Here is a 144179-nt window from a genome sequence, read left to right on the forward strand (position 1 = left end):
CTGGCTAAAAATAAGCCTGAGAACACCGCTGTGAGCAACGGAGCATCAGGGATGAATTTTAAGCAAGGGAGTAACATGATCAGGTTTGCATTTTTAAACGTCACTCTGGCAACAAGAGGGAGGATGGGCACTTTTAAAAGGTAAATAGTGGGATACGCGGCTTTAGCACATGCATAGAGGACTTCACTGCACTAAGGTTTAATGTCATGCCCTTGGCTTTTACAAGAAAGATATATGCGTATGTTTCTAAAGCTTCTAATGTGAGATCTACACATTAAATTATGATTAGAATTCCATGAAAAGAAAAGTTCTGTTTCTTTAGGTGACCTAATTGGATGTCGATTACAAATCAACAAGAACCATATTACATAATGTGTTTCCTTTTTTTTTTTTTGATCTAGCTGCCTGGGTGCTCAGAAGTAAATGAAGTGTTTGTAGCAACTAATTTTTTCTAGCTACTTGCAGTAAAAATTTTCCTCTACTCTGTTTCTTTGTTTTTCCCTTTTTTTCCCCCTAAATTGTCATTTCAACATCTTTTGGAAGTACGGAATCTAAATGACAAGTCAGAACTGTAATGATTGCTAATGTTATATGGGGCCTACATGTGCCAGACAATGTTCTAGACTCTTCATGTATATATTAACTCGTTTATTCTCACCAGAGCTAAATATAAAATTCTCTCTGGCTTTGGGATTAGTGAACTTATTTATAAAACATTGGTGATATCAAGTGCCATCTGTTTCTTTTTATCACCAGTATAAGCTTAACTACTTATTTCTGTGTTTAAAACCCATCAAAGCGTTGAAATGGCCAATTTAAAAAAATAACTGCTATGAGATAAAGAGGATCACCAGAAGTCACCTCTCTGATCCCCAACTCCCTATTAGGTAAAAGAAGTACAAAAATGATACATAACAAGGATGTGATTTTCCAATGAGAAAATTAATGCCAAGTCATGTTGAACATTTTAATGTGGCAAACAGATGTCAGGTACTGTTATTCTGAGAAAGATACAATGAAGAGTTCTTTGTTACTGTCTTACACCTCTCAGGGGCTCCACTGGCAAGTTGTTCTTCACAATGATTCCCGAATGTGACAGCCTCATCTCTTACCCGCACCACTGCCACAGCCTGCTAATGGATCTCCTGCTTCGCACTCTTTCCCCCTTGCACACAGCTCGTAGGGTGATGCTTTTCAAATACAAGGCAGAGCTGGGGCGCCTGAGTGGCTCAGTTGGTTAAGCCTTCGGCTCAGGTCATGATCCCAGGGTCCTGGGATCGAGCCCTGGATCGGGCTCTCTGCTCGGCAGGGAGCTTGTTTCTCCCTCTACCTCTGCTCTCCCTGCTTGTGCTCTCTCTCTCTCTCTCTGACAAATAAATAAAATTTAAAAAAAAATACAATGCAGAGCAGACCACTGCTCTGCTCAAACCCTCTGAGGTAGGCAGGATATTGACCCCTCAGCAATGTCTGAGTCCTCATCCCCAGCACCTGTGACTATGTCGCCTTTCATGGCAGGGTCTTAGCAGATGTGATTAAGTTAAGGGTCTTGAGGTGGGGGTAGATTATTCTTGATTGTCCAGATATAATCACAAGTGTGCTTATAAAGAGGGAGGCAGGAGTGTCAGAGAAGGAGAAGTGAGAATGGATGGAGAGGCTGGAACAGTGCCTTTGGTGGAAGGGGCAGAGCCAAGGAAGGTGGGTGACCTCTAGAAGGTGAAAAAGTCAAGGAGCAGTTCCCACAACAAAAGCAGGGCTTCCATGGCTGTGCCTTTAGCCCCGTGTTACAGATCGAACTGGGCCTCCGCTCAGAAATATGTTGGAGTCCCAACCCCTAGCACCTCTGAAAGTGACTTTATTTGGGGACAGAGCCTTTACAGGGGTAATCAAGTTAGAATGAGGTCATCGGGGTAGGTTCTATTCCAGTATGACTGGCGTGTTTACAAAAAGGGGCAATGTGGAAGCAGACAAGCACACGGGGCGGGGACGCCCTGTGAAGACAAAGGCGACGTCAGGGGCATGCTTCTAGAAGCCAAAGAGAGAGTGCCAAAGATTGCTAGCCACATGCCAGAAGTTAGGGGAGATGCATGGAGCAGATTCTTCTTCACAGCCCCCAGGAGGAACCGACCCTGCCCAGACCTTAACCTCAGACTTGGAGCTTCCAGAAGTGTGACATCATACAGCTCCTCTGTTTCAGACACCCAGCGGAGGCACTTTGTTGCGGTAGCCTTAGCAAACGAGCATACTCCAAAGACCCATTTGGGATGTCTGGCCTCCGGAGCTGTAAGATAATTAATTTGCATTTTGCTCTAAGCCCCTAAGTTTGCAGTAATTTGCTATAGCGGCAATAGAAAATGAATCATTCGCCAAATGTTCCCCATCAGAAGTCCCAACATCTGAAGTCATCGCCATAGCTTAGCATCTTCCAACCTAACCCTTCCTTTCTGATTTAATCTCCCACTTCTCTTCCCCTCACTCCCTCTGGCCCAGACCCACTGGCCTCCTTGCAGTTCTTTGAACACCTTTGCTCACTCACCCCAGGGCCTTTGCAATTGCTCTTTCCTCTGACCAAAACGCTGCTCCTCCCCTCATGTTCCCTTACTTCCATCTAGTCCCTGATCATATGTCACCCTATCAGAGAGGCCTTCCTTCAACATTCTATAGAAAAGAACACTCTCTGTCTCCTTCCTCTGCTTTATTTTTCTTAGCATGTATCACCATTTGACATGTTACACACTTGTTAATTTGTAACCATCATCTCCCTTTGCTTCCATTAGAACATAAGTGCCTTGAGAGCAGGGAGTTGCTGGGCTTGCTCCTGTGTCCCCTGCTGCCTAGAACAGCGCCAGGCACCTAGGAAGCATTCAATACATCATTCTTGTTTGAGTGAATTCAAATCGCTGCTATCTTCTGCCTCTGAAGTTCTTTCCGCTTCAGCTGTTTTCAGTATTTTTGTCTTGGAGCATATAAACAATGAAACCATCGCTTCTAGGGTCATAAGTCCAATATACTCACTCCATGGGATCCTCATCAAAATAAATTGGAAGATGAGCTCACGGGGGAGGAGCAGCCAGCTTTCCTGCAGAACTTCAAAACCTTTCAAACCAGATAGTCAAGAGCACGACGAGGCAGACTGCTCCTGACCAGCGAGACCAGTCAGATGTAATGACAGCCCTGGACTTATAATTAATCTTAAAAGGCTGGCTAGGCAATTAAGCCTGGGTTTGGAACTAGATGTTAAAATATTAATGCACTAAAACATTTTTAATGCACTAATAAAAGGAGGTAGGTTTTTGTTGTTTATAAGGAATTCAAAATTAATCATAGTTTTCAAAAGCTCTCCCATTTCCAACTTTAAATTTTTCCTAATAGGATGTGACTAGTGACAACACAGGCAGCCTCGCGTTGAGAGTTATAATGTGGGAAGACAGACGGGAGCACGGCTGAGAAGGAAATTGCTGTTCAGTCCCACGCTCTTGTGATTTTTTCCCATTTAACTTAGAAGTCAGATCAGACTCCACATCTGAATACAGGGGAAGATATAAGCACTTTTGTTTTAACCATAAAATCATTGTTCTTTGTTTATTTGTATCCTCATGCCCATAGGCTTAGATATACAGACCCAAACATAAGCAAAGGAAAGGATGGATGTGTCCATTTCCAAACAAGCTCAAACAGAATGTCTTCTGTTGCTTATCACTGCTGGACACACATCAGTACGGTACCTGGCATAGAATAAATTCATCTCACATCTTGCAAGATCCTTCTAGACTCCTCAAATCCCCAAATCTGTAATTGCCATCTTAGGAAGAGGCATGCTTCCGTCCTTCCTAGATATTCTCAAGGGAAGAGGAGGAGCTAATCTGGTGAGAATATAACGCACTTATTAATGTGTTTCAAATAGCTGTTTGCCCTGCATGAGTCTTTCGCTCCTGCTCATTCTCTAGTGCAGGAATCGGAGTCAGGGCTGTCCGGGGCCGGCAGTCTTGCTCTTTCCCGTCACATGCCCACACCTGTTGGTCACTGATGAGAGTTCCTCTGCTGGGAGGCCAAGCAGAGGTGGTAAGACTCCAAACTTTGGATGTAGGCTTGAGGGGAACTCAGAGGTCCCATTTAGGCCTCCAACTTAAGCCAAAAGCTCCCTCCATGTATACCATTGGGGTACTATATTGGCCTAGTCTCTCCTCTCCCCGACTGTGAAGTGACCCCTTTGTTTCCCATCTGTTATTGGTCCTTACATCAGTCTCCCTCTTGCCAAATACTATTAGAACTCTGCCTTCATTCCACTCTACATAGTTTCCCCCTACGGTGTAAAGGGAAACATATCAACTCTGACGTAATCCCTTGAGGTCCTTAATGAGCATTAGAGCCCAGTAGCCATTGGCTGAGAACCCCCCGGACATTGGCAGGGCTCCCTCACCAGTCACTCCACTCTCCCTAATTTAAATGACAAAAATTACATCACAGCAAAACCACATGAACCTGCAGGACTGCTCGTGGGCAGTCGAAACCATCTACATGAAAACTCAAGAATGCTGTGTCCCCTTTTTATTTTCAGTCATGTCGGCCTTCTGTCGACTCCTACAGGCAGGATTACGTGGGCGTTAAATGCACGGGCTGAGGGGGTAGGCAGCCTGAGACAGAATTCTCAATCTGCCATCGCAAGGTGTGTGACCTTGAGGATATTCCCCAGGACTCTGTTTCCTGTGTCTTTGCCTGGCTTGAGAGTTCATTTCCTTTTGGCACTGAATAATATTCCATTGTCTGAAGGTCCCACGGTCCATTGTTCCATTCACCCGCTGAAGTACGTCTTGGTCGCGTCCACGTTTTGGTAACTATGAAAAAAGCGTCCATATCTAAACAACCACGTGCAGCTTTTTGTATGTAAATAAGTTTTTCAACTCCTTAAAGTAAATGCCAAAGAGCATGACTGCTAGATCGTATCAGGTATGCTTAGTTTTGTGAGAAAGCGCCAACGGTCTTCCCAACTGGCCGTACCATGTTGCGTTCCACCAGCGGAAACGGGGAGTTCCTGTTGCTCCGCACGCTCACCAGCTTTTGGTGTCAGTGCGCTGCATCTGGGCCGTTCGAACAGGTGGATGGTGGTACCTCACTCCTGTTTCAATTTGCATTTCCCTAATGACATTGGATGTGCGGCATCTTCTCAGATGCCTTCCGTATATCTCCTTTGGTGATGCCTGTGAAGGTCTTTGGCCAACTTTTGGAATCAAGTCGTTTAATTTTTCAGAGTACAGAATTCTAGGTTGTTGTTTTTTTCTCTCGAAGCATAAACTATTTCACTCCACTCTCTTTTGTTGGCATGGTTTCCGAGCCAGATACAATGTTTGTCTTTGTTCCTCTACAGTTAAGGTGGTTTTCTTGCCCCTTCTGGTTTTCTTCAGGATTTTTTCTTTAACCTTGATTTACTTTAGTTTGAAAATGATATCCCCAAGTGTAGTTTGGTTTGTTTTTGTCTTAGCGTTTATCCTGCTTGGTGTTCTCTGACCTTCCCAGAGCTATGGTTTAGTGTCCGGCATTAACTTGGGGGAAATTCACAGTCTTCATTTTCTCAAATATTTCTTCTGTTCCTTTCTCTCTTTCTTTTCCAGTGGCACTCCCATTATGCTTATGTTACATTGTTTGTAGTCCAGTCCTTGGATATCCTACTCTGTTCTTTTCAATCTTTGTAGACTTTGCTTTTCAGTTGTAAAGGTTTTTATTGAAATATCCTCAAGCAGAGTTTCTTCCCTCAGCTGTGTCCATCTACTAATCAGCCCCTCAAAGGCATTCTTCATTCCTGTTGTGTTTTCGATCTCTAGTATTTCTTTTTTGGTTCTTTCTTAGGGTTCCCATCTCTCTGCTTACGTTGCCCGTCCTTACATGCTGTCTACTTTATCCATGAGAGATCCTGGCATATTCATCATGGTTGTTTTAAATTCCCTGTCAGAGAAAGACAAATACCATATGATTTTACTTATATGTGGAATCTAAACAACAACAAAAAGAAACAAAAAACAAATGAATAAACAAAAAATAGAAACAGACTCACAAATACCAAGAACTTGTGGTTGCCAGAGGAGAGGGGGTGGGAAATGGATGAAACAGGTGAAGGGCATTAAGAGGTACAAATTTCCAGTTATGAAATAAATAAATCAAGGGAATGAAAAGTTTAACATAGGGAATATAGTCAATAATATTGTAATACTTTTATATGGTGATGATACTTATCATGGTGAGCATTGTGCAATGTATGGAATTGTCGAACCACTATGTTGTAATTAATATAACATTGTTCTAACCATAGTTCAATTAAAAAAAAATTCCCTGCCTGATAATTCCAACATCCTGGACATGTCTGGTTCTAATGCCTTCTCTGCCTCTTCAAATTGTGCTTTCTGCCTTTCTGTATGCCTTATAATTTTTCCTGATGGCTGGACATGATGACCTGCTGTAAATAGGCTTTTAGTAATGTGGCTTTGAGGTGAGGTGGGGTGGGAGAGAGGCATTTTGTAGCCTTACGATTAGGTCTCACTCTTTTAGTGAGCCTAGGGACTGTGAACTTCACAAGTGTTTCTCAGTTCCACCCCCCAGGTGGGACAGGATGGCTCGATTGGGCTGAAGCTGGGTATGTTCCTTCTCCCACGCAGAAGGCTAGAGCCAGCTGGAACTGGGTGTTTACATCCTCTCTAGTCAGTTGGGTGCTGATATCGACCCCAGCAGGTTAGGGTCTGGTTAATTAGTTTCCCCTGAAGGCAGGCCTTATTAAGGAGAACAGAGTGCTCTTGTGTGTTTCAAAATGGCTCCTTTTCCCCTCACCCTGCTGGAAGCACGAGATTTTTCTCCGATATTTACTGTGACAATCGGGCCAAACTCCTGGACGTAGGGAGCATGGGGACCTCCTTGTGACTGGAACCACCTGGAATTCTTAACTCTCGGAGTTGTCTGCACCAAGCTTCCAGCAATTCACAGTTACAGTTCGAATTTTCCTACTCCAGCATGGCCTTCCAAGATGGTTTCCACTTGTCTCTCTTCAGGTAAGCTGTGACTCCCTGCATTTGCCTGTCTTTCCAACCTTAGGGGCAGCTGTGTGTCCTGTGTCCTCGTCTTTCTTACAGATATCAGAAGAGTTAATTCTTCAGTCTGTTTAGCCCTTCACTTCAGGCTCTTGTCAGTTTTCATCTGGTCTATTAAAATTGATCCTGTGTTCCCCTTCTCCCGTGTTCTCTTTGTCCTATCCATCTCTCCACATCCTGCACTTTAGCTTTCTCTTCTATTCCGCTATGCCCCTGCATATGCTATCTTCATTTTCCATTACTTTCATTATCCGCCTCTCAAAATCTTATTGCATGAGTTAAGATGCTAGTGGTTACACGTGGAAGAAAAGAGAACTCAAGCTGGCGTACGTACAGAAAGAGAACTGGCTGGCTTACAGAGCTGAATTTGCAGGGTTAGCTGGCTTCAGGAATGCCTGGATCGAGGGCTCAAAATTTATCACTGGGACTGTTTTTCTCCGTTATTCTGCCTATCCCTGCTTTTTCACATGGGTTGATTTAATTCTCAGTGACACTGCACTGGCAAGTGGCTGTGATAATTCCAGGCTCCTGTTCTTGAGGATTAAGTCCAGCTAGAATGAGAGAATCTCTCTTTCCAGGCATCTAAGCAGAACCTAACTGACTCCGGTCATGTGGCCACCCCTGACCCAACTGCTAAGCCCAGAAAAACAGAAAGCCTTTATTAGCTTAGACCTGGGTTGCCCTATTGGTTCCCCATGAGCCTATGCCATTATTCCACCAGACCCCAAGGACTACGAATGGCAGAGGGATGGCTGTCCTGCTAAATGCCATTGGCTCTTACCCGAGGTAGGGTAGATGGCTGCTTGATGACTAAAACAGTTATCCACTACTTTAAGATTTATTTATATGGGGGGGGGGGGCACAGAGAGGGAAGGAGAGAGGATCCCAGCTAACTCCGTGCTAAGCATGGAGTCCAACAGGGGGCTCAATCTCACCACCCCGAGATCACGACCTGAGTTGAAACCAAGAGGCATTTGCCAAGTCACCCAGGAGCCCCCACTATTTTATTTTCTTAAGACTCCACTTAAGCATCCCCACTAGACTGAGGACCCTCTTTGAGGTCAGAGGTTATATCTTTTTCATCCTTGAACCTTAATGCTTTTAACATATTAAGCAGTCAATACGTATGCATTAATGAAGAACACACCTGCAGGAAAACAGTGCAGGCAGCAACTAACTGCCAGGGGAAGTTGGGGAAAGTTTCAAAGAGAACATATCACTCAGACAAGTCTGGCAGATGAGTTAGGGTGCCCCAGGAGTGGAGGAAATAGCAAGAAGGGCATCCAAAAAAGAGTAATAGCTTATGAAAATGCATGGACTCGCAGGGGGTGTTTAACCCTAAATCATCTAGGACATGGGACAGGACAGGGAGATTGGGGGAAGCTTGTAAAAGACAAAACAACAAAAACCTCAAGACTTATATTTATCTCTAAGCAACGGGGAATACTGCAAGATTTCAACTGAAGGATGAATACAATCAAATATTTTACTTTAGAAAAACAACATTGATTTCTTCTTCCAATCTATCCTCCCCACTGCTGTGAGAGTCAAAACACCAATTAGAAGTCTGTTACCAAATCAGGCCAGTGAATATGAGGGAAATCAAAAGAAGTATTTTTAGGAGGTAGAATTAACTGATAGGATCACATGCGCTCAGAGATGAATGCGTGAGAGGATGTAGGAGACTATCAGCTTGTCTGACCAGGGGGTGGTAATGCTACGAACAAAGATGATAAATATAGAAAACAAAAAGGCATTCTGAAATCTGCCTCTTCTTCCTTCCCTTTGCTTTGCTGTCCCATGCTGTTTTGCTTTGCTTTTCAATCCAAGAAAACCTTTAACCCATACCACGTGCATCCATTAGGCAAGATCTGCCCCAGGTTGGTAACTATCTTGCCAAGGCTCTAAGGACAAACATGGGGTGATGTTTCTTGAAACCTGTAAAGAGGGGTCCTGGTGTAAACTTATCTGCATAGATTATAATTTTTCCCAGGACAGCATGGTGGGAAATAGAGAGTTTGAGAAATCTAACCGCAGGACCAAGTCCTTGCCAAGGAGAAGGTAATGCAGGAAAGCAGCAAGGATGAGGTCTAATCCTACATTTGTGGCCAGTAACTGCCTTCTGCTATTGTTCGAGGACTGTGTTCCAGGCTTCCAGGACGCTCTGACAGGTCAGTCTGGGTGCTAAATCAATAGGAAGAATTTTAAAGCACTTTTAGTGGAAAGATTAACTTCCTTTTCGGAGTCCATGAAAACCAATTCCCTGTACATACGAGGGCATCACACTCCTCGTAAAGTACTACTAAATGTTCTCCTGACAGCGGCATCTGCCTTCTTAACCAATTGTAGCGAATAGCACCCTGTGTCGGAGTTGGCCATGATCATCCGACCCAGGGTTAGTGGGAGTGGGGGAAATGGACCCGGTCAGCTTGCTGGTTCCGGTGTAAGCGTGTGGGGTCTTTCTGGCCGTCTGGACACTATGTAGTAAGAAGCCTTCATACATGCACAAGCTTCTCTCCAGCAATTCCATTGTCAGGGAGTATTTACGTGCATGTGCAGGAATGTACTGCAGGTATGTCCGGGGCGTTCTTTAATCATAAAGATTAGAAATACCCAAATATCTAACAATAAGGACATTTAGGTTTTTTTAAAAAATAATGCACTTCACTCCTAATGAATTTCAGTAAAGATATTGAAGTGCAAATACAGAGGTGTATGTATTGATGCGACAAATTCTTGACATTTTAGAAACTAAAACATTACACAATGGGGGCTATAATCTAGTGCTATTTTTTGAAAGAAAAAAGTGAACTAGAATACTACTTGGAAGTATTAATTATTCTTCACCCCCATCCCGATGATTATCTCCCACTCACACTTTGAAATGCAGGGCCCCCAATACACTAGGAGGAATTTTAGAAATAGATTAAGAAAGAAACTAAAAAACATAAGAAATTCTTGTCTCCCAAGTTCAAGAGTGACAAGTTTATGAGAAAGTGAAGATTTGAAAGTGAATCCGAGGTGGCCAAGCCAGTTTTGTCCTGTTCCTTCAAGGAAAGCCCTCAAACTGAGGGGAGGGGGAGAGGATTCAAGTAAAACCGAAAAACACACTACACTGCGCACTGCCCCTCCTCCAGGGGCTGACTCCGCAGGTGGGCTCCCCCCTCCATTTGGAAACACCACAGGAGGGTGACCTGTGCTCCTCCCATCAGAATTTTGGAAGTCCTTGGTGTCCAGGTTGGGATGAGTTCTGCCCCACACAGGCAAGAGGAGGACAGTAGGAGATTAGTCACTGGTGGGACAGCATTCCCCTCCCAAGCTCCCCTCCTTACAGGAGTATCCCAGGAGGCTCCCAAGGACTGAAGGGAGAGCATCCTTGTTGGCCCCAGAGAGTTGAAGACAATGTCGGTGGGTCTGCGTGTGATCTTGGCACCAGGAGGAAGGGTTACTAAATACAGAGGGATGGGGCGAGGGGTCCCCACTAGGATTCAGTGAGCAGCAGATGGAGCTACTCAGATTCCTCGTGGAGGGTAGGGAAAGCAACAGAAAGAAGGCATACCTGCTTCTTACAAACCTGGAAGGTGCAAGGCGACGCAGCTCACTTCAGCTCACATCCCCCTCCCACCCCCCAGCAGGAACTAATCCACAGTCACACGTACATTAAGAGGTTTGCAAACGTAGCACACAGCTGGGCGGCAGCTTGCCACTATCCGGTCCACACTGTGCAAAGAGCACAGATGGCTGGTTTCTCCTACGGCTTTAACCCTGGTACTTTTGAAAAGCTTTCAGTATTTACAAAGAAAGTATAAAATGTTCCAGAAGCAATGGAAAGGATTCAAGGGTAAAATATGGAAAACTTACATATACATAAAAAGGCAATAATAGCAAACGAGTGCCTGTTTTTGTGTAGGACAGCAATATAATCTTTATTCTTTGCACTGAAGACAAATATTAGAAATTGAAATATGGATTGTGAAATTGAAGATTGAGTTTTTGCTTGTGAGCTGTAGTCTCAATGTACCAAATTTAGCAGCATTTGATCTACGGTTGGAATTATCGGACTGTTTTTGGTAGTATCAACTTCTAAAACTTACATAAAGATGGTTTAGTACAGAGAAAGACAATTATATGATTTCTCTCATCTATGGAACATAAGAACTAGGAAGATCGGTAGGGGAAGAAAGGGATAAAGAAAGGGGGGATAATCAGAAGGGGGAGTGAAGCATGAGAGACTATGGACTCTGAGAAACAAACTGAGGGCCTCAGAGGGGAGGGGGGTGGGGGAATGGGATAGGCTGGTGATGGGTAGTAAGGAGGGCACGTATTGCATGGTGCACTGGGTGTTATACACAACTAATGAATCATCGAACTGTGCATCAGAAACCAGGGGTGTACTGTATGGTGACTAACATAATGTAATAAAAAAACATTTAAAAAAAAAAAGATGGTTTAGTAACCATTTGATCTAGTAATTTTACTCCTGGAAGTTTATTCTAACAGCAGTCTCAAAACATGAATATTTTAACTGTAACTAGATAGCCAGATGATAGATTTTTTAAATTTATTCAAGAAGAAATTGAAACAATACAATTAACCAAAAATAAAAGGATCAATAAGTAAATTAGGGGCATACATGCCATGAACTACTAAAACTAAATTAGAAATAAGCTTTAATGAGTAGGAAAATGATGACTATATAATGGTAAGTATAGACAGCATAATTTAAAATTATATGCCCTGCTTGTTGACAATTGTATAAGAAAAATCTATGCATAAAAATTCTAGAAAGAAATTTACCACAGTACTGTATTTTAAGGGATCAAATTATAATTTTTTTCTTATTTGTAGTTTTAAAATTTTGATGACATTACTATATTTAGAATAAAACATTATTTTGGCCATTATATGTAAGCTTGCCTCTAACCATTAAAAGATGCTTCTGAGGGGCTCCTGAGTGGCTCAGTTGGTTAAGAATCTGATTCTTGATCTCAGCTCAGGTCTTAATCTCAGGGTCATGAGTTTGAGCTCCATGTTGGCTTCCATGCTGGGTGTGGAGCCTAATACTTAAAAAATAATAATAATAAAGTGCCTTGGTGGCTCAGTCGGTTAAGCATCTGCTTTCGGCTCAGATCATGATCCCAGGGTTCCGGGATTGAGTCCCACACCAGGCTTCTTGCTCAGTGGGGAGCCTGCTTCTCCCTCTGCCTCCGCTCCCTCTGCATGTGCTCTCATTCTCTCTCTCTCTCTCTCTCTCACACACACACAAATAAAATTTTAAAAAAAATAAAATGAAAAAATGAAAATGAAATAAAAGATGCTTCTGAGTATTGTGATAATGAAGCTGTTTTGTTAGAATATTTGACTTCATAGTGTTATCAGTTGAAAATGAATTTTTATGGAAACTTCAATTGTTGATGATAGTTTCCAAATTCCATTTATTATTTTTTAATGAAACAATCTAGGATATCACCTTCTACAAAGTTTCATTTCAGTCAGATGTTTTTAGCCCTATTTATCTTATGGAATTACAGAATTTTGAATCATTTCTTTTTCTGAAAGTATTTAAAGCCTTATAGTAAATATACATGGTTGTTTCCTTGAAGGAAAAAATTAACTTCAATAAGCAAAAACTATAGAGATCTATAAAAAGTCTATAAGCATTCTGGAAAAGCCTTCAATTTTCAATTTCAATTTTCTAGATTTTGAAACATTATACTAATATAATTCTCATGTTCTAAAATTTCTTAATCTAGAAAATACTTTATTTGACTTTTAAGTGTCACATTAAATATTTTCACCATTTTTCATTACAGTGTAAAAGTCCAATGGCTTGGACTATTTTTGATACTTATTTCTAGAAAAATCTCCTTTCTAACTCCATAAATCACTTCAGTTCCTTCATAGTTAATTAGAAGTGTTTAGCTATTTGGACTTCTATTCCCACACCTAAGACTATTACAGCAGTCACCAAATAAAATGTTGACAAATTCATTTTTATAATGTCTACTGACAGGTTCAGCAATTTTATAGCCAGTACTCCGTGAACATCAAATACTCGTAATTCTTTTCTATAAAGGCATCCAATCTACAGAAGCCAAAGTATCAAGAGAAAACCCAGACGAAAAAATAATTTCTACCACCACCCCCTCACCACCAAAGATATGTAATAACACTCAACTAAGTCTAAAAAATTTAATTTAATCAAAAAATAAATCACTAGTCTTTTATCCATATTTTGGCTGTTAAGGGTAGAAAAATTACATAAAGAGCAAATCAGAGAAAGAAGATACTGGGGAGTTGTGGTGGAGGACAGAGGGCCGGCTGGGCCAACGGGGTGGCCTGGCGTATGTTTTGGCTAGAAAGGAAAGAGCAGAATAAGAGAAGGAAGACACAGAGGTAGTCTCCAAAAAGCCCAAATGACAAGCCAGGCCATTTGGGCACAACATCAAAAACCCATAAACCTCTGGGGTTTTATGCTTTATTACGAAAATATGCAAAACAGACCGAACTGACTTTTACTGCATTTAGTAACTTAATCCTGACTACAAGAGACTTTTTATTAAGTTCTATATTGTTTGGATTTTTTTTCCATCGTATGTGTTATTACCACTATGAAATATATATTTTTAAAATTATAATTTTTCGAAGCCTGTTAGAACTGAGTTAGCCTGTAAGACTATCCCAATCTTCTCTCCCAAAACACCACCTTAAAGGAGTTTTTCAACCTTAGGTATAAAACATGTTTCTAACTTAGACAAAGAAGTTATCTGTTGGAAATCTGAGGACTGCCTGTGCCATCCGGACTTAATAAGGGGTCCTCTTTTGCTCCAGATCCAGCCCCCAACTTCTCACCCACAGGGAAGGTCAACAGTAGCATAATCATGACTTGTAGGCTCTAGAGTCCATTCTCATGATTTTCAGATTGAAAATAATGTTTCATTAAGCAATGACTTATTAGTAAAATGTACATTAATAATATTAAAAGAAAAGTAATTTACAAAAATATTCTAGGTAAAAGGAAATGGCAGACAATATGCCTTGAAACGTGGACAACAGTGTGGTAACCTCCTGGTTGTACAGCTTGCCTGCAGGATGTTTCCCTGCTGAGGCGGGGCACATGGAGCAAGACTAAGGGTGAAGTTCATTAACAGGGAAACTGCAGAAACCATCTGACCCATATTGATCCCCATTCACACCATAGGAATGGTAGCTGATGATACAGTAGGGCTAAATATATTGAACTTAGGAACAGTTTAATGTGGTCAAAACAAACCAAAAAGGGAAGAAAAGAACAATTGGTTTGCAAATTACTTAAAAATATTTTTAATCATTTTAAACTAAAAAAATAAACAAAAACACACACAAAAAAAAACCGTACCCATTTTCCTGCCTACCTATGGCAAACAGCAAGGTGTTCTCTGTATCTATGTGCTTGTCTTTTTTTCTTTTTCTTTCTTTTTAGATTCCACCTATAATAGATATCTCACACTATATGTCTTTCTCTGATTTATTTCACTTAGCATAATGCCCTTGATGTCCATCCATGATGTTGCAAATGGGAAGATTTTCTTTTTTTTTTTTTATAGTTGAATAATATTTCAGAGAGAGAGAGTGTGTGTGTGTGTGTGTGTGTGTGTCCGTCTGTCTCTCTCATGATTTCTTCATCCATTTATCCGCCCATCCAACCTAGGTTTCCATATTTTGACTATTGTAATTAATGCTGCAGGGATCATAAGACAGTTCTAGTTTTAATTCTTCTATAGTTCTAGTTTTAATTCTTCTGTTTTCTATAGTGACTTTACCAATTTACATTCCCAGCAAGAGTGCACAGAAGTTCCCTTTTCTCCACAGCCTCACTGACACTTGTTATTTCTAGTCTTTTGATAATAGCCATTCTAACGGGTGTGAGGTGGTATCTTACTGTGGTTTGATTTGCATTTCCCTGATGATGAAAGATGTAGAGCATCTTTTCATGTACCTGTTGGCCATCTGTATGTCTTCTTTGGAAAAATGTCTAGTCAGGTCCTCTGCCCATTTCTGTTTTCAGCTGAACTATGTGGGTGTTCGGTGTTGAGTTGTATGCATTCTTTATGTGTTTGGGATAGTAACCCCTTTTTGAATATACTATTTGCAAATATCTTCTCTGATTCAGCTGGTTGCCTTTTCCTTTTAGGAATGGTTGCCTTCACCATGCAAAAGCTTTTCTGTTTGATGTTGTTCCAATTGTTTATTTGGGTTTTTGTTTCCTTTGGGCAGATGTACCCACGAAAATATTGCTAGGGCTGATAGCTAAGAGATTACTGCCTCTGTTTTCATTTAGAGGTTTTAAGGTTTCAGACATTACATGTAGGTCCTTAATCCATTTTGAATTTAACTTTATATATGGTGTAAGAAAGCTGCCCAGTTCCATTCTTTTGCATGTAGCTGTCCAGTTAGCTATCACCATGTGGTGAAGGTATTGTCTTTTCCCCATTCTGTATTCTTGCCTCCTGTGTCAGAGATTAATTGACCATATGAGCATGGGTTTATCGGGGCTCTCTGTTCTGTTCCACTGAACTATGATCTATTTTTGTGCCAGTGCCATACTGTTTTGATCACTGTAGATTTGTCGGATAGCTTGAGGTCCAGGATTATGATTCATCAAGCTTTGTCCTTCTTTGTCAAGATGGCTTTGGTTATTTAGAGCCTTATATGGCTCCATACACATTTCAGGATTCTTTTGAAAATAATGAAAATGAATTTCTTTGAAAATGAAAAACGCCACTGGAATTTGGATAGGGGTTGCATCGAATCTGGTTATTACTTTGGGTAGTATGGACTTTTGAACAACATTAATTCCTCTAATCCATGAGCATGGAATATCTTTTATTTGTGTCATCTTCAATTTCTTTCATCAATATCCTATTTTTCATTGTACAAATTTTTCACTTCCTTAGTTAAATGTATTTCTAGGTGTTTTATTATATTTGCTGCAATTTTCACTGGGATTGTTGTCTTAATTTCTCTTTATGATAATATGTCACTAGCGTATGAATACACAACAGATTTCTGTATATTGATTTTTATGTCTTGTGACTTCACTGGATTTATTTATTCTAATAGGTTTTTTGATGGGGTCTTTAGGATTTTCTGTATGTATTATAATGTCAAGTGCAAATAAGACAGTTTTACTTCTTCCTTACCCATTTGGATGCCTTTTATTTCTTTTTGTTGTCTGATTGCTGTGACTAAGAATTCTAGTACTATGTTGAATAAAAGTGGCAAGAGTAGGCATCCCTGTCTTGTTCCTGATCTTAAAGGAAAAGCTTTCAGCTTTTCACCATTGACTATGATGTTTGTTGTGGGCTTTTTTATGTGGCTTTTATTATGTTGAAGTACATTCCCTCTATACCCACTTTTCTGAGAATTTTTATCATGAATGGATATTGAATTTTGTCAAATGCTTTTTCTGTATCTATTGAGGTGATCACAATTTTTATCCTTCATTTCATTACTGTGTACTACTTTGATTTGGGGGCAATAAAACAGCCTCACATCCCTGGGATAAATCCCACTTGATTGAGGTGAATTATTTTTTAATGTATTTTTTAATTCAGTTTGCTAATATTTTGTCAACAATTTTTGCATCTATTCCCACCTGTTCATCAGGGATAGTGGCCTATAATATTCTGCTTTTTACTTTTTCCTTTTATTTATTTATTTTTTTGTAGGGTCTTTATCTGGTGTTAGAGTCAGGCTAGTGCTGGCCTCATAGAATAAATTTGGAAGCATAACTGTGTCCTCTATTTTTTGGAATAGTTTGAGAAGGATAGATATTAACTCTTCTTTAAATGTTTGGTAAAATTTATCTGTGAAGCCATCTGGTTCTGGATTTTATTTGCTGGGAGTTTTTTGATTACTGATTCAATTTCTTTACTAGTGATTGGTCATCAGATTTTCTCTTCTTCAATCCTAGAAGGTTGTCTGTATTTATAGAGTTTATCTATTTCTGCAAGGTGTTTTAATTTGTTGGTGTATAATTTTCCATGGTCGTCTCTTGTAATCCTTTGTATTTCTGGAGTGTCTGTTGTAATTTCTCTTTCATTTCTGCTTTTGAGTTCTCTCTTTTTTTTCTTTTTTTTTTTTTAAGATTTTATTTATTTGACAGAGAAAGAGACAGCCAGCGAGAGAGGGAACACAGCAAGGGGCGTGGGAGAGGAAGAAGCAGGCTCCCAGCAGAGCAGGGAGCCCGATGTGGGGCTCGATTCCAGGACCCCAGGATCACGCCCTGGGCTGAAGGCAGACGCTTAACGACTGAGCCACCCAGGCGCCCCTTGAGTTCTCTCTTTTTTTCTTGATGAGTCTAATGGTTTATTAATTCTATCTTTTCAAAAAACAGCACTTTGTTTTATTGATCTTTTCTACAGGTTGTTTTGTTTTGTTTTTTGTTTCTATTTCATTTACTTTCTTTCTGATCTTTATTATCACCTTCATTCTACTAACTTTGGCCTCTGTTTTTTACCAGTTTCTTTAAGTGTAAAGTGATATTATTCATTTCAGATTTTTCTTGTTTCTCAAGGTAGGCCTGTATCACTCTATACTTCCCTCTTAGCATGGCTTTTGTTGCATCCCAAAGACTTGGAACCAGTGTGTTTCCATTTTCATCTGTTTCTGGACATTATGTTATTTCTTCTCTGATTTCTCCATTGATCCGTTGGTTGTTTAGTAGTATGTTGTTTAGCCTCCACGTTGTGATTTTTTCCAATGTTTTCCTTTGTAATTGATTTTAGAATCATAGCATTATGGTCAAAAAAGATGCTGGATATGATTTCAATCTTCTTAAATTTATTGAGACTTAATTCGTGGCCTAACATGTGACCTATCCTGAAAAATGTTCCATATGCACTTGAAAAGAATGTGTATACAGCTCTTCTTGGATAGAATGTTCTGTATGTATCTGTGAAGTCCATCTGGTCTAATGTCTTGCAAAGCCACTGTTTCCTTATTAATTTTCTGTCTGCATGATCTATCCATTGATATAAGGGGGTATTAAGTCCCTGATAGTATTTTATGACTGTCAATCTCTTCCTATAGGTCTGTTAATATTTGCTTTATATATTTCAGTGCCCCAAGCGCATAGATATTTACAATTGTTATGTACCATTGGATTGACCCTGTTATCATTAAAGAATGGCCTAATTTGTCTCTCATTACAGTCTTTGTCTTAAAGTCTCTTTATCTGATATAAGTTGTACCCCAGCTTTTTTTTTTTTCTTTCTTTTGCATGGTTTATTTTTTCCATCCCTTCACTTTTAGTGTGTATGTGTCTTTAAGTGTGAAGTGAGTCTCTTGGAGGAAACATATAGATGAATCTTATTTTTCTATCCATTCGGTTACCTTATGTCTTTTGATTGGTGCCTTTAGTCCATTTATATTTGAGGTAATTATTGATAGGTATGTGATGTGCTTATGGTCATTTTGTTAATTTCTGGCTGCTTTTACAGTTTTTCTGTTTTCTTCTCCTCTTGCTCTCCTCCCTTGGGATCTGATGGCTTTTTTTTTTTTTTTCAGTGTTATGCTTGGATTCCTTTCTCTTCATTTTTTGTATATCTATTGCAAGTTTTTGGTTTGTGGTTATCATGAAGGGCACATGTTGGGGGAGTAGGCAGGAGCTGTGCCTGCATAGCCCATGAGGAAATCAGCTGGGTAACCAATTCCTTTGGCATTTTCATGGGGACCCCAGAAGAACTTGGGCTGTAAACAGGATTCATGATTTCAAGAACAGGCCATGTTGGAGGCGGCCTGGGCCTCAGTGACCAGCATACACCAGCCCAGAGTGGGGTCGGGGAGGGGCAAATGCCTTGGAGGCTTATTCCAATGGGCAGCTGAGCTGCGAGGCCCCCAGCTCTGCCACCACCTCCCCAGGCTGTGCTTCCAGTCACTCCATTCTGTCCAGCCCACCCCTCCTCCTGGCCGCCAGCGTTTCTGCTGAAAAATCATTTGATGGCCTTAGAGTATTTCCCTTGTATGTAGTGATTTGCTTTTCTTTTGCTTGCTGCTCTTAAGATTCACTTTATCTTTAATTTTTGCCATTGTAATTATTATGAGTGTTGGTGTGGACATCCTTGGGTTCATCTTGTTTGGGGCTGCATTTTGGCAGGGATCTTAGGGTACTCTGTGTGTATGGTGTATTGTCTCCTGTGAATAGTGAGTTTTCTTCTCCCTACTACTGTTCCTTCTTTTCCTCACCTAAACACTATGGCTAAGACTTCTACCATTATGTTGAATAAAAGTGGCAAGAATGTGGGCATCCTGGCCCTCTTCCTTCTCTTACAGGAAAAACCTTCCACTTTGTACTTTTGAGTATGTTGTAATCACTGGCATTGCCATGCGTGGCCTTTAGTACATTGAAGTACATTCCCTCTCCACCCAATTGGTTGAGAGACTTGGCTGTAACCAGATGTGGAATTTTGCTTTCAAATGCTTTTTTCTGAATCCGTTGAAAGGAACATATGATTTTTGTGCTTCGTGTTTTTAATGTGGTATATCACATTTGCTGATTTATGGATATTCAACCATCCCTGCATCCCAGAAGGAAATCCCCATGGATCATGGTGTACAACTGTTGTATTGTTGAATTCACTTTGCCAATATTTTGTTGATAATTCTTACATCTCTGTTCGCTGGGGATATTGGCCTCTATTTTTTCTCACTAGGGGTGCCCTGGTTTTGCTCTCAGGGTGATGCTGGCCTTGTAAAGTAAGTTTGAAGTGTCCTCACCTCTTCTCTGCTTGGGGACAAGTGTGAGAAGTTGTTTTCTTTGAGCACTTGGTAGAATTGACCAGTGAAGCTGTCCGGTCCTGGATTTTTGTTAGGAGGCTTCTGATAACTGACTCCAGCTGGTATGGGTACTCTGTCTATTCCGATTTTGTATTTCTTGAGGATTTGGTCTTGGGATGTAATAGGTTTCCAGGAATTCATCCATTTCCATGGTGTCCCCTGTTTTTTTTAAATAATGTCTTGTAGGAGTCTCTTGTGACCACTTACACTTCTGTGGTATCAGTTGGAATATCTCCCCTTTCATTTCTGATTTTATTTGAGACCCCTCTTTCCCCCCCCCCCCTTGGGTGGGTCTAGCTATAGGATGTGTCCATTTTGTTTCTGTTTTCAAAGAACCAGCTTTCAGTTTCATTAATCTTTCCTATTGCCTTGGTAGACTCCATTTCATTTATTTCCATGGGGATCTTTGTTATTTCCTTCCTTTGCCTGACTTTGGGATTCATTTTCGTGCTTCTCTTTCTAGTTCCTTGAGGTGTTGTAAACTTTGTGTGCTTGAGATCTTCCTGGTGTCTTGTGGTAGGCACATATTGCTATGAACTTCCCTCCTCGGACTGGCTCATCTCCACCCCATCACTTTCAGTATGATGCCAATCCGTTCTCACTTGTCTCAGGGTTTGTATTGCTTTGTTTAGTTTTTCCTCTTGATTTCTTCCTTGATCCATTGGTTGCTCAGGAGCGTGCAGTTTACTCGCCACATAGTTGTGAATTTCCCGGTTTCCTTCTTGGGCTTCATTTTGAGTGTCTTGGGATCGTAGTTGGAAAACATACTTGACATGATTTCATTCTTCTTAAGTATATTGAAGATTGTGGTGTGAGCCAACATAAGGTCTATCTTGGAGGATAATCATTGTGCTTATGAGTAAATGTGTCCTCTGCTGCTTTGGGAGGGGCTAGTCTACACATATCCACAAAGTCCTTCTGGCCTAATGTATCATTTAAGGCCGATGTGTTTCCCTACTGATTTTCTGATGGATGACCTAGCCCTTGATGTAAGTGGGGTACTAGTGTCCCCTACTGCTGTTCTGTCACTCTGTTTCTCCCTTCGGCCCTTTTAATATTGGCTTAACATACATAAGTTCCCCTTTATTGGGTGCACAAATATTTACAAACATCATCATGTCTTCTTGTGGGATTGACCCCTTTATTATTATATAATGCGCTTTGCTGCCCCTTGTTACAGCCTTCCTATTCAGGTCTGTTTTGTCTGATGGAAGTATAGCTCCTTCAGGTTTCTCTTGGTTTCCATTTGCACGGAATATATTTCTGCATCCATTCACATTCAGTCTGTGTGTGTCCTTACATCTGATGTGAGTCTGTTTTCGGCCACAGACAAATGGTTCTGGTTTTGCCAATCATTAAGCCACTCTGTCTTTTCATTGGAGCATTTAGTCCATTTACATTTCAAGTAATTATCAAGAGGTATATGTTTATTTTGTTATTGACTATTTTCTGGCTATTTTTGTAATGCCTCTCTGTTCCTTTCTTTCTCCCTTGCTCTGTTCCTTTGTGGTTTGATGACTTTCTTTAGTGTTGTGCTGATACAGTGGATCCTTAACACAGGTTTGAACTGTGTGGGTTTGCTTATACTTGGATTTTTGTTTTTGGTGAATACAGTACCCTGACTGTATGACTCCTCCTGATGACTTTCTTTTCTTTTTTTAATTGAAGTACAATTAATGACAGTGTTATATTAGTTGCAGATGTGCAATGTGATAATCGAACAGTCCTACACATGTTGCTGTGCTTCTCAAGATAAGTTAACTCCTAATCCTTTTCATCTCTTTCACCCGTCTGCTCCCCCCTCCCCGCCACCTCCATCTGGCAACCATCTGTCCATTCTCTGTGTTTAAGAGTCTGTGTTTTGTGTGTTTGTCTGTTTTTTCTTTGTATGTTCCCCTGTTTTGTCTTAAATGCCACATTTGAGTGGAAATATGGTATTTGTCTTTCTCTGGCTGACTTATTTACACTTAGCCTTATACCCTCTAGGTCCATCCACGTCGTTGCAAATGGCAAGATTCCGTTCCTTTTTGTGGCTGCGCACTACTCTATTGTCCATAGATACCATGTCTTCTCTATCCATTCATCTAAGATTGGACACTTGGGCTGCTGCCATATCGGGGCTATTGTAAATAATGCTGCAAGAAACATACGGGTGCATATAACTCTTGGTGTTAATATTTTCATCTCCTTTGGGTCAATACCCAGTCATTGAATTACTGGAGCCTACAGTAATTCCATTTGTAAGTTTCTGAGAAACCTCTGTAGCATTTTCTGCAGTGGCTCCACCAATTGGCATTGCCACTAACAGTGTATGAAGTTTCCTTATTCTCCACATCCTTGCCCAACACTTGTTATTTCCTGTGCTTTTTAAGTTTAGCCCTTGTGACAGGTGTAAAGTTGACAAGTCTCGTGGTTTTACTTGGCAGTTCCCTGATGACTAGCGATGTTGAGCATCTTTTCATGTGTTTATTGGCCATCTGGATGTCTTCTTTGGAAAAATGCCTATGCAGGTCCCCTGCCCATTTTTGTTTTCACTTGAGCTATTGTGGCGTTTGGTGTTGGGTTGTATGCTTTCTTTATCTGTTTTGAATTTTAACCTCCCTGGCCTTATTTGTCAGGTGACAAATAGCGTATTCTAGTCTTAGCCATAAAAACCGGGGCATTAGTTTTATGCAAATCTCTCTCTCGGGATATACTGACTGTGTTGATAGTGGCAGAAGCGGATCATAAAGATGATACCTCCTAAGATAAAAAAGAAACTAGCTCTCACTAGTTCCTTTGTTCATAGAGTATCTCAACAGGTCCCTGCCCCTACCCATTATGCTTTAAGATTAGCCAAGAAATCTCTTTCACATAATAATGTCTGGGCTCCCTTCAAATGGCTGCTTTTGTGCTGAGCTTTGGGATGAGTAATTCATGCATTAGCCCTTTAAAAGGCATTTCTTTGCTATCTCCTTTGGGTCTCATCGACATGTGCGCTGTTGGTTTTTAAAGCCAGATATTTTGAGGGGTCATCTCTCCTGTGCAGGTGATAAAAGTTTGGGTGCCCGATGTAGGGTACAAATTCTTCACTCCTCAAGGAGATATTCCTCATTTGTGCTTTCCCTACCAACTGTGGGTTGCTGCACCAGGGATGGAGTTTATGGTGAAACCATGTCTCAGCCTCTAATACTCACCTTGATGGGGTCCCCCTTCTTGTTTGCCAATGTGAATGAGCTGCTTAGCTAGCTTTCAGGTCTTTTTCAGAGCAAATTTTTTCATATGTAGCTGTTGAGTCAATGTGTGTATGGGAGGAGGTGCGTGTAGGACCTTCCTTCACTGCCATCTTGGACCACCCTCTTCTCTCTCTTTTCTAACTAATAGCATCTATTACCTTTTCTTGCTTTGTTTCATTAAAAAAACAAACAAGACAATGCTATATTATAATGCTGATAGTCTAGTACCTTGCTCTAGATCAAATGGTTTTAATGTTTCACCATTTAGGATACTATTTGTTATCATTTCTGATAACTACTCCACAGTGCCATAGTTTTACTATTCTAGTTTTCTAGTATTATAATTTATGCTTAACAGGGGCGCCTGGGTAGCACAGTCGTTAGGCGTCTGCCTTCGGCTCAGGGCGTGATCCCAGCGTTCCAGGATCGAGTCCCACATCGGGCTCCTCCACTGTGAGCCTGCTTCTTCCTCTCCCACTCCCCCTGCTTGTGTTCCCTCTCTCGCTGGTTGTCTATCTCTGTCAAATAAATAAAAAAAATTTTTTAAATCTTATAATTTATGCTTAATAGTCTAAATATTGAGTCATCCTAGCAGTCTTAAAATTTGCTGTAAAATGTTCTCCTCAAAGTGCATCCCTCCCACCCTCTTTGGAAAAGTTCAACTAGTTAGCAGTGGGAGTAATATAAGGAAAACCTGTAAGTGGTCTCTTTAGCTCCTATAGCCATTCATTTATGAATAAACGTATTTTTCAAAATATATCTGAACGCTAAATGCGTACCATATGCTGTGGTGTGGGTGGGTATATACGTGTTAACCTTCGTAATCTCTTGAGGCTGGTCTACATAACTCTATTTTACTGACGAAGAAATAGAACTAACGACATTAATAATTTGGCCAAAGTCCCACAACTAAGTAGTGGTAGAATCAGATTTGAACTCAGCTTTACAGCCTGAACTTTTAACAACTGTTGTAATGTTTCTCATTAATGCATTAGAAGAGAATAAGAAATAACAGAAGCTACAAGATGGCAGACAAATGTCATATACTATTTAATCAGTTTCAAAATTCTACTGAAATGACAGCAAACATTTGTAAAATATAAATCCAAACAATATAGAGAGCAAAAGGGAACATCCGAGTATTTCAGCAATTCTGGCAAATTTCTAGAAGACAGAAAGCAGGGGACAACAGAATAGAGGAAGTCACAAACCAGACAAAACAGCAATCCTTTAAGACCAGCTAAGCCCCAGAGAGGACTCCAAGCTGTGAGACATTAGGTACAGAGTGGGCCTGGGATGCTGGCAGTATTCGGTTTTACATAAAGGCCTATCTGCAAACAGTTGTTTCAGTCGGCTCTTCCCTTTACCCTCCCCTACTCAGCAATCATAGGCATTGGCACGAGGAATAGCAGTACTTGCAGTGTTAACAGGTGCTTTTTAAAGAAATTGGACTATATTACATGTGTAAAAATGGGACAGGCTCCAAACATGGGAGTTGGCCCCTAGATTACATGCCCTCTTTCTCACTTGGCAGTAAGGAAAACAACCTGGCGTCCTTAATTCAGCCTACAAGATAGCAACCAGTCATATAAAGGGAGGAAGAAACCCAAAATATTCCAGGCAAAGGCATAATTTAAACTTGAGCACAGGTATAAAGGTAAGGAACAACATGGTGGCTCAGGAAGATATTTCTTGCCGGAGATAAAGGTCAGTCCTGACGTGACAGATGCTAAAGCTAGCGGGGCAGACAGTAGCCAGTCTGGAGGTTGTACTGGCCCTGTAGGCAAAAGGGAACAACTGAAGGATGTACCTCAAGGATGAGAAATGGTCGAGCCCATTGTTTTGGCAATTGTGTAGAAAAAGGGAGCTGGGAATGAAGGCTCTCTGGGTATCTTAATACTCAGAGTCGTTCCCAAAGTGTGGCCTGGGAACTTGGGAGAAATGCAAATTATTGGGCCCCACGGCCACCTACTGGACCTGAACCCCTGGAGGTAAGTCTGTTCTAATAAGCCCTCCAGTGACTGTGAGGCATCCTCATTTGCAACCGCTCTTCCAAGGAACACCTCTCATCTCCAGACACTTCACCCTGTCTGTGAACCTTTCCTGCCCCACCCATGTGGAACGGATCATGTCCTCCGTTGTCATCCCCCTGTCTCCTACACCTACTTATACGGTAGAATTTTTGGTGCTTCCTTATGTCAGCTTTGTCATGGCAACCAGCACACTTCTTTGTCTCACGGGCTGTCTCTCGCCCGCCTTTGCAGGTCAGCAGCACCTGGCAAAGCGCTTCATAAACTAGTCCGCTGGATGAAAGACACAAAAATACTTACTAGGAGGCATTTGCAGTAATCTGGTCAATAGATGAGGAAATGAGGTCTTGAGTCAAGAGTAGTTGGGATGGACCTGAGAAATATTCAGGAAATAAAATGGGCGGGATACTAGGAAGAGCTAACAATTATATAGCACCTACTGTGTACCAGGCAGTTTTAAGTGCTTCACAAGCATTTCCATTTAATCCTCACAATTATCCTATGAGGTAGCTACTATTTTTATCCCCGTGTTATAAATGAGGAAACTGAGGCTAAGTAATTTATCCAAGCAAACTAATATTCAGCTGACATTCAAACCCAGCGATGTTTGGCAGCAGAATCCTCATTCTTTGCATTATTCTGCCTCCAAACTTGCGATGAGGTTTTGAGTGGTTGGGTAAATGGAGTGCCTTCAGCAAAGACATAAAGAGGAAAAACTGGGGAAGATGCTGAGTTCAGCGTTAGATATGCTGTTTGAGATACCTTTACCAGGCGTCTAGCAATGGCTTGATGTAATAGCCTGAAATATAGGGGCATGGACTGGGCTCAGTATATGGATTTTTTTTTTAAGATTTTATTTATTTGAGAGAGTGAGCGAGAGAGAGAGAGCACGCACAAGTGAGGGGCGAGGGGCAGAGGGAACAGGAGAAGCAGACTCCCTGCTGAACAGGGAGCCTTATGTGGGGCCCCATCCCAGGAGCCTGGGACCAAGACCTGAGCTGAAGGCAGGGGCTTAGCCGACGGAGCCTCGCAGGCGCCCCTAGGCAGGCGGATCTTAAAATCAACATGCAAACAATGAGATGACCTAGGAGGTATTTATTGCAGATATTCCCACTTTTCAAAAGTTCATGTTACACCACTGTGCTTGTATGAAAGACCTGCGTTAGTCCCTGTTTTTGCTAACCGAAAGAAACCCAAAGAGGATTTTTGCATTAGTGGACAAGCGAAAACAGCCTCCCGCGGTGGTCCCGCAGCGAGCAGTTACAGAGACGGTGCGCGCTCCAGCCGGGGAGTCGCGCCACCCCCTCCTTCCCGGGGAACAACACTCTGCATCTCCGCGGTGGGCTGCCGTGGCTTTGAACTCTGGGCATCTGTGCTTTGTCTCCATTTATTTTGTGTAACTGTTAGTCTTTTCAGATACCTTAGGATACATCTTGCTAAGAGGTTATTTTTGGGTCTGGGGACGCTCACAGATATTTCCATACAAGTTCACAAGTTCATTTTACCCTGTTTGGACTTATGAAAGGTTTCACAGGAACCTGTACCTTCAGACAGCAGGGGAAAGCTGTATGTATGAGACCTGTGCACCGTGAAAGCCCTGGTGAACGATACTGGAGGGAATCTACCATGCAGTGGCCTCACGGGTGTAAGGAAATTCCAGGAGACAGCAGAGTCCTAGAAGCCAAGGCAACAGGGAGTCTTATGACGGGAGTGACGAACAGTACTAGTACCAATGAATTCAAGTAAGAAAAAGACTGAAGGCCATTCTGGCATCTAAGACATCACTAAAATGGGCTTGCTAGGTTCGCCAACAGCGGGATGAAAGCCAGATTAGATTATGTTAAGTGAAAAGATGGCAAGAAACTGGGAAAGCAAATCTCTGTCTCTATAGATACAGGACATCTTGTGGAAGATGCAATAAAACTAAATTTTTTAGATGAGACCTCAGCGTACTTGTGAGTCAAGCAGGTGGACCCGCTGGAAGTGGTGTTGAGAATAAAGGGAAGAAATGAAGGACCAATTTAACGATCCAAAAACCTGGGAGAGGTTGGTCTTGAGCTGTAGGCGGCAACTCAATCTCTGAGAAGAGAACATGAGTGAAGACAGGAATGCATATGAGAATTTTACTTAATTTTACTGATAAAATGAGATTAATGGTAGTCCACTGGATATGGAGAAGAAGCTAAGTGTAAAACTTAAACGACGATCTAGGGACTGGAGGAGTAAGCACCCATAAATGCAATAAGAGGACAAGTAATTTTATAAACAAGCCCTTTCTAAAACCAACCAGGTCAATGCTAGGTGGAAATACAAAAGGCTAGAATGGACTGAGAAGGAATGGTGGGAAACACAGGCTGCAGGGCTCTGTGAGGTCCAAGATCAGGTTAGGGCCAGTGAGCACAGAATTTGGACAGGAAGTTGTAGTTAAGAGTAGGTTATCAGAGGTTAAGTTCGAGTAGCTCTGAATCGAAATATCTAAGCCGTAGCCCTCAGAGAGGTTGGTTGAAATAAAGATGAAGTTGATAAAAGCAAGAATCATAGGGTTGGAATATTGAATAAGAGTATCTACGTACATATGTTAGAAGACACCAACATGGCTGGCACTTTGAGAGTGTAGTTTTGCTTGGAAAAATACACTTAAAATGGCGGAGCGGGGGGAGGGACGTGAGGTAAGTGATCTATTTCTCCTGGGCCTGGGTGCCAGTGTTTAAAGCGAGTAACAAAACCTATCACTCTGGAAAGGGTGAGGGTAGCTACGGCGGATAAAGAAGAGATGAGAGGAGTCAGACACTGGCAGTAAGTGAAGGAAAAGCCTGAGAGAATCTCAGGGGCAGGGTGATTGAAAACGACTTGTAACAGAGGTAGGAACATCTGATTTTGAGTTGCTTGTGGTGTGGCATGCAAGGGGACACAACTACTCTACCTTCCTTGCCTCTTAAAAAAAAAAAAAATCACAGCTGAGCTATTTCCACAAATGCCTTGTGAATAAATGTTCAGCTGTTATGCACGGCCATGACTTCTCGCCCACCAAAATGTGATCAGAGTGATGTGTCATTGTCAGGCACAGGCAAAAGGAGAGATTGATTCGTTCCCTTTCCCTCTGCCACAGCAACGGACCACATTCCAAATGGTATCTTTGTCATACTGGGTCCCAGTGAGATGGGAAGCCAACCCCCCATGCTGCCTACAATAGACAAGTAGAGTAATAAACAAGCTGTCCTAAACCCATTTTGGACAATGTTCATATTGTGGGATTAATTGTATGTATTTCTAATATTCAATCAATGGCTGCCCTGTCAATTTTATTTCAAACATCCTGACTTCATCTCCAAATTACACTTGTTTGGCCTAACCTTCCTTCTCACCTGCATTACCCTAATAATGTCCCAATTCATCAGCAAATATCTTACCTTCCTTTTAATCCATTCTCTAAACTGTAGCTAATTTTTCAAAAATACAAATCTGATTACATGATTGCCAAGCTTTTCAGTCTATGGATTTAATTTCAGGGATGATGGCAAGCCAAGCTGTTTACAAGGCCCCACATAATCCTCCCTAGCCTCTCATTACTCTTGCATACTACAGCCACTCAGTTCTAAACACACCATGACCCCAAGTTTCTATGCTTTCGCCAGTTCTGTTCCCACTAGAGGACACAGCTTCCTTGGCTTAGGCTTGTTCTGAACCCCAAAGAACCTCTCTGGTAACAAATCATACAGAACCCTGTATTTCCCTTATTACAACACTGTTTCATAGTGTGTCTTCCCCAATATCAAGTACTAAAGAGGAGGAGGTACCAAGGGAGAAGAAAAGGTAATTAGCTCTGCCTTTGATCCATTTACAGAAATGGAAGCATGATAATGTATAAATCTTGACTGCGGGACACGCGAGCAGGGGCTCCAGTACTACACAGATCAGCAGTGGGGCCTCTTATCTGGGCCGCGGCACACGGTCATCTGATCAGGTTTGACTGTACGTTAGAGGGCAATCGATGCTGAAACAAATTTCTAAATCTTTTCAGTGTAAATGTTAAGGACTGAATGACTTTCAAGGTTTTCTGGACTTACACTGTGGGCCAATCAACCTCATTAGTATTTCAATAACATCATGTAAAAGGAAAAGAAACTTTTTTTTTTTTTTGATCAATGCCGGTTCTCCCACGCGGTACTGAGATGGTTCAGAAGCTTGACAGACTACTCGCTCAATGGTCTGGTTTTAAAGAACAGGCAGTTTTGTGGTAGTTTTTCTGCCACATGGCTACCATCATCAGCCTTTAAAATCCCATGTGTGCGTGTCAAGATTCATACAGAAGCATTATATTGTCTCCATACACCAACTAATCCTAGAAAAATAGCAAAAATCTGCTGTAGTCAGCTTTTTAATAGTGGCTTTCAAAGTTCAAATATATATCATCTTGGAATTATACAAAATAGCACTATCTGGCAGGACTTCACATATGACAGCTAAACCGGAAGTTAACTGTACTGGGAAACAAGTCACTAGTTCCATCAAGTAGATGAGAGCCTCCTCTCCTGAAGAGAACAGGAGCAATTTTGAAAATCTACGTCCTCTTTTAAGAATTCAAGAAAAACGTGCTCGTTGCGTGCGGCTACTGTGCCTGGACTTTTGTATACAGCGCGCCGATCCTGAAGCACTCAGCTGCTTCGTACCCCCCTGCACAGCAGCAGCCCCCCCCCACTCCTATTTCTGCCAAGGCTGCGGAAAGCGGTTCATCGTGGAGGGACTTAAGACCATCTAATTCCACCAGCGGAGGTTATAGAGTAGAAACCTATTTCTACTAAATAATGAATTGTGCTTAATGATTAAGAAGAAAATAGGTTCATTAGAAGTAGTTCGTAAGATGAGTGGACACAAGAACGTCTGAAGTTTTATGTGTCAAGCTCTGTTGGTCATAGCTGTTCGAAACCAATCTCTGGAACAGTGGTTCTTAATTGGGGGCAATTTTCTATTAACGCCCTCCCCACCGACCTCCACGGGGGACATTTGGCCGTATCTGGAGACCATTTGGGTTGTTAAAACTGGGGGTGCTGATGGTACTGCTGGTATCTAAGTGGACAGAGGCGAGGGGATATCTTAACAATGCACAGGGCAGCCCTCATGACACAGAATTATCATCAACTGTGCCAAGGGTAAGAAATCCTGATCTAAAAAGAACACGTATTTTTCCACTGAGGTATAAATCCTGGAGAAAAGCATGGATTTCGTATCTAGAATAAGGAGCCAGGAGTTTTTTTCTGGTCCTTTTAGGAAAGCCTTAGTTCATAGATGGTAATGATTCAAACAAAACACACATTTCATGTCTTCTAAAAATACGACACTAGGATTAGAGTAAGCTACCGTCAGAGGAAGGTAGCTGCCCTTACCTAAGGAAGCAGCTGGCTTTGTATTAAAACAGCTTTTCAGAGTAACAGGGTTAGTCCAGGCTATTAAAACATGAGGTTATTTGGTGCCATACATTACCCAGTTCCGGAGTATAGATTTATGTGTGTGGGGGAGAGAGCATTCTAGAATAAAATCACTCAATGTGCATCAACCATTAGTTACTGATAATGGTAAATACACACGAATTCCAATAGTTCCTAATCTGGACAGTATTCAGTTCACAGAATGTAAACTTTCTCTCCAAGACCGAAGTAAAACAATTTGCCAAAATCATCACTGATAAATCATTTAAGATCAGAATTAAAAGGTATGAACAGGTCAGGGTATGAAGACTCCCTCTACTAAAAAATTTATTCTGAAACCTGACAAGCACTGACATCACGGGGTCTAACAAAGTAAAATATACCTGCAAGATTCCCTCCAGTAGTTTTAATTGAAGTTGGTTTTTATGATGTCCAATGAAAAATCACAATTTGAATTCGGGACTACCTTCTAAGTGCACAAACACGCTGCTGGTAAACCTTGCCCTCACTTGCAGCACAGTGTTCACAAAAATCTTATTTTTATAGTAACAGGAAAAGCAGTAATTTCACTGTGTTATCTCTTTCTTAAGAAAGTGGCCTTATTTGGTAAGCTTTTGGGAGCCTGCCACCAAATACTTCTGTGTTCCATTTTTACAACCAACCAAAGGTATCAAAGGAGTTTTATATTTAATTAACTGGAAAAGTCAGTTAAAACCAGAATATCCTTTTTCCAAACAGTAATATGAAGTGTTACTGTATTGTTCATTTTCCATTCTACAGAAGATTAAATAAGATTTTAAAGAGAGATGAATCTGGGGTGGCAGTGATTTGAAAAAGACTCAATTTAAGATACAGCTAGAATACGGGGCGCCTGGGTGGCACAGCGGTTAAGCGTCTGCCTTCGGCTCAGGGCGTGATCCCGGCGTTCTGGGATCGAGCCCCACATCGGGCTCCTCCGCTATGAGCCTGCTTCTTCCTCTCCCACTCCCCCTGCTTGTGTACCCTCTCTCGCTGGCTGTCTCTATCTCTGTCGAATAAATAAATAAAATCTTTAAAAAAAAATAAGATATAGCTAGAATCCAAAATTTGCTGAAATTTTAAGCTCCTTAATATCAAAACATTTACTAAGCATAATATATGTAGAGAATGGCCGTTAATTTTAACAATTTAAATTTTTGGTAAAATTTAATGTGGGCAGAAAATGTTACTTCAACTTTTTAATTGTGAAGTATTGCCATATACTTTGTCATGTGGCTAAATAAAGCTTACATGGCTTAGTAACTAAATGTTTCAATGACCAGGGATTCTGATTATCTGTGAACTTCGATCATGTCTATATAATTGTATTCATTTGATGTCCAAGAGTGAGCTATATATCAAAACATCCCTTAGAACTGGCTAAGTTAGATATACCCCTATTCACCATTTACCCAACAAAAGTGTTTAAAAAAAATGATTTGGTTAATTACGGTTACATAAGTTTTTTGGTAAATATTCAGCCATTTGATGAAGTCATCATACTACCTTTTAAGCATTCTAATTCCCAATGGCTAGGAAGCTTTAGCCATCACTAACGTGAAGACCACACCACCTTTTTAAGAATTATCATTCAGTGCTGATTTTATATGTAAATTTTTAGGTTAGGCCCGGGCATACCAACTTTCCTTTCTGCTTTAGTTTCACAAAATAACCTCAAAATGCAACCCCCCATATTGAACTTAAAAAAAAAAAAAAAGATCTAAACAGTTGTGTCCTCAAGAAAATCAGCAAACAGCTATTTATGAACTTGTAGCTCTCCTGAGAAACCTACATATGGAGAACTGCTAAGCAGAACTTCCTAATAATACGTAAGTAAGGCTGGTAAGAGGAGTGTGAGTGGCAGACTATGACTGGACTCCACGCCCTGCAACCTGTATTCTAGTATTGACATGACCACTAGAAGTAGCTAGTATTGACATGACCACTAGAAGTAGAGTTAATCAGTAGGACCCAGCGTTTAAAATCTGAGTATTATTCTCTGTTACCTAATTTTGTCATGTATGTAAATATATATATGTAAATATATATTTTGAAAAACCACTAAAACCATATCTACTACTAGAAAAAGGTGTCCTCTATTTTTGTATTAAAAGATAGACTTCCAGCTATGTTAGAAAAATTAGCCATCTTCCAAGACTTAAAAAACCATGCCATCTTGGAAGATAAAAAAAAAAAAAATCCAATACATGAAAAGTATTTGGATTTAACTTTAGACAACTAAGACATTCACACAACATATGCATGTCAGTCTCCTATACGGTCCTAGAGCCTGCAGTATTGTAATTTATTGTGAAACCATGTAACCAAATACTTAAATATATCCACAACATCTATACCACGGTAATGCATAGTACATAATATACTGACATCTCAAAATAGATCTATTACAGTTTTATGCAAATTATGGTATAAGATTATCACCTGCCACATTTTTGAAATGGCACCTTCATGTAACGTTCTATGTTAATGGACTAAAATCCTTACTGGTAATGATGTCTTATGCATTATCATCTGAACATTTGAAATCAAGCTGTTAATCTAATAACCACAGTATGTTATCAGTTAAAATCACTGCATATTCAGATGTTAAAGCAGGAAGTTATACAGCAGGAAAAGTATTTCTAATTCACAGTTTCAAAAATAAAGGGTGCAGTTTTCAAATATCTGATTGCTTAAATTGGTCAATTTAACAACTGCCTCCTTCAATACATGTAAACTATGTTTGCACAGCATTAGGAGATGTCTTTTATTTCGAAATTAGTTCTTACTGTTACAGGAGCACCACAAATTTGAAGGAAGAGGCTACAGTGTGAAATGAGCTCACTGAAGGATGTTAAATAAAATTTTAACTACAATATAAGGTACTGCAAAGCTTTGTTTCCCCCCAGCACAGACCCCTTAATCAGGAAAAGTAGTCAACACTTACCAAATACAATATGTAAATTAGCTCTACAAGAGGGGGGTATCTAACTCAACTAAAAGAAAATACTATATTAGCTAACAAACCTGTGATAGCTTCAGAATTTTCCTAAAAATAAAATTCAAAAGCATACACAGTATTTGTATCCTTCGATAAGGAATGCAGGGACCCAAAGGGAATGAAAGAAACATCTCGTTTTAAACATTTCTGAGTGGAAACACACACACACAAATGGGTAACTGAGAAAAACTGAGTACTTAAATATTCAAATTTTAAATGTGTAAGAAAATTTATAATAGAAAAAGTGGCAAACTGTTATTGTGACTTGATTTGCTGAAAACATCTGCAAATTCACACTGGCATTAAGAAAACCAAAGTTTCAAAAATTTACTCCTCTCTCTCTCTCTCTCTCCCCAGATATGTTTTCTGTGCAAAAATAAATATCTGAAAATTGCACTAATACAATAATACTTATTTTAACTTTTGTTATTATGAATAATCTGCACATGCTGCTTTACAGACAATACATATTTGTAAACTTGCTCATGCAAAATTAGTGTGCGCAACAGGGATATCGTTAATCCCCATACTTAAAAAATGATACCTTATTATCTTTTTTAAACTGCCGAACCCTTTGAAATGTAACAAATCTTACACAGATATTCTTGTCTGCCAGCTAAAAATCAATTTATGTTGCTGAAACAAAAAGTTATACAAGAAAAACATGGTTTTCATCTTGCAGAATTTTTGATTTTTAAAAGAAAATTTATAAAAGAAAGAAATTCATGGTCACAAAACTTTAACATTTTAATCCTAAACATTACAGGGTAAATAGATACTGGACCCTATCTCCATAAATCCTAACTTATAGTTTCCATTTTTTAAATGTTGCCCTAACCACTAAGACATTAGTGGTTTTACAACCTCTGGAGATTGTGGAAATACAGGTTTCTGAAAGAAATACTACAAAAACAACAATGGAAGAAAGCCAAACTGTCTCCGTGAAGGGGGAAAAAAAAATGGAACATTTTGAAGCCTTAAATACTTCTCTTTCCACGTCTTATGATTAACCTGTCAATTCAGTGCATCATATGGTCAATATAATGGTCCCCACGTTGAACAAACATCTAACTAGTGTCCATTGATTCCAAGTTAGTTGATGATGAATCTTTTTGGATACTTTCAAAGATGGCCGCCAGCTCAGGGTTAGAACTGATCTGTGACTGGAATTCACTCATCAGTGGACTCTTCTCTGCTTCTGGAATGGTTAGCAGTGCTGCTACTGCTCTCATGGCAGATCGCTTTAGTTCATCTTGCTTTTCAAACTCCTGCTTTACTGAGTTTGCCTTCACCTGTAACATTGAGTAAATTTATACTGTGTGTTATAAAGACAACTCGAACAAAATTTAAGCATGTAGAAACTTCTGGTAAATAAAGCAAAGCTATTGTTTTACAGGTCTAAAAGGTACATTCTACTCTAAACATAGTTATTTTTAAACTTTTCAGCAGTAGCCGTTCTTCCTTCAAGGGAACATTGGAAAGTCCAGAGCCATCATGGTTGAAACAAAGAATGGGACCCAGAGCCTTACCTACTTATCAAGTCCAACTCTGGCCTCCAAGAAACTACTCCTCTAGCTACCCTGTTTATTCATTATTCAAGAAGATCAGGTATTGACCTCTCTGTGCCTTAATATGTATAATTATTTTTATATGAAAAGTCCTGTTTCACCTTCTGAATCTAAAAATAATTCATTTTCAAGGTCCATTTTAAATGTCATCACGCTCACAGGAAGCTTTCTATGACTCCCACCTCTACCCATCTCCACCAGAATTCACCATTTTCTCTTCTGTGGTCCTATCCCATTTTACCCTGTATCAGTACTTCAACACATGTATCCTACTGTTATAACATTAAATAAAAGCTTTTAGGCATAGCATTTAACAATGCTAAGTTTTCTAAAACATCCAACAGGCTAACTTTTAAAACTAACTGCTACACAGGGTGCTAGCACGGTTAAATTTGGAGAACGAGAGTACAGAATCAACTAGGAATCTTGAATATACCAAGTCTGGCCTGAGGTGGTATCAGTCAATGATTACCTTAGTTGTGCATGTGGCACGTAATGGCTCAACAAGTCGGTCCAACCTCTGCAGTACTGCACTTGGACAAAGGGTGGAGAGTCTCACCAACATTAAAAATGTTAGCATCTATTAGAAATCAAAACAAATTTAGACTTTGCATTATTTTCTAAAGACAATATTCCAAATCCTCACGAAGTTTTTAGAGGAATGACTAGCATGTACCATAAAGTTTCAAACCCTATCTGAGGAATATTAGTTACAAGCATTAGATCTAACCTATAATGTGGTCCTAGAGTACAGAACTAACAGTGGTTCTCAGTCGTGGCTGCGCATTACCACCGCAGAGCTTTAGAAATACGACCAATTCCTCAGCCCCTTTCCCAGAGATTTTTACCTAACCTGTCAGGATAGGGCCATAGATAACAGTATTTTTTAAAAAGCTTGTGTGCACCAGAATGGAAAATCACTTAAAAAAAAAATAATTGAACTAGGAGAAAAGCTTTAAAATAAGTTTCTACTCTCTCAGCAGATATCAAAAAGACTGGTTATTCAGATTAATCCAGTAACCCATACTGAAACAGGAGGCTTCTACTACTTCTTTTGGAGCTTTGTTCATTGGATCCGGAGCATATGCTCAACTACTGTTCAGCTGCCGCTTTTGCTCTGTGTGACTAAAGGAAGGCCCCGAAGAGAAGACAATGCACTGATTTTTAAAATCACCCTTTTAGAGTCCATATTTAAAACAGACACGAGCAAATAAAACAAAGAGCAGTTATGAGTAAAGTTCATGCTGTAAAAATAAGAAGCAGTGTGATTTCTCTCTACTTGCTTCTACAGATTGCTTTGTGTGTGTGAAAGTCCTTTTGTGTTATCCTTTAACAAAACTTCCTATTAAGCCTATAATATATTGGAAAATAAAAATCCCTCATTCCAGTAAATAAAATGGTTACCACGTAGAACAGCTCTAAAGACAGCATAAAGAATGAGCTAAGACCATGCTGGAAGACTACTATCCAGTATTAGGACAAAAATATCACATTATATAAAGCAAAACTTGTCTGGATTCTTAAGGGAAAGCTCTAGAAACTATGCACTAAAGCAAGCTGGCACAGAGAATTTCTTAGAATTTTTATCCATAATGTAGACTTGACTTCCTCCTCCAATGCAGTTTCTGGATTTTTCCTGTATGTTAACTGATGTTACATTGCATCACTATTCCTTTTGCATATTACAGTTAATAACACACTAAAATCATAACAAGCAAATCAATTTTTCTTAACAAGAGTAAATTACAAGGGTGAAAGTCGCTATAGAGCAAAGTCTTCTAAAACAATCTATAAATAGGCACAAATATCTTACCTTAATATCGTAATGGTCCTTTAAACCATCTTCAACATGATTTAGAAATTCAAAGATATCTAGTCTATCAAGACAACTGTCTAAAAGTGTGTACATACACTCAAAAGCTGCCTTTCTAATATCCAGTCCATCATCAACTGTATGTTTAAATGGACCCATTTCTACCTGTTGAAACAAAAAAGAATGTGTGGATATACTTAGAAGTACAAGACAAGCTTAGATAAACAGTAATGTAACTAACTTACCTCTCTTATAAGCTCCTTTCTAACTTTTGTTTCATTATAAAGATGTGGCAGAACAGTATCTAGAAGATCCCTTATTAATGATGGTTTATTATGTGCTGCGGAATTGAATGTGACCAAGGCTACTCTTCTTACATTCAAATCTGGGTCTTCCAATGTTTTTAGGAAATCACCTGAAAATTAGAAGAAACATATAGTCATGGTAGGCATAAAATACATGTTTTTCTAAATGGGTAAGTTTGTTGTTGATATTGTTGTTTCTTCAATGCAGGGCATGGAAGAACATGATGATATAATAAGTGGACCACACAGCTGCTTCTGGCAATAGGTAAACTACCGACTAAACCCCCTTACATTCAGGCATGGTAACTGACTCTTGCAGCATTCTATAATGCAGAGCACATGGAGTGAGAAGCCCAAAAAGGTCCCTAATTCTACAGATACATTAAAAAAGGTAGGTTGCACAGAGAAGTGAAAGAGCCAGCAGCTACAAAAATAACAAAAATTATTCGACTCAGAGTTCAAAATTAACATTTTCACTAAAAGCAACAAAAACAGAATTAAAAATATCGAGTTCAAAATAAGATAAATAGGATGAGGACAGATCCACTGCTTGATAAACTGAATACTATTAACTAAGTATACAATTTATCAGATGATAAAGAGAAATGTGCATTCAAAATATTTTTATTTCTATCTTTAATGAAGAATACATGAACTGTCAAGAGGGTTAAAAATACAATAGGAGGAAACTGAAACCTAACACAGGACAAAAAGCAGAACTGAGTCTGGTTGTTCTTGCCAATGTGGGGAAGAAATTGTAGTGCAAATACGTTTGGAGTCACAGAGATGGCGATCCAAATCACTTCATTTGCCAACTGTATGACTTCTGGCAAGTTACTTTAGGCAAGAGCCTCAGTTTCTCAGTTTGCAAAATGAGAATTATAAACCTTTAAGGCTACATGAGTAGAATAAATTGCATGTATACTGCTGAACAGTGTCTGGGACATCCCTGGTATTCACATGGAGTTAGTGTTCGTCATTATGTAACATCAACCGTACAGTCAGCAATCTTTCGGAATACATAGGGGAAAAAAAAGAGGTGCCAAGACCTGAATGTACCACAATATCAATTTGAAAAAATGGGAAGGAAGTAATACTTTAGACACCATATACTGGTAAACTCAAGGCTGACCACCCAGGAACTTCTGATTACCAAAAGTGTTCCTGGAATCAAAAAGAATTTAAATATACCAGACTAAACGTTCTTACCCCTCTGTTTGCTTACAATTACTAAGACAGTAAATCAGAATGATTAGAATAAAGTATTTGCTTTCAGAAGAGCATCTAAAATATTGCTATTATTTTGGACAAATGGTGACATGCACAGGATTACCTATCCCCAACTCTTTGGTTTAGTTACTGTCATTTTTAAAAAGCTTCCTCGGTGGTTCTGATGTTCATACAGTCCCAAATAATACTAACATAGATCATACTTCAATGAGAACGACCATCTGCTCAAATAACTACACCAACGATACAAAATGGTTGACTTGTCAACGTGGAAATAGTCTCTAGATGTGGCCCAGGACTCTTCTCCTTTGTCCTATCTTGTACAATACAAAAAATGTCAAATATTTCAAAGTGGGGTGCCTGGGCGGCACAGTCAGTTGGTCAGGCGACTCATAGTTTCAGCTTGGGTTGTGATCTCAGGGTTGTGGGGTCAAGCCCTCTGTCAGGCAATAAGCTCAGGGCAGAGCCTGCTTGGGATTCCCTCTCCTTCTGCCCCTCCCACTCACACACTGGCCTGCTCGCCTGCTCTCAAAATCAATTAATCAAACTAAAAACAGGTGAGGAGAACAAAAGGAAAGAATCTTCCAGTTCAGACCTTCTTTATTTCTAGGTCCCAACAACAGCATCCATTTATCCCTATGTCCCTCTTATTCTGAATTGATAATCCATTTCTGTAATTCCTTTAAAATGTTTTTTTCCTTTCTGGCCTACTGCAAAATGGCACAAAACTACAAAGCTTCTTTGCCATTTCCCTCTGTCCTCTCTGCTGTTATCTCCATTGCTCTGTCTTCAAGAAAACACCAAACTAAGCTCTGAAGGTTTTTAGTATTACCAACTCTAGGAAAACTGATGATGAAAACAAAACAAGGAAGTTATAAAAGCATTAAAAATAATCCTAAAAGCTAATTCTTGTCCTCGTAGAAGTAGAGATAACCCTAGTCTCTCCTGGCCCTCTCTCTCTCAGTTCTACTGTTTTTTACTCTTATATTGTCTCCACGGATCTCCTTGGGTTGAAGGGCTTACAAATAAGAACAGAAAATTGGGGTTCTAACAGATCAAGATTAATTTCTATCTGGTAAGACCAAATATGTAGTTGACTCTAAAGACATCCCAGTGTATTTATTTGAAGTTATCAGATAATTTTGCAAACTATAAAGGATGATAGAATGTAAGTATGTAAGATCACACATTATCAATTATCTTTTTAATGAAACAATTACCAGACCCCTACAAGCATTTTATTTTAGTTCCTTGGTCATAATTTTAGTTGCTGACATTATTACTCAGCATGTTTATCTTTGTTTCCACTTACCTATGCAGTTCTTTAACAGGGGGTCAATTGGTTGTGGATGATCAGAAATCGTGAACTTCACAGCTGTAACCACGGAGCTTCGGGCATATGATGAGCCTAATTCCAAAGAAATTTTAAGTCTATTGGTATGTAAATCCATGGACATCTTTATCATTTTCAAACCACTTCAACTGACACCAATGTCCTCAATTCCTCAAAATTCTCTTAGGTCAAGAGGGGTGGTACTCATAAAACATAATCCCATTAGATTTCAAAAGAAATAATGTCTTCTGGGAGAGCAACAGTGGAGAATCTAGCTCTCTCAAAAGGGAAGTGTTTAAACCCATAAATAGCTTATAAGATCTTCAAGTGTTTTCTTAAAAAAGCAGTTTCTGAAGAAAGCAATGGCTAGTATTACCCACTACTTGGTCTAAAGGAGTTGACACTGGTAAATCTGAAAACAAAAGTCTTCTAGGATCCTTCATTTGAACTAAGTTCACTAATCTTAGTATTATAATTAGTACTACCAAGCTCCTTAGTATGTATTCACTCGAGACATTTGTCTTTTCCACATTTTAAAAGCATAACATTAAAATATAATGAACAACAGGCACTACAACAGATTTAACCATGATCTTATTACTCTATCCTTTTTAACAAAATGTCATTTGAATATGGCTCCACATTGCAGCATAAGGAAATAGGTTCTACATGTAACACAACACAGAAAGGCTTTAACTTCTGCATTAGGCATCTTTCAAGGTTACCAACCGCTAATAAAATTTTTTTTAAATAAGAAAATCTAGGTACCCACCTGATATCAAATACCCCTTAAGCCGTGGAAGGAGAGTTTCTGGATCAATTAGAGTGAGTTTCCCTAGACATTCAGCAACAACATTTCTGGTTCCTTCTTCTGCACACTCACAGTGCTTTAGCAGTAAGGCCCAGATGTTTTCAACATATGGTTTAAGGCCCACTACTGATGCAGAGCTAATAATTTCCTTCAAGGAATGAAGCAGAAGATACTGCCTTTTGGGCTGACTGGTTATTTCTTGTAAGACAAATGGCAGATACTCAGGAAGGTTGCCCACACTAATGCTGCCTAAAGCATACGAGGCGGCTGATTTAACTTCTTCACTAGGAGATGAGAAGGCTTCTAATATTACGGATTTTAGTTCCAGCTGCCCACTTAAGTCAATATGATGCCCAACTTCTCCGAGAGAAAGCAGAGCTAAGAGACGAATGGAATCTGTAGACCTTGAGTTCTTGACATCTTGAATAAATTGACCTACTACAGCTGGTCCTTCTTTAGGGCATGCTCGAGTAAGGGCAGCTACACATTTGGCAATAGAATAGTAAGACTGCTTGTGAGTAAGAGCGGTGCTCTGAGAATAAACTGGACCAGTCAGCATGCGCAACAAATCCATGTATCCTAGATTGTTTGTTCCAGTGACAACCAAAGCTTGGAAAAAGTCTAGCATGGCGCTAAGAGCTCCCCCCTGTAATAAAGGTGATCTCACAAGTCCAATAAGTTCATTGAGAATGGATCCACTTATCTTTGAAAGGGAGGAGGGATACACTTTTGCCAGTGTGGTGAGGAAACTGATAGCCATCTGCGAAACGTGCATATCACTTTCACTGATAAGAGGTGGGAGCTCATCTAGAACTGCATCAATCATGGCAGCTGTCAAGCTGTCACTATAGTTTTTAATTAGAATATCTAGGGCAGAAAGGGTACCCAGTTTCAAAGCTCTCTGGTTTTTCCTGAGAAATGAAGCAAGGATAGGAACCCCTTCTCCCAGGACAGGCCTCAAATCTATCTTCAAAGGCGACCCGGCAATCAGTGTCAACGCCTTCACTGTAGTTAACCGGGTGATTTCATTCTTTAGTCTCTCCAAGAAAATCTGAAGTGTATTAGGCAAATCAGAACCCAAATTGTCTCCAAGGTTGCAAATAATTTGTCCCATACAGGAAATAGCCCTTTCCTTGACCTCCTGATCAATGTCAGCTGCTTTTAACCTCTTAATGGTACAGGTAAATAGATCTTTGATATAAGGAGTTGCATCAAACGAGGAAGGCTGATCTAAAGGACGAATTACTTTGACAAGCTGCTGAGTAACAAGAAGTGCTTCAGATGTAATCTTGTAAAATGGGTCTCCAACACAAGCCACCACTGGAGGGACCAAAGCCTGAACGTGAGGATGGAAGACTTGAGGAGAGTGGTTACAGAGGATTACATACAGACACGACAAGGCATCAATCTTCAAATTTGATGAGCTTGATTTATCATTCAGTGAGAAAATGATTCCTAAAAAGTCAACAAAAAAAGTCCAATAATTTTTATGTAGTTCTAGGAAAAAAAGAATTAAAAACTAATCCCTAAAATATTTATTAAAGTTTCTACTTCATCATACTATCTCCCTAAAGTAGTAGAAATTCCACAATCTATGATCAATATTAGAGCCAAAAATTTTAAGGTAAGATTTTAACCTTTTTACTTGAATTTCTAACTTTAAGTGTTCAAGATGGTTCTATGTGCAAATTAAGTTGTCACAGATTACCTTTTTGAAGGAAACAACCGTTTAAGCTTGTCGAAGACTAAATAAAGTCTATAATAAATCCCCAAAGTGATTTTAGTGTTTCTTTCGTACCTGGTACAAGTACAGGAATGTGCTGCGTTAGAGCCCCAGGTAGTACATTTACCAGTTCAGTTAACATGTTAAAACAACACTGCCGGGTCTTCACACTTTTTTCTTTCATCTGTTTGTGCAGAGCTTTAACAATGTTGGGAACCTGTAATTATCACACACTCATTAGCTGGTTCAACTAGTATTTCCTCAGTACACTTACCACAAATTATTGGGGATGGGGGGAGAGGGAAGAATTTAACAAGACTGTTTGATACAAATTTTGTTGTACCTATTACATATGGTCTCTTGGAACTCTCTTTGCTTTATACTGATAATAGAGAAAAGCTAACATTAGCTTTCTACAGAGCAAGAAAAGTCTTGATTAATTTTTAATTATGAAAGGCACAAGACTAAATAGAAATCAAATTTTCAACCAAAATTTTAGGAACATAATTTATAAATGGCTTTTTGAACAAAAACAGCATAGATATGTGTTTCAAAAGGGGGGGGGGCAAATTAGGAAAAAGAAACCATTAAATGAGTTTTCGTCTTTGCTCTCACAATGAAATAGGCCTCACTTCAAAATGTAGCTACAAGCAGCAAGGTTATGATTCAAAGACATCTGCTTCTAAACTTTCTAATGTTTTGTTAGTTGGTAAAACCTAAACGGAGTATTTACTAATCTTACGGATACAAAGATACATACAGACACATGCCTTATCGAAGTGATCTGAGAGCTAAAGACAAAAGAAAACTACCTAATTCACTACATCATCAGCATTTCCCATGTTTTTATCTGACTTCTATATACTTTCTCATTTCCTTCTACGACTAATCTTCAGTGTTCACCTTTAAGTTCACCATGATTTTTTTTGTTAATGTGTGCTACCTGAAAGCAAGACAGATATGTACATCCTCCCTGGGTCAGTTGTTCAGTCCCTCTCAACATGTTTTTGTAATTAATAAAAATGAACAAATATGTATGCCATAGGGCTGCTGTAGGGATTATACAGAAGACAGGAAAATGCCTAGCATGCACTAACTATTCAATCAGTAGAAGCTACAGAGCTCTAATCTTTAGAATCTTAGATGTCCTGTAGTGAAAAATACCTATGCTAATTGTTATTAGTAAAATAAGTACTTACTACGTACTGGGCACTAGACTGTTTACTATAGATCATCTCATTTCTCACTACCGTGGGTAGACCATTCTAAGTAAATAGACTGTTATTACAAATGAGAAAAGTTTAATAAAATGACTACTTGTCCAGGATCACACAGCTAATTAGGAGTGAAACGAGGCATGAACACAAGTAGTGTGACTCCACAGCCCTAAGATTTCTCTGTTACCATCAATGATAATTTTACTGAATCTTAAAATTATTTTAATATTGCTTATCTAGTAAAATCAAGAATACCTCAAGTCTGAATAAACTAGTTACAAGTAACATAATATGAATGTACATAAACTACTACATAAACATATCCCACAAGTTTGCTTTTCTGAAGATGTTCTGGGATGTTCTGGTTCTCAGATTTCCATATAAAAAACGATTTTAAAATTTCGTATTTACAAGCATGACTTTCAACCACACTTTTAAACTGACCTGACTCTGAAGCATTGTTAAAGGTGTTTCTCCCTGCTCCATTGCATCAGGGTCACACAGCCAACTTTGTACAGGACGAGTTTGCTTCAAAAGAGAAAGGTATGCATGAAAAACATCTGCCTTTACATTCTCTTCACGCTCTTTAAATCTGGATATCAGTGCAGGAGAGACAGTCTTGTAGAATTCTGGAAGCATTTCATGCCTTGTGCTAACTACAGCGTCCAAGCACTTAGCAGCTGCACGTCTCACTTTCCAACTCATGTCATCGTCATCACTGTATTCATCATCGCTCCCTAAAGAGAAGTTTTAACGTTAACAGGCTATTAATTGTAAGCAAGTTTATCATTTAATACAGAAAGTGAACTGATACTCAGTTTTATAACTTATCACTGACATACAGCAATAGTTTTATTTTTTTGTTTTTTTAATAGAGCTTTAAAAGAACAAGAAATTATACAAATTTACACACAAATTGATCTCTAAAGAAAATAATCATAACTTTTTAACTTATCACCTTCTCACTTATTATGGGTAATAAGCACCTTATCAATCTTTATAATGATTAACAAACAGTGAAACTTCTTTCCAACATAAATATTTGTAAAATCAGCCTTTTAAACAGCACGAATAGAAGTTCAAAGGACTCATTTGACATTATAGGAAAATCAATCAATCAAGGAGTTAATAAGATAAACCAGGAAATAAGATTAATGACTATAGATGAGGTGTTGAGAAAAGTATGGTTACCAATCCCAGGACATGCTGGAGAGAAAAAGAATCCTGACATCAGCTTTCTTTGTGGCTTTAAGGCTTTTCACTAAATTTGTTGATGGGCTACTAGGAAAAAATACGTATATTTCCAACCTTCCAATATATTCTCTTAAGGTAGTTTAAAGAAATTATACTTCCTCAATTACAAGAAAATTCTGGTAACAACAAAGCACCATGTAAAAACAAAACACCATCTTCTCCAAATTATTGTTAAATCTTAAAACAATATTCCAATGCTATCAATTCCATTTCACTTACGTATCCTTCATTAACTTTCATGTGTGTGAAATCTCTGAAAATTATTTCCTTCTAACACTCTAAGGCTGAATCAGTTGGGTAACAAAGTCAGGAGGATGGCAAAAATACTAGCAGTTCTCAGGACAGTCTAAAATTATCTAACAATAATTTTGTTATTCTTAGATAAGACTATAGCCCTGAAATGCTGATTCCTCACTAGGAGAAAAAGATGTTGTCTCTTCATTGGCTTATATTGCAATTAGCTTAGTGACAGCTAAATGGAGCCAGCTATGCCTTAAAAAAAATCCTAGGATTATATAATAAATTTTCCCAATCTCCAGAAGGTTTAATTTCATCATGGCACATTATGGGAAAACCCAACAAAATACTACTAAGCCCAAGGCATTTGATTTATTCACCAATACATATGTGAATAAAAATTAAAAAGTACTGTATCAAAATGCACTATTTAAAAGCTAATAAATAAATGAAGTTTTTTCCATGGCAACCCAACTATGGGAATTATTTTGCAGAAATATACTTTGTTGAAAAAAGGGTTACTGAAACATTAAATACCCTAATCACTGAAATTATGTTGCTTTTATGTTACAATAACATTATGGTAGAAAGGCAGATTAGGTATAATCCATGCAAACAGATAAAACAGCTGAAGGACTTGGTTATTCAACATAAGTACTTGGCACACTAAAAACCATCGAAAACAGGAATATTGATTTACTGCTACTGCCTTTTTCAAAGGATATTCTGTTATAACCCCTTCAATAATACAGCACATTTACTGAGTGTCTTCTGTATGTCAAGCACTATCCTAGGCACTGGAATAAAACAGTCAATAGAAAGGCTGAAAGTCTGTCTTCATGAAACTTACATCCCAGTGGGTGGAAAATAATTACAATATGTCGAATGGGATTAGTTATAAAAGAAAATAAAAACGTTGAGAAGGAAGAATATAAGGGGAAAGCCCTGAGATGTGAGACTGAATGAAGGGGATGTATGAAAGTAATTAGGTATACCCCAAAGTTTTTGGCCTGAGAAACTAAGACGAAGGTGCCATTCTGTGATAGAAAAGGCTGGTTAAGCAGGAGAGGGGGAAGGGGTGAGAAGATTTTTAGACACCTAAGCAGTAAGTCAATTAACCAAGTGTATATACAAACTTGAAATTCACAGGAAAGATCTGGAATAAAGAAAAAATTTGAGTTTTCTGCATACTGATATTAAACTCAGGAGACTAAATGAGATTAACAGGAATATAAGAGTATCACAGAGACGTCCAAGCCCTGGAAAACTCCAAAGTTTAGTGATCAGGATTATGAAGAGCAACCAGTAGAGAGACCGAGAAGGAGTCATCACAAAAATAGGACTAATATCATCACAAAACAGGACTAATACCAGGAGAGTGTGGTATCCTGGAAATTAAATAAAGAAATGCTGCTGATCTAATAGGCAAATATCGGAGGTCAGTGGTGATCCTTCAATCACTGAAAGACTGGATTCATGACAGAAGGAGAAAAAGGAATTGGAGAGCATTCTTTTGAGTTCTGCTGTAGGAGAAACCGGGCAGTAGCTGCCAGACTATAATATCAGGTTAAGAGGGATTTTTTGTAGTTTGTTTTCTTTTTAAAAGATAAATGAAATTATAGACTTTGGAGGAATGTAAATTCATTCAAAGAATCAAATTTAAAAGGATGAAAAATATCAGGAAATCCACCAACCCACATACCTTGTAACTTACCCATTTAATTATCTCCACTATGATTCTTTTAATACAAGCAGAAACAACTAAACACGAGCAACCTCTATGTCCTTGAAAGTGCTATTCCTTTCCAGAGTAAATACTACAAATCATAGCATGACATCAATCTTAGGAGCCTCAGAAATGTTTAGATGATTCATGAAAGTTAAATGGAGCCTCAAACAATATTTAGGATTTTTCATCAAAGTATGCATAAACCCAACCAAACCGCTGAATATGTATATCTACCATACAGTTTTAAAATAACATTCATCTCCTCTACAAAGGCAAGAGAAACAAAAGCAAAAATGAACTTGTGGGACTTCATCAAGATAAAAAGCTTCTGCACAGCCAAGGAAACAGTCAAAAAAACTAAGAGGCAACCCACGGAATGGGAGAAGAGATTTGCAAATGACACTACAGATAAAAGACTGGTATCCGAGATCTACAAAGAACTTCTCAAACTCAATACACGAGAAACAAATAAACAAATCAAAAAATGTGCAGAAGATGTGAATAGACACTTTTCCAATGAAGACATACAAATGGCTAACAGACACATGAAAAAATGTTCAAAATCATTAGCCATCAGGGAAATTCAAGTCAAAACCACACTAAGATACCACCTTACGCCAGTCAGAATGGCAAAAACTGACAAGGCAGGAAACAACAAATGTTGGAGAGGATGTGGAGAAAGGGGATCCCTCCTACATTGTTGGTGGGAATGCAAGTTGGTACGGCCACTCTGGAAAACAGTGTGGAGGTCCCTTAAAAGGTTAAAAATTGAGCTACCATATGATCCAGCCACTGCACTACTGGGTATTTACCCCAAAGATACAGACGTAGTGAAGAGAAGGGCCATATGCACCCCAATGCTTATAGCAGCATTGTCCACAATAGCTAAATCGTGGAAGGAGCTGAGATGCCCTTCAACAGATGACTGGATTAAGAAGTTGTGGTCCAGGGGCGCCTAGGTGGCACAGTGGTTAAGCGTCTGCCTTTGGCTCAGGGCATGATCCCGGCGTTCCGGGATCGAGCCCCACATCAGGCTTCTCCGCTATGAGCCTGCTTCTTCCTCTCCCACTCCCCCTGCTTGTGTTCCCTCTCTCGCTGGCTGTCTCTATCTCTGTCAAATAAATAAATAAAATCTTTAAAAAAAAAAAAAAAAAAAAAAAAGAAGTTGTGGTCCATATATACAATGGAATATTACTCAGCTATCAGAAAGAACGAGTTCTCAACATTTGCTGCAACATGGACGGCACTGGAGGAGATATGCTAAGTGAAATAAGTCAAGCAGAGAAAGACAACTATCATATGATTTCTCTCATCTATGGAACATAAGAACTAGGATGATCAGTAGGGGAAGAAAGGGATAAAGAAAGGGGGGGTAATCAGGAGGGGGAATGAAACATGAGAGACTATGGACTATGAGAAACAAACTGAGGGCCTCAGAGGGGAGGGGGGTGGGGGAATGGGATAGGCTGGTGATGGGTAGTAAGGAGGGCACGTATTGCATGGTGCACTGGGTGTTATACGCAACTAATGAATCATTGAGCCTTACATCGGAAACTGGGGATGTACTGTATGGTGACTAACATAATATAATAAAAAATCATTAAAAAAAAAAAAGATATGGTCCATATATACAATGGAATATTACTCAGCTATCAAAAAGAACTAGTTCTCAACATTTGCTGCAACATGGACAGGACTGGAGGAGATAATGCTAAGCGAAATAAGTCAAGCAGAGAAAGACAACTATCATATGGTTTCACTCATTTATGGAACATAAGAAGTAGGAAGATTGGTAGAAGAAAGGGAAGAAGAAGGGGGGGTAATCAGAAGGGGGAATGAAGCATGAGAGACTATGGACTCTGAGAAACAAACTGAGGGCTTCAGAGGGGAGGGGGGTGGAGGAATGGAAGAGGCTGGCGATGGATACTGAGGAGGGCACGTATTGCATGGTGCACTGGGTCTTATACACAAGTAATGAATCATGGAACTTTACGTCAAAAACTAGGGATGTACTGTATGGTGACTAACATAATTAAAAAAAAAAAAAGCTCCTTACAGAAAAAAATAAAAATAAAATAACATTCATTTCCCTCCTTATAAAAACCCTTTGCAGAAAATCTGAATAAAGAACAAAATTCTCTTGGCTAGCAGTTTTAAATGTACTAGTAAATTTTTTTTTTCTGTGTATTTAAAAAAATAAAACTGGGACATAATTTTGTTATCTACTTTTTCCACTCAACTTATTAATAACTGCTTTAGTATTTTTCTAGATTCTGAAAATGTGGCACAGCAGTTCAATACATGGATGCCCTATAATTTATCTAATCAAGTTGCTATAGTTGAATATTGAGGTCATTTCCCCTTTCACTAGGAAAGGATCATCTCCATCTATAACACTGGGTCTTTCACAAAAATTTAACAAATTCCTTCTATTTAATCTGAAATACCTTGGTCATCATCGTCACCACCATCTGCATCCATGGCATTTTCATCTTCATCTTCATCATCATAATTATAATTTGGATCATAGGTAAGATATTTAAGACAAATATTTATAATAGTAGAAACATGAGGATATACTTCCTTAGGACATCTGAAGAAGAAAGTAAAAGCTGCCTTGAATATCTGTACTGCTCTTCTTGATTCACTATCTGACATGTTTTGTTACCAGATTTTTTTCTTCCCTTTAACACGGCATAGGAAAAGTGGTTCTCAGCCTTTCAATACCAATGACTCCAAATATTTTAAAAATATTTACTTTTCAAATTACACTTAATTTTGAGATGAACAATTCCCATTTTAACATCTCTCAAGTCAGGATGGTTCTTACAATAACTGATATATCATGGTTAATGGGGGGGTAGTACAGAGAGAAATCTGTATATGCTCTATCTTCTCAACCTAAGACTAGAAGACCAAGTCCAAGCGAATGTGCTCTTCAGCAACTAGGACTGTTTGTGAAAATGCCAGTGCACATACTTCTAGGCTTGGTCTTCTAGCTATATGCTAAGAGACAGAACACAGAAATGCCCCACAATAATGGAATAATTTATGTTTCTCAATTAAAAGAACAGAAACGAATCCCACAGTTTGATTTTAAAAATTTGGTATGACCATAAAGCTTCTTCTTAAAACCATGAGTGGAGCAAGGGATTACTGCAGATACCAACCAGTGAAGTCTCAAGACACTATGCTCTACCAGACTGTCAATTCTAGCCAAAGGCAAAAAAATCTGCTCCTCAGCCAGTATGGCCTGCCTAACACATAAACAAGGATTTTCTTACTAGAATCAAGGTTTCCAAATTGAGATTCACTGCCCTAGCAAAATGGATGTGACAAACTTCGAAAAAAATGTTGGAAAGATATAAAATTCACTATATATTTTTGGCCAGGTAATTAATTTACCCTGATGCTCTTTAAGATAGTAACTACATTATTAAATTAAACCAAAAGACAACCATAAATACCTTTCCAAATTCTTTCAAGTCCTAACAATGAGAATAAAACATTTCAAAATAAATATAAGGACCATATTTTCAAATATAAGATCACATCTACTTCAAATACTGCACTGGTTATCAATTACTGTTTAATAAAAATTTAATCTAATCAAACACATCTGAAACCAAGACTCATCCTGGCTGTCAGTAAAATAACCCATTTCTCCCACCTACTCTAGATCTTAATTATTACTCTCTTCTTAAGGGAAAATTTTATTTGAATATAGAGATCCTAAAAACTTACCTTCTCACAAATGACTCAAAGGCTTGAATGCAGTACTCTCTTAATTCATCGTCATCTACATTACAAAATTTTACCACCAAAGGAATTATCTTTTCAAGGTATTCACCTAAGAAAAACATACTGGTTCTTAAAAACATTCTTTTTTTTTTTTTTTAATTAAAGAAAATTTTGAACTATTTAAACATTTCTTACCTATTCTATGACCAGCTTGCCTACTAATTGCAGCAATACACTGTATGTAGGTTCTTGTTGTCGACATGGAATCATTTTTGGACAATTCTGACAACAGATGTTCAATCAGATCTACAAAAACTATATTTCCACAGCTCATAACCAGATGGCCAAGAGCAATAATGGTTCTTTTCCTCACTGCAAGTCTAGGGCTGGTCAACTGGGGGAGCAGACAGGTCAGAATTGAAGGATGGAAATTAACAAGAAGTCCTCCTTGCCTTAAAATAAAATAAAAAAAGAAAGAAAACCATAAATCAATTCAAGATGTCTGGGCACTACTGAAATGTCCAGCCTCTGACCTCAATGTATTCAAAGAGTAAACATTTAGATGACACTAATCCAAATTCAGAATTAAAGTAAAACTAAATTCTTACTCTCCCTGCCAACCCAACTGAAAAGTTAAGTAAAGGCAGTTTTGAAATCTGTATCCCCAAATTCACTTCTAGAATCTAGAACCATATCCCCATCTATAAGATATCCAACCAACAAGCTTGAGAATACATCAAAAAACCAATGGTCTTGTCACTTTTCCCATTCCCAGATCTCTGAAGTGTTTTCCCTATTAATAGCTTTTTCTCTATGATAGCTTTCTACAAGTTCTTAACCCTCAAAATCTCAAAACCTCTTGACTGCCCCCTCTCCCTATGGTCTTTCCTGAACCTATCTATGTACTAAGTTGCATTGATCCTGTTGGTCCAACCCTCTCTTCCCAATCATTTCACATGTGCAGTTCAGGGAGTCAATAGCAGTTAAACATCTATGTGCCAGGACCCTGAAACTGATCCAGTAACACACAGGACAAAAAGTCTACCTGAATATTTACTACCTATGAATTTTAAGTATAAATTCCTCACCCTCTTCAACATGACCACAACCTATGAAAATGATTTCCTACTACTTTTCTATTCATTCTATATATTCTGGAAAACGAGAATACAAGATGTTTATGCTGATATATTCTAAGCCTGGGCAGAGACACCTGTGCCCTACCCATTCTTCAAAACTAAATTCAAATGTCATTCTTTCCATAACAAACTTTCTTGGAATCTTCCATTTTAAACCCCAGAACACACAGTCTCAGTATTTAATCCCATTTTTGTTCTTATCTCCTATAGTAAAGTATAAGTTCTTGTGTGTGCCAGGATGACAGCTCTTACCTTTTACTATAAATATGTACCATATGAAGGCACTCATTATTTTCAAGCTGCAGTGAATCAGGCACAAATAATACATAAACAATGAAGACATATAATGATTTTGAGAATTAGGGATAAACGGAAACTGACAGGTCTTTTAAGGTATTCTCCCCCTTAGAGTTGTTTATATCTTCCTATCTTCCCAAGTTTGACTTTCAGGGGAAAGCAAACAAGGAACAAATGTATAAAGCCAAGCTCCCTCCTCCCCAAACATGCAGTATAATCATGGTTGCTGAAATTTACGCCATTATTTTAACTGGAAAATTTGCGACTCCTACCAGCACATCTCTTATTTAACAGAGAAATCACTGTAATCAAAATATAAGAGTAAAGCAAAACAAAAACCGTGCGGAAATATTCAAGTCACAAATTTTATTACTTTTCAAAACTACAAAAAAATGCCTGCTGTGCAATATTATGTGATAAATATAATTAGCTTATTTCTCCCCTTACCACTACCCACATATTTATAAAAGAGCCACAATTTAAACATGGACAATTTTAGACCAAATTATATTTCTCAAAAGGTGTTTTTAATAAACGCACATAGTTTTTGTATTACAAATAATGCAAATGACGGGCATGTTTACCTGCTCAACATATCAGCCATAATATCCAAGGCTTCCAGCTGAACAGAGACATCTTCCTGCTTCGCTATCGCACTGGTAAGACGTCCAGTAATCTTTTTACATACATTAGCAGCTAATGCAGAGCCTGCATGAATAATAAACCCAGAATAATTTCAAGGCAAGTATACTGACTCTACCTTATATTCATGGTGGTTACCAGATAATCAACAACTCTGAACTTGATGATAATCGAGACTTAAGAGAGCCATGTCAGAAAAACAAGTATTTCAAAATTGTTTTTAACAAAATAATTTATTAGACTTAGACAGGAATAAGAGATAATAACTGCAGAAGGAATACATGACACAGGCAAAACAATAATGATTCAACAGACCCTACTGGACAACTACTTCTATATACTGACATGACTGCTAACTATGGAGTCAGTAGTACCTACAGTGTTTGCACCTCTAGACTGGGAAGCAGAAATCAATTTTCTTCTACTTGAATACTCTTTACTAGCAACCTAGACTTTTTAAAATTTCAGTGAATTAAAAACCAAATATATTCTGAGCTCTAACAACATGATCTCTTAAAAAAGAGAGCTGTAAACCTTTAAGATCCTTCCTATTCCAATCCAAAGATTCCAAAACTTCATTATGATGAACTAGAAATGCTGTTCCAGAGAACTCGAAAATCAAGGTTATTACTATGTTGAAGTAGATTTGTCTTGTTACTGGCAAATGGGAGAAAAAAGGAACAAGAAACAAATCTGAATGGTTAACAGAATTCTTGTTAGAACCAGAAATCAGCTAAAAACAAACGTGTTTCAATGAAAAGAAATGAGGAAAATGCCAATATAACTAATACAGTTATAAGAAATGTTTTTTGAAATAATAAGAATAAAGTAACACTGGTAAGAAACAGTTGAAAACCATCAGCTTTGGATTAAAAGATAATGGAGGATTTGAATCTTCACCCAAACAGGTAATCACAGCTTTGGGTGCATTAACCTAATCTCTCTGCATTTCAGTTCCTTCATCAATAAACTAGGAATATTAAGACCTCCCATATGGCTGACGTTTGGATTAACTGAAATAATACACACGTATCATCTAGCATGACAGCTAGCATAGCAAAAGATTAATATATATTTGTTAAGTAAATGAGTAAAAACTATATACTTAGACTACATACACTACTACCAGTCTACATCTTTCCATGAAATAGATAATAATTTCACTCCATCTGTAGATAAGACCATCAATAACTTTAGCCTGCTGATTTTAGCCGACAGCTGAATCAATTAGTCAACATCAATTCTAAAACTTGCACTACCTAAATATTTGTGTCAGAGGCCAAAATCTAATTGACAAATTCATTAATTGCCGTTTTAAATTTAAATTACCAAAGAAGCTATAGAGTCAGCCTTAATAAAGATACTAGTCATGGTACATACAACAATAAAAACATCTTGCTATTCCTACGAGATACTTAAATTCAATCAAAATAATATTCATTTAAAACTGAAAACTGAATTTATTTTCAAGCAAAAATAAGACTCCCGGACTTTTCCCCCCTTATCTGTTCAAAGAGATGCTTACAAAGATCCTTTGATAGACACCGCTCTCCCTCCCTGGCCAGGAGGAAAAATAGCTCCATGTAAAATGGAACTAGGAAGAAAAAAGTGCTCTTGCTTACCACTGGAAGCTGGAGGAAGTTCTCCAATTACTGTTTTAAGGCCAATACTTGAAATATCTCGAAGTTGTTCCTTATCAGAAAGCATGTTAGTGCAGAGGGTATCTACAATGGTCTCTACTTGGTATTCTTTCACTTTACTCACTAAGGGGCCAAGACTGTAATATAAAATAGAAAAAAAAATTTTAATTTACATTAAATATAAAAACAGAAAAACAGACAAAAGCATTAATTTTTTCTGCCTAGCAACTATCAACACAAAGTAAATGCACTATACCTGTATCACAGATAGTATATGAATAAGGTTTTAAAACAAATTTGGATTGAGAAGCTCCCTGCAGTTGGTTTCCAGTGTTTCCCCACTCATTTCCACCATGGTATCATGAAACTTAAGATGCTTTTACCCCTCCCAATCCTTCATATACGCAAAACATTTTTTAGTACTAAAAAGGCTAATTAAGAGTCTGCTCCTAACAAAGATCCTATGGTTTACCTGAAATAGCAATTCCATCCAATATGTCACTTTGCCAACTCTGACCCTGCCTTCCTCCTATCCTCTATCACCAACTCCACCTTCTGAACCAAAAGAATGTGCATTCCTTTTATTTTCCTGTTTAAAATTTAAAAGCATCGAACCATTGGTTGCAAAAAGCAAACAAGTTAGTACTACTCTGTGTTCCCAAAGAACCTCGGACAGTCCTTTCATATTAGTGTTTTGTACTATTATTATAGGTTTGCATGTAGGTCCATTGATTGAGGAGGGAGAAAAGTTCTTCCTTCATGTTCTTCCCATAGAGTTTAGCACACAGATGTTTCGTGCATGAATTTCTATTGAAGAGCCATTGTATTCAAGACTGTACTGAATAAGAAAAGTAAGGTCCCTATCTTCAAATATTTACCACTGGTTGATGAGGTTAAGGAATTCACAAAGCTATTTTAGAAATGAATTGAAGGCATGCACTACTCTGCACAATTTCTTTTTAAAAACTCTTAAATTCAATGTTAGTATTTAGAGGACAGAAGACTGCACCTAAGGGACAGATATTTAGGTACTAGGCTTATGGGATATTGTTAGAAAAGAAGAGCATTTCAAATGGAAAGATCAGAGACCAGAATGAGTAGAATGCATATTTTTTAAAAATGAGGAATGGGAAACAAAAGCAAAAATTAACTATAGGGACTTCATCAAGATAAAAAGCTTTTGCACAACAAAGGCCAACAGTTGACAAAACTAAAAGACAACCTATGCAATGGGAGAAGATATCTGGAAATGTCTTATCAGATAAAGGGCTAGTAGCCAAGATCTATCAAGAACTTACCATACTCAACACCCAAAAAACCCCCAAATAATCCAGTCAAGAAATTGCCAGAAGACATGAACAGACATTTCTCCAAAGACAAACGGCCAAAAGACACATGAAAAAATGCTCAACATCACTCAGCATCAGGGAAACACAAATCAAAACCGCAGTGAGATACCACCTCACGCCAGTCAGAATGGCTAAAATTAACAAGTCAGGAAACGACAAATGTTTGTCAAGGATGCAGAGAAAGAGGAACACTCTTAACACTGCTGGTAGGAATGCAAGCTGGTACAGCCACTCTAAACAGTATGGAGGTTCTTCAAGAAGTTAAAAATAGAGCTACACCACAATCCAGCAATTGCACTACTAGGTATTTACCCAAAGGATACAAGCATTGTGATCCGAAGGGGCACCTGCACCCTAATGCTTATAGCAGCAACGTCCAAAAGAGCCAAACTATGGAAAGAGCCCAGATGTTCATCAACAGATGAATGGATAAAGAAGATACATACACACACACACACACACAAACACACACACACACACACACAGAGAGAATATTACTCAGCCATCAAAAAGGATGAAATTTTACTATATACATCGACGTGCATGGAACTAGAAGGTATTATGATGAGTGGAATAAGTCAATCAGAGAAAGACAGCTATCATATATGGTTTTACTTATATATGGAATTTAAGAAACAAAACAGAGGATCATAGGGGAAGGGAGGGAAAAATAGAGTAAGACGAAATCAGAGAGGGAGACAAACCATAAGAGACTCTTAACTATAGGAAACAAACAGCGTTGCTGGACGGGAAGCAGGTGGGGGGATGGGGTAACTGTGTGATGGGCATTAAGAAGGACCCGAGATGTAATGAGCACTGGGTATTATATGCAACTGATGAATTACTAAACTCCACATCTGAAACTAATGATACACTATATGTTAAGCAATTTAAATAAAAAAGATTAAAAAAATGAGGGATGAAAATAACTGTTTGATAGAAAAGGCATATAAAACACAATAGGAAAGGTAGGCCCCAGGAACATTATGGAGAACCTTTAAAGTTAGGCCAGCAAATTTAAATGTGATGTGGTAAAACTGGGAGCCAATGCATTTTGTCAAGCATAAGGGGCAGGATAAAAATAGTTTCATTCGATAAATATCAGATCAATATTTACCAAATACAGATGTTCAGTAAACTGCTAACTCCTTGACTGCAGAAGCCATAGGGAGTGCAATTTGGGGAATTAAGAGAAGGAAGAAAAAATAAGCAGAAAGGTTGGAGAAATCCAAGAACAATCCAATCCAAAATAACGGCAGTGACAAAGAGACATGGCATATGTGCAAAGACCTAACATGACACAATGAAAAAATTTGGAGTAAAAATAAAAGGGATTCCAAAAAATGAATTTAAAGAGTTCTAAATTGTGGGAACGGCAAAATAGCTTTGTTGGACCAACCCTTCTGCAGATGAAGACTATAAGCTCTCTAAAACTGTATTTTAGAAAAACAACAATTTGAACACCAGATAATGATGTAACTAAAAACAGAAAAAGGTCTACCTAGAATTCCAAATCCAGTGAAATTATCCCTTGAAAATAAAGACAATTTATGATAAAAACTGAAACTGTATCACTACCAAACCTATACTGCAAGAAAATTGCCAAACAAAGCTCTTTAAGCTAAAGAAAAATTAAACCAGATGGTTACTCAGATTTACAAAGATCACCAGAAATGTAAATGTGTGTATACATAAAAGGTTATATTTAAGAGACTACATGGAGTGCCTGGCTGACTACATGGAGAGCATGCAACTCTTGATCTCAGGGCTGTGAGTTCAAGCCCCATGTTGGGTTTAGAGATTACTATAAATAAGTAAGTAAACTTAAAAAAATAAAAAGGGTGGTCTTAATATTGTTCATGTAAATAAAACTAAATTTTAGTCCTCTTTCTTCTTCCCAGTTTCCTCAAGGAGGTCTTTCTATTTTTCAGTGGTGAGCTTTAATCATTGCTGATAATCAGTGTTAGCAGTACACCTTTATCAAGAAAAATCACCTAAGTGAAATCCAGTAACTTACTGCCATCAACCTGCAAAGTACTTAAAAAGTGCCCAGAAATCACCTTCCTAAGCGCTACAAATCTATTTCCTCTAATTAAACTTTTCTTCAAGCACAAGTAGTACAGAGAACTTCACTAGTATTTTTTCTTCAAACTATAAATAATACTGTATTACAGATACACATACAAATATATATTTAAAAAATAGTAGCATAAAGACAGGAAGAAAGTAAATGGAAAAATGTTGCAAGGTTTATATAATTTATATCAAGTGGTACAATATTAACTTTTAATAGACTGTCATGAATTTAAGATGCAATTTACAATCCATAGCCTAGAGTGACAATTCAAAAAACACTAAGAGATGTATCTAAAAAGTTAACAGAGGAAATCAAAATTAAATATAAAACAGATTCCTAACCTTTTGGTTTCAGGAACCCTTCTAATGCTTTAAAAATCAATGAAGACCCCAAAAACTTTTCTTTATGTAGGCTGTATCCGTCAATGCTTACCATATTAAAAATTAAAAGTAACAAAAATAAACCTATCACATGTTAACATAAACATTTTTTAAAAATTAACTATATTCTCAAAAAAAGTGAGAAAAATAGCACTGATTTATATGTTTGCACTTAAAAAAAACCAGATTCCATATCTGATTTTGCATTCAGTCTGTTGTGATGATCACGTCATGGGGCCTCTGGAAAATCACACTGTGCACTTATTAGAAAACGAGAGTCAAAGGGAAAATAATTATTCACATGATAAATTTTGACACTTTCAGGGTCACAGGATGTCCCAGGGCCCCCCGAATCAAACTTTGAGAACTGCTGCTATAAAAGATTTGATTAACCCAAAAGAAGGCATTGGGGGGGACCACAACAACAACAACAAAAGCAAAAAGAATGATACACCTAAATCCAACCGTATCAAATATTTATAATAAACGCCAAAGGACTATATAAGCACTCCTATTATAGGGCAAAAATTATGAAACTGAATCAAAGCAAGAATTAACTATTCACTGTCTATAAGGCACACCATTTAAAAATACAGAATAACTGAAAAATAAAAAAAGGTACACTATGCAACACTAATCTTTAAAAAGTTGGGGTGACTTTTCCATATTAACATAAAAGAAAATATATTTGATGATAAGGTATATTTAAAGAGAAACATTTTATATTCATAAAAAAGTCAAACATCAGGAAGACAAATATGTATGTATTTAGTCATCAGGTTTTACTTATTTTTTTTTTTAAAGATTTTATTTATTTGACAGAGAGAGAGACAGCCAGCGAGAAAGGGAACACAAGCAGGGGGAATGGCAGAGGAAGAAGCAGGCTCCCAGCAGAGCAGGGAGCCCAATGCAGGGGGCTCGATCCCAGGACTCTGGGATCAGGCCCTGAGCCGAAGGCAGACGCTTAATGACTGAGCCACCTAGGCGCCCCAGGTCATCAGGTTTTAAAATACATGGAGCATAATATAATAAAAAAGTATTATTTAAAAAAATAAATAAATAAAATAAAATACATGGAGCAAAAACTGACATTATTAAAGAGAAAAACAAAATTTGACAAACATAGCTGGAAATCTTAAATACTCGTCTTCTTTGGGTATTTAATACCAAAAACAGCAACAACAACAAAAAATCACAAAGAATATAAAATTCAAATTTTATCAACTACCTTGACCTGACATTTCTAAAACATTATGCCCATCTACCACAGGATATACATTTTTTTTCCCAGAATATACTTTCTTCCGAGTGTACATGGGACATTCACTTATCAAGATGCCGAACTATAAAACAAACCCAAGTAGACAAAACAAACAAAAACATTCTGAAATTTTAAAGAATATGGCTCTCTGACCAAAATGGAATTAAATTAGATAGCAATAAAAATAAACCTCCAGGGGCGCCTGGGTGGCGCAGTCGTTAAGCGTCTGCCTTCGGCTCAGGGCGTGATCCCGGCGTTCTGGGATCGAGCCCCACATCAGGCTCCTCCGCTAAGAGCCTGCTTCTTCCTCTCCCACTCCCCCTGCTTGTGTTCCCTCTCTCGCTGGCTGTCTCTCTCTGTAAAATAAATAAATAAAATCTTTAAAAAAAAAAAAAAAAAAAAAATAAACCTCCAAATACTTGAAAATTCCTTCTAAATAACCCATGGATCAAAGGAAAATCACAACAGAATTAAAAATATTTCAATCTAGGGGCACCTGGCTGGCTCGTTCAGTCAGTGGAGCATGCAACTCCTGATATCAGGGTTGTGAGTTTGAGCCCCACGCTGGGTGTAGAGATTACCTAAAAATAAAATCTTTAAAAAAGTATTTCAAACTGAATGACATTACCAGAGTTTGTAGAATGTAGCTCAAGAAGTAATTAGAGAAAAATACATACCTTTAATTGTTTAAGAATTAGAAAGGAAGAAAGGGTGCATTAAAATAAAAGAGAAAAAATCAATGAAATAAGGCAACAAACAATAGAGAAAATTAACAAACCTTAAAGTCAGTTCTTTGATAAGTTAGTAAATCCCTAATTAGATAAATTGAAGGAAAAAAGAAAGAAAACACAAATTACCAAAGTCAGGACTGAAATAGGTGGATATTCACTGTAGAAAATCCCAAGGAATCAACAAAAACTACTGTGACTATTAAGTAAGTATGAGATACTATGGTTCACTGTTGAAAGACAGTATTGTTAAAACGTTGATTCTCTTCAAAAAGCTACATAGCTTCAACACAATCCCAATCAAAATTTGAGCAAGCTTATTTTTTTTAAAAAAATTGAAACTGACAAACTGATTCCAAAATTTACAATGGGAAATACCAAAACAACAACAACAACAACAACAACCCCAAAACAAAAAACCCTAAAAAATCAAAATTCTCTTGGGAAAGGAAGAATGAAGCTAGAGAAGTTATACTACCTCACATCAGACTTCTATAGATCCATACCAGGACTTCTCAACAAAGGGCAATTTTTAACCTCCAACAGATAGCTGGCAATGTCTAGAGACATTTCTGGTTGTCACTCCCGGGGGAAGAAGGAATGCTACTAGCAAATAGTAGCTGAAGGCCAAGAGGCTGCTAAACATCCTACAATACACAGAATACAAAGGACAGCTCCTCACAACAAAGAATCATCTGCCCAAAAAGTCAAGAGCGGCAAGGTTGTCTAATACACTACACTAATACAACAGCTTTATACTGGCATGAGAACACACAAAAACACCAATGGAACACAAGAGAGTCGAGAAATAAACCCACGCTTTCAGTCAACTGATCTCTGGTATCAGTGCAATTCAACAGAGAAAAGATGTCTTCAATAAACGGTGCTTCAACAACTGGATGTTCACATGAAAAAACTGAACTCAATTCCTAATTCACAAAAATTAATTCAACACAGATCACAGGACTAAAAGTAAAAGCTGAAACTATAAGGCTTTTAGGAATAAAACACAGAAGAAAATTATTGCAACATAAGGTAAACAAAGGTATCTCGTAACATGGAAAGCAATTACCATAAAAGAAGAAGTTGAAATTAATTTATAAGACAATCAAGTGAAACTAAATTTAAAACTAAATTTAAAAAACTTAAGTTCATCAGGGGCGCCTGGGTAGCGCAGTCGTTAAGCGTCTGCCTTCGGCTCAGGGCGTGATCCCGGCGTTCCGGGATCGAGTCCCACATCGGGCTCCTCTGCTGGGAGCCTGCTTCTTTCTCTCCCACTCCCCTGCTGTGTTCCCTCTCTCACTGGCTGTCTCTCTGTCACATAAATAAATAAAATCTTTAAAAAAAAAAAAAAACTTAAGTTCATCAAACTGGGAGAAAATATTTATAAAATGTATGTATCAAAGGGCCTATCTAGAATATATGAAGAACTCCTACAATTTGATAATAAAAAGACCACCTCAATTTCAAAAATTGGGAAAAGTCAGGAAAAAAAAGTCCAACAAACACACAGAACAGCACTGGACATTATTAATCATCAAGGACATGTAAATTAAAACTACTCCTATACACTTACTGGAATGGCTAAAATTAAAGAGTCACAAAACCAAGTGTTGGTGAGAATGAGGAGACAACGGTACTTTATGTAAAGTGAAACAATGTGGCAGTTTCTTAAAAATCTAAATGGAGAACAATTTCATTCTTAGATATTTACTCATAAAAATGATCCATATCCTAAAAAGAACTCATACAAGAATATTCATTTTATCTCTATTCACAATAGCCAAACTCTAGAAAGAAACCAAATGTATAAAGAGACTAGTATCGATGGCTACTAATCAGTCATAAAAAGTCAATATTAATACACCCAACAAGAATCTCACAGATGTGATGAGTATGACAGCTCGACACAAAAGAGCACATATTATACAACTCCATTTATATGAAGTTCTAAAACAGGCAAAACTAATTTAAAGTAAACAAAACAACGGTGACCTTAAGTAGGGATGTTGTATGTGAGGCAGGATACAATTTTCTTTTTCAAATGGTTATCCAGTCCTTTAAAAAAAAAAAAAAAAGGTCCAACTTTCTATCCTGTCCTATTTTACTCCATTTGTCCATTAATGCCTCACTGCTGCACTGCTTTGATACAGAAGCATAATAGTCTCTTTTTCTATCTAGTAGGGCTAAGCAACAACTCCAACTTCAGCAACTGTTACACTTCGTCAAAGTTTTCTTGGCTATCTTGACCAAACACCTGCCCCCTCTCCCTCCCACCAAAATATACTTTAAAATTAACTTGTCTAGCTTGTGAAATAATTTTTACAATTAAGTTAGCATTAAATTAGCTTGGAGAGAAGCAACAACTTTGTTGAGTTACCCTATCCAAGGACACGCAATGTCTTTCCATTTGTTCCAAGGACATTTTTGTTAGGGATCAAGAATATTTTAAAGTTTTCCTTAAGTTTTGAAAAAGATAACATTGTAACCTTACCCTACCATACAATACCCTCACTCAAGGTCACCACCGTAACATTTCTTGTTACATTTAATTCCTAGGCACTTTGTCTTTCTGTTGCTGTAATCAATGGACGTTTTGTGAAAACTACAGATTTTTGTTCATTACTTTCACATCCTGTTACTTCACTGAATTCTTACTGTCCATATTAAATTTTTTTCTTGAATGACTTGATTATTCTCACGTACCTTTTCCAATTCTTACACATCTACTTTTATTCCCCTCTGTCCTATCGCGGCTACCTTCAAAAAGAATGTAGTGGAGACAGAAACCCATCTTTGCCTTGTTCCTGACATTAGTGTAAAGGTATCTGGTAATTTACTGGTTTTTGGGTTGAGATGTGTGTATATGTATGTACTTCTAATGTTAAAAAAGGTCTTAACAATTCCCTGTTATTAAATGTTTCCCTTCAAACAGGTAGTGAATTCTCCCTAGTGAGATAAAGCATCCCTGACCTGTTCTTCACTCCAGTGACATATTAAGTATGATGATGGTGGTCTTTGGAAGGTGTTTCACTCCTCTTAATTACACTACGTAGCCTAAATAAGTGTTGTGTTTTGGTGGTGGTGTTTTGTTTTGTTTTGTTTTTTAAATCAAGCATCAATGTTGAATCTTACCAGTGCCTGGAGAACTGCTTTTTCTCCCTCTTACCTACCAACATAATGAAATGTTTTAACAAAAGCACATAATATTGAACCGCCCTCATATTCTTGGGATCACTTGGTCACGGTATGTCACACTTACTGTCTTGTTGGATTATATTTTGAACATTTGAATGGTCTGTAGTCTTCTTTTTTCAGTGTTATCTTCTGTCAGGATGTGTTATCAGTAATTGGTTTAAATAAAAGACTGGGAAGTTTTCATACTTTATGTTCTGGAACAGTACTAGAACTCTCAGAACTGGAATTATCTGTTCTTTGTGGTTTCAAAGACATGTGTGAAAGATTTCTGGGCCTGAGTTTCTTTTGGGTGATGAGTTCTTTGACAAATTCCCCTATTTCTTAATAATGCTAGTTAGTAATTTATCTATTGTGATTTTCCCTCCTCCAAGAATCAGTTCTTGGGTTTTAGCTCCTGTTATATTACTTTCATTTATACCTTAATTCCTTTTTTTCTTGAATATATGCCATTTCTTCCTCTAACCTGTTAAGTTTTAAGAATAAAAGGTCGTCAAAAGATCAAAAGCTCTGGTTCCTAAGGAGTAAAGATTCCTATGCAAGTGAGTAAGATCTATGTACCTCTCAACTCTCAATCCTGGACAAAGACTACTTTTTATTACCACTTTTAAAAGCTGGTAAATGTTCATCACATATTTTGAATATTTAATTTTATTAAGCACAGGCAAAAAAAATTTTAAAAGATGAAAAATAACTAAAGTAAAATTATACTCATTGCATCATTCTGCAACTTACCTTTTTAAGACCCATTTTATTTTAAACTTGCAAATGCTCCAAGTTACAGAAAATTATACTGCATGTCTAGAAACTCTATGCTGACCAATGATTTCTCACATTTTTGCCTGTTTTTACGGCAGGTAGGTAAAAGCTAAGCCTAAAACAAACTTAAAACCCTTATAATAAAATGCAATATTGGGCACCTGGGTAGCTCAGTGGATAAGCGTCTGCCTTCCGCTCAGGTCATGATCCCATGATATATCTAGTCAAAACTCTGTGCTCAGCAGGGAGTCTGCTCCCCCTTCTCTCTGCCCTACCCCCTTAAAACCCTTATAATAAAATGCAATATTGGGCACCTGGGTAGCTCAGTGGATAAGCGTCTGCCTTCCGCTCAGGTCATGATCCCATGATATATCTAGTCAAAACTCTGTGCTCAGCAGGGAGTCTGCTCCCCCTTCTCTCTGCCCTACCCCCTCTCCCGCTTGTGCATGAGCATGTGCACACTCTCTCTCTCAAATAAAATCTTAAAAAAAAAAAGGTTTTTTTAAATGCAATAAAGGAGTCATAATGAGACGATGCTTTATTTAAATTGATGCCTAATTATTATGGGACATACAAAATGACATAAAATTCCACAGTTTGTTATATGAAACTAAAGGTTATACTTTCTAATAACTTACTATGTAAATTGTTCAGGTTTTCTAGTATTTGACACATATAAATGAAACAATTTGTTAATAGAATTTACTGAGAACTCAAATTCTGTACCCTATTACTAAAAATAGTCAAACTGTCAATATCGTGCCTCATAAGATGCTCCTACCGCACTGTACATACCAAAGACAACTGGAATTCCCACAATTTTTAGAAAAAATTCTTTGTAACTGCTGTTATCATCAGTTTTAATTTGTGTTAACTATGGTTTTAAATGCTGCTGTTCTTTATAAAGTCTTATTATTTTTTACTTCCCTTGATCATTGGTTCTTAAATTTTCATACAGACATGAACAGAGGCAGGTAGCCTTTAAAACCCGCTAAAAATCAGGTCAAACAAGTGAGAGAATCACTCTTTCTGGAGTTTCCATTACGTACTTCATACGAATCAAAATACCGTAAAATGTTATATCTAGTCAATATATGTATGGGGTGCCTGGGTGGCACAGATGGTTAAGCGTCTGCCTTTGGCCCAGGTCATGGGGATGGAGTCCTGCATCGGGCTCCCTGCTCAGCAGGAAGCTTGCTTCTCCCTCTCCCTCTACTGTTCCCCCTGCTTGTGCTCTCTCCCTCCCTCTGTCAAATAAATTAATAAAATCTTTAAAAAAAAAAAAAAAAAAGAAAAGAAACTTTCTAGTGTATCATATGTACCACGTACAAACATTAAACATTCCTCGCTCACCTACAAATTCTAAAGAAAACTCCAGAAAGGCATAGTACAAGACTAAGATAATTTACCAACTATTACACTGAGTCTTTTAATGGGGCTGATAGGGGTGGGAAGCAAGTAAAAAACACTTACCATTTGACAGCTAAATTCTGTACCTCTCCATTTTTATCTTCCAGTAACTTCAAAATCATTTTCACTACTTTCCTTTCACTATCATCATCCAACTTGATGGAATCTTTCTGCAGTTCTGTCATCAAATCATTTGTAGCCATAAACCTATCAAAAAATTAAATTTGTTGATAATTTAAATTTTTAAGCATAAGGATCTTGTCTTTCAAATCTAATGCTATCATCCTTATCTAAGTCCTAACAAACTCTTTTAAATAAGGTACCATCACTTTAAATTATCTTCCCCAGGTCAGTCCTGTTTTAAGTTACTGATAGGATCTACTGTGAGAGCTCTTTCACTCTAATTAACTGATATCATTGCTTTTAGGAGGAGAAAAATGCCTCTTTACTTTTTCTTTGCATGTGATTTGAATTTTATCTAGGAAGCCTTTAACAACAAACATTAAGAACACCTTCCTATATAATACTCTGTGTTGGGACTGAGGGACAAGGGTCACATATTAAAAAATTACTGGGAAATTTCCAAAATACAAATTCTCACCTCCACCCTAACTCCCATCACAAGGTTATCAGGTGTATTTTCAAAATGATGAAGAGGCAATGATTCTAGAACATTGTTCCATCTGACATCCAGCCCCCTCCCCTTAAGAACTACCGCCAAAGACAAGTTTAATACTGAATAGCCTAAAGAAAAACCCAGAGTGATCAACTGTCTCATCTCAGCTTTAAACGAAAGAGTTGGAGACAAAAATAAGGTAAACAGACTCAGATTTTTTCTCATATACCTCCCAGACGATTCATTGTTTCAAAAGTAATTTCTCAAGAGTAATAGATAATCACACTGAAATAAAGCCCCCCTAACCTGTTTGAAAGCCAAATGAATTTTTCTCCTAATTCTGGCTCTTCTCTACCTGTTGAAATAATCCAACTGCAGTAACAACTACTTAAATGCCTTTTTTTTTGGTATCTGAACTAGATCAAGTTTGAGTAAAGTGTACTACTTATATTACATACAGAAATGTCAAAATCTGTTTAAATCAATTAAAAAACACTAACTATTGGAGCTGAAATGATAAATAGCTATGCAGACAGTCTGGCAATACAGGCGATAAACTATGTGATAAGGATTGGCAAAACAACTTATTAACTTAGGAATTCATTATTTGTTATTTAAGGAGTTAATATGTTCATTTAATGCTAACTTGACAAAGTTTTAAACTACAATGCAAGCACAAGTCTTACCAAGGTTTATGAAACAGCTTATAAAGTCTGTGTTCAAATTGGGATTATACAAGGTAAAGCAAACATGTACTTTTTTTAAATCAACACAGTTGTAATTGATAGCCTTCCTCATTTTATATGATGACAAATGAAATTAAAACCACACAATATTCTATAAAACAAAAATTTGAATAATGGCGCACTACTGCAGGAATTCTATTACACAAAGCATTAAAATATCTTAGCCATTTTACTTCCATAAAATCATGAAATAAAACCACAGTAGTTAGGACTTCTAAAGACCCTTGAAATGCTCACCATCTGGTTGAAGAGAACATGGCCACTAATTTCAGTAAAAAAGCAAATAATCCCAATGCAAAAAGTTGTTTTATGGTTCTGAAGGGAGTCTACTGGTGTACAGATTCTTTCCTTTATTTACCACTTATTTATTCATTGCCTATTATGCTACAAAGGCTGGACTATGAGCAAAGGATAGATAAAAAGTAAATAAACCTTAGCTCCTGACCTCAGAGAAGTCTACCGATATTCAAAAATCTATGATTAATGCAAAACCACAAGATATCACCTCACACCAGTCAGATTGGCTAGTATAAAAAATACAAGAAATAACAAGCCCTGGCAAGAAAAGGAAACCCTCGTTCCCTGTTGGTAGGATGCAAAATGGTGCTGCCACTATGGAAAATGGTATGGAGGTTCCTCAAAAAATTAAAAATAGAAATACCATATGATCCAGTAATTGCACTGCTGGGTATCTGCCAAAAACAAAAAAACACTCACTCAAAAGGATATATGCACCCCTATGTTCACTGCACCAGTATTTACAATAGCCAAGATATGGAAGCAACCTAATGTCCTCTGATAGGTAAATGGATTAAAGAACAATGGAATATTTTATGGAATAGCCACAAAAAATGAAATCTTGCCATTCTCAACAACATGCATGGACCTAAAGGGGATTAAGAGGCACAAACTTCCAGTTATAAAATAAATGGCAGGGATGAAAAGTAAAGTACAGGGAATATAGTCAACAATATTTTAATAATTTTGTATGGTGACTATACTAAGCACGGTGAGGACTGTGTAATGTACAGAATTAAATCACTTGTACACTTAAAACTAATATAACATTGTATGTCAACTATACTTCAATAAGTTTTTAATTTTAAAAAATCGCACTAATGGTTAAACATTTTTTTAAATTGAAATAAGCCCCAATAAAATTAACATACATTTTTAAAAATCAGAAAAAATGTATTGCGATAGTATGAAGTTATACTAAGAGTTACTTTTTAATGGTGACCCCCAACCAGAAAGTTCTAAGAATTTCTCCTTCTGTTAATTTGATATAAAAATTTGCATTATAAATCATCCTATAAGAAAGTGTTTAATCAGCTAAAAAGCTGTCCATGGCAGATTCAAAAGACAATCTGTAAAATGTCTCGTAAGCATGTAATGTTCTACATGGTGCTAAGACCTGAGATGATAAAACAGACTTAGTCCCTTCCTCCTAAACTTTTCATCTAATATGGCAGACAGGTAAATGGACAAATCCCAATCTTATAGATTCAAAAATACTTAAGGACATTTGACACTGATGACACCAAACAACTGACAATTAGTTTGGATCTCGAAGGATTAACAGGGGTGTGCACATGGGGAAAGCTGGTTTTCAATTTTCAATTTTATTTATTTATTTATTTATTTATTTATTTATTTAACACAGATAGAGACAGCCAGCGAGAGAGGGAACACAAGCAGGGGGAGTGGGAGAGGAAGAAGCAGGCTCACAGCAGAGGAGCCTGATGCGGGGCTCGATCCCATAACGCTGGGATCATGCCCTGAGCCGAAGGCAGACGTTTAACCGCTGTGCCACCCAGGCGCCCCATCAATTTTCAATTTTTATTTTTGTTTTTGTTGGGGTAGGGGTGGTGGCAGCAGCAACAATGCTGAGGGACATAACACTTTTCAGTGAAGGGCTAAGAAGCAGTTAAGTGTGGCTGGGACATAGGCAGGTAGAAAGAAACCTAACAGGAAGAAGATGGAAATGTAGGCTGACATCAAGATAGGAAAGATCTGACACACTCACTACGTAGTGAGAAACTATCATGTATGTATTAGGTACTATGCTGACCCTGTACAAATAAGAGATGGCAAAAGCAAATACAGTTCCTGCTGTCTTGGAGCCTACAATACAATCAAAGAGAGACAGATTGGTTTTAAAAACTACATATATGGGTTAATTATGTATGTACTTACGAAGAGAGATAAATGCTGGGAAGGAAAGAAATATAGCACAAAGAACTCAATGGTATAATAAAGTAACCTGATGTAGACTGCATTGGGAGTTGTGCATAGGAAAGACTGAACTCTGAAGCACCGGCAGGAATTATTTTTGCAGGCGAAGCAAGAAGCAAGGGCCAAGAGACTGAAGAGATTTGGGGGTCTTATTAGGATTTCAGTCTTTATTCTAAGAGCAATGGGAAGCTACTGAAAGGCACCTGGGTCAGAGATTGGCAGTATACCAAAATGATCAAATGTGCATTTCACAAACATTACTCCAGCTACACTATGGTCAGAGTGTAGAGAGAACCAATCTTCATTTAGCCAAACTGAACGGAGAAAGTTAGGAGAGTTACTGTAGCAGTCTGAGAAATGATGATAGCTACAATTAGGTTATGACAATGGAGGAAGAAAAATGGACATACAATCAATTCTGTTAGCAGAGTAAATGCCTTGTTTCAGCTCATATACTGTAAAAAGTATCCTCTTTTCTATCTAGTGCCACATCTTTTGCACGTTTGTGCTTTTTGTTGGTAATTTTGCTGTTTAAAAGGACCCTCAAGCATAGTGTAGCGCTGTCTAGTATTCCTAAGTACAAGAAAGCTGTGTCTTCCAGGAAAAAAAACACGTATTAGATAAGCTTTTCTCAGGCATGAAGTGATAGTGCTGTTGGCCATGAGCACAATGTGAACGAATCAACAACATATATTACATAAGGTTGTCTTTAAACAGAAATAAACATAAAACAAGGTTATGAACTAATCAACTATGAAAATGCTGTGACGAGAGGCTCACAGGAACCTACCACCGTCTTTCCTCTAGAAGTAATGGCTCAGTATCACTAATTCCATGTTCATGGTAACTTGATAGTACACCCTACTGAGAATAATGAGAACCAACTATTTGAGATTTTAAAAGTTAAAGTAAGTCTTTGAAATGGATTAGATAAGGGGATGGTAAGGGATAAGTTAGGAAATGGACAAAGTAGGAGGAAAACGACAGGACTTGGGTGTTAACAGTCAGGTACGCGTCCCTTCCCGACTCTTAACTGTTATTTAGCAGCCACTGTCCTATCAGCTGGTTCAACCACGCACCCAACTATCGGAGAAAGGATTAATAAACCTGGCTCAACTACAGGCTACACTGAATGGCCATTCCTCTGATCCTAATCAACAAAATCTCAGCAATAGTGAAGACTTAAACATCATAAATCAATGATGCCCCACAGCCCAACTTCATCTGCCCTTGGTCAAAAGGGAGGACTAAGACGGGGCGGGGGGGGGGGGTTTGGACAGAACAGAACAAAAGAGCCCTACAGTCCAGGAACTGATCTGAGGCTCATATCTATATATCTGAATGTTATTCCAAACTGATCTGATGCTTACAATGAAGGCATATTGTTTTCCTAGACATAAACAACCTCACAGAACATCCATTTCAGGCAAGTTCACTTAACACAAAATACCAAACACGTCTTCTCTAACTCATTATGTGACTGCTACTTCTTCACCAATTACAGCTTTTCCTCTGCTTTAGTCTTGCCCTCCTTGTATTAAGATGTCAAACAATGGAACTGCCCCCACTTTACAACAATCCACTGTGAAACTCCACTTCCTTAGACCCTTCCCAAAATTACCCAAATGAATAGGTTCTAACACCCTTTAATTGAGACTTCCCATAGTGTGTGTTCTCTCTCCCTCACTATAATGGTAATAAACTCAACCTGTGTCAAGGATGCCTATTTAAGAGAATTTCAAAAAGGAAAAAATGATAAAACAGTGCTTATGTATCAAATAGATGAGCAAAGAAAATATCCACTGAATTATTACATAAAGCTTGTTAGAAACTTGGGGAAGAGTAATTTCAGTGATCTTAGGTGGGCAACAGCTAAGAAGTTCAGAGTTTATCTTGTAGTCAATGGGAATTAATGGGGGAAGGCAATGATCAGCTGTGATATTTAGAAAGAAAATTCTAATGGAAGAGTTACCAAACGACTGGATTAAAAAGAGGCCTGAGACAGGAAAACTAATTTTGAGAAATAATCATCAGGGAATTAAATGAGAAAGAAAAAAGTAGAAGGGTGACATCAAGGTTTTCCAAATGGGACATTTGGGACATGATAATGCAATGGGACAAAATAAAAATAAAAAAGGCTTAAGGTGGGAGACACTGAAGTTAAAATGTTAACTTTCAAGCTTCTATGGCAGTCCCAGGTGGATATAACCTACAGGCAGTACCATCTCATGTATTCGATAAATATTTTGGGAGTACCATCATTAGGAACTGTGCCAGGTTCTGCAAACACAGTTATGAACAAGATAATCAAAGGATAGAACTTACAAACCTGGCTTATTCTACTGGACTGAAAGTTCCTTGAGGGGAGAACTTACTCATCTTTAGTAAATCCAATGTAGAGATGTGCAGAAACAATGGTAGAAATAGATACCTTGTATTGCACAATGAGCAGTTTCACAACCCTTCAGCACAATTTTACCTTTGTTACTAACAGAAATCTAAGTGATATGGGCCAACTGCACTATCCAGTGAGCTATTTATCTTTCAAAGAACTCATACACACACCACCACTATCTCATTTTTTTCTCATTTATTCCCTTGGAGTATGAATTTAGGATGGTCTTAATATTGTTCATGTAAATAAAACTAAATTTTAGTCCTTTCTTCTTCCCAGTTTCCTCAAGGAGGTCTTTCTATTTTTCAGTGGTGAGCTTTAATCATTGCTGATAATCAGTGTTAGCAGTACACCTTTATCAAGAAAAATCACATAAATGAAATCCAGTAACTTACTGCCATCAACCGGCAAAGTACTTAAAAAGTGCCCAGAAATCACCTTCCTAAGCGCTACAAATCTATTTTCTCTAATTAAACTTTTCTTCAAGCACAAGTAGTACAGAGAACTTCACTAGTATTTATTGTTACATTATTATAAATGCCCATACAGTATTTTCAGCTATGTTATAGGATCTCTAAGGTCCCTTCCAGCTCCGGAAGTGCAGAATTCCATACCAGGCCTGAGATTTTTATTAGCATTTTAAAGTTTCCAAGAAAAAAATACCTGCTAATATCCAAAACAGATACGTACATACATAGATACAAACATACATAAATTTGGTAACATAAACCATTATCAAGCTAGGAAATTCTGCAATGCAGTAAATTATAAGATTGTATCAAATAGCATTTTAAAAAATAAACTGGAAGATTTTTACAACTGTTTCTGGAAGAGATTTCCCAAAATCCTTACACGCTTTTCTCTTGACTCTATAATTAAAATCCAACTAAAACTAGCACCTGAGAACCACAAGGCCAAAACAGTGGAGGATTCAGTTCAGTAAAACAAGGTCCCTACCCTCAAGCAGTTCCCTAAACAATACCCCCAGCTCCAGTCAAGATTATCTACTTGTATAGTGAGCTTTCACACTTGCACTTATTTTCTCTACCTACAATTTCAAGACCTAGCTCAGGTGACTCCACAAACAGGAATCTCCTTGCTTTCATCTTCTCTGCCACTTAAGGCTGACGACTACATATTGCCCTGGGTTCTTTATCTTTTTATAAAAGTGCCTTAACCATTCAACAAGCATGTAAATATTACTGAGGGCAAGCACTAGATCTTAAACATTTTGTAGTCCCTCTCAGGGAATTACTAAAAGTGTCTTCTAGCACAAAATATTCCATAAGCCTCAGGGGGAACTCAAACTGAAGTTCTCAGTCTTAATGTCCCCTTAGTCAAAACCCTGGAGAAGTAACATAACATGGTAGTTAACAGTTCATGATCTGGGGGTTGGGGTTGGGGGTGGTCTGGAAATCCCAGATCTAATGGCTAACTCACCTTGGGCAAGTACTTAATTAACATCACCACACCTCAGTTTCCTGGACTGGAATAGAGATTGTTAGTATCCACTTTACTAGAGTTATAAGGATAAACAGGACCAAGTATATAAAGTTGACAGTAAGCATTAATGTTAACTACTATGTAGATAAAGATAGAACAGTAGTAAATTTTTTTCAGCTCTTTATTCCTTGGACTACTTTAACTCAGTTGGTGGTGAAGCATATGAAAATAAAAGCAAAACTTCAGTTACCTCAACCCACTGAATTGTCAATATTAATATTCATAAATAGAGCACTCACATGGTTCATGCACATTAAAGTTTTCATTGTTATTTACAGAATGACCTACCTACTAGTAGTAAACCTTAAAATACCTCCTTCAAAGAGTACAGTACCCCAACCAATAAATAGAACCCATGATTTAAATCCTACAAAATGATTCTTTAAAAATGCTGACATCTGAAAAAATGGAAGCTTATACCCATTTCTTTACTTTCTTTATACGAACGGACTACGTAGTTATCCAGAGACCTAAAATTTCAGGCCTATAAGGGACCTTTTGTAATCATCCACGTACAAGTCTCTCAAAGTAAAAATTTAATCCCAAATTAAATAGCCTGCCCAAGATCTCATAGAGAGTTCACAAGAAGAATCCTACTAGATTAGAACACATGACTAGAGCCCAGTGACCAGTAAGTCATATTCTCTTTGGATTCTACCATGAGAGGAATAATTTTTTTTCCTTTTAGATATATTATTGTTTTCGTCTCCCCTTCTCACAAGCAGAGTGGTTTGCACGAGATATTCTGCAATATTAACTGTCTTCAAGATCTTTGTTATTTGTTAGTAGGTATTTCAAAACACGTAGCGACAAACTGCGATATTTACACCAAAATAAACAAATTTCAAATGAGAAAGTAGAGGAGTAATTTTAAAATAGAACACATATATTCAAATAAATGCCTATACTGGAATTATACAGAAAAATGTTCAAAATACTTGACCTCAAATGCTCACTATTTTAATCTCTTAAATTATCTGTAATTTAATATACACGATACTTCAGTTCCAAAAAGTTGTCCGTTAACTGGATGGCTTCAGCATATTACAAGACTTTAATACATAGTTAATAAAAATATCTTAAAAATGCCAAATAGCTGGAAGTCACTGTTTCTACACTTACCTTCTTCACCAACTATTGGAAATATATCAATATTACACTTTTAGAAGAACAATCCTCCAAGCAATGTTTTGATTTACTCTGGCTGAAACTCATAGATAATTTTTATCAAGTTCAACACTGACTACAGCTTAACATCAAAGCATTATTTTTTTCATACAGTTCATTTAAAAAAGAAAGCACAAAATGACGTATATATTATCCCTACAAGAAATTTAGGTAGCTTGAGTCAAAATCACACATGCAGTATTAACACGACTTGATTTGTTTATTCTAAGCATACTACCCATACACAAGTCTACCTAGTTGAACAAAATATTATAGTATTACACCAAAGTGCTATCTTTAGTACGAAATTGAATACAATCAGAATGATATTTAGTATTTAGTACTTTTACAGAATGAGCCAAATTGACAGGAATGGGAAGGGTGGGAAAAATCACACCACAAGCTCTACACAGCTGAAAATTTACATATATATGTATATATTCAACTCAAATGTGCATTTAAATTTCAGTGTCTTGCACTGGGAGCAAGCAAAGCTCCAAAGGGAAGTAAACAGCACTCTAATCCTTAAAACACACACACACACACACACACACCTTTTATTTCCTCCAATAAATCTTGATATTGATCTACACCAATCTAAAATACCAAAATAACCAAAACAAACATGTCTCTTCCAAAAAGTCACAACACTAAAATCTTTGGTATTAGCAAACTGAATTTTACAAGTTTCAAATGCAATACTCAGCACCTCCCTAGGTAGCAAAACTTTAAAAAAAAAAAAAATCATTTCTGGCTTTGAAGTCACAGAACCAAAACTGTATTTCACTGACCATTTGAATACACCGGCACATCAATTTAATTAGGAACATGATCACTACATTTTTCATGCTTCTCCTTTCACAAACAGGAAAATCTCTTCCTGGTAGATGAGGTCTGAACATGTTTTCAGGTGTTAATACTGTTCATTCATAACATACATAAAACAAAACGAAAATAGGCCTCACCCTCAATTTTAATAGAAAATATCTGTTCTTTCTTTTAAAATGCTCACAAAATACAACTACCAAGCCTTAGAGAACAAAGTATCAAAGAAATAAAGATTTTTTTAGATTGGGAGCTTATTTATTTTGTGATGGAATAGGAGATGGGAAAGAAGAAATGTAACCACCACTGTAGTACCAAAAAAAAAAAAAAAGAGGCGGGAGGTGGGTGGACCAAGATAATCCGTGAAAATATAACAATTCTTCAATATGAATGTTACCAAGGTTTGGAACGGTCAGTACAAGTCTCCGGGAACAGAACTGCTGTAATAAAGCTTCATATTCACCACCCTCATTTTTGAAAACTTCCATTAGTACGATCCATTTGCTTGCTTTACTTTTTAGTTTAAGGTTCAGGAATTCACCTTTCTGGCAGTAATTTTGGATATAAGGAAATGAGAACGAAACCTCGAATTTTTGCTTAGTTTTCACCTGACAAGGAAAAATGACAAGATGCTGGCGGGAAAACCCTGCGAGTCAAGTTTCCTCATCCTGGCTCCCTCCCCACCCCACCCCCTTCTTCCCACCTTCACGAAAGGAATTGTCCAAAGAAAAAGTTTATAACCCAATCCGTGGAAAGCTCAAATAAAGCAAATCATTCAAGCTGAATGCACCTGGGCCCACTCCCGTCGGCGGGTAAAGAGGCGGCAGCTGGGGCCGGAGTGGGCAGCAGCCTGAGCCCGAGCAAGCAGGGCGGCCTAGCGTTTGAGGCGGGCTGGCCGGTAGGCCCGGCCTCCTGGTCTCCAAGCCTAGAGCAACTCCCTTCCCCACAACGGTGGATGAGTTTGCCCCTTTCACACTACCTGGGACGCGAAAATCACGTCTCGGGATTGGGGGTGGGGAGCAGGGAATGCAGTGGAGGCGTCTGGGGACGCAGAAGGGGCCTCGGACCCGCCGCGGGCAACGGCCTAGAGGAAAGAATGGGGGGAGGGGGTAGAAGGTGGGAGAAAAAGGAGCCTGCGGGATCAGGGAACGGAGTGGTGGGCCGGAGAGCTCGGGAAAGCACACAAACCAACTAAGGCCAAAGGGGTGGGGCAAGGCCTGTTTGAGGGCCAGGGCCGCGGATGGGGAACCGTAAGGTGGGTTTACGGTCGGATTTCGGCCTCACCTGAAGTCCTTGTCGCTAGATGTCATTTTTTCCAGCAAATTGGAAATATGGTACGAGGCGCTCGCCATGTTGACGGCCTCGATCCCGCCCGCTGGCGTTGCTGGTGCTGCTGCCCGCTGCCGCCGCCGCTGTTGCTGGGGCTCCTCCTCTCGTTCGCGGCGGCTCCCGCTTCCAGGGTCGCAGCGCGACGCCGACGCCGACGCCGACTAGGGAGGCGCCTCGATGGGCTGCCCCCTCCTCGGAGAGGCGTGGGCCTGTACTGGAGGAAGCAGAGGCTACGGGGTCTGCCTAACGACGGCGCTGCTCGCTGGAAAAAGAGCTCATGGGCAGCGAGGAGTACAGCAGGGCCTCTCCGGTGAGCCAGACACCTCCACTCGGGTCGGTCTCGCTCCCACTCTCTCCGCACTCGCTCCCTAGGGCAAGGGGCCAAAACCCGCCTCCTTCGCTCCGGGGGCGGGGGCGGTAAACGCGGGACGCCACGGAAAGCCGAGGTCAGGGTTCACGGAGGTCTCCCCACGCACGCGATAGAGACGCTAGTTAAAAGGCAATCCTGTTGGCTGAGGCCTCCGTCAGTCTTCGCGTGAACCGCCTTTCAGGAGGCATGACAACGACCAAAAGGGGCTGTCCTCGCGAGACTTGAAAGCGACGGTTAAAGGATGGGGGGAGTGAGGGGGACAAATGTGCTGTAATCTGAGAATAACTTGCTTTTTTTCCGTATGACAGTAAAGGAAAGGTTTACGATTTTTAAGGAGTATAAGGCCAGGGAGTAGTGCTAGCTAAGGGGTAGCGTGGGGACCAACATAAGAATTATTAGTAGAAGCTTTCATTCGAATCGGACGCGTGGCCTACTTTGCCTTCACTGTGAAATAATGTTGCCACGTGAAAACCACAAATCCCACAATTCACTCGGCGTGGTACACTGGGTCAGCATGTGATTGGCTGAAGGAACTTGTAGCTTCCTCATTGGCTCCCGTGCGAAGAGTGAATGCTGGGATTTGTAGTCTAGAGGAGTCAGCTGTGGTGGATAAAACCTTTAGCTCCCCGCGCGATTGGTTTTTGCCGCGTATTCGGATTTCCTCTTAAAGCTCCTTTTGCTGCTGTGGGATGTCCGCAGAGCTAGGCTGCGGCGGTTTGGGCAGGCGCAATGCGGATCAGTTAGTGTTCTTGGCAGAGATGTAGTAGAGACTTCCTAACGCCAATCCTGGAGAGTGATGGTAGCCTCATCCTCAAGGCAGCCGAGTCTCCGCTAGGCACACTCGCTCCGTGCATTAAAGAGCTCGCTAAAGCAAGGAAGGCTAAATGATGATTGTATTTGGACCTTCTCGTTTTATTCAGAGCAGCTAAAGGACTACCTCCTGTAGTCAGCTCTCGTGGATTTGTTAATCTTGCAGCTGTATTTGATCGTTCCCAGAGACATACACAACAGTGGGAAATCAGATACCAAATCATTTGATTTAGTGCCCACGTTTTTATCTGTTTAATTGGAATTGGAGCTAGCTCACAGGCCTTTCTAAAAGAAAGAGAAAGCCCAGTCAAGAGACAAGGAAAATTCTGTCTCAATCTGTAACTGCGCCTGTTAAACAAACAAAACACCTAAATAGCTCCTTTCTTCCAAATACTAAATCTTGACATTTCTCTGCTGTTCTCTCCTATAGCTCCCAAATGTTACTGAGTATCTTCTAAAAGTCAGGCACTGTTATAATCAATAACAGTTAAAACGGATGAAATGTGATCTGGCCTCATGATTCATACCTAAACCCCCCCCCCCATTACCCTTGTTTGCCCCCATGTATCCTTTTACTTTAATATTGTTTCTCCCCGGTAGTACCATACGCCTTCACTCATTTTACCTGAGTCAGCCATCTTTAGGTTCCCAAAGCGCTTCATCCACAATTAACTCCCTTCTGCTCTGAACAACCTTTCTACAATATTTAATATAAACTATGTGCATGCATGTCACACACAAACAAGCTGGTCATTTATCTTGTGTGGACCCCAAGGCTTAAAGTCTCAGTCATCTGGTGATAAACCCCCCGGTTTTTTTTGCCAGTCAGATGCCAAGTCGTGTTTTTTCCATTTGTGTGTAAATTCTTTCATTTATCAGTTTTCAACTGAACTATAATATTTGTAGTCAGACAGCTTGAATATAAATCCTGTTTACTGCCACTTATTAGCTGTCTTAGGCAATTCACTTCAAGGTCTTTGAGCCTTGGTTTCTTTATGGATAACACTACGATCATCAGAGCACAGTATTACCCTTCTGGCTGTTTGAAGAGTCAAATGAGCTATTGCCTGAGTCTGCTAGTGTTGCTATAACTAAATTCCCTTGATTGAGTGGCTCGAACAACAAGAATTTGATTTCTCATAGTTCTGGAGGCTGAAAACCCAAGATCAATGTAATAGCAAGGTTGATTTATCCTAAAGCCTTAGCTTGCAGATGGTGGCCTTCTCGTGTCTTCATGTAGTCTTTCCTGTGTGCATTCACACTCCTAGTATCTCCTTCTCTTCTAAGGATTCCAGTCCTATTGGATTAGGGCCCCATCCTTTTAACCTCATTCAACCTTAATTGTGTCCTCATTTCACCTCATATATCTCTTTAGAGGCCCTATCCTCCAAAATTATCATATTGGAGGTTAGGGCTTCAACATGTGAATTTTGAGGGAGACACAGTTCAGTCTGTAACAATATCCCATATAAGGTGTTCAGCATATTACCTGGAATGTAGTAATCTTTATAAATAGTAATATTTCTGGCAGTCACAAAGGTCATGGAAAGCATCTGACAAAAGTCAGCTATTAGCCGTAGTATATTCTCTCGGTCTCTCACTTGTCCCTATCCCAAACCACTCTGCATAGCCAGTTTAGAGTTTTCTAAAACATTTTTATAGCGCTACTCAGCAATTTAAAAAGTGCAGGGGCTCTCTACTACTGAATGAAGTCCAAATGTTTTGGCAATCAGTGGCCCCCTTTATCTGTCCCTAGCCCTTTTTTTCTGAACTTTCTCCCACTATTCTAATATAGGAATTACTCCCATCAATTTTTTTGAGTCCCTCAAAAACCCAACTCCAAATTTTTGTATAATCATCATTATTAATAATGAGCCCTTACCTGTAGGTCCGGTGCTACATTAATTCATTTCATCCACATTTTAAGTATGAGAGGCACAGAAAGCTTAAGTAACTCGCTAAAGAAGCAGTCAGGATAAAAACCCAGGCAATGTGGTTTTCAGAGCCTATGCTCCAAATCTGTGTATTAAAATGCTTGTCCCCACCTGCAATGCTATTCACCTCCCCTGTCTCTTTCTAGGATCTTGAACCAACAATAGTGTTTATATTCTAGCTTCCAATTAGAGTGTAATTCTTTAAGAGCATATACCAACTTTAAAACTACTTCTGCTTCTTTCAAGTACTTAGCCCATGCCAAATTCGTGATAGGCACTCAAAAGTACTTAATTTTATATTGTATTCTTGACCTCTTAGAGATTTGGTCTATGTATCACTGAATATAGCTGGTTACTAAACAGTGGGGACATGCTTTCCTTTAATGATCTGTAAATGCTAAATTAACGTTAAGGGCAAAAGAAAATAAGCCTACATGAGGCCGCCCTCCAAGAGTTGTCTTTCTAGTCAATGGTCAGAATGGAAAACTGAGACAAGAAAAGAAGAAAAATGGAGTCCTTCAGCTCTTAGAAATTTCCTCAGATATCAACCAGTAGCTTAACTTAATTCACAAACATTTATTGAGTGATTACACTGTTCAAGGTGATGTACTAGTTACCAGGGAGGCAAAGATGAGCAAGACATTTTCCTTAATTTGGGGGGACATTCATGTTGACCAAATCTTAAATTTCATATAATTTTTTTTTGGATTTTGCCATAAAGAACAGATCCTGAAATTGTCTTTAAAATTTAAATATGGTAAGACTGAGGTGAATTAAGTATTAAAAGTTAAATATCGATAAAGAGAAAGCAACAGAAGGCAACGGAAACATTATATAACTGATTTATTAAGAAATATGAAGTTGTTGGAATACTGGCATAAAATGTTACTTTGTTGTTTTGTTTTTCTTTCTTTTTTTTGAGAGAGAGGGAGAGAGAGAGCGCCCGCACAGGGGGAGAGGCAGGGGAGAGGGAGAGAGAATCTTAAGCAGACTCCTTGCTCAGCGCGGATTGAGCCCAAGGCAGGGCTCGATCCCACAACCCTGAGATCACTAGCTGAGCTGAAACCAAGAGTCAGATGCTCTACCTGTAGCGCCACCCTGGTGCCCCTATTATTTTGTTTTTCAAACACCCTCTGTCGATTCCTTTACATCACTCTTAATGACATACTGGGCAAATCCCAGAGCTTTCCCTTTGAAGTCTTAAAAGCCCAACCTAGTTTAGTCCAATGTCCACCCTGACACTACCTTCTGCTTCTATACCACATAGGACTAAAGGGAATGGCAAAAGAGAAGATAAGGGGAAAGAGGCAAATTGCTTATAGTTCTACCTCTCTCTTGACTGTTGATGCCGTCTTGTAGGCACCCAAATACTGACTCTTTTGTAAGGGTCAAGGTTATAAGTTCTTAAAGGTGTCTTTCAGAGGCCTTCCTTTTGCACACTTCCATGACATAGCATGCCTGAGCATTCCCTGGTCTTCCAGGTGGCAAGTGGCACTCATAGATGGGGTCCCTCAAGAAGGCTCGCACACAACTTACTTGGGAGGGAGTTGCTAACTTCGCCTGCCGGAAGCTCATGCATGCTTGCCTCGCTGCATGGAGGGAGTGCAGGCTGCTGCACTGCTAGGCCTCTCTCTGGACTGCCATTTCTCTCCAGTTCTCTTCTCTCCTCAAAAGGGCATAAATCAGGAGTTGGCCAACCCCGGGATGAATAATCGGAAGTTTTGGGGGTACTGATGTGAAATTTTTTCTATTGTTTTGTTTTGTCGTCATCACTTTCAAACACACTCTATCAAATATTTTCCTTCACCCTTAATAACATCTTGGGCAGACCTCAAAACTCTGCGGAACTTTCCCTTTCTGCAGGGATTCTCATTTTTTCTGGGTGATGAGGATTTTTAATTTATGTGCCTGTGTTTGTTTGTTTGTTTGTTTGTTGGAATGAGAAGGGGAGGAAAGACCCAGCACCCAGCACTTTCTGCCAACTGATAATTTCCACATTTCTCTTAGAATTCTCTCTTCCCATGGTAGTCATCTTCTATAGACTGGGAGGGTGTTTGCAGGATGGTAGTAACAAAATCACCTCTAAAGGGGTGACTGGCCCCCCTCTAAATATAGGATATTTTAGGGGCGCCTGGATGCCTCAGTCAGTTAGGCATCTGCCTTCAGCTCAGGTCATGATCTCAGGGTCCTGGGATCAAGCCCCGCATGGGGCTCCCTGCTCAGTAGGGAGTCTGCTTCTCCCTCTCCCTCGGCCCCTCCCTCCCCATTCATGTGCTTTCTCTCTCTCAAATAAATAAATAAAATCTTCAAAAAAATAAAAATAGGGTATTTTATGCCTAACATTTTCAACTTGGGGGCTTCTAAGGCAATAGAAATGTCTCATTTTATATGCATGTGGAGGGGATGTGTGGAAAGGGACCTCCCTCTACGAATGTGGAAGAGCAACAAAGACAAGTTTAAAATGACAATGACTCTTGTACAGGGAAGTGAAAGGTCTCGAGCAGTATGACAAAGAATGAAGTTTTCTTTCTCTGTTTTATAGCTTTTGAAGCCTAAATAAGTAATATACAATTTCCCAGTGGGTTGAGAGGAATGCTATTCAGTTCAGGTTATTTTTCCAAAAGATGCTTGAGGGCTTGATCTCAATGTCCATCCTTCTCCCCACTATTACAAGGAAGCTCTACCATAGCATTTCCCAAACTGTGGACTGGTCCCAAACACTAACAAACACTTTCCATAAGATGTCAATAAAAGCGGATACTATTGGGGGGGGGGGTGTGAGGGAGGGTAGAGTTTTAGTTTAAAAAAATGTTTAGAAAACAGTGTTTCTTAATTCCAGAAAAAAAATCTCAGGACATTTCATATGCTAATGTGCTGTGAATACCCAAGAGGAATCTATAGAATCCCTCCGGACTGACCTGTGTGTTGCATCCCCTCTCCTCCCTTACAAGGATGACAGATTCGTATGTTGAAGAGCCAACTTCCAATGGTATGGTATTTGGAGATAGGGCCTTTGGGAGGTATTTTGGTTTAGATGAGGTCATAAGGATGGGGCCCTCATGATGACATTAGTGCCCTTATAAAAAGAAACACCATAGAGTTCTTTCTCTCTCTCTCTGGGCCATGTGAGGACACAGAAAGAAGGCAGTCATCTGCAAGCCAGGAGGAGAGCTCTCACCAGTACTCAATCATGCTGGCACCCTAATCTGGGACTTCCAGCCTCCAGAATTGGGGAAATAAGTTTCTGTTGTTTTAAGCCACCCTAGTCTATGGCATTTTGTTATGGCGGCCCTAGCTAACTAATACAAGTATGCAGGTACTTGACACAGTTGAGTATAGAGTTTTTTAAAGTTCTACCTATTACCATCTCAAGGAAGGAGAGTACCATGAAACATTGGAAAACATTGTTCCATGGGTGTGTTTTTTTTTCTGAATTGGATGCTAAACGGGTGATGGGGAAGAAGAGAGTCTTGGCAGAAAATAAGTTTATTCAGGGGCGCCTGGGTGGCACAGCGGTTAAGCGCCTGCCTTCGGCTCAGGGCGTGATCCCGGCGTTATGGGATCGAGCCCCGCATCAGGCTCCTCCGCTATGAGCCTGTTTCTTCCTCTCCCACTCCCCCTTCTTGTATTCCCTCTCTCGCTGGCTGTCTCTAACACTGTCGAATAAATAAATAAAATCTTTAAAAAAAAAAAAGAAAATAAGTTTATTCGACATTCATTGTAACAGCCTTCTGCCAAGTAAATGTGGATTGTGCTTAATTCACAGATTTTGCCATAAACTGAGTTAAAGGAAATAAAGCAAAGAGAGCTATATTTATTCAACCAGTTACTAATTTCTGAAATATAATTGTCTGTCGAATGTCAAAGCTGCTGTGTTAATAGTGGAGGAAAAGGGCAGCTGCGATTTGTGTTTCAGATAGACAGCTTTGCACACAAATAAATACAAAATGCGCCTGTTACGGATCATTTGTTAATAATGAATTCATCTTAGATGCAAAAGGAAGTAAGTACTATATAAGATTGATCTTAAGAAGATTTATTTCCAATTGTTTGGGAACAATTCAACAGCTAGAGTTTTTCCTATGATCTACTCTCTTCTAAACAACTGTTAGAAGCTCTTGGTTAACTTTTAGTGGCACTGTAAATCAAATTTAATTGTTATTCCATGAAGGGATTATTCCTTTAGAGTCAGAAATACATTTGCAGCATATTAGAGAAAATTACAAAGATTATTTATATCACAAAGGTGCTTCCTTTGGGACATCTACCATCTCATTCTTACTTTGGACTTTTATAATAATATTAATCATCATGTGGCATTTTAATATCATAACATCTTCTGATATACATTTTTAAGAGACCTGTCCAGGATTTTCAGACAATTAAAAATATAACTTTATAAGTATAAAGCTGGTTATCAGTTTTTACAGAACAATGCCGAAGAAAATGCTAGAATTAAGCAAATGCTGCCTTTTGCTTTAAATATAGATGCCCTGCCAATGGGGTCTTATCCCATTGCTTAAAACAGGTATTCTGCTAACTACCAGGTGCAAGTTTTGACTTTTGGGAAATGGTGTGAAAGAGTAATTAAAGGGAAATCGTGAGCCCACAGGTTCAGAGATTGAAAAAGAAAGTACAGTAAAATGAAGCTGGAAAAAAAAAATAATTTTAATGAAAATAAATTCAATGAAATACTCCTGGGATTCTTTCAGCAGTGGATATTTATACAATGAAATTAGTCCATCATTATTATTTATATTAATATGTGAAGTGGTAGAAATATCACATTCTAGAAAAACAATGCTGATTTTATAAAATATCTGTTTTTATTGTATCTATACATATACATACATGTACTATACATATCTATATATATATTTGGATATATATATATATATATATATATATATATATATCCAAAAATTTAACCCTCTTCCCTATCACCATATTTCTTTTCTTTTTTTAATCAATCTATTTATTTGAGAGAGAGAGAGAGAGCACACGTATGAACAAGAGCGGCAGAGGGAGAGGGAGAAAGAATCTCAGGCAGACTGCCCGGAGCATAGAGCCCAACATGGGCTCAATCCCACGACCCTGCGATCGGGACCTGAGCTGAAACCTAGGGTCGGTCGCTTAACCGACTGCGCCACCCAGGCTCCCCTTCATATTTCTTTTCATAGCTCCCACAAATATTCCATTCTTTTAGACTGAAAATCTTGAGAAAATATTTGAATTTTGTATTTCTTCACTATCTATATTCACTTTAACACCCATTCTTCAAGAAAATATCACTTAGATCCTTCCTTCCTAATAAGCTCCCGTAAAATCGTCTCTCCAGGCCGTCTTTAGTTCCTCACTGTCTCGTAGGTCAGTAAACTCGAGCCACGCTTGGTATTAGCTGGGTGATTTGGGCAAGGTACTTAGCCTCAGTAAGCTGCGGTGTTCTCCACTACACACCGGGGGTGGTAATATCGACCTCACAGAGTTAATGTAAAGATTAGACTATATAATGCACTAAAAATCCTTTTTACTGTGCCTGATGCGAGAGTAAATGCCTGCCAAAGGGCGTTACCATTTTCTAATTCTCTGTTCGATATTTACAACTTCAGATCATTTTGGCTTTTTCAGCTGCGACATCTCACCGTCGCTTCGCTGATCTTGCAGTCCACAAAGGCTCCAAACTCTTCACTCCGTGCCCTGGGCTCTGGGTATTCCACATACCATCCCCCTCTACTTGCATACAATCACTATTCTCAACTGGCTCAACTTAGAATCAACTGGAAAGCCTCTAAAAAATACTGATGCTTAGGCCACTCTCAGACCCATTAAATCAAAATCGCCCCAGGTAATTCTAACATGGAACTGGCCTAGAGAAGCACGACTTTGTTTTCCTGGTGTGGGTTTGTTGTTGGCGTTTTGCTTTGTTTTGTTTGGGATCTGACTATAGAATTTTGCTTCCATTTCTGAAAATATTTTTGGGTCTTGATTTTACCACTTGCTGCTCCTGAGTTTCTGCAAATTTAGGCATTGTGTCAGCCAATCCTTAACCAAATCATTTGTAAAAATTAGAGAATAAGACAGCAACATTCTCCTGGAGAATTCACTGTAACTTGGCATTGATTCATTAATCAGCACTTTGGGGAATATCGTTAATCAAGCACCCCAATTATGAACCTGAGTAACTGCACTGATAACACTTCTTGATCTGCAAACATCACTCCTTCTAAATCTTTTATTTCTAGGGGTACTATAAGAGAGCCTGTCAAAAGACCCTCTAAAATCAAGGTGTATATTACGATCCTATCTCAAAATGATATGAGGCTTACCTGGCCTGATTTTTCTAGTAAACCTGTTCTCTTCCTGATCACAAGTTTCCTTTCTCAGTTCTTGAAGACTCAACAATTCATCCTAGAGTCTCACTGGAAGTCATAGCAAGCTGTCAATCTGATAGCTTGCAGCATCTTTTTTTTTTTTTCTCTTTTTAATTTGAGGCTTTATTTTTCTAGCTCTGTATTTTAAGCACCTTTCAATTCTCTCCAAATTCCAGAAGATTATCAATAGTCACTTAGTAATCATCTACAGCTTTTTGATAGATTGATATGATGGTATCTTTTTAGTATCAGGAGATATTTTTCACCTAGACCTGGAGATGAACTAGACCTGATGGGTATTTCTTTGCTATTTTACTCTCTTGATCTCCCTTTCTTCTTATTACTATTTATTTTGTTCTTTCCAAGTAATGATCAATCTTCACAGAGAAAAAAATGGAAACATACTTAAGGAGTTGGTAAAGTCAGTTAAATAACTCAATTTTTTCTATTCTGCAGCATTGTGTCATTCAACCAAGTGGTGGCCTTATACCCCATTCTTGTTTCCCTAACTCACAATTTTTTTTTTTTTGCTATTAATAATTTTCACAAGCCTCAAAATCTTGGGAACTTTTAGCCTCACTGACATCATTCCCATATATTCCCATATATTCCCTACTACTTCTCTAAATTATTTCTACCTCCTTAATTATTTCTTCCTCCTCAAAGGGTTCCCCCTCTTCCCCTTCGTCCTTCTCCCTCCACCTCTTCCTCCCATTCCTCCTCCTCTTATTTTTGTTGTTGTTGTTCTTCTGCTCGCCTTTCCACCATATTTCTTTTTCATTTTTTCAAGAGTCCTTTAAATATGAACTTGCTGGAGATTTCTCCATGCATTCATAGCCATCACTTTATATTTCTCCCTTTTTTTCCATCAATGTAGATCAGAGGCAGAAAACTTTTTCTATAAAGGAATGCAGAGTAAATATTTCAGGCTTTGTTTGCCTGCGATCGTATTGCATCTGCTCAACTCTGTCATTGTCGCACAGTAACAAGTGTGACAGGGATAAAACTCTGTGTATGGACATCTACTTGCGGTTCTACATGTATTTCACATGTTATAAAATATTCTTCTTCTTTTGATTTATTTAAAACCACTTACAAATGAAAATCTGTCTTTTAGCTGCTGAGCCTTATAACAGGTAGTTGTATAGAATTCGCATGTAGGCTGGAGTTGTCAGCTCCTGCCAGAGAAGGGTCAAAGTGTACACCACAACCAACAGGGAAAAGATGATAATAAAAGTAGTCACATAAATAAACTCAACTAGCTCTTAAACCCCCATTCCTGTTGGGAACTGCTATGGGTTGAGTTGTGTCCCCTCCGAAGATTCATTCAAGTACTCATCTCTGGTGTTTATGAAATATAATGACTGGATTGGATGGGCAGGGTATTGTAGCACGCAACACAACACCTTGTACAAGATGAGGAATCACAAATGTTTGGCAATTTGTATCAATAAATGCAAAACAGCCACTCCGAATATATGCATTCAAATCATATATATTCATGGGGCACCTGGCTGGTTCAGTCAGTTGAGCCTTCGACTCTTGATCTCAGCTCAGGTCTAATCTCAGGGTCATGGCTTTGCACCCTGCATTGGGTTCTGTGCTGGGCATGGAGCCTACTTTAAAAAAAAAAAAAAAAAAAAAAAAAAATATATATATATATATATATACATACATACATATAAACAATTATATATACTCATATAATTTAATAAGTCATTTCATTGGTACTTAAAATTCCTATTGTTCTTTAATATATTTGTGTTATCTTTTAAAGGAAAAGAATATGGAAAGGAATATGGGAAGAATTTCAATGGACTACAGTAATGTACTATTCTGAAGAAAAATACTAGAAAACAAGAGAATACAATTTAAGTGGAAAATACTTGAAAGAAAATAATTCATTGCTTGAGGGGCACCTGGGTGGCTCAGTCAGTTAAGCGTTGGACTCTTGGTTTTGGCTCAGGTCACGATCTTGTGGGTCTTGCAATGGAGCCCCGCGTCAGGCTCCATGTGCCACGGGGAGCTGTCTTGAGATTCTCTCCCTCTGCCCCTCCCTTCATTTAAATAAATAAATAAATCTTAAAACAAAAAAAGAAAAGAAATTCATTGCTTGAGAGAATGGTCTCATTTTGTGATATGCATTGAAAAATTTTGTTCTTCTTTGACTTTTCCCAATTCACACTAGACAGTTAATGAGGCACATTAAAAATATAGAAGAGTTCTACAGAGGAAATTCACTGCCACATAGTGGTATTTGCAGACCTTTCTCAAGAAACACCAAGGATTACTAGCAGAACTAGAAGCTGAGAGAATGGCATAGAACAGATCCTTCCCGAGAGCCTCAGCAGGAACATGGTACTACCTACAGCTTGATTTTGAGCTTCTAGCCAGAACTGTGGGAGAATAAGTTATTGCTGTTTTGAGCCACCCTGTTCACTTTCCTTTGTTACAGCAGCCCTAGAACACTAAAACAGAGGCAGATGAAAATTCATCTTGCAAACGATGGTCTCTCAGCCTCAAGGTTTATAAAGGTCTCTTCTGAATATCTGTTTATCTCCTCGCGGATTCTCTCCCTTCTATCCTCTCCTGCTTCCCAAGATGGCATCTGGCCATACAAGAAACATTTGTATGTCATGGCTGCATTAGGGAAGGAGAGATTGGTCTTCTGTGACCTTTGGTGGATGTCAATGGAGATTTCTCAATCCAACTAAGGGTTCTTAACCCAGGGTCTCTGGATTCAGTATGATGCAGCTTGGGCTTCTCATTTCTGAGTGTCTTTTCTAGCATTGACTGAGGTATTGTTGGTCCTACCTGGTGTTTGGGGCCATACACCTCACCCATTGCTGATAAACGTGACCTTTCCCCTGACGCTTATTCCGAAGTGCCGATTCTCTCTGGCCTGCCCCCCCTGAGGCCTGTTTTGTTATCATGGTCTCTTCTCTATTTACACTATCCGCTTGTAGGCTCAGGACCTCTCAGTTACTTTCTCTGTACTGAGCTGGGCTGTGCTAGGCTCTGGGAGGCTGCCTTCAGGCCCACCGAACTAGGCCCCTCCCTCAGGCTTCTCCTTGACCTCTAGCCTGACGTGTGTGGCGCTACATTAACCATGGTTTTCCCTCAGAGGCATTAGAGTGTTTTCAGCCTACAGTTGAGGAAGTCAGTTACAGACTTCAGACCTGGAATTCTCCTAAACATATCTGGGTGTTTCTACTGATGTGTTTTCCTCTGAAATTCACCTCTAGGCTGGGGATGCAGAAAGCCATCCCTCTCCTGGTTCCACCCCTCAGCAGCACAGGCAGACTGTTTCCTCCATGGGGTGGCAGGAACTTTTCCTCATTATATTCTCACTGTTTCTTCTGTATGTTCAAGTTATAGTCAATCCTTTAAGCTTTGGTTCTGGAATAAAATTCAAGCTTTTCTCTCTTGAAAGCCATATTTCAAGACTGTTGTCTCCCTATAAATTTTTTTTAAAGTCAGATTTGGAACTCACAGCTGATCAATGATTTTTTCTTTTAAAGCTCTACTTGTTTCCTTTTCCCAGAGTCAACGCGCCGATGGGCAGGCCAACTCTACCTGGCAGAAGGACTACAGAAGATAAAGCTAAATTGTTGAAAAAGGAAAATATACTAGATATATTTCAAAAGAGTTCTACATCAGAGTCATTCATGACTTTATTGTCAGAACTGCATTTTTTAAAGAGCTTCCTTAACCTGTTGAGCTTTGTGTTTTTGTTTTTTTTTTTAAAGATTTTATTTATTTATTTGACAGAGATAGACAGCCAGCGAGAGAAGGAACACAAGCAGGGAGAGCTGGAGAGGAAGAAGCAGGCTTACGGCGGAGGAGCCTGATGTGGGGCTTGATCCCATAACGCCGGGATCACACCCTGAGCCGAAGGCAGACGCCCAACCTCTGTGCCACCCAGGCGCCCCGAGCTTTGTGTCTTTTAAAGCTCAAGAATTGTTTGGTTTTGTTTTTGCTTCTCTTAGACGACCTTGAATTGACGTTACATGATGGATACAGCTATTGGGGGCTCCAATGAGTTAGCCTTACTCTTTCGGCTTTAGAAGCTTCTTAGACTTTTAGAACAAGTTCTCAAGAGCTACCCTGGGGGCATTCAGAAACCCTTCAGAGGCCTTGTCAAGAAACTTCTTTTCTATCCAAGCTGAAATCCCAAGGCCAGACTCATCCTCCGTGACATATTTTCTCCTATCTCTGGAGGGAATTTCTGTCTTCCTGGGCATCTGCTCGTATCCTGCAGTCCCCTCCACCAGCATTCCCAAAGGTTGCAACAAAGGAATCTTCATCGTTTCTCCTGGGAAGCTTCGGTCAAAGAGGATTTCTGATGGCCTATTATGACCCCCCAGAATTCTTGAGAAGGCTGCAAACACTACTGTGTGGTGGTGAATTGCCTCTGTAGAGGAAATGTGTTTCATGTGCATGATTAGTCATCTACTGTGATTTGGGAAAAGTCAAAGAAGAACAAAAATTTTTGATGTACATCACAAAATGAGCCCATTCGCTCAAGCAATGAAGTTCTTTTCAGTATTTTCCCATTTAAATTGAAATCTCTTCTTTTCTAGTATTTTTCTTTAGAACAGGACATTATGGTAGTCCCCTGATTTTCTTCGCATATTCCTTTCCATATTCTTTTCCTTCAGAAGATAACAAAAATATACTTAAAGAACAATATGTGGGGTGCCTGGGTGGCACAGCAGTTAAGCATCTGCCTTCGGCTCAGGGCGTGATCCCGGCATTATGGGATCGAGCCCCACATCAGGCTCCTCCACCATGAGCCTGCTTCTTCCTCTCCCGCTCCTCCTGCTTGTGTTCCCTCTCTCAATGGCTGTCTCTATCTCTGTCAAATAAATAAATAAAATCTTTAAAAAAAAAAAAAAGAACAATATGAATTTTAAGTGCCAATGAAAGAATGTATTAAATTATATGTATATGATTTGAATGCATATATTCAGGGTAGCTGTTTTACATTCATTGATTCAAATTACCAAACATTCATGATTCTCCATTTTGTATAAGGTGTTATATTACATGCTGCAGGACCATACCAGCCCTCTGAGAATGCTAATCTGGTTATTATAATTCATAAGCCATGGTATCACAGAGGGGCATGGACTTCGAAGTCAGACTGATTTGAGCTCTTCTTAGATCTGCCATTTACAAACTGTGATCTGGGCAAAATAGCTGTTCTTATTATTCAGGCTGATGATGAAAAGTACCACAATGTTCAATGTGTGAACTGAAGGGAAGTGACTAGTTTTGAATACAATAAGGATGGATTTCAAAATACTTGATAAAGAAATGGAATTAGAGGAGAACTTTGAAACACGGGTAGGATTACACAGGGTGAAACTGGGTTAGGGCCAGGAGAAAAAAAATATTCTTCAGTTTATAAATAAAACACCCAAAGTTTCAAAGTAGTTATGTCTTATTTTCTAACCCAACCATTAAATTAATATAAATGTTGTTTTACGACTATGTGTAAATGTGCCATTTAGTTGTCTGTATTTTATGAGATACCCAAGCGAATGTGCTGTGAAAAGGTTACGATCTGATAAAACCCAAAGTACATACATTTTCTGACTCACTATTATATATAATTAACCAAAAGTGATTTTTAAAGTAAATAATTAAGGAATTCTATACATTTGCCCTACTTTTATCCAGTAGGTTCTTTTTACTAACCTTATATTAAAATCCAGGGGCTCCTGGGTGGCTCCATTGTTGTGTCTACTTTTGGCTCAGGTCATGATCCCAGGGTTCTGGGATCAAGTCCCACATTGGGCTCCCTGCTCAGCGGGGTGTCTGCTTCTCCCTCTCTCCCTCTGCCCCTCCCTGCTGCTCATGCTCTCTCTCTCTCTCTCAAATAAGTAAATACAATCTTTTAAATAAATAAATGAGTAAGTAAATAAATAATGTAGCACCACTCCAAATCTATTTTCCTGGCTTCTCTCAAACCGGGCTTAACTCTGTTTTAAGAAGAATGCTTCCCAATATGACAAATAGCTGAGATGCTAGGGAAGTTCCTTTTCACTGTTGCACACGATCTCTCTAGAAATGTTGTTCCTAATTAAATGTGGTCTTTTTTTCCAAACGTTCCTTAATCTTGTTTCTAAAAATTAAATACATTAAGATAATTGCCAATCAGGGGACATGTGGATTCAAAGAAAAGGACAGGTCAGCCTGTACTTGTCTAGTCCAGACCAGCCGTGCGCTAAGTGGGAGGAGGAGGGAGGACCTTACACTCCAGGGATTGCTCAAAACCACCCACTGAGCTACGGCTGGAAAATATGAGAATTTATGTTTCCATATATATTCTAAAAATTCTACTTGTATAAGTTTTTATCGTGTGCATACTTTGTTGACATAATAATATATATGTATACAATTTGTAAAGAAAAACATTTACCTATGTTGGGGGGATGTGCTCAGTTATTTTTAAGTATTAGGGATACACAAGGGAATGACTAAAGTACTGCACAAGGATTAGTGCCCTTTGAATCTTGTGCTCTGGGGCTATGCCAGGGTCAGTCACGCAGCAGAGATAACCCGAACCTACAATGTCGTTTAGTGTATCTTCTGTTAGAGACTAGATGGGCTTATAAGCTAGATGCGGACTTTCATACTTGCTTCACTGTTGTTGGCAGTTTTTTTTCTTAAATAACAACAAGAAAAATGAAGTGCTCCATATCCCTTGGGCCCAGTTTTAGAATATCATTGTACGGTTTTCATTAGTTGGCTTGAGATTGGCAATAGCAAATAATTAATAGTAACCCCATAATTACTGCAGTGCTAGCATTTATTGGATAATTTTAGACCTCACAGAAAATATAATGGGCAATGGTGACAGGTTTCTTTTACCTGCCTTGGCTCCAGAAGAGAAGGAATTTAATCTCAATCACAGAAATTATTTGTTAACTTTTCTTATGGGAAACCCACCCCTTCACCCCCTTACTTCCCTACTAGAAAGAAAGAAAGAAAGAAAGAAAGAAAGAAAGAAAGAAAGAAAGAAAGGCTGTCAATGAGAGATATTCTCAATTAGGGGAATGAAGGGTGCTCTAATCAATCTTTCGTTCTCTGGATACATTTTTGATTAATATAAAAAGTGATTTTTAACCAACACTCATGTTAAAAACAACTTCAGAATGTTATAGTATACTTCATTACAGTAAAACTGACTAAATCTGTCTTTTTTTTTTCTGATAAAGCATTTTGTAAGGACCAAGGATTGCCATTCCTTATACTAACTTTCAACCTCCAGAATTATAGCAGTAGGAGAATAAATGTGTATATGGATATCAAAAACCATTAGACGTTTAGGGACTGTTTCCCCAAAATACTTATGTTGACATCCTGTTCTTATCATCTACGTTTTCTCTGAAAATGTCACTGTCAGACTATTTTTTGGTTAAATTGAGGACCCTGGTCAATTGCCGGGGGGGGGGGGGACAAGGAGGGGGCAAAAGGGGCAGTCCTATGAAGTCTAGTCTTACTTTATGTATTTCTTTGAGTGACCAGTGCCTTAAAAAATAAATCTCGAGAGAATCACTTAGCCGAATGAAACTTCTGACACCCTTTTTGATTCTGTTTTCTTTTCTTTTTCTTTTTTTCTTTTTTTTTTAAGATTTTATTTTTAATTTCTACACCCAAGGTGGGGCTCGAACTCACAACCCCAGATCAAGAGTCACAGTCTCCACAGACTGAGCCAGCCAGGCGCCCTCTGATCCTTTGTTCTGACTTTTTCTGTGAAAATTGAGCACGGAGGACTTTGAGACTATTTTACATATTCTTTTCACTAGAAAGGGTAGGAATTCTTTGGGATAAAAAAATAGAGAAAGATCTTATAGCCGCAAACATTTGGAAATCCTAGGTATAAAGGAACCTAATTTTCTTCTTGGTTTTCAATTTCTCCCAACACACGCTATCAAGTTTGTTTTACATAATGAGCCCACTGCCTGAGTACACATAATCTGACACATCCAATCTATAAGAGATAAGACACACCATATTTATTTATGTTGGGCCCTCAGTAGTGGTGAGCCATGACACTTGCTTCCAATCTTTTCAGAAAGAAGCATTTGTGCCTTAAAAGGTGAACTCAAAGAATGTAATTTCCATACTGGTTATGGTATTGTTTGAGTGCTGTCTAATACCAGTCTCTCCTAAAATTATTTCTGGAAGAGTAAGCCAAACTTCAGCTTGAAAAACATCACCTAATAGTATTTTTTTTCAAGGGTGGGCACTAGTACCATAAATTGTTAGAATACAAGGTGCTTAATAAAATGTTTGAGTGATAATATAAAATATTGCATTTATTCATTCAGTTTATAAACAATAGCTATGGTGTACAAGATGGCCTTTGAACAACTACATAATTATATATGAGCATTGTACGATTTTTTAGATATAAATATCATCTTACCTTAAAGTTACTTGAAGTTCCTCAATATGTATTTATTTATTTACTTACTTATTTATTTTGTAGCAAGAACATCTGAAGGCATAGACGTAAAATGCTGTCAAGTTCTAGCCGATGGCAGTGATAAGGCTGAGGAGTTGGACAGAAATGCATGAGTTAGAAAACAGAATCTGGAGCTTAATCAGCCTTATTTTATACAAGAATAACAACCTCTAGTCCAGGATGTATTGTGAAGACCAAATGGAAACATGCAGGTACAAGGCTTCACCCAGTGCCTGGCACATGGGTAAGTCCTCTCCTGGAGGGGGCTATTAATCGTGATGCTGTGCTAATTTGTAGGAGGTCTTAAAATGACTGTACACTCCTCCCGGACAGTGAGAGAAAGATTGTGAGAAATTAGCAATAGTGTTTGTGTCTTGGAACAAGGCAGTTCATCTCCCTCCAAATGTTTACTGTCTTCACCAGCAATATCCAGCCTATCATTCAGAAATGGAGCAACCTATTCTCAGAAGTTAAAACACTTTATTAATGTCATTTCCATGGAAACTTCTGCAGGAAAGAAGTCATGCTGATCAAGGGTAATTGATTATGTTAGAATCAGATACAAAATTCAGCTCTCACTGCTTTTCAGTCTATGCCTGCTCCTTTACACCCATTTGGGATTCAGCCAGGCCATTGCTTTCTCTGGCAGGGCTCAAGAAATTAGGAAGCTACCTAGCCCATTATGTTCACAAGCAGGAATCTTTACTCCTCTTCATCTCTACCGAATCATTTCACAAACCTTCATAACACACACACATGCTTTTGCACTTGTAAAAATCTGGGCCAATAGACAAGCAGTTCTTATCACAAATGTAATAGTGAGCATAGTTTTGTCTTTATTTTCAGCAATCACAATAAAAGAAAATTGAAATGTATCAAATGGATAGCTTAGGGAGTGGTTATTTATATCAGAATTTCTTTATCATCAGCTCCTTGAAGAAAACAAAGGGCTGACTGAGAAGCATGAAGCAAAAATGTTACAGGCCCTTGAGCAGCGAAGCCATGAAAAGATAACCAATTTATGAAACTTTTATTTATATATAATCTGCCAGGGAAGATTTACCTCTGGATACTCTCGGGTCTATTTCTTTATTTGTTTTAATGATATAAACTTTTAAAAATATACCCCAAATAATTCAAATATATAAATAAGATCATTATGCCAAAAAGAGAAATACAATTCTGAGTTGAGCTACCTTTATAATCTCTTTCATGTATGAAACGAAAATAACCCCTGTCCCATTAGGGACAAAGATAAGCCTAAATCACTAAAATAAGTAGAGTTGTTAATAAGGAGAAATATTTAAAAGACACGATTGAAGTTTCTGCTTCTTCTTCGTTAGGCTTTTCAATAGATATCTGTAACCGAAGGTCAGTAACCCGAGGGGTTCTGGAGTCTGGTGATAGTTAGGACCGGTTAGAGGATTAGTCTTCGGTGCACCTTGGCCCAGATCTTGTACTCAGCTGTGTGTTCCTTTGTTGCCTTTGGACAAAATTATAATGGTCCAGAATAGTTGTTCCCTGCTTGAGCTTAATGACCTCACAGAATTTTCTAGCTCATGCTGGTCAGCTAGCTCTCCATTTGCTCCTGGGCCACTATCAAGTTCGGGATTCAGATGAATTAGGTGCCGTGATATGTGCTAGGACACGCCATTGACGCCAATAGTTCTTTCTCTGAATCTGAATTATCACAAAAGTGAACACATAACTGTAGGCCATTAACATAAATCTAACTGTGAGTATGAAAGTATAAGTAAGTATAGAAGTAAAATATCACCTAAAGCAGGGGTTTTCAGACATATTTTTAGCATGACACACATTAAGAAAAACGTTTTATTTCTTTTTAAAGTTTTATTTATTTATTGGGAGAGAGATAGCAAGAGAGAGCACGAATGGTGGGGGGGCAGGGAGAGGGAGAGGCAGGCTCCCTGCTGAGCAGGAAGCAGGACGCAGAGCTCCACTCCAGGACCCTGAGATCATGACCGGAGCTGAAGGCAGAGCCTTAACCAACTGAGCCACCCCGGCGCCCCATATCACATCTCAATACATGCAAATTTAGATTTATATATCACACATATGCATATGTGATATTTTCATTTATAATAAATACATACATAGTCTTCATCCCTTTCTGACACAGAGCTCCTTAAACTCCTAGAATTTCCTAAGTGATGAGAGTGATAAAGGTATCTTTTGTTATTTTGATGAGGCGACTTTTGGAGCACTCTTAAGGACTGGGACTGGTTGCCAGTGGATCCAACCAGATTAGAGGGTTGGAACTTTCAGTCGCACTGCGCCCCAATCCCACACCCTTGCCCCCACAACTCAACCTCCAGGAAGAGGAGAGGGATTAGAGGTTGAATCAATACCAGTGGCCAATGAGTTAATCATTCATGCCTGTATAATAAAGCCTCCATAAAACCCCAAAAGAAGTTTTGGTCCAAGAAAGTGACATAGGAAGACCTTGAATTCACCCCCTCCACAAAACACCAAATTACACCTACAGCTAGAACGATTCCTCTTGGAGAATTGAGAGCCAACTGAACAGTTTCCGCAACACAAAAGACAGAGAGAATGGCAAAAGAGAACAGTGAGAGACAGAAACACGGTAACAAAGGGAATGCCCACCCCCTTGCCCCCCAACCCCCCCCCCCTCAACTCTGCTGCAAACTGCCGTGGGAAGGGATAGTCCTGAGGGACCAGGAACCAATGCCTTGATCGTTGGGCACAGAAACAAAGCCACAGTTTGAAAATGCAACTAGTGCAGAAAAGTGACAGCACCTGAACTTCACCAAACGGCACCAAAGGTGCTAGAAGAACGCCCTCTGTGTCCAAGGGACTGGAGAAGGACACGGTTTACATTCCCATATCACCTGCGAAGCCTGCACTGGTGGAGCAGGGTCAGGACCCCATCACTTGGGGGCTCTGATCTACACAGGGAGCCAGCTGCCTCAACAAGCACCAGGTCCGCCAGCCCACACCAGCCCTGGTTGCCCTGGGGCACAGAATTTAAACCATGCACATTCTGTTTTGTTTTGTTTGTTATTATTTGTTCATTCCTTTTCTTTTCTTCTCTTTTCTTTATTTGCTTTGTTTATTCTCTTTTTTTTTTCTTTAAAAAGCCATGGTTGGAAAGAGCTACTAGCATATAAAAGAGCCAGCCCTGGAACTCTGCCAAGAGGTGTGTGTTGGGGGACAGCGGTTGGGTTACTGGAATGCTCCCTGGGTGGGAAGGGCTGACTGACAGAGTACATGTTCTCTCCACCTTGAAAGCACAGACCAATGTACTGTCTGGGTGCTATAACTGGCCTGCTGCCTCAGTGAACGGCTAGCCCCTAGCCCACACTAGCCCAAGCCTACCAAGGTGGCCACAGGGCAATGCACACCAGGACTCCCCTGGTTAGGGCTCACTACAGCCCCAGCTTTATGCCAAGGTGACACAGGCACAAAGCACCCCAGAACACTGCAGGCCTCCATGTTAGCCTCAGATGGCTTGCGAAAGCACCCCTGGTGCAGAGCACTCCGGAACCTCTCAGCTGACATCTGCTTCAGATCTAGTCACCCTGACAGGATGCCCCCTGCATGGAGAGCCCTGGAACACTCCTGCCCAGGCTGGTCCGGGCTCCAGACACCTGGCCGGGGCACCCCTGTGCTGCACACCTGGTGACACCTTGGCTTGTACCCAATTCATCTTCAGCTATCTTGCCAGAATATCCTCAGTTTAGAGAGCCCTAGGCTAACCCAGCTTGCAACCACTTCAACTTTGGCTATTCAGGGCACATTTTGCAGGGAGAGCCCAAGGACCATACCAGCCATGTCCATTTTAGCTTTAGCTGTCCTACCAGGATGCTCCCTGCACAGAGTGCCCCAGGACCTCCCAAACTGTTCTCTGCATTGGCTCCAGCCTCCCCTTCAGGTTACTATCTGTGCAGAGAGTCCTGGAACACCCCAGTTTACATACACTTCAACTTCAGCTCTGTGTGTGGTGCCCCAGGTCCCCCTGGTTTGCACCCACTTTAGTTTCAGCTATCCTGCCAGGGTACCCTCTGCACAGAGAACTCAGGGACCTCCTGGTCCACACACCACCTCAGCTCTAGGTTCCCCACCAACCAAGATACCCTGCAGAGAGCATCCCAGGACACCTGGGCTTGCACCCATTTCAGCTTCAGCTGTCCAGCTAGTGTGCCCTCAATATATAGGACCTCAGGACACTTGGCCTGCATTCTCTTCAGCTTTAGCTGACCTAACAGGGTGCTTACTATGTGAAAGACCCCAAGACCCCCTCCCAAGCCAGCCACAGCTCTAGCCAGCCAGTGAAAGTCATCAAGCACACACAGTGTACATAGGAGATGACCATATACAAGACTATTCCTTCGAGTTTAGGAGAAGTAGCTGTTCTGCCTACTCCGTAGAAACAAAGAGAAAGTCAAGCAAAATGGTGGGGGGGGGGCGGGGGCGGCAAGGAGAACAAAGGAATATGCTCCAAAGGAAGAATAAGAAAAAAAAAAAAAAACTCAGAAAAAGAACTAAATGAAAAAGAGATAAGTAATACACCTGATAAAGACATTAAAGTAATGATTGTGAAGATATTCACCAGGCTGGAGAGAAGAGTGGAAGAACTCAGTAAGAATTTCAATAAAGAGGTAGAAAATATTAAAAAGAACCAATCAGAGTTGAAGAATACAATAACTAAAAAAAAAAATGCTGAGGGAATCAACAGTTGATTAAAGCATGCAGAAGAGCATATCAGTGATCTGGAAGATGGTAATGGAAAACACATAAGCTGAACAGCAAAAAGAGAAAAGAATTTTTTTTTAAAGATTTTTTATTTATTTAATTGACAGAGATAGAGACAGCCAGCCAGAGAGGGAACACAAGCAGGGGGAGTGGGAGAGGAAGAAGCAGGCTCATAGTGGAGGAGCCTGATGTGGGGCTCGATCCCACAACGCCGGGATCACGCCCTGAGCCGAAGGCAGACGCTTAACCGCTGTGCCACCCAGGCGCCCCGAGAAAAGAATTTTTTTAAATGAGAATAGGTTAAGGGATCTCTTGGACAACATCAAATGAAAAAACATTCACATTATAGGGGTCCCAGAGGAAGAGAGAGAAAGAGGGGCAGAACATTTGTCTAAAGAAATAATAGCTGAAAACTTTCCTAACCTGGGGAAGGAACTAGACATCCAGGTCCAAGAAGCACATGGTTCCAAACAAGATAAACCCAAGGAGGTCCACATCATGATACCTACTAAATACAATGTTAAAGTTTTAAGATAAAGAGAGAAATTTAAAAACAGCAAGAGAGAAGCAAAAAGTTACCCACAAAAGTAAATCTATATGCCTATCAGCTGATTTTTCAGCAGAATTTTGCAGGCCAGAAAGGAGTGGCATGATATAGTCAAAGTACTGAAAAAAAACAAAACCCAAAAAAACCCACAACCAAGAATATTCTATCCTGCAAGGTTATCATTCAGATTTGAAGGAGAGATACAGAGTTTCACAGACAAACAAAAGATAAAGGAGTTTATCACCACTAAAGCAGCCTTACAAGAAATGTTAAAGGGACTTTTTAAGTGGGAAAGAAATGCTCATAATGAGACATAAGAAAATTGTGAATATAAAGATGTAAACATGATAGCATATGCATAAAACACGGAGCAGGGAGTTAAAAAAAAAAAAAGAAGGGGAAAAGGAAAAAAGAAAGAAGCCTTTTTTTCTTCTTTCTTTCTTTCGAATGTGTTGGAACTTAAATGACCAAAATTAATATATATTGTTGTTTACTTAGGATGTTATATATGAATCTCATGGTAACCACAAATCCAAAATCTATGATAGAAACACAAAAAGAGAAAGAAAGTCAAACATAACCTATAGAAACTCACCAATCACAAAGAAAGAGAACAAGAGAAAAAAGGAACAGAGAAGAACCATTAAAAAAAACCCAAAAAACAAGTAACACTATGACAATAAGCACATACTTATCAGTAATTACTTTAAGTGGTTTAAATGCTTCAATCAAAAGACATGGGGTGGCAGAATAGATTAAAAAAAAAAAAAATCAAGACCCATCTATATGCTCCCTACAAAAGACTCACCTCAGATCTAAAGATACATAGCAACTGAAAGTGAAGAGATGGAAAAACATTAACATGCAAATGGAAGTGAAAAAAAAGTTGGGGTAGTAATACTTATATCAGAAAAAATAGACTTTAAAGACTGTAACAAGACACAAAGAAGAGCATTACATAATGATAAAAGGATCAAACCAACAAGAGGATATAGCAATTGTAAATAACTCTGCACCCTTAGTCAGACTCATCAAGAACAAAAGAGAAGAAACCCAAATAAATAAAATCAGAAACAAAAGAGAAGTAACAACTGACACCACAAAAATACAAAGGATTATAAGAGAATACTAAAATAAATATATATATATATATGCCAACAAATTGGACAAGTTAGAAGAAATGCATAAATTCCTAGAAATATACAATCTTCCAATACTGAATAAGGAAGAAATAGAAAATCTGAACAGCCTGATCATAAGTAATGGAAATGAATTGGTAATCAAAAAACTACCAAAAAATAGATAACCAGGATGAGACTAATTCACAGGTGAATTCTACCAAACATTTAAAGAAGAGTTAATACCTATACTCCAGAAACTATTCCAAAAAATAGAAGAGGAAGGAAAGCTTCCAAATACATTCTATGAGGCCAGCGTTACCCTGATACCAAAACCACACAAAGAGACCACAAAAAAAGAAAACTACAGGCCAATAGCCTTGATGAAAATAGATGCAAAAATCCTCAATAAAATGTTAACAAACCACACACAATACATTAAAAAGATCATTCATCACAATCAAGTGAGATTTATTCTGAGGATACAAGGATCGTTCAATATTTGCATATCAACCAATGTGATATACCACATCAACAAAACTAAGGATAAAAACCATATGGCCATCTCAATAGATGCAGAAAAGGCAATTGACAAAATTTAACATCCATTCATAATAGAACTCTCAACAAAGTGAGTTTAAAGGGAATATACCTCAACATAGTAAGGGCGATATATGAAAAACCCTCAGCTAACACCACACTCAATGGTGAAAAACTCAGATCTTTTCCTCTAAGATCAGGAACAAAACAAGGATATCCAGTCTCACCACTTTTATTCAACATAGTACTAGAAGTCCTAGCCACAGCAATCAGACAAGAAAAAGAAATCAGAGGCATCCATATTGGTAAAGAAGAAATTAAACTGTCACTATTTGCAGATGACACAATACTATACATAGTAAATCCTAAAGACTCTACCAAAAAACTACTAGAAGTAATAAGTGAATTCAGTAAAGTTGCAGGATACAAAATTAATACCCAGAAATTGATTGCATTCCTATACACTAATAATAAAGTAGCAGAAAGAAAAATTAAGAAAACAACACCACTTACAATTGTACTGAAAAGAGTATAATACCTAGGAATAAACTGAACCAAAGAGATGAAAGACCTGAACTCCAAAAATTATAAAACACTGATGAAAGAAATTGAAGATGACACAAATGGAAAGATATTCCATATTCATAAATTGGAAGAATTAATATTGTTAAAATGTCGATTTTACACAAAACAATCCATAGATTCAATTCCCTATAAAAATACCAATAATATTTTTCACAAAACTAGAGCAAATACTATTAAAATTTGCATGAAATGGAAAAAAGACCCCAAGTAGTCAGGGGTGCCTGGGTGGCTGAGTCAGTGAAGTGTCTGCCTTCAGCTCATGATCTCCGGGTCTTAGGATCAAGCCACACATGTTAGGTTTCCTGCTCAGTGGGGAGTCTTCTTCTCTCTCTCTCTTCCTCTGCCCCTCCACCCCCACTCATTCTCTCTCTTTCTCAAATAAATAAAATCTGTTAAAAAAAGACCCCAAGTAATCAAAGTAATCTTGAAAAAGAACAAAACTGGAGGTATCATAATCCCAGGTTTCAAGACGTACTTCAAAGCTATAATAATCAAAATAGTATGGTACTGGTACAATAATAGCCATATAAATCATTGGAACAAAATAGAGAGCCGAAAAGTAAACCCGTGATTAAACATGGGTTAATTAATCTAGGACAAAGGATATATAAAATGGAATATTAGTCAGCCATCAGAAAGAACGATTACTCAACATTTGCAGCAACATGGACGGGACTTAGCATTCTAAGTGAAATAAGTCAAGCAGAGAAAGACAATTATCATATGGTTTCACTCATTTGTGGAACATAAGGAATAGCAGGGAGATCAGTAGGAGAAGGAAGGGAAGAATGAACCATGAGAGACTATGGACTCTGGGAAACAAACTGAGGGTTTCAGAGGGGAAGGGAGTGGGGGGATGGGCTAGCCCGGGATGGATTATAAGGAGGGCACGTATTGCATGGACCACTGGGTGTTATACGCAAACAATGAATCATGGAACACTACATCAAAAATTAATGATGTACTGTATAGTGACTAACATCACATAATAAAAAAATTAAAAAAATAATAACCTAGGACAAAGGAAGCAAAAATATCCAATGTAGAAAAGACAGTATCTTCAATAAATGGTGCTGGGAAAACTGGACAGCAACATTTAAAAGAACAAAACTGGACCACTTTTTAACGTCATGCACAAATGTAAACTCAAAATGGATTAAAGACCTAAATGTTAGACCCGAACATCCAAAAATCCTAGAAAAAAAACACAAGCAGTAATTTCTCTGACATAAACCATAGCAACATTCTTCTAGGTGTGTCTCCTAAGGCAAGGGAAACAAAAGCAAAAATAAACTATTGGGACTGCATCAAAATAAAAAGCTTTTGCACGATGAAGGAAACCATGAACAAAATGAAAAGGCAATGTATTGAATGGGAGAAGATATTTGTAAATGTTATATCTGATACGGGGTTAATATCCAAAATATATAGAGAATGCATACAAATCAACACCAAAAAGACAAACAACCCAATTAAAAAATGGGCAGAGAAACTAAATAGACATTTTTCCAAAGAAGATATAGAAATAGCCAACAGACACATGAAAATATACTCAATATCACTAATCACCAGGGAAATGCAAATCAAAACCACAATGATATACCACCTTATACCTGTCAGAATGACTAAAATCAAATAGACAAGAGATAATAAGTGCTGGTGAGGATGTGGAAAGAAAGGAACTCTCATACATTATTGGTGGGAATGTAAATTGGTACAGTTACTAGAGAAAACAGTATGGAGTTACCTCAAAAAAATTAAAAATAGAAATACCATTCAATACCATACCAGTCATTCCACTATTGGGTCTATACATCCCCACCCAATACCCCCCACTAATTTGAAAAGATACATGCTTATTGCAGCATTATTTAAAATAGCCGAGATATGGAAGCAACCAAAGTATTCATCGATAGGTGAATGGATAAGGAAATGTGGTATGGTATCTCTCTCTCTCTCTCTCTCTCTCTCTCTCTCACACACACACACACACACACACACACACACACACACTCAATGGAATATTACACAGCCATAAGAAAGGATGAGATTGTGCCATTCGAGACAACATGGATGAACCTAGAGGGTAAGTGAAGTTAGACTGAGAAAGACAAATACCATATGCTTTCACACATACGTGGAATCCACCCCCCCAAAAAAAACCCCGACAATAAATTAATAAAAACAGAAAGCAAAATCAGACCTGTAAATACAGAGAACAAACTGATGGTTGCCAGAGAGAAGATGGGTGGGGGTTGGGCAAAATGGGTGAAGAGAAGTGGGAGATACAGGCTTCCAGTTATGGAACGAAGAGATCATGGGAATAAAAGGCACAGCATAGGGAATATAGTCAATGAGATTGAATGGCATTTTATGGGGACAGATGGGAGCTATACTTGCGGTGAACATAGCATCATGTATAAACTTGTTGAATCGCTATGTTATACACCTGATTTTTTTTTTTAAAGAGAGAGTACACATGCAAGCAGGAGGGAAGAGCAGAGAGAGAGAAAGAATCTTAAGCAGGCTCCACGTCCAATGCAGAACCCGACACGAGGCTCGATCTTACAGCTCTGAGATCATGACATGAGCCAAAATCAAGTTGGCTGCTTAACCGACTGAACCACCCAGGAACCCCTGTTGTACACCTAAAATTAATGAAACATTGTGTGTCAACTATACTCAACAAAACAAAACAAAATAAAACCCAAGAGGACAGGGTTCAGAGAGCTTCTGAGTTGGTGAACATGGGGACATTCAGAGAGTGGTGCTCTGGAGAAGGCATGGAAACTTCTTGCCCTTTCCCCATACCTTACCCCATACATCCGTTCCATCTGGCTGCTCCTGAGTTATATTTTTTTTATAATAAGCCAGTTATCTAGTCGTTAAAATGTGTCTTTGAGTTCTATTAACTACTTTAGCAAATTAATTGTACCCAAGGAGGGGTTCTTGGGAATCTCTGATCTATAGCCCTAAGTGCAGGTAACAACCCAGATTTGCGATTGACATCCTCAGTTGGAAGAGGTTGTTGCCATCTCCAAACTATAGCTCGTCGGTTAGAAGCACAGATGATAGCCTGGGCTTGTAACTGGCATCTGAAGGAGTTGGGGGGCAGTCTTATAGGACTGACCCCTTCCCTATGGGGTCTGATGCTATCTCGGGGTAGATAGTAACAAAATCAAGTTAAGCTTTGAATGTCCAGATGATGTTCAGAGAATTGCTTGGTGGTGTGTGGGGAAATCTATCCCCTCTTTCCAGGAACTGGGTCTAGGAACTCAGAGCATGGATACACACACACACACACACACACTATGAAATTAAAGTTTCATGAAACGGTACTTACTCTTAACATAGACTGCACACTTTAAAATTTTCTAATCTATTGTATTTTTTCTAAATGGTTGGGATCCACTGACAGATTGTGACCTGCAGTTTGAAAAACCCCCTTCTCAGGTGAGTCCCTAGAACTTGCTTCTTCTGCTGAGAATGTGCTGAGTTTGTCACTGTTAGAGAGCACAGGGTAAAAACCTTCCCTTCTGCTAAGCATCAGGATAATTTCTGTATGTCAGAAACCAGTAGGAAACAGATTTTTGTCGTCACAATGGCAAATAAGTCCAGAGATGTAGGCCTATAGTCTGTTTAACTAGAATCAAATAATCTTTACACCAATACTTCTTGACTACATTCTGATGAACTTGTTAAATATGCTGTGAGCTACAGGGGGAAAAAGGGAAAAATACAAAGTACTTTAAAATAAAAATTTAACATTACCTGTGCTGCTTGCAGAATGACACCTGCAAGTATTTTGCTTAGGGCAAGAGGAAGGGATGCTGGCTCCTTGTCTGATGTCAGTTTAACACGGCAGTAAAAGGTGTACATTAGCATTTTGTCCTCCCCTGGGCAAGATCTGTAGTCAAGGCTTCTTTTCCCTCTGTCACTTTCTAGATACCATTAATCTCGCCATCTATTTGTAGTCCATGGTTGGAAATAGGTTTTTCCTATAGTGTGTGCAGCTGGCGACTAGAATCAGGGAGAGCTTCTGTCTGCCACAGCAGAAGTGACAAGAGGCAGATGTGGCAGCTGGATTGAGGTTGGATTTAGAAAACTGGGGTTTGCAGGCTCCACTCCTTGGTGAATTACACTGCCTTAGAAAAAGACCATTCACGTTCTCTGAGCCCCAGGATCATACACATGTAAGGGTATGGCGCTAGATTTTGACAAAGATGACTAAAATATAGGGCATATCCCTAAAACAGAGATGACAATAGTGTAATACTATTCTCATAGTTATTATCAGAATTAGAATAGAGAACAAACAGGAAATACCCAGCACAATCTTTTACCCATCCTAGGATTATTTGTTCATTTCTTTTTGAACTGGAACCGTTTTATGAGAAAATATAACCCACATTTAGAAAAGTGCAAAAACAAGGCTCCTGGGTGCCTCAGTCGGTTAAGGGTCTGCCTTCAGCTGGGGTCATGATCCCAGCGTCCTGGGATCCTAAGCCCTGCATCAGGCTTCCCGCTCAGTGGGGAGTTTGCTTCTCCCTCTCCCTCTGCCTGCCTCTCCCCTTGCTTGTGCTCCCTCTCTCTCTCTGTCAAATAAATAAATAAATACATAAATAGAAAAGTGCAAAAATGAATATGTTCAGCTCACTGAATTATTAAAAAGCAAACATTCTTGTAACTGTCACCCAGATATAGAAATAGAATACTGCTATTACTCCAGAAATCTCTACTTGCTCCACCCAGTCACAACCCCTCACTCCTGCTAGAAGTAGCCATTTGCTTGACTCACAGTTATCACTATCTTGCTTTCCTTTATATACAGACACTTTTTTAAAACCCACATAAATATGCACCCTAAACATTACAGTTTGATTTAGCCCAATTTTGAACTTTATGTGCAATGTGGTCTATCTGGCTTTTTTAGTTATCACATTATTTTTAACATTCACCCACACTGTAAATGTGAGTTGTCATTAATTCTTTTATATTGCTGTATAACATTCAATTCAATAAATATGCCACATTTTCCTTTCTAATCCATTCTATCATTGACAGATGTTTGGTTTGTTTCCACTAGATGGCTATTACATAAAATTTGTGTTAAAATTTAACTAAAATTCTTGTACATGTCTTTTGTCACATCTAAGTTTGCATTTCTGTAGAGTATATACTTAGGAGAAGAATTGCTGGGTCATAGGACATAGGTGTCTTCATTCCTGCTAGATAACTTGTACTGTTCTCAAAAGTGCACCAATTTACAATCTAATCAGCAGTGGGTGAGAATTGCTTTTGTACCACTCTCTCGTAAACTCTTAGTACTATCAGATTTTTAATTGTAGCTAGGGTATGCAGATTTCATTTTAGTTTAAAGCTCACATTCCTGATTGCTAATAAGATCAAGTACCTTTATCAGACATTTGGATCTCCTCTTACATAAATTGCTTGTTTAAGATTTTGCCCATTTTTTTTAAGTGAGTTGTCTGTTTCATAACGCTCTGCATATGATCTCTTAGTTATATAGGTAATATAAATGCTATGCAAATGACTTTTCCCACTTTGTACCTTGTCTTTTCATCTCTTACTGATGTCTTTTGATGAAAAAAGGCTCATAATTTTAATTAGTCCACTGTATCAATCTTTTTCTTTAAGTGCTTTTTTTTCATCCTAACAATGTTTTTTGAAAAGATCTTTTCCCTCCCTGTACTCCAGTGCTACTTCTGTGATAAATCAAGTGTCCATATACATGTAGGTCTATTTGTGGGTCCTTTTTATTGTCCCATTGTTGTATGTATCATTGCAACAATCCCACAGATACATATCTTTACTAATTTTTATTTATTTAATCAGTTACTGAAAAATTATGTTACAATTTTTCAATATGATTGTGGATTTGTCCATTTCACCTTTGGACCTTGTATTAATTTTTGTTTTCTATATCCGGAGGCTGAGTTATTAGATGCATATGTTTTAAAATTTGTTATAGATTTCTTGTGAATTAAATGTCTTACCATAATGAAGTGTCCTTTATTTCTAGTAATTGAAATAAAAATTTTTGTTTTCATATGTTTTACATCTTTTTTTCTTAAATGTGTTTCTTATAAACAGCACCTAGTTGTAATTGTCCGAAAATCTGTCTTTTGATTGGATAATTTGGTTTACTTACATTTCATCAATTACGGATTCTTTAGTTTATATCATTATCAATCTATTGCCTCTTTGGTCCAAATCCACCCTTCATTGCTGTGCTTGTGATATTGAAACATTTCTCTCTTTACAGCTGGTATGATGTTAAGCTTCATCAGCTGAAACCACTGGAGACAGAATGAAGGAGAATATAGAGGTCAAAAGCATGTAACATCTCCCCACAGACAGCTTCCCCTGGCGCTTAGAAGGAAACTTCCCAAGGAGTTCCATCACTGGGACACCTCACTGGACTCTGTCATATTTTAACCATTCCTTCTCCACGCTCTTTCCAGTGTTGACGTTTTCACATTGCTTTATAATTTATCTGGGTGTCAGACTGTTTCCACTACTAGGATATAACTTCTTTAAGAATAGAGTTTATGTGTTTATTATCTCTACTCTGCAGTGCTTAAGCATTGTTCTAGGCAACAACAACAATAGCTGATTTATTATATTGTAGACATTGTCTCATGTGTTTGAATATAGTAGATGTGTGTTCAATGTTTGTTGATGAAATAGCAAATTCTTATTCCCATTATTCAGGAGAAGTAACTGAGGATCACAAAAGGAAAATAACGTGCTGACGGTCACATAACGGGTAAGTGGAATGGTCTAAATTTAAACATAGAATATGCTTCTTTTCTCTCTTCTGTGTTTTTAAGATACAAGGATGCTTCATGCCTAGAGGGATTTTTGTTATTTTGTGGCTTAGAGTAGATTCCTGTATTGAATTTGAACTCAATGGTAGACAATAAGAGTCTTACACTGACTATGTGCCAAGCACTTTGCATACATTCACTGATAAGATGGGTATTATTATCATCATCCTACAGGCAAAGTCACTGAAGCCCAGAGAGTTTAAGTGCAACTTCTCAGGTTGCACAGCTTTTAAATGGCAGAGACAGAATCCAAACCCAGTTGGTCAGGCTCTTGGATCTATCCTCCTGATCATTAAGAAATATACTGACTACTCAGGTACCTAAAAAAAGCACATCTCATGTCTCAGAGGATATGGCAACAATTACAGACATAAGGATTATGGAGGAGATTGGATCCTGTTCATGGCATTAGGCAACTCAAGTAAAGTCACACAGAGCTAATTACCACTGTGAGAATCTGAAGGGCACCTTGCTGGTTATTAAGCTATTGTTTCTTGGCTCCAACCCCACTTGTATATACTTTGCTTTATTTTTTTTTAATTTAATTCAAGTAGCCAAGGTGTCGTACATCATTAGTTTTTTGGGTTTTTTTTTTTTAAAGATTTTATTTACTTATTTGAGAGAGACCACAAGCAGGAGGAGGAGCAGAGGAAGAAGCAGACTCCCCACTGAGCAGGGAGCCCGATGTGGGGCTTGATCCTAGGACCCTAACATCATGCCCTGAGCTGAAGGCAGACACTCAATCGAGAGTCACCGAGGAGCCCCCATCATTAGTTTTTGATATAATGTTCAGTATACTTTGCTTTGTGATGCTCTCTGTGTTTCTGGTTTAGCAGTGGGCTCCCTGTTAGGTTTTTCCCAAAAGGGAACACTAGAGGGAGACTGAAAGCGTGGAGGAGAAGAAACAACCAGCACCTTCCCGTTTTGTGTTCTGTGCCTGTCAACATCACTTCCTCAGATACACCAGCTTCCAGACCCCTCCTCAGAATCCTGAGTTCCTGCTACAGGGAGGTTCTCCAAGCTCCTGAGTTTTAATAAGTCCAACCTCTTTCCTTTGATCCCTGACCCTTCGAATGGTAGCTTCCTTCTATGCTATTGCTTCTGTGTTATCTCAGTATTTTCCTTTTGCATTTTTCTGTCTGTCAATATCTATTTAACCAGTTCCTTATGATACACTGCCTCTGTTATATCACTGGATTGAGTCAAATAAATTGAAAGGGGTACCCTTATCAGACATTATGGATGTAATGTGCTATCTTGCACATCTGGAAGTGGTTCTAATAGTTTACTTGGTTGGTTGACAGAACTTGGGTTCAGTGATGACCTATATTCATTGAGATGGAGATGCAGAACTTTCCCCCATATGAGGCAGAGGTAGGACTGTAAAGGTTTAGAGGATAGGGACATTGGAATGGATTTATCATAAGTGATCTGTATACTAACTTGATCTACCCTCATTACATCATCTTAGGTGCCTCAGAGGACACTTCCTTCACTGCGGTTGTAAACAACATGTTCGTGAGCAGAGCACCAGTATCCTAGAAAAGCTCTGTGGTCTTTGTCATCTTAGGCCAGGCAGGATGTTGAGAGATGCTGTCATTGCAATGGGTCCCTGATTTCAATGAGAATCCTGGCAAAGTAGAGCCAAGTGGCAGCACTTACCTAGTAGAGATAGTGAGGACACATTTCCGGTGATGAGCATTCCAGATAAAGGGATAATCAAAATATTTGGCCACCTGCCACAGAAATGAAATAGACATACTACTAAAATGTTACTTGATCTGCATAACAGGAAGAAAAGATAACCCAGGTCTCATGATCAGAAAGCTGACTTGAGTCACCACAATGGAGAGTCAAAGCCACTCATCTAGCCTTGCAGACCCAAGCCAGGTCACCAAATTTTGACTGAAAAGAAGGGTGAGTCTGGGACGCCTGGCTGCTCAGACAGTAGCACATGCAACTCTTGATCTTGGGGTTGTGGGTTTGAGCCCCGTGCTGGGGGTACAGATGACTTAAAAGAAAAAAAAAAATAAGGGTAGGTTCTGGAGAAAGTATTCTGCAACTTGGCCACAGGTATTTACCATAAATCTTCCTCAAAGCTTCCCTCAGTGAGACGCTGCAGTCATTTACCATCCTGATTGTGTACTAAATGAAAGGAAATACTCAGATCTTGGTCGATACACCTTCTGGGGTAGTTTATAAGAAAACGCTCAACTCTACATCACGAGTAGACTGTGCTGAAAATCAGGCCCTGCGTCTGATTTTAACGGTGGCAGTGGAACAAAGGAGACTGACTGCAAACTTGACGGATTTCTTTTTTTAAAATAAAGATTTTATTTATTCATTTGAGAGAGAGAGAAAAAGAGAGAGCGAGAGAACACAAGTGGAGTGAGAGGCAGAGGGAGAAGCAGAGAGCTCCCCACTGAGCAGGGAGCCTGACTCAGGGCTCAATCCCAGGACTCCAGAATCATGACCTGAACGGAAGGCAGATGCCCAACTGACTGAGCCACCCAGGTGCCCCTTGACAGATTTCTTATGTGAAAGACAGGACCTTGATGGAAAAAGACGAGGCTCCTGAAATTTGGAATTAGGGCATTTAGAGAGGTGAGCCTGAAAGTCTGTGATGCCTAAACACTTTTAAACCCTCTAGACTGACAAAAGCAGACCCTTCCACTTACTAGGGAGAGAGGCCTTCTTCTTCCTAGAGACCGTGCAATGAATTCAGCTAGTATCACATAAGATGGTGCCAATTACTAGCACACATACCCCACCTCATTACTCCAGGCTGAAAACTAGGGTCAGATTTTAGCACAAGTTGAATGTGGAAATAGTCTGCTCCAGGAAGAAACAGCTTACATATCACGGGAACTGAATACTGTGAATCATATATACAAGCATAAGCCAGGGGAACATGTGAGAGACCAGATGTTTAGAGCATTGGCCCGGGTAGGAATGTGACGTAGAAGTAGATAGGGGATATTTATTGACATGGGGACACTCATCCATCACTTGGGATTCAATGTTTAGGCAAAGGCATCTGGACCCAGTTCTCCCAATCTGCTGGGATGGTTCTCTGAAGTTTGGATACAGCAATAGCCTACATGAACGAAGTGGAGATGCTGGAATTTCCTTGCATGAGATTGGGAAAGGGCTCAAGGGGTTCAAAAACACGGGAATGTTAGAATGGATTTTTTTACTATGTAATATCTGAGGACCCACCCCCTAACAGTTCATGAGAGGTCCTGAAGGATGGCCCCTTTTCAAAGGCAACAAAATGTACTTGTGAAAGCATCACCAATATCTTTGAGAAGTTTAACAGTTGCTGTCTTATATAGGCTGGAATTGATGATGCGAGATGCTGCCCTGAAGTTGTGATCCTTGGAATTCAGGAGGATGAAGGGATTAAGAAATGGCAGAAGCCAGGTGGCAGCACTGAATCATCAGAGGCAAAATGGATCTAACTACAGATGAGTAAGGTCAACATATTTCACAGTTTGCTCAGGGTCGTTTTTGCCAGTTGTCTCTGTATAATTATTAATAGTGCCAGGTTTCACTCTCAAAAGTGCCCTGGTTTTGACAATAAATCTTTGGTTACCCTAGCAATGGACAGACAGAGTGGAATGACCATCAGGATACCCTGATCCATAGGGATCTAGGGTGATGGCCTTTAGATCATGTGTTTAGTGTCAAAAGAGAAGGACAATGGACCACAGTGTTACCTGATTTGTAGAGCAACAAAAACGATTTTTAAAAATGAGAGCGGTGAGTAATAGGCTGATGTCAGTTTTAGGAAATCGCAATTTCTCATTCACTTTCCCAGTTCACAGACCCAGAGCCAGCTGATTGAAGCAGAAAACGTGGACCCTTGAGGAAGCATCCTGCAATGTCATCACAAGTAGATATTTTTCCAATCCTTCCCCAAAGAGACCAGTGATATTTTTCCAGGATATCTATCTACTGGAGAAAGGAGAATATTCAGACTTGTTGAGGGCCAGGGATAAAGTAAAATTTATGCAGTCTGGTTGATAAATGGAGTCCTGGTCCAAGTCCATCATACAGTAGATCCCGTGAGTCCATTGATTCATACTGTGGTCATTTTCCTGAATATGTAATTGGAATAAATATTCTTGGCACAAACAGAACTTTTACATTTGACTATAGATTTGTGAAATAAGGACCACGGTGCTGTTAAGAACCAAGTGAAAGTCCTGGAACCACCACTGACCCTAGGCAAAGAGAGTAAATCAGAAGTAATACCACCCAAGAGAACTGCGTGGTTTAGTGGCATTATAAAAGACTGGAAGGATTCAGGGATAGTGTTCCCCGTAATCTCAAGGCTTGATTCTTGCTCCTGTAAAAAACATGGGTAATGGGGGATATTATTGGAATACCATAAACATAGACAATTGGTGACCTCAATTGCAGCTGCCATGCCAAATATGGTAGTTTTAATGGAGCAGATCAACATAGTATTGGCATTCAGTGTCTGACTATTGATTTAGTAAATAAATGTGTTTTGCTTCATGTCAATTAGTAGAAAGGATCAAAATCATAGCAAGGACATACAGCAAAGACAAACTTATTGTCTTGATCCACGCCTATGGTAACTTTCTTGCTGTCATAATGTGTCTACATACTATTAGTTACTTTGATAGTTCATGGAATATCACTGGTCCTCTATATTGACATCATGCTGTTGAATCTTATAAGCAAGAAATGGCAAGGACCCTGGATGATGCCCTAGTACTAGAAAGTGTAAGGAAACCCCCATCGAGATTCAGGAGCTTGCCATATTGGTGAAATTTTCTGGAGTCAATGAATAATACCGGGACATCCCCTTCTAAGATGAAGAATATATTGTTACACACTTCACACTTACTGCCGCAAGAAAAGTAGCACTGTGTTTAGTAGACCTCTGGATTTTGGAGTCATGGTACCGTAATACGGAAAACTGCATTGACCCATTTGTTGGATGACTTAGAGGGTTTCCATTTTCTAACAGACCCAGAGCAAGAGAGGGCTTTGCAATAGGTCCAGGATAAAGTGCAAGCTTCTTTGCCACTCAGGTCACATAACCAGCCATTAAGTTTTCAGTATACAAGTTTTACACATCTTCTTACGGATTTATCCCTAAGTATTTCATATTTTTTATGGTATTTGAAATGGTGTTTTTATTTCAATTTTTGGTTTGTACACTACTGGTCTATAGGAATACAATTTATTTTCTCATATTACATTATACTCAGTAACCTTGCTAAACTCTCTCATTAGTTGACTGCATGCCATATATTAAAATGTTACCTTGCTATGTGTATGTTTTTGTATTCCTAAAATATTTTTGAGGTTTGTTCTGGGATCTAATGAATTCAGATACAAAAATAGAAACAATCTGATCTTTTCATGATTTGGTTCCCAGGTTCACAGTAGTGCTCAATGGCATTATTCTCATCTATTGAGGCAACTTCCTGAGATTAGTCATTGCCCTGTGAATTATGGTTTTGTCCAGTCTGACTTGTGGGAACAGGTGCTATTACCAGCCCTTTGTGAGTGCCAAGCACTATTCTCTAATGCTTTTATTGGGGTTTAACCTAACATTAGATGATTTCTTCACATTGATGAAATGATGAGTACTTTGCTAACTACTTGAGGGGGATTCTGCAGATGTCAGAATTCTCTGTCTGTGAAACTCTCTCATCTCTAGGACTCTGGTCTGCAAACTGACCAACCTGATCTACTCAGACTCTCAGCTTTATCTCCTCAACCCGGAGTGTCCACTAGGATTTGCCTCAGTTTCCCTCCTGGTGCTATGGCCTGGAAGCTCAGGGTGATAAATTGGAGCAATCACTGGGCTCACCTCATTTTTATTTTCTCAGGATTACTGTTTTTCATTGTTTAATATCCTTGAAAACCATTGGTTCATTTATTGTTCTTTTTGTTTTGGGGGGGTTGTTTTGGTTGGGAGGGCAAATCTAAATTCTATTACTCTATCTTGGATAGAAATGGAAGTCTCAGAAATGAATTTTAAGAATACATTTATTACATGTTATCTGAGATTTGTAAGTGTTTTATAGCTTAAGGATTTTCATATTCTCTAAAGTAGTGGTGTCTGCTAGTTGCCTTCCTCAACATCCAAAATCCCTTCCCTTCTCAGTAATAAAACACAGATTAAAGACACCCCTAGCTAAAAGACACAGTTCTCATTCTTCCTTGTATCTGGGTGTGAATATTTGACTGTTACTCATAAAGTTGTTAATAGTAATGTTTTGAACTTCTAGGATTCTCCTTAATTTGTTTCTTTTCCCCATCCTGCTGATTAGAATGCAACAGAATGACTGGAGCTGTGATAGCCATCTTGGTCCATAAAGAAAATTGGCTCGTCAACCTGCCTCCATCTTGAATTCAGAACCAGAGAGTAATATATTTGAGAGAGATTCCATTACTTATCTTCTCTGAAACTGTACTACAAAATTTTGATATGTATCATGGCCATAAGTTCTCTCTCTCTAGTCTGCTCTGGGAAGCTCCTGTGTTCCAGTGAATAGACTCAGTTGAGCAGACATCCATGCCCAGTTAAACCATTTACATATAACCAATTACAGCAGGTAGAGAAACAACAATTACAGCAGGTAGAGAAACAAGTGTTATACAGCATGTCTCCCATTTACAAAGCCTTCATTTATTCAACTTCTCAATGTCACCTCTACATTTTCATTTTGAATGTAGTTCTCTAAGCTTCCGAGAAGGAAAAAAAAAAGATCTGTTAGGTGAGAATGTTATTTATATCAATATTCTTCTTCTACTTGTAGCACTAGCAGCAATTGCTTACTATATGCTAGAAAAAAAGTACAGGGCTAAGATAATCCCTTCCCATCCTGTGGGATCCATATAAGGCTATAATTTTGTGGCATTGGCAAAGACTCCCTGAGAACTTCTTATCCCTGGGGATATGTGTAATTTTTGGTCCTAGTAAACAAACTCATTCATAACTCATATGTACACAATTTAATAGGATGCCAAGGCGTGTTTGCTTGGTTATGAATTTACGTGTACAAATGACAAATACATGACACAAGTTCTTTAAAAAGGGAAAATGCACTTTGAATCTCATATTCTCACTTACTTGGTAAGCGGAGGAAAGTACCTTAAAGGGAGATATTTAAAAAACTGTAATGTAGATTGCAACATGAATTGTCATTGAAATACTGTTAATCAATGCATACTATTAATTCACTCATCTATAATACACACATTCATCAAGAGCACTTGCTTTCTTTCTCCAAGCTCTTTGTATGGTTTTTAGAGCATTCTTATCCTTCAGCTGTCAGCTTGAAGCCCACCTACTTAGAAAGACCTTCCCTTGCCATCCTATCTAAAGTAGCCTCCCCTGGTTACTCTCAATCACTTTACCTGTTGTAAGTTTCATCACAGTCTATAATGATCTTCCCAACAACAATTGAACTTTATGAGGTCAGGGATTTCTTTCTTTCTTCTTCTTCTTTTTTTTTTCCATCTTGTTCATCTCTGTGATCTAGAGTCTCGCAGAGTCCAGTACCTAGGATAGTATCAGTAAAATGTAGTTGGGTAAGTCATATGAATGAAACAGTGAGCTCTTACTATGTGCTAGGTATCACTTAGCTAAGTGTCCTTACTCAAAGTCTTATAGGTAAGACAGATTTGTAAATAGTAAATATTTAACAATATAATGAGTTTTAGAGGGGTATGTGAAGGTATTTTGCAAGCACATAGACAGATCTTCTAACTCAGAATTTCTCAGCCCCTGCCCCAGTGGTATTTGGAGCCAGATAATTCTTTGTTATGGACAGTAAGAGGTGGGGGGGTGAGACTAGGGGGGCTAGCCCGTGCAGTGTAGGATATTTAGCAGCTTCCATGACTTCTACGTACCAGCTGCCTATGGAACCCTTCCTCTGAGTTGTGACAACTAGAAGAGTCTCCAGCCATTGCCAAATGTCCCTTGAGAGCAATATTGCCCTAGCTGTGTGACCACTGCTCTAACTCAATCTGTATAGCAAGGGTTTGAAGTTTAAATTTGTTCTCCTGTTCATCTGCCCATTATAATAGAAAATTTGAAAGGTACAGAAGCAAAGAAAAAAATCCATAATCATTCTTGTTTATGTCCTGGGATAACCATTATTTTAACATATTGACATACTTCTTTTTTTCTTTTTTTAACTTTTTCTTTTTTTTTTTTTTTTAAGTAGGCCCTACTCCTAACGTGGGGCTTGAACTCAAGACTCTGAGATCAAGAGCTGCATGGTCCACTGCCTGAGCAAGCCAGGCACGCATTGACATATTTCTTTCAAATAACTTAATTCTGCATTTTTTCTTTCTTTCTTTCTTTCTTTTCTTTTCCTTCCTTCCTTCCTTCCTTCCTTCCTTCCTTCCTTCCTTTTTGAGATTTCTTTGTTTGAGAGAAAGAACACATGTGTACGCCCATGAGCAGGGGAAGGGGCAGAGAGAGAGAGAATCTTCAAGCGCACTCCCCGCTGAGCAGGGTTCCTGACATGGGGCTCCATCCCACAACCATGAGATCATTATCTGAGCCGAAACCAAGGGTTGGATGCTTAACAGACTAAGCCATCCAGGCGCCCTAGTATTTTTCCCTTTTCATAGATGAGATCACATGTGTTAATATTGTATAATGTAACTTTGGCATAATATTCTTATATAATTAAAAAATATTCATGTAAATTATTTTAATAATTACAACTATAGAGTATGATTTTATATATAAATATTCCATAGTGTGGTTATATAATATTCCATAGTGTGATTACATTATATATAATATTCCATAGTATGATTATAATTGATGTAACTATTCTCATAATATTAGGTGTTTTAAATTCTTTCAGAGTTTATACCAATGTACTCTACTACCTGTGGTATTTAAAATTGCAGATTTTACTGTAACTTTACTAATACTATATTCTTTAAAATGTTTGCTAATTTGACGGACAAAAAGTTCCTCACTTTTGCTCACATTTGCATTTTTGTTAATTCATTTGCATTGTATTTGTTAATTCATTTAACATTTACCTGTTAAAATCCTTTGTCTGTTTATTCTTCTATTTTCCTTTGCTATTTTGAGTACTTTACGTCTTAAATTCTTGGCATGTCATTTGTTAAATTTTTGGTCATATACTGCAGGTTTTTTAAAAATATGGTATTTAACATTTAATTTGGTTTATGGTATTCTTGAAAAACCAAGGGTCAATTTTAAAATACATTTAAGTTTGATCTTTTTGTTTATGATTTTTTCCATTGACTTCAAGTTTGAAAGTCCTCTGCATCTACAGGATCAGATTAATACTTATCTATACTTTCTACTGCTTTAAAAGTTATGTTATATATATATATATATATATATATATATTTCACTCTGCTACTCCTGGAATTTATTTTGGTATGTGGAATGAGATCAGGCTAAATTTGATATTCTCCCAAATAGCTAGCCAGTTGTTCATGACATTTTATTGAATCTTTTCCTACCTCAATTTGTGTTGACTCTTTTGTAACAGGAGTTTGTATACATACTTGTAAGTGCTATTACAAACTAGGAACAATACTCTCATACAAGAATGAAACTATATAGTAGATGTTTTATTTTTTAAGTTAAGGTTATTGTGGTATAATTTACATACAACAAAATGCAACCATTTAAAAACGTACAGATTAGGGTGGCTCAGTTGGTTAAGCATCTACTTTCGACTCAGGTCATGATCCAGGGGTCCTGGGATAGAGCCCCTGTTTCTCTCTCTCCTTCCACCCCCACCCCTCCCCTTATGCTCTCTTTCTGCCAAATAAAATCTTTTTTAAAATGTACAGATTAAAAAAATTTGACAAATACAGACATTCATGTACACACTACCACAATCAAGATACATACAACATTGCTATCATCCTAAAAGACCCTTGTGCTCCTTCCCAATCAATCCCCAGCCTGCACTCCTGGTTCCTGGCAATTCCTGACATGCAGGACTTGTACATTAGGTATACCTTTTCTAGAATTTCATATATATGGAACAATACGTTATGTTATTTTTGTGTCTAACTTCATCTAAGAGATTCTTCGATTACCTTAATGTATTAGTTGAAAATCAGTTAATCATATATGTGAGCCTATTTCTGTATTCTTAGTTCTTTTCTATAAATCTACCTAAGGATATGTCTATCCTTATGTCCTTACAACACTGTCTTGATTAATATTGCATTACAAGAAGTCTTAAAATTATGTAATGTAAGCCCTTTTTTTCCCCTTTCTTTTTCAAAATTGTTCTGGCCCTTCCATGTTCTTTGCATTTCTATATAAATGTTATTATTAGCTTGTCAATGTCTATGCAAAAGCTTGCTTGGATTTTGATTGAGATCGCTCTGATATCAGTTAGGGAGGAGAGGACTTCTTAACAATATTGAATCTTCTGTTCCAAATATATAGTATATCCATCTATTTTGTTCTAGTTAATTTTTTCTTGTAGTGTTTTGTGGTTTTGAGTATATAAGGTTTTCACTTATATTGTTAAATTTGTTGCCAACTATTTCACATTTTTTGAAGATATAACTATTTTCTAATCTTAATTTTTGTTGCTCATGTAAAAAATACAATTGATTTTTAAATATTGACCTTGTATCTGATTATGCTATATGCACTTACTACATCTAGTAACTTTTCTGTCAATTCCATAGATTTTCAACATTCACTACTATACCATCTGTGAATAAAGATAACTATACATCTTCCTTTCTAATCTGAGTTTCTTTTTTTTCTTCCTCTTGCTTTATGGCGCTGAGACCTCAAGTACAATTTGAATAGAAATAGTCAGAATGGATTACTTGTCTCGTTCCAAGGGTACTACTGTAGCACTGGCTCATAATAATAAAAACAAGAACAACAATTATATTTCCAAAATTTTATTGAGTCTTTGCAATGTGCTCAGCAGACCATCTTCTATGCACTTTTGTATGTAGCAGCTCATTGGTCCTCACAACTCTTTATGTGAAGAAATCAGGCCACGGAGAGGTTAACTAATTTGCTCAAGAATGCACATCTATGATCCCCAGGGAAGATGGGAGAGTAGGAGGACCCTAGGCTCACACTTCCCACAGATACAACTAGAGAACACTCAGAGCTGTGTAAATAACTTAGAAAATGACCCAAAGACTGGTAGAATAAACTCCACAACTGAATTTAGAGGAGAAGCCACACTGCAAAGGATAGGAGGGGCAAAGACATGGTGAGGAGCTAAATGGACTCTCAGGACTGTCTGTGGGGGAGAGGGATGTTGACATGGAAAGGGGAGAGAAACAGACCCTCCATGCCAAGGTGCCCACAAGGGGAAGACATATGCCCCTAACATTTGGCTTTGAAAACCAGAGGGGCTGAATTTTGTAAGCCCTTACAACCAGTTCTTAAAACCTGTAATTAAAAAAAAAAAAAATCAGCAGATTTGGCTCTAGGAGATACAGGAGGAAAACCAAGGAAACTGAGTCCCAGACCTTAAAGAGATAACACAACAACAGCCCATGGAGATATAACATATAAGCAGCAGTTTGAAAGTTCCCTGGGGCATACGGGAAGGAGAGTTATTTTCTTATCTCAGAGCCTGTCCTGGAGCTAGTAAAATCACTGTGGAACTCCTCCAGGAACAAAGGAACTAGCAGTTGCCATTTGCCTCCTCTGCCCTCCAGCATAAATACATGGGCAACTGAGGGACAGGCTTCCTAACTTGCTAGCACTGCCACCCTGCTCCTACATGCTATGTTTCTGCCAGTCCAACGCTCTGGATGGCCTGCTTCAGTCTGGAATGGCAAGACTGCTCCTTCAGGAGAGCTACCGCACACAAAGCTTAAGGCACCAACACCATGCCACTGCCATCCCTCCATGCCCTGCTCTGCTTCCATGGATCCTGATGGCCACTTCAACCCTGGTGCTTCAGGGCCCCTCTGGCAGAGGACAGGAGGCATGCAAAGCTTACTAGCACCACAGCCCTGCTGCACCACCCTATGCACTGTGCTTCTGCAGAACCCAGTGGCCATTTCAGTCCCAGTGCTGCAAGGCCCCTTCCTTGGTTCACAAAGTTTGCTAGCACCATCACCCTGCCCCATGGCCCCCTGCACTGTGCTTCAGGGGACCCACCCTCTCCAATGTGCTCTTGGCTAGAGCTCATACAGGTTGGTGTCACAGGTCTGGCAGTAAGCAAGCAGCCCCTGCAGTGCCAGTACCACTCCAAAGTGATTTCTGCCTCAGAGAGAGGGAACAATAACCCCACATACCAGTCAGAAGGAGGCCAAAGTAGGGGGCTGGAGGTAGACAATTGGTCTGACTGTAGGTTCCACCCACCAACAAAAGCTCAACAGACAACACAGGGAAAGAACAGACAACACATTGCATCTCTGGCAAAAGCCTGGTCTGACTCAACTCAAGCCCAGGGCACCCCAGACTGGCCCAATAACACCAGAAGGTCCAAACACTGCCCACTATAGGCAGAGAGAGCCACTGCAGACAACTGGACTGAAGGAAAAAATCAGCCAAGACACAACAGTAGGGTACATGTAGCACACATAGGAGACATCTCTGAAGCTCTGGATTCTGGTGATAGGGAACACTGCACTGCAAGGCACAATAGGACCTCCTCTTCATAAGGCCATTACCTTCAAGAGCAGGAGACATAGCTGACCTTCCTAACATGCAGAAACAGACAGAGTTAGACAAAATGAGGAGGCAGAGGAACATGGCCCAAATGAAAGAACAGAACAAAACCACAGCAAGAGAACTAAGTGAAACAGATATAAGTCATATGCCTGCTAGAGAACTTAAAGTAACAATCATAAAGTAACAAACATACTCATGGGACTTGAGAAGAGTGGAGGATGTTAGTAAGACCTTTAACAAAAAGATGGAAAACATATAAAAAGAACTAGAGACGAGGAACACAATAAATGAAATTAAAAATACACTTGCTGGAATAAACAGAAAGGTAGAGGAAGCAGAAGAATGAATTAATGATCTGGAAGACAGAGTAATGAAAATTAATCAAGCTGAGCAAATGGGAGAAAAAAAGAATTATGCAAAATGAAGTTAGACTTAGGGAACTCAGTGATTCCACCAAGTGAATGACATTCACACTATAGGAGTCCCAGAAGAAGAAGAAGAGAGACAAGGAGACAGAAAATTTATGTGAATAAATAATAGCTAAAACTTCCCTAATCTGGGGATGGAAATGGATATCTAGATCCAGGAGGCACAGAAACCCCCCCCCCCAAAAAAAAACAACCTAAAGAGGTCCAAACCAAGCCACATACATAGTAATTAAAAGGCAAAAAGTAGTGATAAAGAAAAAGATTTAAAAGCAGCAAGAGAAAAGAAGACAACTACATATAAGGGAAACCTCATAAGGCTATCAGCTGATTTTTCAGCAGAAACTTTGCAGGCTAGAGAGAGTGGCATGATATCTTCAAAGAGCTAAAAGGGAAAAATCTGCAGCCAAGAATATTCTCTTGGCTATCATTCAGAATAGAAGGAGATAATAAAGTTTCTTAGAAAAACAAAAACCAAAGGAGTTAAGGACCACAAAACTAACCCTACAAGAAATATTAAAGGGAACTCTTTGAGTGGAAAGGAAAAACTATAAAAGATAGTATGAAAAATAACTACATCTGTAAAAGTCAGTCAAGGGGTTCACAAAATAAAAGGATGTAAAATATGATACCATATACGTAAAATATGGGGAGAAGAGGAGAAAAGAATGGGTTCAAACTTAAGTAACCATCAACTTAATATAAACTGCTATATGCAGAAGATGTTATTTACAAACCTAATGGTAACCACAAATCCAAAATCAGTAATAGATCTCCAAGGACTAAAGAGAAAGGAATCCAAGTATATCACTAAAGAAAACCAGCAAACCACAAACGAGAGCAGAAGCACAAAGAATCAGAGAAAAGCTGTAGAAACAACCACAAGACAAGTAACAGCATGGCAATAACTACATATCTATCAATAATTACTTTGGATATAAATGGACTTACTACAACAATCAAAAGATATAGGATGACAGGGGTGTCTGGGTGGCTCTCCCTCTGCCCCTACCCCCCCCCCACACACACCCATGCTCCCTCTCTCTCGATCTCTGTCTCAAATACATAAATAAAATCTTTTTTAAAAAAAGATATAGGATGACAGAGTGGATTAAAAAAAGACTCATCTATATGCAGCCTACAAGAGACTCATTTCAAGCCTAAAGACCTCTGCAGATTAAAATTGAGGGAATGGGGAAACATGTATCATGCAAATGGATGTCAAAAGAAAGCCAGGGTAGCAATACTTATAGCAGAAAAAATAGACTTTAAAACAAAGACTGTAAAAAGTGACAAAGAAGGACGCTATATAATAGTAAAGGGAACAATCCAACAAGAAGATAGAGCAATTATGAATATTTATGCATCAAACATAGGAACACCCAAATATATAAAACAATTAGTAACAAACATCAAAGAATTAATCAATAGTAATACAATAATAGTAGGAGACTTTAACATCCCATTAACATCAATGGACAGACCATCCAAACAGAATACCAACAAGGAAACAGTGGCTTTGAATGACACACTGGGCTAGATCCAGGAGGCACAGAGATTCCTCCTCCCTCCAAAAAAACCAACTTAGCTTTTAAATCCATGGGTTTAAAAGATATATTGAGAACATTCCAGCCTAAAATAGCAGAATATACATTCTTTTCAAGCGCATGAAAGATTCTCTATGATGATTCACATATTAGGCCACAAAACAATTCTCAAAAATTCAAAAAGACTTAAGTCATACCATGCATCTTTTCTGACCATAATGCTATGAAACTAGAAATCAACCACAAGAAAAAATCTGGATAGCACACAAATACATAGACATGAAATAACAATGCTACTAATCAGTGAATGGATCAACCAAGAAATCAAAGAAGAGATTAAAAAATTACATGGAAAGAAATGAAAATGAAAACACAATCCTCCAAAATCTTTGGAATGCAGCAACAGCGGTTCTAAGAAAAAAGTTTATAGTAATACAGGCCTACTTCAAGAAACAAGAGAAATCTCAATAAGTAATCTAACCTAACACCTAAATGAGCCAGAAAAAGGAACAAAATCCAAAACCAGCAGAAAGAAGAAAATAATAAAGATTAGAGCAGAAATAAGTGATATAGAAACTAAAAAAACAATAGAACAGATCAATGAAATTCAGAGCTTGTTCTTTGAAAAAATTAACAAAATTGATAAACCTTCCAGCCAGACTCATCGAGAGAGAGAGAGAGAGAGAGAGAGAGAGAGGACTCAAACAAAATCACAAATGAGAGAGGAGAAATAATGATCGACACCACAGAAATACAAACACTTGTGAGAGAATATTATGAAAAATTATATGTCAACAAATTGGACAACCTAGAAAAAAATGGATAAGTCCTAGATACATATAACCTACCAAAACTGAATCAGGAAGAAGTCAAAAATTTAAACAGACCAATCACTAGCAAGGAAATTGAATCAGTAATCAAAAAAACTCCCAACAAACAAAAGTATAGGACCAGACAGCTTCACAGGTGAATTCTACTAAACATCTACTATTTTTCTCAAACTAGTCTAAAAAATAGAAGAGGAAGGAAAACTTCCAAATTCTTTCAATGAGGTCAGCAATACCCAGACAGAAAAACCAGAGAAGGACACCACAAAAAAAGAGAACTACGGGCCAATATCTCTGATGAATATAAATGCAAAAATTCTCAACAAAATACTGGCAAACTGAATCCAACAATACATTAAAAAAATCATTCACCATGATCACATGGGATTTATTCCTGGGATGCAAGGATGCTTCAATATTCACAAATCAGTCAATGTGATAAGTCACATCAATAAGAGAAAGCATAAAAAACATGATCATTTCAATAGATGCAGGAAAAGCATTTGACAAAGTACAACATCTACTCATGACAAAAACCCTCAACAAAGTAGGTTTAGAGGGAACGTACTTCAGCATAATAAAGGTCTTCTACGAAAAACCCACAGCAAATATCATACTCAGTGGGGGAAATCTGAGATCTTTTCCCCTAACATCAGGAACACGAAAAGGATGTCTGCTCTCACCACCTTTATTCAACATAGTACTGTAATCAGCTACGGTAGTCAGACCAGAAAAAGAAATAAAAGGCATCTGAATTAGAAGGAAGGAGTAAAGCGTAAAGCTGTCACTTTTGGCAGATGACATGGCATATATGTAGAAAACCCTAAAGATGCCACTAAAAAACTACTAGACTGATAAATTAATTCAGTAAGGTCGCAGGATACAAAATCAAGGTACAGAAATCAGTTGCATTTCTAAATACTAATAATGAAGTAGCAGAAAGAGCAATTAAGAAAATGATCCCATTTATAATTGCACCAAAAATAACGTACTTAGGAATAAACTGAACCAAAGAGGTGAAAGACCTGTACTCTGAAAACTATAAAACACTGATGAAAAAAATTGAAGATGACACAAATGGAAAGACCTTCCATGCTCACAGATTGGAAGAACAAATACTGTTAAAATGTCTATATTACCCAAAGTAATTTACAAATTTAATGCAATTGCTATCAAAATATCGGTAGTATTTTTTCAGAAGTGGAACAAAAAAATCCTAAAATTCATATGGAACCACAAGAGACTCCAAATAGCCAAAGCAATCTTGGGAGAACAAAACTCTAGGTATCACAATTCCAGACTTCAAGTTATACTACAAAAGCTATAGTAATCAAAACAGTATGGTATTGGTACAAAAATAGACACATATATCAATGGAACAAAATCAAAACCCAGAAATAAACTCACAATTGGTAAATTACTCACAAATGTTAATTACTCACAAACGATAAATTAATCTTTGACAAAGAAGTCAAGGGTATGCAATGGGAAAAGGACAGTCTCTTCAACAAATGGTGTTGGGAAAACTGGACAGCTAGATGCAAAAGAATGAAACTGGACCACTTTCTTTCACCATACACAAAATAGATTAAAATAGATTAAAGACCTAAATGTGAGACCTGAAACCATAGAAATCCTAGAAGAGAGCACAGGCATTGCAACATTTTTCTAGATATGTCTTCCGAGGCAAGGGGAGTAAAAGCAAAAATAAACTCTTGGGAATACAACAAAGTAAAAATTTTCTGCACAGAGAAGGAAACAATCAACAAAACTAACAGGCAACTTAATGAATGGGAGAAGATATTTGCAAATGACTTATCTGATAAATGGTTAGTATCCAAAATGCATAAAGAACTTATACAATTCAACACCCAAAAGACAAATAATCCAATTAAAAACTGGGCAGAAGACATGAACAGACATTTCTCTAAAGAAGACATCTGATTGCCAACAGACACATGAAAAGATGCTCAACATCACTTAGCAGCAGGAAACTGCCCAATCAAAACCACAATGAGATACCACCTCACACCTGTCAGAATGGCTAAAATCAAGGACATAAGAAACAAGTACTGGTGAGGATGTGGAGAAAAAGGAACTCTCAAGCACTCTTGTTGGGAATGCAAACTGGTACAGCCACTGTGGAAAATAGTATAGATGTTCCTCAAAAAATTAAAAACAGAGCTACCCTATCAACCAGCAATCGCACTATTGGGTATTTTCCCAAAAAATACAAAAACACTAATTTAAAGGAATACATGCACCCCTATGTTTATAGTGGAATTATTTATAATAGCCAAAGTATGCAAGTATCCCAAGTGTCCATTGGCTGGTGAATGGACAAGGAAGATTATCTATCTATCTATCTATCTATCTATCTATCTATCTCTATATAGATCTATATCTATATATTTCTATATATCTCTATCTATCTATACCTATCTATATCTGTATCTATCTATCTCTATCTATCGATCTATATATGATGGAATATTATTCAGCCATAAAAAGAATAAATCTTGCCATTTGTAACGGCATGGATGGAACCAGAAAGTATAATTCTATGCAACACAAATCAGAGAAAGACAAATACCACATGATTTCATTCATATGCAGAATTTAAGAAACAAAACAAACAAGCAAAGGAAAAAAAAAAAAGAGAGGCAAACCAAGAAATAGACTCTTAACCACAGAGAACAAACTGATGGTTGCCAGAGGGGAGGTGAGTGGGGGATGAACTAGGAGACGGGGATTAAGGGGGGCACTTTTCATGATGAGCACCAAGGGCTATAGGAAGTGCTGAGTCACTATAGTGCACACGTCAAACTAATACAAGACTGGATGTTAACTATACTGGAATTAACATAAAAACTTAATTAAAAAATTACACAGCTAATAAGCCAAGCTGTCATAATTTTTGAATCAAGGAGTTTGAATGGACTCCAGAGCTGTTGTTCACCACTGTATCTCAAAGCCCGAGGTTAGCAGAGCAGTAGAAAGTAGAGCACAGAATTTGGCAAGAGACAACCTAGATTTGAATTCTTTCTCTGCATTGGTTCACTTCAGGCCCCTCACCTTTAAAAAGAATAATAATTTTATGTTGCAGGGTTAGTAGGAATATTAAATGAGTTTTAACATAAGAAAGTTTGTGGCACACCTCAGGTGCTAGTTTTTTTCCTTCATTTATCTATTATAAGCTTAATGTTGTTTGTTTCCAGTTGACTAAAAAGTGCGCGCTATTTTTGATTCATGTCCTTCCCGTTCTCCATTACCCCCACTGACTTAGTCTGCATCTCCCCCCGGCCCAAGGAGCATGGCTCAACACCAGCCTGTGCAGAAGGCATGCACAGCAGAAGGGAAAACTATAAAAATAACACAGCCATCAGTTTGGGGACGGCCATCAGAGTTGCACATAGGTCAAGTGTTTTGTGTACATTTTTTTTACAAGATGCTAAAGGAATTCCTGTCATTTTGGTAAAGGGTCATGTCAATAATAGTTTTTGTGATATCAGGTATAGTGAATGGAAGTGAAGCCACGTGGTTAAAATGGTGGGCTCTGAAAGCAGAATGCCCGTGTTCCAGTCCTTCCCTGGCCTCGCTCGTTAGTATGGTTATTTGCACAAGCTGTTCGGTCTCTCTATATTTTGGTTTCCTCATTGATTGGAACGTTACTAACTCTTAACCCTTTTCATTTTTATGAGAATCCATTGTGGTTTATAATAAGCGCTCGATAAGAGCTTTTGCAACTCTTTAAAACTCATAGAACTCATTTAAAAATTTTTAAATTTATGTTCATCTTTGAAGAGTTGTCTTGTTACTTAACAGCTTCACAATATGTCTAACTACACAAATAATATGTATTCCCATTACTAACGGAGTATTCTCTGTTTTCAAGCATGCCTCTGTTTTGCTTGAGTCAATTCTATAATTTTGTCCAGGATTTTATAACCGTCAGGTTGTAAAGCATCCAGGGTATTTGTGTATTAGAAGTAAGAGTAACACAAGGCTCGTTGTTGTCTACAAGCCTGTGCACTGTAAAATAAGGTGACGATATTTGGGTTGTCTAAAGATTTAGGTCAGCAATGGAAAGAAAATTCATGTTGCTTTCATAAAGTGGCAAATCAAGAAATTTTTGTTGGCTTTTCATTCTTTAAAACAAGTTGACTGGTGAACTGATTAACACAGGACCCACCCTACATTCCTATTTCCTAGCCCCCGAAATGTTACTATAATCTTAAGCCTTCTTTAAACAAATTCAATTCCCCAGTTCTCTCTTTGCCTTTCTCTGTAAATCCCGAACATTTGTTGAGCCAGGTACCATTTGATTTTTCTCAGTGATTTGGCTACAACACTTTAGGATAAAGAAATAAACATCTTGGGGCGCCTGGGTAGCGCAGTCGTTAAAGCGTCTGCCTTCGGCTCAGGGCGTGATCCTGGCGATCCGGGATCGAGTCCCACATCAGGCTCCTCTGCTGGGAGCCTGCTTCTTCCTCTCCCACTCCCCCTGCTGTGTTCCCTCTCTCGCTGGCTGTCTCTCTGTGTCAAATAAATAAATAAAATCTTTAAAAAAAAAAAAAGAAATAAACATCTTTCAGTACTCTGATAGCGAATCAAGTTATTTTTAGAAAACAAATTGAAAACCGGTAGAAGAAATAGGAGTGATGTCAGTATTTCCAAGGCTCAACAACTCCGGGTTACAGGAAATGTAGAAAGCTGATTCGACTGTATTAGCGTCCACCTGGATGTTCTTGATAAATAATTTACAACTAATTTGCTTGTTTCAAAGATGAAAAATGGGTTTAAAGGGCCATTTCCATTCAGTCTACCTGGTGTTGATCTATCCCAGCAGTAAAGACAATACGGAAAAATCTCTTCAGAGATTACACTCGGAAAGAGGAATTTTGGGAGCCGGCGTGAGGCCAGTTTTTGCCCAGAACTGTGAAAGGGTTTCCAAAACGAAGCAATAAAGTGTTGCAAGTGTTCCCAATTTCCCTCTGGAGGTGTTTGGTGTAAAATTGCTCTCTGCATTTTCGGCCAAAAGATGTGTGCATCTGCCTCTCAAAGATTAAACCGTGTCCGTGGACACGGAACAGGCACCGGGGAAGCATATGTGTTGTTAAGACGCGTGTGTTCTTTACATGAGGTGTTAAGGGAATGACAAGAAATTAGCACGCTCCTTCTTTGTGTTAAGCTATAGTAAATTTTTGCTGCAGAACACTAAGCTCAGGAGATAAGATGCCCTGATTGATAGAGGAGGGCAGAAGATCAAGAGAAAACCACTCTCCTGGCCCCGTCACCAGCCTGGAACCGTAACGGTCATAAAGCAATATTTGATCCAAAACTGTATACTGTCTCCAGTCACTAACCTCTTACTATTTCTTACTGTTTCTTAAGGAATGTTTCATTCTTTTCTTTCCGTTCCCAACTAAGATTCCCATGTAATCTCAATTGTAGAAGACAACACAAAAATTAATTACCAAGACATTTCAATCAGTAATTCCTTTTACATCAGGTGTATGTACTTTTAAAATTATTCAAATGACAAACAGTTTAATTTGTTTGGCCTTTTTGTTTTCTTCTTTTTCTAATTATAGTTGACCTTTGAATAATGTGGGTTTGAACAGCATGGATCCACTTATATGCAGATATTTTTTGCAGATTTTTATGAATACAGTACAATACTGTACTTATGATTTTCTTAACATTTTCTTTTCTCAAGCTTATTTTATTGTGAGAATATAGTATATAATACATATTACATACAAAATACATATTAATCTACTGTTTATGTTATCAGTAATGCTTCTGGTCAACAGTAGGCTATTAGTAGGTGAGTTTTGGGGGAGTAAAAAGTTGTGCACAGATTTTCAACTACACGGAAGGTCGATGCCTCTAACCTCTGTGTTGTTCAAAGGTCAATTGTATATATCACCTTTATTTTCTTCTCTATATTCTAAGGGGAAAATAAATACTGGGAGAACTATCTTGAATGTTTAATTCACATTTTTATAGCATAAGAATTGAGAAATAATTAATTACATATAAGCGTTATTAAATAAAATGTAATATTTCAGACGAGATCGGGCACACTCAGGGTGATATGGCCTTAGACTAAAATGTAATATTTCTATAAAATTGTCATAAAAGATGACTCTAATATCCTCCTGTTGAGAAGAAGGAATAACGGACAAGAGATGTCTACATATAAAAATAGAGTTACTTTTGGACAAATGTACTGAAATAACTATCTAAATACTTATATTTCAGAATTATGCAGCCAAATTTTTTTACAATATACAGAACTCAATGGATTAATAGAGAATGAAGAATGCAAACTCTGAAGTGAATGTGATTGAAGTTTCAAATATGAAGGTTTTCTCAGGTAGCATCTTTTCTGTTTAATTTTACTAAGAAGTGTAGACATTGTATTAAGAAAGGAGTTACAGATTTTAATTATCATCATTAAAAACTAAGTGTTAACGTGTTATTCTTTTTTTTTAATTTAAAATCAATTAACATATACTGTATTATTAGTTTCAGAGGTAGAGTTTAGTGATTCATCAGTTGCGTATAACACCCAGCGCTCAGAAATTGAATACTGAAGAGCTAACAAATTAAATTACATAATGAAGTTTTTTTTTTTTTTAAAGATTTTGTTTATTTATTTGACAGAGATAGAGACAGCCAGCGAGAGAGGGAACACAAGCAGGGGGAGTGGGAGAGGAAGAAGCAGGCTCATAGCGGAGGAGCCTGATGTGGGGCTCGATCCCATAACGCCGGGATTACGCCCTGAGCCGAAGGCAGACGCTTAACCGCTGTGCCACCCAGGCACCCAAAATTACATAATGAAGTTTTGAGATCACAGGATGGGCAGCTAGGAGAATACCTTCTGAACATATTTTTGTTTTTTGGTTGCGGGGGGGGGATTGTTCCTTTCACTAGTATTAAGTTTCTTTCTTTGGCCCTTTTAGTGTTGTTCACCAAGCTATTTTATGTTTATAATTTGAATGTCGCTAAACCAGTTTCTTTATATTGATATTTATTAAAATATTTATTCATTTGATCTATTTTTGGGTAATTCTGGGAACAGCAGATAGATGAATTTATTTTGCTAACTCTGAGAGTCTCTGTCAGAAAATAAGCTTGATACTTTACATATTCTATGATTACTGATGTTCTTGCTCTTGTTATCTGCCTTATTATATTATGTCATACTTGATTTGTTCTTGTTCCCTTTTCCTATCTTTTCTTCAACTGATCAAGGTTTTGTTTTCCCTTTCCCCTCTACTCATTTGGAAACTGTGCGTTCTATTCCTTCCTTCCTTCCTCTTTAAGGTTGACCCTTAAAAATTTTAACATTCATGCATACATTCATGTTTTCTTAACAGAGTCCAAAGTTAATTAGTATCTCTCTTCTCCTTCTGAAGAAGTCTATCTTAGCACACTCTACTTTTCTTCAAACTGTTCCCCAACTCCCATATAATTTTTGCCTAAAATTTTAGATACATCTTGTTACTAAACATAAAACATATTATTTTGGTTTTGTTTATAAATAACATTCATTTGCATTTCCATTATAGTTTCCTGATTCTTTGCTCATCTTTGATTCTTTTATATCATTACTTTTTTTTTTAAGATTTTATTTATATATTTGACAAGAGAGAGACAGCCAATGAGAGAGGGACCACAAGCAGGGGGAGTGGGAGAGGAAGAAGCAGGCTCCCAGCGGAGCAGGGAGCCCTATGCGGGGCTCGATTCCAGGACTCTAGGATCACGCCCTGAGCCGAAGGCAGATGCTTAACGACTGAGCCACCCAGGCGCCCCATCACTACTCCTTCTAATTCTATAAATTTATGTAGCTGAAAAATAGACTTTCAAAATTCTTCTAATGATAGTTTTTATTTTAGAGGTATATGTATGCTTCAAATATCTTTATAAATTATAGTTTGGCTGTAGAATTATAGTACAGCTCTATTTTTCCTTCAGAAACCTTGTAGATACCAATCTATTTCCATAGGTCTCTATTTTTACTGAGAAAACTCTACAGCTCATCTGATTTTTATTTTTGTTTTATAAGATTTTCACTTTATCTTACTATTCTGCGATTTTACTCTAATGGGTCTAGATGTGAATTTTTAAAGTATATTTACCCCATTTGACATGTGGTGGAATGTATCAGTCAGAGAACTCTTGTCTTTGTTCGGTTCTGAGGAATTCCAGGCATTATCTCTTATAGTATTGCTTTGTACCCATTTTCTCTCTTCCTCCTTTTGGGGTTCCTGTTAGATTATGCCAGGCCCATGACTTCAGCTGCTTGCAGCTATAGATTTCTGTTTGATTTTGTTTTTATAATTTTTATGGTAATATCTTGGTTTCTGCAACCATATATTCCCCCTTTGTCTTTTTGAGTGTAGCCGTGTGTTTTCAGTTCATAAAATATCTTTTACCTATAATTTATGTGTGTGTTCGAGCTGAAGATGGGAATTTTAACATTGCTTCCATTCACCATCCTGACTTGGAAGTTACCAGACTTATTGAAGAGAGAAAATAAAAAGAAATAGTATATAATGGATACATGAAAATATACTATGCTAAACTTATGTAACCACTTACTTAACCCCCATCAATATTTCTCCCTCTGCCATAAAATAAGATTAAATTTTAAATAATTCACTCTAATAGTTACTATCGAGCTACAGGGAGTCGTTCCATAGGCCTCCATTATTTAGTCCTAATTGAAGAAAAAGAGAACTTCTTCCTTCTAATAATCCCCAAAGAAAACATTTTCATCACTCAAATCCTATTTCCCTTGCAGTCCATACCCCTTGTAGATCTACCAAGGAAAAAAAGAGGATTATCTGAGGCCAATGGCCAATGGAACCATGCTGCTCTGCAGAGGAGAAACAAAGAGCAAGAAATGTTCTTTGATGCAGCAGAAAGTGAGAAATGAGAAAGGTACACAGACCAGAAGAGGAAAATACTTGCCACATCATAAGTCATAGTCAGGAAAAAGACTTGAATTATTACCTTACATTTGTATCATTCCAGGTAGGCCAGTAATAGCAGTAGCTGTTGCCATGACAACCTGCAGATGATGTTAGAGTTCTCCAAATCATGAGGCACTTATATTGTAAATAACAAAGCCTAAAGGAAGCAACTTTTAGTTTTTTTACTTACTTCTCAAATTTCAACATTCTACTGACATCATCCCATGGGCACTGTGCTCCCCAGTGATTTTTATTTGTATCTGCCACAGTTACCTGAGGCAAGCTTAACTAACTGAAGAACTCTCAGACAGAAATAAAGATATTCAGATGCAAAGCAGTGAGATGACTGGCCTCAATCCCAGAGAGAAGGCAGTGACACACCTCAGAATGAGGCTCATAGCCCTTAAACATTCCTCATCCCCCAATCCTGAGATAGCGGTCCCATACACAACATTACTCATTATACCGAGCTACATTTTTTAAATGACCCCTGAAGTCAACAAAGCCAAACTCCTAAAATGGATCTTTCTTGGCAGCAGAAAAATGTATAATTTGTTATCTGGTCTTTTCTTCAGATTATTTTCCAAGTGATAATTAAATTTAATTAATGTCTCAGGCTGCATTGAATGAGGTACACGTATAAAATCCTAGTACCATTCCAGGAAAATAATTCATGTTAGGATGGGGGAAGTCTGGAAAGATATGTAAAACCCAAGATTTTATTCTCATCTAATGTTTATGTAGAATAGAAATGAACGATCAGAGAATTTAAATGATTTATCTAAGGCCACACAATTTGTGGACAGAGTCAAGATCAGAAAACCTGTTCTTCTCACTTCCAGAGCAGTGCTCCTTCTATTGTATTACGCAGAATATGATGATTGCCTCCCTTAACACAAGTGACGAAGCCTGGCGGATTATTAGGTAGGTAGGAGTGAGTAATTTGCTGTGGTGGTCATCCTCTTCCTGTTATTGTCATATGTGGGACAGAAAGCCTAATTTTTGTTATGCCAAAAGTAGCATAGTACAAATTAACTTTCAGTTAACATTCTACACGTACCTGGTTTCTTTGTGGCAAGTAATTTTTCTATCTTGAAACTCAGACTCTTAGGGAAATAAGGAATCAAATACTGGAACAAATTTGAACACTGTTTCTGATAAGGCAAAGAGAAAATCCATGATTACAGCCAAAATTAGCACCTCTAAATGACCTTCAGTAGTGGCAGAGCAATCAGCCCCATTTGGGAAATGCTTATTTGGCACAGACGCCGAGGCTTGCAGTGGTTCAAATCTTTGGTCTGACTCAGCTCTTGTGACGTGGCCTTACAGCTCTTATTTTGTTTCCTGAAGGCTATCAACAGGTAAAAGACACACAGCCCACCAAAACCGTTCATCGTCTTAGCTGCTATTGTTTTTTTCCACTGCTCACTTTCGGGAAACATTTTAAAGAAACAGACTTAGCTTTTGGCTTCCACTGTGATCACCTGATGAGTCATGGCACCTCGAGAAAGGAAAGATGTCAAGAATGTTTAATCAGCAGTGATTTAAACAAGGGACGTATTTGAGAGAATTAACAAAATCAGCATGCTCATTGCTCCAGGGTGATTTTTCTTGCTGGTAAGACTAAATGAAAATCAAAACCCAAAGCAGTAGAAGCCTTTCAGGTCCAATTCATGCTGCCAAAGTCAAGAGACTGCCAGGATGGAAGGCTGAATCACTCCCTACGCCAGTTACAGCTGTGTTTTTCATATTTATAATGAAATCTTGATTCCAATGTTTAAAAAAATTCACTCGTCTTCCCAAGTTTTATTCTTATCTCTTACCCTCCATCAATTCCCTTCCCCCCATCCCCACTCCTTTGCTAGGGATTGATTGCAAAGCTGTTAAAGGCATTTAGCATAACATCAGTTCCGAATGTCCTAATTTAGCCTGATGTAAACGTCCTGAGGTAAAATAATCTGAAGGAAGCCTGAATCAATGAGTGGTGATTCTTCTTCCTAGTGAAGTCATCCAAGACAAATGGGCCAGAAAAAGTGCTTTAAACTAATAAGACAAAATGTATTTGGAAAAAAACTAGAAAGTTAAAGCATAGGTTTAAGAAATTAATGGTGAAAGTATAGGAAGTGGGGAGAACCGATCTAACAACAATTCATGGAAGGCTGTGGGTTTTGTTGATGGTAGGTCAAACTTCTGCTGCATTATGAGAAGTTTGGCATCCACTTCAACAGATGACTGGATTAAGAAGTTGTGGTCCATATATACAATGGAATATTACTCAGCTATCAGAAAGAACGAGTTCTCAACATTTGCTGCAACATGGACGGCACTGGAGGAGATAATGCTAAGTGAAATAAGTCAAGCAGAGAAAGACAACTATCATATGATTTCTCTCATCTATGGAACATAAGAACTAGGAAGATCAGTAGGGGAAGAAAGGGATAAAGAAAGGGGGGGGTAATCAGAAGGGGGAATGAAGCATGAGAGACTATGGACTCTGAGAAACAAACTGAGGGCCTCTGAGGGGAGGGGGGTGGGGGAATGGGATAGGCTGGTGATGGGTAGTAAGGAGGGCACGTATTGCATGGTGCACTGGGTGTTATACGCAACTAATGAATCATCGAACTTTATATCAGAAACCAGGGATGTACTGTATGGTGACTAACATAATATAATAAAAAATCATTAAAAAGAAAAAAAGAAGCCTGGCATCCAAGAATAGTATGGACAAGAGTTAATTCCACCTTGCAATGACCATATGACATCTGGATCATTGTATATAGTTCTGGCAGCCAGGTTTCATGTAATTGATGTTTCTGGCTGGTGTTCTTGGTCACTTCTGTGGCACATTTAATTTTCATAAGGTATGCCTGTGTCTTGTGTCTACCAAGAACTAGTAGTACCAAATACTCATGGGAAAAAATGCCAAATAACATATGAAGAAGATTCTAGCCACAGAAAGGGGGCTTATAAAAATCCAATTGCAAATTACAGATGGACAATTGTCTCACAGTGAAATGTCTTCTTCAAGTAATATTAAGTAAACTTCTGATTGAAATGAAGTTAATCTTTAGTGTCCTGCTTGGGCCTTCAGATAGGACTTCAGACAGGACTCATGGATGCAAAATAAACAATATGTTTATTATGATGGAAACCAAATGGGAATATCAAGGTGATATATTACAGATGCAGAACTTATTGACTAGAAAGCTGATGTCTTTCAGTATGTATGGGGAATTCTAAGCCTGCACTGTGTTCAATAATTTGTTATGTCCAAATGTTTGTCAAAACCATCATACATTGTCAAAACCATCATACTTGTTCTATTAAAAGTTGGTAGTTTGATTACTTGTTTCTAGATCTGAACGTGTTCGCTTGGGAGAGAAGATAAGATAGCCTGTAGCAGCAGTTCAGAGTTATTTCTTACTTTTTATGATGCAGGTCCTCCAGGAAGAAAACTGAGGACAAGTTAAGGTGACTCAGCTGCATCAGGAAAGTAAATCAGGGTTATGCTACCATCTTTTGAGCAGATTTAGGACAAGCAGGCTTAGTCACTCCCAATGACTACAAAGAAAATTCCCACAGACTATACAGCAAACAAAGGAGTTGTTAATGGGCACAGGAGGACTAGCCAAGGTTGTCCTCCCAAGGTTCAGCGAAGGGGGAGCAGGCAAAAGCACTCATCCCCTAGTCTTTCCTGAAAGAGGTCCATCTACATACTTGGAAAGCTGCTGCCTGAGGGTCAGGCTTGTAATTTAGCACACATCTAGGGACTGCCTGGAACACTCCCTGAATTCAGGGGCTACGCGGGTGAATCTGGGGGGTACTATGCTAAGCAAAATAAGCCGTGTGGAACAAGATAAATGCTGCATGATACTGTTTCTATATGGAATCTTTAAAAAAAGAGACAAATTCACAGAAACCGTGTAGAAAAGCGGTTGCCCGAGGCTGGGGGTGGAGGGGAGTTTGTAAAAGGTAAAAACTTAGTTGTAAGACAAATAAGGTCAGACTCTAATGTATAACATGGTGACTAGAGTTGGTAACACTGTTATTGTACAGCTTAAATTTGCTAAGAGAGTGGAATTTAAATGGTCTCACCAAAACCAAAAGGGTAGATGTGCTAATGAACATAGGCAATCCTTTCCCAATGCACACATATATCAGATCAGCACATCACCTCAACAGAGCAGAAAACCTAATAATAAGTAAGTGCTGGTTGTACACAGAGTCAGTAACTAAATAAGCTTAGTTCGCAGCCCTCTACAGAGTTAACTTCTACGAGAGTTAACGTGGTTAGATCACAAGGAAACAATTTACTGGCCCTTTTCTATTAAAACTGACCTTTTCCAAGGTGAACTGTTCAACTTCAGAAGGGGAGAAGTTGTTTGCAATGACATCATTCTTAAATGGTACTCTCTGTAAGTTAGTTAAAGGAGAGGAGAGGGGAGTTTTTTCAGCGAGGAAATGGTGTCACAGAGGCCAAACAGATAGAAAGAGAAAGTCACACTTGGAGAATTTCAAATAGTTCAGAATGGGGGTGATAAGAAAGTAAGGGCAAGAAATGAGACTGATTGGCTGAGTAGGACAGGGGCAGTCATGAAGAGCTCATTGGCCTTGCCAAAGAAAATGGATTTTTATCCTGAGGGTTATGAAGGCCATGTAGGTGCTTTAAGCAGGTGAGTGTCTTGACTCAGACCTACAATTTAGAAAGACCACTTTCCTTACAGTACGGAGAATGGGATAGTACTGCGAAAGCCAGCATCCCAGTAAGGAGACCAAAGAGAGCAGAAAGTTGTTCCAGTAATTCAGCAAAATTTGATATGGATACTGTCTCCAAGTTGAGTGGTAGTGATGACACAAAGAAGTGAAGAGAATTAAGGAACTATTTAAAAGGGGGAACTCGTAGGATTTGGAGTTTAGTGTGATTTTGAGATGAGGAAGAGATAGAATTAAAGATGACCTTCTGGTGTCTTGGGCAGTGAGGTCGATGGAAGCTTCTTCACAGATAGGAGAATATAGGAAGGGAGGGCGAGTTTGGAGTTGGGAAGACAAAGATAATATGTTAAGTTTTGGGTATGCTGAGTTTGAAGTGCCTGTGTGACATGTAAGTGGAAATGTCTACCAGCACTTGAAAACAGGCACCTGGAGGTCTGAAGAGACAATTTGTCGGACTCCAGATGTGGAAGTTATCAGTATATGTGAATGTTAGTTGGAGCCCGTGGAGCAGATGAAGTCATACAGGGAGCATCTATAGGATGAAAAGAAAAGAAATTAAGGGCTGGATCCCTGAGGAGCATGAACTTCTATGCAGTTGTCAGAAAAAGGAACCATGAAGCAATGTGAGAAGGTGCAGCTTGAGAACAAAGAACTGGCTGAGTATATGATATCAGAAACCAAGGACAGCGTTTCAAGAAGGAAGAAGTGGGAGCCAATGACAGACACCTCTGAGAGGTCAAGTAAGGTGAGGGCTCAGAGGAGCACACAGCAACCATTAGAATACAGCAATGACCTGGCCTGCAAGTTTTATCCGATTTACCTGGGATTGGCAGGGAAGCGGTGAAACGAATACATGGGAAGAGACTAGAAACATAAGAACATGTAAATTATGCTGTGAGCATGTATATACATAAGAATTAAAATGGTCTGAGTCACATTCTGCATAATTATTATTGAAAGGCTTAAAAATAGAATTTAAACAAGGTTTTATAAGGGAGACATTTGGCTTGGTAGAAGATCCTCCCACAGGAGAAACGGAAAATCGATTCTGTTTCCGTAAAGTTTTGTGGGATGGCTCTGAATTCTCCTCACATATTTCATGTGTTCAAGGTAAGTTTCAAAACTGTGGCAATTTTATAGCAGCAATATATCATATTTGTGACACTCTGGATTCACTGACATATAATATGCAAGAGTTTTCTCCCTATGGTCACTGTCGGTTTCATTTTGTATGTTATATTCAGACTTACAGTTTTTGTTTTGTTTTGTTTCCCCCACTGGGGAAGAATAGGAAAATAAGATTTATTCAGCTAGAAGTCTTTTTTTTTTTTTAAGATTTTATTTATTTATTTGACAGAGAGAGACACAGGCAGTGAGAGAGGGAACACAAGCAGGGGGAGTGGGAGAGGAAGAAGCAGGCTCCCAGCAGAGGAGCCTGATGTGGGGCTCGATCCCAGAACGCTGGGATCACGCCCTGAGCCGAAGGCAGACGCTTAATGACTGAGCCACCCAGGCGCCCCTATTCAGCTAGAAGTCTTAGTCCCATCATACCGTCATAGGGTAGGCTTTGCTGTTCCCATTTTATAGGTGGAGAAGTTGAGCCTTGGAGAAGTTAAGGTCACAATGAAGCCTAACTCTAACACAGTTTATTATGCTGTCTCTTCCCTTTGTCATTCTTCATTTTTTGAGAAGTTGTCACTAAAATGCTGGCAAGCTTCCCAGTCTTTCCTCCTAATAGGTTTTTGGTAATATTTATTCATTCCAATACTTCCCAAATAACTAGATCAAAAATATTTGACTGACAATGCTACTCGAAAAGAAACTGAATGTCAAAGATCTTTACCTGATGACACCAAGTAATTCAGAAAATTATTATTGTTATCTCCACCATCCTCACTGTTACTATCACGCTGGCAGTTTCTCCAGACACCAAGAAAAGGTAAAGACCTTACGAGGTGGCTTAAAAATAAAAAAGGATGATTGAGGTCATTCTTATATAGAAGAATAAGTAGAGTTTATGTGTTATAATCTCAGTGGTCCAAGAAGGCATGTTTATTTCTTAAATATCACTCCCACCCACAGGTGTATTGGCTGATGTGTAAGTTTCTTTTAATTTTAGTGTTTAAAATTCTAGTAACAGGGAATAAAGGCTTTCGTCTCACAAGAGAGATGAGACTTAAGGACAAATACCTTTTGAAAGAGGGAAACCTGGGGCGCCTGGGTGGCGTAGTCGTTAAGTGTCTGCCTTTGGCTCAGGGCGTGATCCCGGCGTTGTGGGATCGAGCCCCACATCAGGCTCCTCCGCTATGAGCCTGCTTCTTCCTCTCCCTCTCCCCCTGCTTGTGTTCCCTCTCTCACTGGCTGTCTTTCTCTGTCTAATAAACAAATTAATAAATCTTTAAAAAGAAAAAAAAAAGAAAGAGGGAAACCTGATGAATAAAACATCTCCAAGATATAAGCTATGTTTCTAATTAGATCTGTATGGTAGAGAATAGGTGGAGAACAGTAGTCCCTTTATGACTGAGGTATCAGGAATTAGAGGATACCACAAAATGGGGAAAAATGAGAGGCTAAAATGACCAAAATTTGTAGTTTCATATCTTTGCTTAAAAGCATCCCTTAAAGGGCTAAATGCCTATGATTTCTTCTCCCCACATTCTGTAAAAAGTGAAAGTAATGTTTCTTTTTCATTCTGAACTACAGATACTGCTTTCTTTAGAAACTTGTCTCTGGCTTCTACCTCTAGATTTATTATGCAGTTCCTTGCTTGTTGACACGCGCTTCAGCATGCTTGTCCTTATTGATGGCTCTAAATTATAAATGCCTTGAGGCCAGGATTTAACTACCTTGCTTACCATAGCAGAATACTATTGGTACATGTCTGTTAAACAAATAACAAATATCACTTGATTTGGGATGTGAAAATTAGCAGTATTTGTCCTTTGATTACCTCCCATAGATGCTTCAAAGATTGGGAATGTAATGCAACCATTTCAGGTGCCTGTGAAAAAGGCACTATCTTAACCAAAGAAAAGAGAAACAGGGGGCGCCTGGGTGGCACAGCGGTTAAGCGTCTGCCTTCGGCTCAGGGCGTGATCCTGGCGTTCTGGGATTGAGCCCCACATCAGGCTCCTCCGCTGGGAGCCTGCTTCTTCCTCTCCCACTCCCCCTGCTTGTGTTCCCTCTCTCGCTGGCTGTCTCTATCTCTGTCAAATAAACAAATAAAATCTTTAAAAAAAAAAGAGAGAGAAACAGAAGAGTGAAGAAGTCAAGAAATAGTATAGATGATTGAGACAAGTACTGCTATGACTCAAATTGCTTCTAAGTAGGTGCTATAGGATTAAAAAAACCCACCATTTTTAAATCTCTTGAACTGACAAAGGTATGGACTTTGTCTATTTAAAGATTTTTCTATTTCTCAAATCTTTGATGCTTATACTTTGTATATTACCTTCTGAATAGTGAACACTTTTATTTATCCTTTTGACATTCCCTTTCCTAGTGATTACTTCAAAAAGTTTTATTGGAAATGTCCCTGAATGAAAGCCACCTGAATATTGCAAGGAATGATATTTGATCAGAACATATCAAACGCTGTTTCATATTTTTTAAAGCTTAGATACACCTTGATAGAACATTCTTAGATTTTCTGACAAAGTATTGAAACTATCTCCATTTGTCTTGGTCAGAGGAACTCAACTACCAGGGTTGAGCAACCATAGGAAGGGTGAAATTTCTCTGAAAGAACAATAAAGCTGGATGTTATTTGTTTAGGGATTTTTTCATCATCTAAATTTGTCTAAGCATAGTTTTTGGTAATGATCCCAACAAGAAGTGCCAACGGAAATTCACATAGAATACACAGAATGTAATGAAGACCACATAGTGGCCTGTTTCAAAGCATACTAGCAGTCTCCCTTCCATTTCTTTTTCTCACCATCCTTTTACTACTCCCATTTTTCCTGTCCTATGTCTTCTTTCATGTTAGTAGAGGGGGTCAGGATTGAAAGTGGTCAGGAGCAACACTTGATGGAGAATGAGAGGAGTAAGCACTTAAAGGTTGTAGAAGTGCAATGTGAGGGGCGCCTGGGTGGCACAGCAGTTAAGCGTCTGCCTTCGGCTCAGGGCATGATCCCGGCTTTCTGGGATCGAGCCCCACATCAGGCTCTTCCGCTATGAGCCTGCTTCTTCCTCTCCCACTCCCCCTGCTTGTGTTCCCTCTCTCGCTGGCTGTCTCTATCTCTGTCAAATAAATAAAATCTTTAAAAAAATTTTTCTTAAAAAAAAAAGAAGTGCAATGTGAGAGAAAGTCTTCAAGGTTTTCAATCAATCCAATGTTGTCTGGTACACCCTAGAGGAGGAGGGAGACTCTTAGAGTTTTTCAATGACCACTTTATTATCAATGTAACATACTTTAAGTTAGTCAAATATTGAATAAGGGGGAGAAAATTTCTCCTTGTGGATTCAGATTAAATATAATAAAATCTGATTTTTATCCTTCTCTGTTTTTAGCCATATTTTTAAATCAGAAATCATCTTATTGAATATTTCATGAACCCAGATTATAACTTAACCCATAAAGCATCTAAGTTAAGGAAAGAGTCAGAATCATATACTTCAATAAAATCCCAGTGAACCTCACTGAGTTTAAAGCTCCTGCAGCAGGTACAATCTTTGACAAAGAGGAAGGTGAACTGAAATGAACACAGGCATGCAGCTCACAGGAATAACTGACCTGACACCAGAAGTATAATGTACTAAGGCTAACAACCATTTTTAATCAAGAATTAGGCCAAAATTAAAAGAGATGACAGAGAAGATAAGATACAGAAGGTCATTTGGGCCATCTAAAGATGAAATTCTTTCTGAGGAAAACATTTTATTAAGATACTGCAAAATAAATTCATGAATTGAACAGCTGTGCTTTACTTCTAAAAGATTCCATGGAGAATTTATTAGTATGCATCGCATCTAAAAGCCTGAAGTTTAATTACACAAAATTATTAAAGAAAGAAAACTTGTGTTTCTCTTCCTTTCAGTGAGAGAGAAAAATAAATGCTTAACTGGATACCTTCAGGGTCTTCCACAAACTAAGTTGGGAATAGCTTTACTCGTATAGTCTTGGGCTCTGCTCATATCAATCGCTACCTCTCAGAAGAGAAAATGCATGGTGGGAAAATATGATAAAGTATGAGGGTAACCTACAACTCCACCTCTACCCCACTCCATAGTTAACACAATATTTTTTCCATGTTGCTGAAGCCTTAGGCCAGAAGACCCACAGTGGTATGAAAGGTAGATGAAGTTCATTTTCTGTCCACATCCCCCTCCCTGCCTCAATAAGGGAAGAGTCTGAAATTATTAAGACCATGACACTAAAATTCCACAGCTTAGCCAGAGTTAAAGCCTATGATGAGATTGGCTCCATGTTTCCAAAAACTGACAGGAGCCGAGATGCCCTTCAACAGAAGACTGGATAAAGAAGATGTGGTCCATATATACAATGGAATATTACTCAGCCATCAGAAAGGATGAATACCCACCATTTGCATCAACATGGATGGAATTGGAGGAGATTATGCTAAATGAAGTAAGTCAAGCAGAGAAAGACAATTATCATATGGTTTCACTCATATGTGGAACATAAGCAATAGCACGGAGGACCATAGGGGAAGGGAGGGAAATCTGAAGGGGGAGAAATCAGAGAGGGAGATGAACCATGAGAGACTATGGACCCCAGGAAACAAACTGAGTGGTGGGGGGGAGGAGTAACAGGATGATGGGTATTAAGGATGGCACGTGTTGTAATGAGCACTGGGTGTTATACATAACTAATGAATCATTGAACACTGCATCAAAAACTAATGATGTACCATACAGTGGCTAATTGAACATAAAACAAAAACAAAAACAAACCGGACAAGTCCAGCAGATCAAGATTGGTGGTGCTGTCCAGGGTCCTGACACCAATCTGCACCATCTGTGGCTCTCTGTTTCTTTCCCTTTCTGTTTTGAACACTAATCATCTTGACCTTGCACATTCCTTCAGAAATGCTGACACCTCTTGCCTACTACTTTAGAACACTTCAAGACTTTTCTATACAACCTGACCTTAGAAAATCTTAGTAAATGTGGCTTTCTTGCCCCCTCAACCTATGAATATCTGGGATAGAGAAACTTCTGGTGTATGGGAGGCTTTGATGACACTGGAGAGATATAAGACCGTTCACTTCTTTCCCCAAAGACAAAGTATTTTATCTACATTTCACATTTATTTCCCAAATTGGACTTCTTGTTTATAAAAATATCTATGATTTGATACTCTTGTGCCCCAGTGACTATGAGCATTAGTTATTAAAAGACAAGGTGACCAATGTTCATAGCAGCATTGCCCACAATAGCTAAATCATGGAAGGAACCGAGATGCCCTTCAAC

General features: G+C 38.6%; 1 protein-coding gene and 1 long non-coding RNA gene across 2 annotated transcripts; one reads left to right on the plus strand and one right to left on the minus strand.

The window, feature by feature from the left end:
• Positions 1–33320: 33320 nt before the first annotated feature.
• On the minus strand, positions 33321–81662 carry CAND1 (cullin associated and neddylation dissociated 1). The gene is made up of 15 exons (XM_026500088.4): positions 76189–81662; positions 65481–65624; positions 54241–54395; positions 52561–52684; positions 50736–50992; positions 50544–50649; positions 49247–49392; positions 44024–44316; positions 42438–42579; positions 40601–42094; positions 39808–39903; positions 37206–37375; positions 36961–37125; positions 35620–35727; positions 33321–34871 (listed from the first exon to the last, which is right to left on the minus strand). Exons 1-15 carry the CDS (start codon positions 76254–76256, stop codon positions 34647–34649), a joined length of 3693 nt encoding a protein of 1230 aa, XP_026355873.1. The 5' UTR covers positions 76257–81662; the 3' UTR covers positions 33321–34646.
• LOC123001136 (uncharacterized) lies at positions 76456–113675 on the plus strand. The gene is made up of 4 exons (XR_008960729.1): positions 76456–76543; positions 108460–108514; positions 111911–112051; positions 112396–113675. It is a non-coding gene; the product is annotated as an uncharacterized LOC123001136 (long non-coding RNA).
• The last annotated feature ends 30504 nt before the right edge of the window (positions 113676–144179 follow it).

Source organism: Ursus arctos, unplaced genomic scaffold, assembly GCF_023065955.2.
Source record: "Ursus arctos isolate Adak ecotype North America unplaced genomic scaffold, UrsArc2.0 scaffold_21, whole genome shotgun sequence".
In the NCBI taxonomy this organism is placed as follows: domain Eukaryota; kingdom Metazoa; phylum Chordata; class Mammalia; order Carnivora; family Ursidae; genus Ursus; species Ursus arctos.

Excerpts from the sequence above, each read along its gene's own strand:
- CAND1 (XM_026500088.4), bottom strand. The coding sequence starts at position 76,256 with ATGGCGAGCGCCTCGTACCATATTTCCAATTTGCTGGAAAAAATGACA. Across the intron at positions 50,993-52,560 it reads ATGGCTGATATGTTGAGCAG|GCAAGGAGGACTTCTTGTTA; the intron begins GTAAACATGCCC and ends TTTTATTTTAAG. Across the intron at positions 44,317-49,246 it reads TGGTGACGATGATGACCAAG|GGAGCGATGATGAATACAGT; the intron begins GTATTTCAGATT and ends ACTTCTCTTTAG.